Source organism: Peromyscus maniculatus, chromosome 6 (assembly GCF_049852395.1).
Source record: "Peromyscus maniculatus bairdii isolate BWxNUB_F1_BW_parent chromosome 6, HU_Pman_BW_mat_3.1, whole genome shotgun sequence".
In the NCBI taxonomy this organism is placed as follows: Eukaryota; Metazoa; Chordata; class Mammalia; order Rodentia; family Cricetidae; genus Peromyscus; species Peromyscus maniculatus.
In genome coordinates this window covers 77,538,291-77,660,186 of record NC_134857.1, presented here as the reverse complement: position 1 = coordinate 77,660,186, position 121,896 = coordinate 77,538,291, and the positions used below count along the sequence as shown (strand labels likewise).

General features: G+C 46.2%; 3 protein-coding genes and 1 pseudogene across 9 annotated transcripts; 2 read left to right on the top strand and 2 right to left on the bottom strand.

Moving 5' to 3' along the window:
- Positions 1–703: 703 nt before the first annotated feature.
- Prkab2 (protein kinase AMP-activated non-catalytic subunit beta 2) lies at positions 704–14,484 on the bottom strand. Of its 4 annotated transcripts, none has more exons than XM_076574634.1 (9): positions 14,299–14,477; positions 13,904–14,080; positions 10,124–10,290; positions 8,971–9,064; positions 8,676–8,796; positions 5,155–5,288; positions 4,456–4,524; positions 3,589–3,625; positions 1,179–2,224 (listed from the first exon to the last, which is right to left on the bottom strand). In XM_076574634.1, the coding sequence occupies exons 2-9, from the start codon at positions 14,054–14,056 to the stop codon at positions 2,157–2,159; spliced, it is 843 nt and encodes a 280-aa protein (XP_076430749.1). In that variant the 5' UTR covers positions 14,057–14,080; positions 14,299–14,477; the 3' UTR covers positions 1,179–2,156. The 4 variants fall into 4 exon arrangements, 3 of the variants coding, with proteins under 3 accessions (XP_006982667.1, XP_076430749.1, XP_076430750.1); XM_076574635.1 differs by having other exon boundaries at positions 2,009–2,224; positions 10,124–10,313; positions 14,299–14,460; XR_013052236.1 differs by having other exon boundaries at positions 2,121–2,224; positions 3,823–4,524.
- A 4,337-nt stretch (positions 14,485–18,821) lies between these two features.
- Positions 18,822–57,151, bottom strand: Fmo5 (flavin containing dimethylaniline monoxygenase 5). 3 transcript variants are annotated; one of them, XM_076574633.1, is made up of 9 exons: positions 57,039–57,151; positions 42,302–42,469; positions 36,834–37,022; positions 35,234–35,396; positions 33,672–33,814; positions 30,760–30,959; positions 26,768–27,120; positions 24,111–24,183; positions 18,822–21,772 (listed from the first exon to the last, which is right to left on the bottom strand). In XM_076574633.1, exons 2-9 carry the CDS (start codon positions 42,434–42,436, stop codon positions 21,427–21,429), a joined length of 1,602 nt encoding a protein of 533 aa, XP_076430748.1. In that variant the 5' UTR covers positions 42,437–42,469; positions 57,039–57,151; the 3' UTR covers positions 18,822–21,426. The 3 variants fall into 3 exon arrangements, with proteins under 3 accessions (XP_076430748.1, XP_042135501.1, XP_015856648.1); XM_042279567.2 differs by lacking the exon at positions 57,039–57,151 and adding an exon at positions 45,707–45,824; XM_016001162.3 differs by lacking the exon at positions 57,039–57,151 and adding an exon at positions 42,599–42,863.
- Positions 51,149–51,572, top strand: LOC102925085 (large ribosomal subunit protein uL24 pseudogene; annotated as a pseudogene).
- Chd1l (chromodomain helicase DNA binding protein 1 like) lies at positions 56,897–112,860 on the top strand. 2 transcript variants are annotated; one of them, XM_016001161.3, is made up of 23 exons: positions 56,897–57,056; positions 65,447–65,559; positions 68,149–68,255; positions 68,762–68,876; positions 69,897–69,928; positions 72,649–72,730; positions 77,122–77,284; positions 80,682–80,837; positions 81,445–81,537; positions 83,096–83,192; positions 85,809–85,882; positions 86,919–87,029; positions 91,687–91,801; positions 92,687–92,840; positions 94,371–94,545; positions 101,784–101,932; positions 103,273–103,436; positions 104,166–104,371; positions 105,438–105,536; positions 108,012–108,082; positions 110,375–110,489; positions 111,046–111,154; positions 112,506–112,860. In XM_016001161.3, the coding sequence occupies exons 1-23, from the start codon at positions 56,948–56,950 to the stop codon at positions 112,582–112,584; spliced, it is 2,688 nt and encodes an 895-aa protein (XP_015856647.1). In that variant the 5' UTR covers positions 56,897–56,947; the 3' UTR covers positions 112,585–112,860. The 2 variants fall into 2 exon arrangements, with proteins under 2 accessions (XP_015856647.1, XP_076430746.1); XM_076574631.1 differs by lacking the exon at positions 72,649–72,730 and having other exon boundaries at positions 56,901–57,056.
- The last annotated feature ends 9,036 nt before the right edge of the window (positions 112,861–121,896 follow it).

Here is a 121,896-nt window from a genome sequence, read left to right as displayed (position 1 = left end):
CCACACCAGCTAGAAGTTCAAGTTCGGCTGGGGATGACTTGAGAACTAGGAACTGTCATTTCCAGATGAGAAGGATCTGAAGGTCACCAGCACCCAAACCCTGTCACCACAGCCACACCTGACCACAGAGCCTCGGCCTGAAACTGAAGACAGCTTCCCTCCCCTGCCACGGCCACACCTGTGTGCAGTAAAAACTGTAGACATGAACACACAGATGGTTCCAGCTCCTCTGTTAACAAGTGCAGATACAGCAGAAACCCCTACGTAACAATCAACACTCCAAACTCCTCCATGGCCCACTTCTAAATGGGCACTGGGAAAACAAAACGAAAGTAAAAAGCCGTCCAGTAGAACCGCAGAGCCTCCGAGCTGGTTATGCTATGGGTTAGACCTTAGTTTCCACAACGGCACACGATCCGGAAAGCCCACTGGAGAGCAAAGGTTCTCCACAAGGGAGGAGGAGGGCAGTGGCTTGGGACGGCTGAAGCAGTACTTACCCCAGTCACCCAGTTACCTACCAAGGCATCCAGCAACCTGTATTTCCTGTGATGCATCCCCACATCTCCCTGCTTCACACTTGGGATCAAAGAGGTCTCAGAATCCAGAGGACTGCTGAGGCCATGTGTGGGCAAGGCAGGAGGTAGCTACACTGACCTACGGGTCCCTCTCAGGGCGGCTGGCTCTTCTTAGCAGACAAGAAGTCTCTCAACCATAAACAACGCTTAATGCTTGGCTTGCATTTATCTGCAAAACAGAAGTGTCAAGATACTTGGAGAAAATATTTCCTGTGAGTCCTGTGTGGTTGAATACTTTTCATTCAGTGGTCATCAGTGACCCACTTCACCGTCAAACAGATTTAAAAGAGGCCGAGGAAGAACACATCTTGTTAATACGCGGTGCAAAGAGCAATAATGTGCAAGGTTCTGAATACCGGGGCAGTTCCTCATCTTACACATCTCTAAAGTAGGGAAATCTAGTATGTGCGTCTAATGAGCCTGCATGGACTCATGTCTAAAGTAGTGCTTGGGTAGTGAGGTACACATGGCTGGCCATATTAACCCAAGACTGCAGAATTCCCTAGACTGGAGAAGAAAATCTTAAGAACCATTTGTCCAAAGCCTGAGCTTCTTTAGTAGCTGTTAACACTGATGGACATGCTTGCTTTTTTTTTTTTTTTTAAATTAAAGAAAAATGTAGGCACATAAAACTCTTTCAGGAATGAAAGGTGGAAGGTTTCCTAATTTCACACTACAAACCGTGTGCTCTGATAAAGAACAGATGGAAACAGGGCCAGGCCCAGTGGAAGCCCCGTGAGCGTGTGCCATACAGCCAATATACAGGCCCAAACTGAAACACAAAGATGTGCATTTCTCTTAAAACTGAGCCATTGTGTTTCTTCAGACATTAAAACAAGTTGTAATAAATTGTGTTGGGTCCGTGCTAGGCTAAAAAGAAGACCCCGGCAACGCGAGTCTCCAAGGTGAGTCTAATCCCATACACCTTTTCAAAGGGGTTTTCACTTGACTGAGTAGTCATGTATGAGCACTAGGGAAACCGTTAAACAGGGGACATACAATGAGGAGGCTTCTTGTGGGGCATCTAGTGTCATATAAAAACACTGTGTCACATACTGCAGGAATACAGAATCAATCCATGCAAGGAAAGCCACCCTGCAACGAGGCAGCTGTAAGGAGGGCAGCAGCCTGGCACAAGGCTGACCCTTTGACACCAGGGTACAGTGGCAGACCCTCTGCCTGACAAGGATCCTAAGAGTTTGCTATTCTTTCACTTTAGGAAAAGAAGCTTCCGGTATACTCATTGATGCGGCCACAGCTTCCCACTCAGGCCCTGGCGACTTCTCTCTGGCTAGGCAGAGAGAACCTATCCAGCTGGGCTAGGAGGCCTCCAGTAACCTTCCTCTCATATGCATATATATGGTTTTGTTTCTCTGAAAATAAACTCCATGAACTCATAAAGCTCTCATCTGCAATCAAATGTAAAAGCAGAGCACCCTACTCAGAGGCTCTGAAACACACATATCAGCCTCAACACAAATCAGCCTTCCAGCCTCACAGGAGACCGGCTCAGTTCAAAGGCAAGGGAGATGCTTCTCCAGAATCCTTGGAGGCAAGGAGTGATGTCCTCTTCAAATGGGCTTATACAGCAGCGTGGTGACATACTTCTTCTTGTAGCGGTGGGTCGCACTGAGAACCATCACACTGTCCTGCAGGGCAGAAAAGCACATAGAGATAATTCGTTAGTTCTGGTGGCTGCTGGATCTTCCCAGCCATCAGTCTTTCCCAGACACTCATGGTCTTGCTGAAATACTCCAATAAAAGCAACTTACTGGAGAAAAGGTCATTCTGAGTCACAGTTCTGGATTATAGTCCACTGTGCCAGGGAAGCCAAGGCATCAGGAAGCGGAAGCAGCTGAGCACATCGCACATTTGTATTGAGCATGTTTCCCCCACTTTATCCAGTCCAGGATACCCTGCCCAGGGAATGGCCTGCCCACAATTAAGATGGGTCTTCATATACCAATTAGTGTATTCACTATAATTCCCAATAGGTATGGTCAGACTCACACCTGACAGTATTCTAAAATTTTTCAAGTTGACAACACTAACCAACACATTTACTTTTCAAGAGATAGTCTGAAATAAAAGAACGAGGCTAGTTTTGCTATCAAATCTAATTCAGTTCCAATCCAGACTCCTGCCATTGTGGTATGGGTTGACAGCCGTGAGTGGTCTATATAATGGTCTGTGTCCCTCTGCTCCTTTTTAAGACTTCTTCATACAAAGGATAATAGCTACCATTAAAGTGGTTCTGATGATTACAAGAGAAGATCAAAGTATCTGACACATAAAAGGTCAGGAAGAAATACTAATTTATAACTCCATCCCCCTTCTCCTTTCAAATTACAATATTAGACCTAAGCCTGGCAAGTAAAAAAAAAAAAAAAGTGCCGTCAAGCATTCCCAGAGGAAATGTTAAATGTGGTAAGAAAGGGAATGATCCTTCTCAACACTCATTCCTAAGGCCTCAAGTAGGTCCAATTGCCACTCAATGCCAAGGAGGAACTCCAGGCATCCTCTCTGACTGGGAGGGAACCGTGGGAGTGCCTATCTATCCTTAAAGTACGAGAAGCTTCTTTAGACATCCAATCTGACGGGTCAATTCTGAATGGTCCAACAAGCTGAGAAGTCCACCAGCAAAGGCACCAACTTCCAGGATGTACGGGAGAGCGTGGGTGTGCCACAGAAGAGAAGACAAGGGACACCGACTGAGAGCCACAGGACAGTCACAGAGGCAAAGCTCAACCAGATCTCCAAGAACCCCGAAAGTCCAACATAGAGACCAGCGCGGCCTGCTATCTTCCTTCACCCTGTACTGTCCACCATGACCGTGTCCTGGACTAACCCTCCGGCTGGTCTGTGCCGAGCCACAGCCTAACGAGGTGGGAGCCAGGCAGGTCAAACTCGGTGAGAGAGGAGCATCCCTGAGAAGCCCTGCATGGTGGGGATGGGCAGGAAAGAGGGGGGGCGAGGGTAAAGAGGACTGAGCTCAGTCCCGTCTTATACTTACTGGCCATCTGACCTTCTCTGAGTCTCAGTTTCTCTATCTATAAAACAGGGGTTAAAAATAATACTTACCTCTCAAGGTTACTATGAAAATGAAATTCAGTATATTAAAATTTTATATACACCCACACAATCTATTAAAGTCAGCTCTACCAGTGACCTCCCTGTTCTTGCTGCACATCCAAGAAATCTGAGCAGCTTCCAGAGAAACTGCTGGAGTCACCCTAGGCACACTTACTCAGAACTTCTGGGGAGGAGACCACTCAATCTGCCGCTCACCAACTTCTCCACGGAGTTCTTGTGAGGATCAGCTTCGCCAGCCACAGAACCACATACTTTTATGCTAACAGCCAAGCCACAAAGACATTAAAGCAACAAGAAACCAGGAGTCTAGGGCAGGGGTGGGGCAGACACAGACGGTCCGTCACTGACTCCCTCCCTACCATACAAGAGATGGAAACACTTGGGTACACACAACCAGGACATCTCAGCGCAGCTCAGGTCCACATTTGAAGTTCTCCTGTCTCATTCAAGCATTTGTTGAAGGAAGCTAAACCAGAGTTTCACTGAATCCAACGACTACGAATCCAAACTTAAGTAAACAGGTGGTACAAAGGTTCCAGCCACCCACAGACACTGGGGAGCAGGAGGGTCCCCATCACTGACAGTTCAGCTAGCCTGGACCAGACCAGAGACTGGCATTTAAAATCAAACAGCCTGAGAGGTAAGAAAAAGACAGCTTTTCTATCATTTGACCGTCAGTTGCCAACTGCAGTTTTAAAAGCCGCAGCAAGCAAGTTACCACTGAAGAGCATGCAGGACTCCTACCCTTCCAGTCGGGAGGCTGTGGGACACCAGGGCCACCACTTACCTTAATGGACAGCGCATAGAGATGGTTCAGCATGACATGGTTGGGCTCAGGAAGTAAGGCTGGATCACACTAGGAGGAAAAACACCCCCCAGCCCCCACAAATGTGATTAAATGCAGACAAAACAAATAGCTTACTGTTCCTCTGGTTGTTAAGAACTCTAAATAGGTACATTTTGCCTCCTATGAATCATGCATTCCCAGATCATAAAATCTGGAAAAATCCTCAGTCTAAAGGTGAAATGCTAAACCCCAACATCTGCTAATTTTCTTTAACAGAATTAAAATGAAAACCTAACAATATAGATGGTTTGGGTGAAAGGGCAGAAATAATCTTCCTGGGAATCAACCACCAATTAAGAAAAACAGAGAAAAATTAGTTACACAAAAAGTTGTGTATTTCTGTATATCCCCTAATGAGAGCACCCTTATCTTGTGTTGGAATAGAAGTCACAGTAGACATTAATTCCAGCATATTTGGTTCTGATTTTACTATAAACAGAAACAACTATAAATTTTGCTATTGGTACCTAAAGAAGTCACGGTTCAGTCTTGGAAAAGGATTCTATGGTGCTGCTGACGTGACCTGGCCTACTGCCTTCACACATCTGTGTCCTAATTCCAGCCCCAAGGTTACTTAAGTTTGGCCTCAGTGAACCTAGATAGCCCCAGATGCTCTAGCAGCCTGCTCAGGATACTCACTGAAATATTAGTGTCCTTGTTAAGAATAACTTGGAGTAGGTGAGGGGGCAGGATGGGTGGGGATTTGAATCTCTCCTCAGATCGAAACACATACATTTCTTGACCATAAGGCCCTGGGGGTGAGCTGGATAGGTCTGAAAAATATTTATGCAAAAGTGAAGGAAAGTTGAAGTGTTAGTAATAATGCATGGGGAAAGGTATCAATGCACAGCCATTAATCTTAAATGTAGTACAAGTCCTAGAACGTAAGGGCTTGTGACCTACTGGGCCTCTAACTGTAAGGAAGCAAAGGGAATGTCTGCGTCATCCTGAACATGGACCAGGAGGCCTCCCAACAAGGCAACATGATGTAAGAAAGCAATGAGAGGTCCGGACCTAGGCTCCAGGAAACCAACTCTATTTGCCAATCAGAGGACCTTGGACAGATCCCTTTACTATGGTCAGTGTCCACATCCATAAGATAAAAATCTTCCTAATTCACAATGCTTTTGAGGAAATCACAGTGACAGTGGATACAAAGGTACTCTGTGAACTCAATGTGAGAAGGTTATATTTCATTTTGTTTCTACCAAAGCAACCGACAACAATGTTATACATTCAAAGTCTACAATGATCACAGCAGACAGAACAAAACCTAGCTATAGTCAAAGAAGTGCAGATGTAAGCCAGAACACAGTCCCACTCCATGCTCAGTGGGCTGGCTGCCACTGAGATGACAAGTACTGGCAGAAATGTGGAGAAACTGGGAGCTTCGAGCTACAGGGTTTCCATCACTGGCAGAAATGAACAACAGTATCACCACTTTGGAAAACAGTTCAACTTTGTGACCCAGTACTGGGTGTATCACCTAAGATAAAACATAAGCCCACACAAAAGCCTGGCCATGAGTGTTCATAAGCAATATTCATAAGAGCTTCAAAGAGGAAACAAAATCCAAGTATCTGTCAACAATGGATGGATAATCAAAAAGGAACTGTCATACCGTGGACTTCCATTCAGCCATAAACAGAAGCAAGAACATGTTTCAACAAGGATGGAAGCCCCGGAAGCCCGTTAAGTGAAAGAAGCCGCATGGTGTATGGTTACGTTTCTATGAACTGTCCTGAACAGGCAAATCCATGTGGCAGGTTTGTGACTGACACAGGGCAGGGAGGAGGAAGAGATGGGAACAATTTTTCTTTTGAGGTGACAGTTTTAAAAACTCAATATACCAAAAAAATGGATAAACTGTACAATTCAAAAAGATGTGTTTTATGGTATCTGAATTCTACTTTAAAATGAAAAGAATTCAGATTAAACCCACAAAAATTAAATAAACTATGTTTTCTTTGTTTTAAAATTTTATAGTTCCAGAGAAAAGATCACCCCCCCTCCCCCGAGACAGAGTCTCTCTGTGTAGTTTTGGCATCTGTCCTCTGTCCTGGATCTCGCTCTGTAGACCAGGCTGGCCTCGAACTCACAGAGATCCGTCTGGCTCTGCCTCCCGAGTGCTGGGATTAAAGGCATGCGCCACCGCCGCCCAGCCAGAGAAAAGATTTTAATAAATCTACTTTAATGACTCCGGCTTGCTTCGGCATGTAAGGCAAAAGGAAGGCAGCAGTAACAGTGCAGCCTTGGACCAGGGACATCTCAGACACTGTCAGTTGTTTTGGACACGTCATCCACAAAAATGCCATCGGGAGATAACACAGGACAACTTTCATGTGCTGTCTGTACACTAAAAACCCAAGTTGTCACTGAAAAGTCACACTCATGACCACACCCCTTATCTGCACGTTCCTAATAAATGGATTCTATGCACTACATCACTGGACTGGGAAAATGGGTGAAACCCAAAGTGTGCTCGTCTTCTCACTACATAATTATGATTGACAGTCAGATACTCTTTGGCTTTGTAGCTCATACTATAATCATAGTCCTAGTGGCCTCAGAATTTAAACCTTTTAGGATCACCACCCCTCCCGCCAATAAGAATGCTCAGCATAACTTTCTGAGTTTATATACTGAAAACAAAATTTTTCTAAATAGGTGGTTACTGTGCTATGGACTATTTGTCCCTTGTCCTGGAGATTCTGCTATGTGCTCTACTTCAGGGTCACTGAGGGTCCAAGCCCTCGACTTTACTGCTGGGAGTTGGTTGCACGATGGCATGACAATCAGCAGAGGCGGGCTTCGCACGCACGAGACCACACGCTCAGTGGAGAATGTGTGGTTCTCCAGGCAGGCTTCCCATGCACGAGACCACACGCTCAGTGGAGAATGTGTGGTTCTCCAGGCAGGCTTCCCATGCACGAGACCACACGCTCAGTGGAGAAGTGTGTGGTTCTCCAGGCAGGCTTCCCATGCATGAGAGAGACCACACGCTCAGTGGAGAATGTGTGGTTCTCCAGGCAGGCTTCCCATGCATGAGAGAGACCACACGCTCAGTGGAGAATGTGTGGTTCTCCAGGCAGGCTTCCCATGCACGAGACCACACGCTCAGTGGAGAAAGTGTGGTTCTCCAGGCAGGCTTCCCATGCATGAGAGAGACCACACGCTCAGTGGAGAAGTGTGTGGTTCTCCAGGCAGGCTTCCCATGCATGAGACCACACGCTCAGTGGAGAAGTGTGTGGTTCTCCAGGCAGGCTTCCCATGCATGAGAGAGACCACACGCTCAGTGGAGAAGTGTATGGTTCTCCAGGCAGGCTTCCCATGCATGAGAGAGACCACACGCTCAGTGGAGAAGTGTGTGGTTCTCCAGGCAGGCATAACTCTCACTAATGAGACAGTAACTATGGACATTGTTTGCAAAGCATGCCTCTGCTACTAGAGTGAACAAGCACAGATAAAGACCTTGGGGAAAGGGATATTACATGAAACAGAAACACACGGGATTTCCCCCTGGATATTCAATCCATAGATAATAACTATTGGCTTTTTTCTTTTTTTCCCTCCCTCAGCGACAATTATAGTCGTAGGCTCTCATAAAACCGTAACTGTCAGCCGGGCGGTGGTGGCGCACGCCTTTAATCCCAGCACTCGGGAGGCAGAGCCAGGCGGATCTCTGTGAGTTCGAGGCCGGCCTGGGCTACCAAGTGAGCTCCAGGAAAGGCGCAAAGCTACGCAGAGAAACCCTGTCTCGAAAAACCAAAAAAAAAAAAAAACCGTAACTGTCAGTTGAGCTCTCAAACGAGCTGATTCAGGTTAGAAGGACAAACCAGACGTGTCCAGCCTTTACATTTCACCAGATGCTATTGGAAAGTGTGAAACCTTACTGGAAACAGCTTTTGAAACCACAGGCCACTGGGAGGTTATACAAAGGTAAAGTGGACAACAGTGTATCAGAATAAGAAAGGCAGACATTATACCAGGGGATTTGTGTCATAGTGGAGTGTGTGGGGTGGGGTGGAGGGGAGGGGAGGGGGTCATTATAAGATTCCTGAGAAGACATGAAAATACAAAATACAACAAGAAACCACTCTGGGGAAGGAATATGTATTGTTAGAAAGGCACAGCAAGAGAAAGTAACAGCACAAAATTACCTCGACACGATGTCTCCGAGCTTTCCATGGAATCTAACTTTAAAGCATCAAACACTTCAAAATCAGATTTCTTGACATGGATCAAATTATTAATTGTGCCAAGCTGACTGGTAACCACAGGCTGAAACAGTGAATAAAAAAAAAAGATTGGATTCCCTTTCAAATCCTTCTTCTCCACCCAACCTCCCTCTACTTTTACAAAAGTCTCTAGTAGGGAGGGGCTGTTGCCTACTGAACCAGAGGGCAATAAGTCCTAATGAGACCACTGAGGCTCCCCTGCAAATCAAGGCCTTACCTCTGATGGGTCATGAACCCACTGTCCATCCACAAAGAACTTGTACTGGTGCTCTCCCTCTGGAAGGTCCAAGATGGCAACAAAGTCGTTATGACTGGGGAAGAACACAGAAGGTCAAACAGGCCAAGTTCCTTCAAGAAGACAGAATGGGGAAAGGGGCCATGATGGCGCCATCCCAGGGGCCTTCTACATTCCTGAGCTACGATCTTGTGCCCACCACCACCCCCATGCAAAGCATAAATCCATCTCCTTTTTCTCTGTCACTCAAGACATGTACTTGTCAACCTCTCCCAAAACCTTCATTCTTAACCAGTATCTGGGGGTGGGGGATGGGGTGCTGGGGTTGGGGAGATTGATTGCCAAAATGTTTCATCTTAGTAAACTGCTTTGTTCTAGCAGAACAGATTTCTTGGGGCTGGGGAGATGGGCTCAGCCAGGAAGAGTGCTCGTGGTGAGCTTGAGGACCTGAGTTCGAATCCTAATATGCAGGTCAAAAGCTGGGCATGGCTACACATGCCTGTAACTCCAGCATTGGGGAAGCAGAGACAAGCAGACCCAGAGAAAGTGCTGGCCAGTAAAGAAAGCTAGCTGAGATGGAGACATTCTGGTTCAATGAGCTTGTCTTAAGGCAATAGGGCTGAAAGGCACAGAGGAAGACACTTGGTTCTTGCTGTGGCCTCCACGTGCACATACATGGGCATACATATATGCACATATACATGCACTCACACACGCATTACACACAAAGAACAGAGTCCTCATGATTATGAATAAGGTAAAAGATAGGTTGGGGTGGGGAAATATTTCAGGGTACTCTTTCCATATTTTGGTGAGCCTTTTGTGGAAAATGACCCACTACACAAAAGGTCACTCTGACAACCACATAAATCATCCACCATTGCTTTGCCGGCAATGAACTGGCATGAGACTTAGAATGTCACAGTGCATTTTGTTTTAATGCAGAATTCAAAGCAACGGGAATTAGCTAGTGCCAGACCTCCTCCAGACGAGAAATGGCTTGAGAAGCACATTCCTGAAGAATATACCCACAATGCTGTTAGAAGCTCCCCAAGGCCTAGTCTCTCCCCTAAGACAGGGGAGCAGGTATCCGACAGTCCTGCTCTGCAGACTCAATGGAAACACGTGTCGTCACCTCTTAATCAGTGGAATCTTGGCGCTCCAATTGTTGAAGGACCCAGAGATGAAGACCTCCTTGCCTCCTTCAGACCAGCGGATAACGGTGGGCCGGGCCTGCTGGGTGGGCTTCACAGAATCATCCAAGTCCTGCTGCCACGGTACAAACTCTTTGTCCCCGGGGAGCTGTAAGAAGGAGTAGGTCATCCCTAGAATAAATTATGACCCAAGGGTTTTTAAGAGGTAACTTTCCCCAGGGTATTAAAGGTTCTAGGCTTCAACTAAAGATAGCTACCCTAAATTCAGCAATTAAGTCAGAGTTTGAACAAACTACAGAAAAGTACCAGCACAGGGTCCAAAATGGTCAAATGGCTTCTGTCCCAGCATTGCCTAAACCACAACCTACATCGTTTTCCCTGCTGAACCTCGGGTCGCCCTGCAAACAAACGAGCAAACACCCTCCAAAGCCTTCCTCCAGTCTATCCATGCAGACAATTAGGATACGCTTCTAAGTGCCTCTTAAGAGAAAAAAATATATAAGAAAGCCAAGTATGGTTCTTTAAAAGAAAACTAAGCCAGGAATATATTTTTCAGAGGCAAACTGGTCTCGATTGTCAACTGCAATTGAAGTTATAGATACCACAATTCCTAAGTAATTAACAATGCTGTTTTAGCTACTAGGTTATACAATGGAACATTAAAAATTTAAGGGTGGAGATGTAGTTCCAGGTAGAGCACTTTCCTACCAAGCATGAGGCTGGGAGTTTCATCTCCAGCACCATCATCCATCAATCACCACAAATTCCAAAGCCAGACCACCGATTCGGTACCCTTATTTGCTAACTAAGGCCAGGCTCATGTAAGTACCCCAAGGGGAGGGATGACATGCGGGAGGTCTGGGAGCACAGGATGGGATTCTGAGAAAAATGAATTCCTTAGTTGCTTTTCATTGCCATCCTTTAGGACAAGCATGGGCAAACAGTAGCCAGTGAGCCGGACAGCTTTCCCCAAAGCTTTTGTTTGGAAACAGCCCCTCATTTGTTGACCTACCACCCACAACCTTCTGCTATGGTGGGAGACCTGGGGAGTTATGACGGACTGTCTGACCCACAGAGTCTAAGTTATTTATTATTTGATCTTTTACAGAAATAGTTTGATAATCCCTACTTTCCACCGGCCTCACTGACTGGTAAATAAGACTGGATGGTATCAGTCAAGCACTACAAACAAAACAACGGAGGTTAGAGTAAGAAAAGACTAGCTTATTTATTTGGGCTTTTCCCTGCTTTTCCCAAAGTGAACATCATTTTTTCCCTTCCATTCTGTCTCCTGATAGTTCTTAGACCTACTGCACAAATACAAACCAAAGTACACAGAGAAAGGAAAGAAGGGACTTTCACATTATTCAGGAGGTTGGAAAGTTGGATTAAGACAAAGCTTTGGCCTCCATAGTCTCCCAGCAATGCACTGGGGCTGATGGTTGCCTTAGGACTGTTGACATAGGCCTAAGAACAACCCTCAGATTCTCATTCAAAAATAGGATCTGAGAATACACTTTTCCAAGCTTTCAGGTAATCACACTATAATTATATTACAGTAAACAAGGAAAACATGTTTTGCTTTGTTTTTTTTTCCCTAGGGGGTCAAATTCTCACTCTAGTTTAGACTGGCAGTGATCCCCCTGCCTCAGCCTCTGAACAGCTTAAGTTACAGGCATGAGCTGCTATCATATCAGCTTTAAAAAGTTACCTTTTGAGGTGTACCTTAAAATGTTCGGAATACTGTTTGTTGAAATCAGTTTCAGAGTAGCTGGTGGGGAAGTGGTTTGGAGTACACACACACACACACACACACACACACACACACACACACACCGTTCATTCATGACCTTTCAGCACCATTTAAACAGAGTGACACATACACTGTTCATTATACTGCTCTATTTTATAAATGCGTCAGATTTCCCATAAGGTTTTTAAAGTAATCTGGGGGGATCAAAATATACAAACAGGACTGAGAACCACTGAGTAAGTCTACTAAAAAGCCTGACCTTTGAAGCAAAGATCCCCCCAACACACACACACACACACACACACACACACACACACACACACACACACACACTGCGTCTATCAATTACTTTTATGACTGAGGATTTTCAGTTTTGAAAGCTCTACACTATTAATAAGCCTGGCTTTGGAGCCAAGTCCTTCCACTTATGACATGACATTTCTGTGCTAGGAGCGAATGCAGCTGACTAGCAGGAAGATGGTTTACTGAGTTGAACCATCAGCAAAACTACCAGGAACAGCAGCAAGCTGGCAATCCGAATTACAGTCGGAAGATGTTTCGGGAAAATCAGTGGGAGGGGTATGTGAACTATATAGTTTTTAATCTGGATGAGACAGAGAGAATTGTTACAACTACTTTTCTCATTTCACAAATGGCAAGATGTGAGGGAAAGAATGTTCCAAAACAGGCCCAAATCCACACAGAGCAACCTGGCTCGTATTCAGGACACCAATTACTGCAGTCACAGTTTGAATGTACCCAAATCCTGAGTCATCAATGTAGGAATGAGCAAAAATATACAGCCTGTCACCCCGGATAAGCTTTGGAGAAGGAAATCTAGGCTGAGCACAGAGCCCAAACGATGAGGAAAGAGTCCTAAGGTAGGAGAGGAAGAAGGGAACAAAGAGGGAATCCCCCCCCCCCCCCCCCCCCCGCAAGAAATGCATAGCTCAATACCTCTCTCTCACTTCTCTAACGGTGATCTCAATCAGGATCCGAGAAATAAGCCGTATAATCCAAATTTCATGTGCTGTCAAAGCAGTAAATGAAACTCTATTCACAACCCTAAGCCCCAGTTCAGTGGGAAGGGATAAAGTGATTAACGTCAAATACATTCCAATCCTCTCCAACCCTCAAGTTTTTCTTTTTTACTCCAGACAGCCTACTTGGAGAAATTAAATGTATTTAATGCTGACATTTCTAAAAGTGATTAGGAACACAGAGTTAGCAATCACACTGCTGTCGGCTCCATCTGCCTCTTCTTTCGGGGGGGGGGGGGGACAAAAGGGGGTCTTTGGCTGACAGTCCTTTGGGCAACTGTTGTGGGTGGTCTTGAGCCTCAGGCAACATTTGGAAACACTATAGGGGAGTGAAGGGGGGGTAACTTGCTCTCCCGCAAAGTGCAACCAGGTGTGCAAAAAAACACAGCCACAGTCGCCACGTTTATAAAAAACCGAACCGTTCACCCAATGATGCCCTGTATTGATCCCCAAAGACTAGGCGCAAGTACTGAAGTAACCAAGTGACGGCTGCTGAGAGCCACGCAAAGGGGGATGAAGATCAGAGAGGGGGAGAGAGCATCTCAGAGAGTGCAAACATGATATCTACACAAAGACATTTTCGGGGAAAAGAAATTCATTCAAGCTCTCTTGAGGCCAATGTGAGAAACGGAGCCCCGAATCAGCAGCTTAAACAACGCACTCTCTCTCTTAAGTTTCCACCCTCGCTCACAACCTATACACATCCTGCCAGCTCTACAAGAAGGCAGCTTGCGTGCAGAACCAAGGATACAGCGGGCAGGGGACGTGTCTCTGGTACCAGTCCTAAAAACCTGGCCCACAGCTCAGTCACAACTGCCTCTATCCTCATTTGGGGTAGTACCTAGGAGGCATGAGCACTCTGTCAGCGGGAAAGCCCTCTCATTAAAAAAAACCCGTAACCCTTGGGAGCGAGGATGAGGAAGAACCAATAAGGGCGAAGCAGCCGACAGACAGCCCGGTCACCTCACCTTGGAGTCGGGCAGGCTGAAGACGCTGGGGTCGTCGGTGCTCCCCACCATGATCTTGTGCTCCTTGCCCGGGCCATGGCCGCCGCCCTCGGCTCGCGCAGCCTTGGCACCATGGCGCTCGCCGGACACCCGCTCGCTGGTGGTGTTTCCCATGGCTGCAGCTCCAGTCGGGGCAACCTGCGGCGGGGGACGACACCGGGCGGGGAACACCCCCGCGGCCGCGTCAGGGGCGTCCCGGCCCCGCCCCTGCGCTCGGGAAGGGAATCCCCGCCGCAGGAGGCCGCGCCCGGGGTCCCCCTCCCTTGCCTACTTCGGGGACGCCCCGGCTGGGGCACCGGCTCCGGGAACCACCCCTGCCCCGCAGCCCCGGCCCCGCACACCCTCACGCCGCTCACCTCCGGCGATGCGCTCCGGGATCGCGGGGCCACACGCACGCCGGCTGTTCGGCGTACGGGGAGACCAATAAAGTTATTGAAATTGAAGCCGCGCCCCAAGCCGACGATCCGGGTTTCCTCCTAAAATGGCTACAAGGCCCGCGGCGCGGACCCGCCTCCGTCCCTGGCCCCGCCCACCCGGCCTCTGGCCCCGCCCCCTGCGCGCCAGCCCCGCCCTCTCCCAGTCCTAGCCGCCTGCCGCTCTAGTCACCGGCGCCGCCGGGGCCGCCTCTGTGGTGGATGCGTGCGCACCTCCAGCTTGGGGCGGGGCGGAGGGTGGGGTCAGGGTCCGGCGTCTCAGCCGCTGGTATTTGGACGTCTAGGCACATTCACGTCTTTCTAAGCAGTTTGTCTAACCGTGGGACGCGGGCTCGTTAGAAAGGCCCGATCCGAGGTCTCATGCCCTAGGTACGGAATTAGAATCTGCACTTTAACAAGATCCCATCAAACTGCTTGACAGCGTCGTAGAGAGCGGATCCACATTCGAATGGTTTTCACACTCGGCTTCCAACTCTACCCAGCAACCTCTTTCTAACTGGAAGTGATGAAATAAACAGTGGGACAGAGAATTGAGTAGACGCATGAAGCTTATATGTGGCGCCCAGCTCTTCATAGTGGTGTTTTCTCTTACAATGATCAGCTGTGTGGATGCATGCATTCAGCGCATGGTGAAGTTTAGCCAAGGAGGCAGCAGCAGAGTTGAGAGCGCATGGTAGGCTGGGGACATATTGTTGGACTCGCGATTTGAAGCCAGTAGACTAGAAAGTGAAGGCAAAGCAGGCTGGCGGAGGGCCCGGTGGAGTCCAAGAATGATGAGCACGGGAGCAGCAGCGGAGTGAGCTGCGGAGATGGGAAGTCGTTGGGAGAGTGGGAGGCCTGCCACTGACATTTCAGGGACCTTGCAGTTATTAGCACTGGCAGGATCCTCGACAAGATCAAGGATGGAGGTGAGGTAGAGCATAAAACCATCAGAGTAAGAAAGTCATAGAGGGGCCTTGGAGAGATGATGCCTCGGTGATTAAGAAAGAGCACTGGTTGCTCTTTCAGAGGACCTGAGTTTGATTCCCAGCACCGACATGGTGGCTCACAACCCTCTCTCCCCGGGGGATCTGACATCTTTTGATGCACATACAAACATGCAAGCAAGACACTCATATATAGATAAAATAAAAAATGTTAAACTAGGGCACAGAACCGGAAAGTGAGATGGCAGTGTTGGAGGTCTACCTTAACATTCATTTCTTCCCTTCTTAAAAAAGCATTGACTTCAACCTTGGAAAACAGTCCATCTCCACGGAGATGCATTTCTTAGCCTCCCTAGTACGTAGATAGATGGAAATGTTATGTAGAACTTCTGTTAAGTCTTTCTCCACTTCTCTATCCTCGTGTGTAGGATGTCCATAGAATGGCCAGCAGCCACTTTGGACCATGAGGTAGCTAAAAACGACGGAATAGAAAAAAAAAAAAACAAAACTATGCAACTAGCAAATCATCTCATAAAAGATGCCTACCTCCAGACGTTTTTGGTTTTATGAGAGGGAAATAAATTCCAATCATGTTATGCTACTAGTGTCTACTGCTTTCCTATTAAATGTAGCTGGACCTAATCCTAGTTAATCCATTAGATTGGTGAAGTACTAATTACATAGATATTAATGCCACCTTTGGGAACTACTGTGTCTATAGACAGACACATTGAGCTGGGTACTAAAGTCTTCACTGAATGAAGGGGAATAAATGGGTCTATAAAGAATTACAACCAGAAGAGGTAGTGGGTGCTTCCAAAGAGCTGGCGAACAGGAGAAAGCAAAAAAGAAATAGCAACAGGGATCTGGGTGTCGTGAGAATCAGGGGAGAGATAAGCCATGCTTTCTGTTTTAAGATCTAGGCTTCTTAAGACCCGCTCGATCGAGGAAATAAGCTGTATTCCAACACCTGTTTCAAATCACAAAGTGCATCAGAACTACCCAGACTCGGATCAGTGGTCTACTCCAGACTGTTTTCTGCAAAACAGTTTGTCCCAAAACCAGTTCCTTTTAGAAAAGTGTTATTCCCTATTTTATTTAATCCTTTAGAAACTCATCCTTTTTTAAAACCTCCCTTGTTACGTATATTCATTCAATTATCATTAGTTTAGTGAGGCTCCACTATGCTCTGGACTGGGAACACAGATTAGTTACAAGACACCTGTGTCTGAAGAGCTGAGAGAGGTACCAGGTAAAGGAAGCACTGTCTTTGCGTCCTGTGATAAGGACGTCCATCAAATGTGACTGAGGACTTGACTATACCAAATGTGATGAGGACACAAAGATCACATATGTCACATTCAGGGTCAGGAGACCGGTCCTAGAAGGGATAACAGATGAACTGAATCTTGATGTGTGAGTGTTACTCAGCTGGAAAGGGGACAGGGGATTTATTAAAAACAGTACAACAGAGACTGTGTGCAGAAGTATGGTGCCTTGGAGAGTTGCAGGTAGACAGTCTAGAGGATGTTTATGTGCCATGCCCTGTTAGGCAAGATGAACTAATAGTAAATATTATGTATATATTTTATGTATAACTTGTTTATGTACAACTTGTCCTTCACAGCCATCAGTTTTCCTGCTGGGAACTACTGGTTTAATGTGTTCAGCCTCGGGGTACAACCTATCTGAGTGATTTTAAGAAGTCTTGACCTTGTACCAAAAATGCCCCCAACCATAATTTATATTTATCCATCACAGGAAACAAAACTGCTTTATTAGAGTGACTTAATCTGAGCAGAACTAAAGAAATAGTCATTTAAATAAATGGTCCCAGCCAATATTATTTTTCAAAAAAAAAAAAGATCTATTTATTTTTATTTTGTGTGTCAAGAGTGTTTTGCTTGCATGGATGCACATGTACCACACACATGCAGTGCCCATGGGGGACAGAAAAGGGAGTCTGATGCCCTGGAATTGGAATTACAGACAGTTGTGAGCCACCATGTAGATGCTGGGAACCAGACACAGGTCCTTTGCAAGAGCAAGTGTTCTTAACCACTGAGTTATCTTTAGACCCCACTAGCCAACATTCTTCTGAGAAAATTTTAGTATACCATAGTTCAGGTCAAACTCCGAACTAAACAAAAAACAAACTTTTAGAATCATTTTAGATTCAAGTTGCAAAGACAACATGAAGTTCCTAAGATGTTCCACATCCAGTTTTCTTCATGGGAACATGTCACTCACTGTGCTGGATTTATCAATTTAACACCAGTATTGATATATCATTTTTAAGGCAGAGTACACATTTATTAATGGTCCTTTAATTTTTGAATTAATGTCTTTCTATTTTGGGATTTTCACTATGGATACTTTTTTTTTTTTTTTTTTTTTTTTTTTTTTTTTTTGGTTTTTCGAGACAGGGTTTCTCTGTGTAGCTTTGCGCCTTTCCTGGAGCTCACTTGGTAGCCCAGGCTGGCCTCGAACTCACAGAGAGTTCCGCCTGGCTCTGCCTCCCGAGTGCTGGGATTAAAGGCGTGCGCCACCACCACCCGGCTCACTATGGATACTTTAACCCTCAAGGCTCCTGTGTGCTAGGAAGCCCTTCTCAGACTTTTTTTTTAATGAGTTAAAAGGTTCTAAGGTGGTAAGATATTTGTAGATCATCCTGAGTTTGCCTCGTACTTCTCTCAGGTCTAGCCTGGGCTAAAGTCCGAAGGAGGATCATGTCATATGATTGTCACTGCTTATGTTGACATGGACCACCTAGCTGAGGTAGTTTGTCTGCTTTCTCCTCTGCAGTTACCTCTCACCCCCTCCCACACTTAGATTTCTGAGGGAAGTTCATCTATGCAGTCTATTTAAGAGAGTTTTGCTTCATTTCCTTGAGGGACAAGCACATGAGTTATTTGTAATTCTGTGTGGGAGATGGGATGGGATCCATCCCATCCCACTAATGTTTTCAATCATTTATTTATAACAGTATGGACTCGGGTACCTTTATGTTTCGTGTTACAATCCAATACTAAGTCATTTATTGCTCAATTTTTTTCCAGTTGGGCCATTGGGGCCACGTTGCCATGGCTTCTCTCCTCCTTTGACGTGTGTTACTCGGTTCCTTTTGGCCATTTCTTTATTCTATGGTGTTACAAGAATACATCTTTTGGGTAATCAGATTTATCATAGTTGAGAAAGTGGTGTCATCTTTTCATATGGCCAGAAGAGCAAAATGTGTAAATTCACCAGTACTTACGCTTTATATCTTCAATTATTTTAAGTTCAATATCCTATTCTGGTCCTACCTTCAGTTTGGTTTAGAAATCAATGGTGTTTTTGTAGTTTTACACATTCTAAATGGAATGAGAGAGTCAAATCGATTTAAAATTGCATGCTTTGAAAGAAGCCTTTGGTGTTACGGCTCATGAGGAGAGATGGCATTCCTGGAGGTGCCATCCTTCAATGTCTTTACAAGCTAAATGGGAAGAATTTTACATTGTAACAGAAGGAGAGTTCAGATGCAGTGATTCAATTTATTTTTTAACAAAAGCAATCTATATTTAAAAAATCCCAGATCCATTTTAATAATGAGAAACAGTTTCAAAAGGATTGGGGAAGGAAAAGGACCCCAGGAACCATACCAGGGCTCAGTACTTAAGTCTGCAGAAGGTACACGGGGTGAAATGTCAGGCAGCTTCCGATTACATGTATGATGAGGAAAGAGTTTGAATTCTCACAGATCAGCTTATGCATATTTGTGTTATTCTAACGCTGTTCTTTGCGCTGACCAAACTTACCCCCTACTTCAGTGACTGGCAGCAGTCCATTTAGAGACATACTGCACAGCAGTTAGTTCTGAAGGTACCCTGCCTGCACGTCCAGTACCTATCCCTAGGGAGTTCAGTGAACCCGATAGCTGATGCTTCTTAACGTCTGCAGTTCAGTTCTGTTGTGGGATATTTGTACACTGTGTGAAGGTGTATTGCTGTGATTGGAGTAATTTTTTTAAAAAAGCAAAACGCCCAATAGCTAGGCAGGAGGTATAGGCAGGACTTCCAGGCAGGGAGGGAGAAACTGGGAGGAGGAATCTAGGTGCATGATTTTGCCAACGGACTGGGAGCAAGTCGGATGTGCTGTGCTAAGAAGAGGTAGCTGAGCCACGTGGCAAAATGTAGACTTTTTAAAAATGGGTTAATTAAGTTATAAGAGCAAGTTGGGAAAAAGCCTAAGCTAAGGCCAAGCTTTCATAATTAATAATAAGTCTCTGGGTTATTATTTCTGGGCTGGTGGTCCAAAGATAGCCTGACAAGAAAGCCTGCTACACAGATCACTTCCTGTTTTTCTGAACTGCACCGTAGCACCCAAGAAGAACTGGTCTAGGCCAAATGCCCCGGTTAATATTAGCACCGTAAAAATGAATTCTATCTTAAGACATAAATGACGTCATTGACTCTTACTTTGTAGACTCTGAATGGAAGGAGAGGGTAGAGAGGTGGAGAACTAATCACCCTGGCAGACCCCGCCTCAGCAGCTGGCAGTCAGTCAGTCACCTCCTCAGCTGAAGCCCTCCTCCATCCTAATACAGGCACTGACAGGTCAAGCCAGGACATCTAAGCAAACCCCCACACTCTTCAGCTTACCTATTGGAAGATGGCAGTTTCTTTCAATGACTTTTAGACCCAGAGAGCAATTTCTTTTCTTGTTTTGTATTTTGCTGTTGTTGTTGTTGGAGGCAAGTTATCACTACGCAAATCTGGTTGGCCTGAAACTCACTATGCAGACTAGGCTGGTCTTGAACTTGCGGTGAACCTTTGCCTGGAACTCCCCAGTCCTAGCATATGTGCCACTGTATGCAGTCTAGTAGTCTCTTTGTTAAAGAAAGCAGAAGCAGGTGACAGGGAGATGGCTTGGTAAGAGCACTTGCTAATGAAAGCAAGAAGACCCGAGTTCAAATCCAGTACCCACATTAAAGATGGGCCTATTCAGTTATAAAATAAAAACAAAAATTAACCTCCAGCTAGACAGTGAATTGTATCAGAAGAAGAGTTCCATGGAGTCAGACATGTATCAGATTGACTTAGGGAGGCCAGCCTATTTCCTATATATCACTGAGTATTTATTAAGCACATGCCACATGTCGGAACTTAGCTCAGGACATTTTTTTTTCCTTTTATTTTATTTTACAATACCATTCAGTTCTACATATCAGCCACAGGTTCCCCTGTTCTCCCCCCTCCCACTCCCTCCCCTTACCTCCAACCCACCCCCTATTCCCACCTCCTCCAGGGCAAAGCCTCCCCCCCCCCCCAGGACTGCCATCAACCTGGTAGACTCAGTCCAGGCAGGTCCAGTCCCTTCCTCCCAGACTGAGCCAAGTGTCCCTGCATAAGCTCCAGGTTTCAAACAGCCAACTCATGCAATGAGCACAGGACTTGGTCCCACTGCCTAGTTGCCTCCCAAACAGATCGAGCCAATCAACTGTCTCACCTATTCAGAGGGCCTGATCCAGCTGGGGGCCCCTCAGCCTTTGGTTCATAGTTCATGTGTTTCCATTCGTTTGGCTATTTTCAGGACATGTTTTCTGTTTTGCCATTCAATGCCCTCACTGTATTAATTATGAAGCCAGGAATTCCTCACTGTCTGCATCCTTGATCCTGGACTTCCAGCCCTCAGCACTAAGTGGTTAATTCTTGCTGGACTGTCCTCCTGCAGGAATTCCTGAGCTGGATGTGTTGCCTCTGCTTACAAGGTCAAGCTGTAGCCAGTATGTGCCTGATAACAGGAGCAGTCTTTTCAGGATGAATGATTGCACTCTGAAGTCGAGGTGTGCAAGATTAGAAATACAGCAGTCAAGCATTAAGAGGACTCTGCAGATAACATATGGAGACGAGGAAAGAGGCCCTGACTTCATCGTCTGGGAATTTCCAGAAGGAAAAAGTGGAGGCTCAAGAGAGGAAGGAAGATGAATTGATAAATGAAAACCCAGCCTTGCAGAAGGAAAAATGAGAAGGGGGGGGTGGAGGTTTCTGAGCAGTATGATGCCCAGTGTTCAGTCTTGTCAGGTTCTGAGGTGTTGCTAGATGAGGCTTTTCCAGGGAAAGCCAGGAGGCTGACAGTGCCCCATCTAAAAATAAGCCAGGATTACAGCAAAGAAAACAACAGCTAGCATGACGACGCGCATCGTCGTCAGAGAAGCCCCGGAGTCCCCCTTTTCAACCACCCTTGTCATCAGAGGCTTCCTTACACGATCTTCTGTGGTCAGAATCGTTTGCCGAGCTCCTGCCCACTTTCCGGGGCCCTGCAGGCGATACTGGACTGGAGTGCAGGGTCCCAGTAGCAACCGTAATGCCAGCTTGGGGTCGGTGAAGGCGAGAGACAGGAGATTGGGCCTGACACCCACCATCTCTGCAATCTCTTCCATGGTCTCTACGTAGTCGCCCTGGATAGTGTGGCGCTGGCTGTCCACATACCTAAAGCAAAGAAGACAGAAGACTCAGGCTAACAGTGATCCTGGCGAACGGCCCGTCAGTGCTTTGTGAGTGTCTGCTTGTGGGCCTGATATCGTGCCAAGAACTGTGGGAAATACATAGGCCATGTGTTACCTTCCTTAAGGATTTTATAATGCACCAGACTGCTGCGGGGAATATTTGATCACACCATGAACCTCTCAAGTTTGTGTTTGCATTAGTTAAATAAAATCAACCTTGGGTTAGGAGGCACAGCCAGTAACGAGTTGAAAGAAAGTGATCATAGTGAGTCGGAGGGAGTCTGGAAGATGGATAGAGAAATGCACAGGGAGCAGGAGGGGGGAACTCTGAGTGTGGCCATCCTGTTTGGTTTGGAGTGATGGAAGAGACGCTCTCTTTCTGAGACACCAGCAAAGAGGGAAGGTCAGCTAATTGCTCCTCAGTCTCTCTGAGCTAGCAGGTTTTCACCCCAGCCTCTGACTCTTGAGTCTTTTTTTGGTTAATAGAACAATAGAGATTTAGTTAAAAACTACACTTGGCAGCGCCGGGAGGCAGATCTGGCAGAATAGAAACGTCCTGCCAGGCTGCTGCCTGAAAATGAGGCCAGGAACTGCAGAGCTCTAGTTACTGCTGCTGAAACAGCAGCAGATTCAGGTGCAGCTGCTGTGCCCAGGGAGAATCAACGCTAGACTCTTGAATGCACAGACACTACGCTCAAGAAGGCAGACGTGTATAAGGCTTCAGGTAACTATTCTGGAATGGACGCAAAATGGGAATGTAGAGAGACGCTTGTTTAGAGAGCAATGGCTGAGGGATCCTTGAAGGATAAAGCCCAAGCGAGAACAAAGGAAGGATTGGAAGGGAGGCAAAGAGCAGAGTGGAGATGTGGGGAAGGAATGGGCGGAGACTGTCTGGGTATTGCTCACAGCGTGGGAAACGTGAGTGGATATGGAGAGGCAGGGCTGGCAGATCCAGAGGATGCAATGCTATGTGACATCGAATGCCTCAACCTTCCTCAAGCACGGGATCCTCGGTTACCCTGTGAGGACGAGAGTTAGTGGGGTGCACAAAATAGGGCTTCTCTGGACTGACATCAGTTTAGAAAGTCGAGAAGCTGAGAGAGGATGCCATCCTCCAAGAGTAACTCGTCCTCTGGATGGAGATAGATGGGATGGTTACACCAAGCGCAGATGTAAGGGTTGAAAGAGTTTTTAGTGGGTAAACGTGATAAACAGTGCTATCTATGTGGACAAAGGGCATCTGGAGAGCAAATGAAAAACAACTTTTTGCTCTGTGATGACTGTAAGAGAGAGAGGGAGTAAAGAAAAAGCTAAGCCGCGCGAATAGAGATGGAGGAATCCACAATGGAGGACAGAAACAAATGACAGGAAGTAAATTTGAGTGAGCCGGTGAGATGGCAGAGGGACTCTCAGATGACCACGGAGGAGTTAGTGAAATGACACTAAATTTCGGAAGTGAGGAGACAGGGAAGAACTTGGGGACTTGGCTTCCTGGGAGCTCCAGTGACTCAGACATTGTGGGCATGCGTTCACTTATCCCATAGGTGGAGGTTAGAGCTGTAGCATTCACGAAGGTTCAAGAAAAGGAAATCACCAATGCCACCTTGTAGGGTTGTCACAAGGAGTCAATCATCTCCGTGAATATGAAATGCTAAATATGAGCGCAAAATTGACCCCAAGCAGAAGTTAGGTGACATCCCTGGGGACCGCACACAGTCAGAAGGCCGTCCGAGAAATCAGTAAGCCACAGGAAAGAGGGCAGGCAGTTGAAATAAGTTAGTTTTGTGCCCCACACAAGGGAGAGAAAACCACTCCAAGGAGGAGGGCTGCTCAGAAGTGTCAGCCTCAGTAGTGAGAGGAGGGGGCCCGACGTGGGCTGTGGGCAGGGGTGTCCAGGGAGTTAGAGTGCAGGGGCGTGGGGGGAGGAGCAGAGGGGGAGAGCACAGGATCCAGCAACTCCACCACAGGACTTCAGCAGAGCAGGCAAATAGAGCGCCTGGGAAGGGAGCTGCCAGAGAAGGAGGCAAACAGAGAGCCCCGCCATTTAAGAAATCCGCACCAAATACTATGTCTGATGTTCCCTCGTTATGTTCCTTTTTCCTACTCCACTCCTTTTCGGCCGTAAACATGGCCTTTAAACGTCCTACCAGCTTCTCCCTCCTTCCTCGGCCACATGGAAACCACACATGCTACAATTCCCTCTGATATCACAGTATAACAGAAATCCTTCAGCCCACACATGAAAACCAAGTCTAGCAAATATTCTTCTTACTGAGAAATACATAGAGGAGACTCAAATGTCTCCTGGGAGAATTTCTTACCTCTTTGCCATTTCCTCTCGAGCCTTATTTATTTCTTCCATCATTTCACTCTGTGAGGGCAATTTCTTCAGCCCTAAGGAGAAACGAATTAAAAACAGAAGTGTTAATTACTTCAGAATGGGCAATACTCCTGATGACCATGACCACACTGTGGAAAATTGGAAGAATTACAGGGTCTCAGACGAGATTACAAAATGCATTCAGTCCCACCACTACTAAAATATGATGGTAAAAGTTGAGCATCTAAATCTGGAAATCAGAAATTGGAACTGTTCCCATTGAAGAAGATGCCCTAAGTAAGAAAAAGAAATCCACAATGGTATCACGTTATCAGGTCACACTCAAAAGGCAGGCACAGCCGGATTAAGTCCTATACAATGTTATGTGTAAAGATGTCTAGGAAAAAGTAATTAATTCCATGTTTAGACTTGGGTCTCAGCCCAGAGGTAACCCATTACACAGACGCAAATTGTCAGAAATCTGAAATCTAGAAGACCCTGGTCCTCAGCATTTCAGATAAGGAACGCCCCTTTCATTCTCTGAAGTACACTTACATGTATCACTTACTCTATTCCGCCTTGTCCTTGCAAGGTACCTTTTAATTATTTCTTTTATTTTTGAGATTACAATACAATTACATTTCCCCCTCCCTTTTCCTCCCTTCAAGCCCCCTCACAAACCCCTTCTTGCTCTCTTTCAAATTTATGGCCTCCTTTTTCGTTTATTATTACATGCATATATGTATATGCATATATATTCCTAAATATAACCTGTTCAGGGATGTTCATGTTTTCAGGGATAACTATTTGGTATTGCATAACCAATTGGTGTGCTCTTTCCTGAAGACTATAGCTCCTGCTCTCAGCATTTCTTATTTGCCTGTAGCTCTTTGTGTAGGGTTGAGGTCTTCTGGTCTTTCCCCATCCACTTTAGCATGTTTGTTCTTGTTCAGCTCATGTGTAGGCAGTCACGTCGGTGAGACTTTATGGGTATAGCTTCTGACATTACTATGAGACACAATCTCACAGACAACTCCCAATCCTCTGGCTATTACAGTCTTTCCAACCCCTCTTCCAAAATGTTCTCTGGGCCTTAGATATGGAAGGTTTTTTTTTTGTTTTGTTTTGTTTGTTTTGCTTTTGTTTTTGTGGATGTATCCACTGGGACTGGGCTCCACAACTCTGCATTTCCTTGGAAGTTATTTGCTTTTCTCTGACTTCCAACTGATCTCTTAATGTGGTCTTTCAGTTGGGAAATGAATATGATGGATATGAGGAAATGATAAATGACTTAGAAGCCTAGAAAAAATGAGGTACAACATCCAAGTTCAAGGGAATGGGAGACAGTTCTGCACTGGTATCTTGATAACGAGGAGGTTTTATATTTCAGAAAAAGAAGGAGGTAAAAATCTCACCATGATATTTTATGCTAAAGTCCCATGGACGGTAACTCTTACCACCTAAATTCTGTTATTTGGTAAGAGTTGAGCGTAAGGCCAATGGCAACTCATAATACTCAAGCTTCACAAGTAAGTTTAAGCTCTGATGTGCAAACAGTTCCAAGAGCAGGAATTTGACACCAAAATACCAACTAGACAAGTCCAACTAGTGTTTAAGCCAAAATAACTCCAGGTCAACCAACCTTCTTCACAGGTAAATGGGCACTAGGCACTACTCCATAAAATTCTGAAACATCATTTCAGGATAGAAATCGATCTTACCTACGGCAGTCCTCTTCTCTATGATACTAGTATCAAGCAGCTATCTACCTCATTTCTCCTTAAACATCTCTGGTCACGGAGACCTTATGTATCCCAAGGACATGGCGTAATTGTTTGGATGCTCTCATCGTTGGAACACTCTTTGTATTAACCTTCAAATCTACTTTTATGCAACTTGAAGCACTGGGTCTAATTCTGCTTCCGGAGCGAGGGTTGAGGTTTAGCACTGGAGAGGTCTTGAAACAAGACACATCAGCTCCTCTAAGCCATTTCATCAGCAGACTGACCCCAAGTCCCCGTGGAAAAGGTTTCAGCTGCTCGGCCAGCTTGGTGATGGATTTCCCTGTTCTGAGCACACCCCGGTTAACTCCCCTGGCAGTCTCTCTAAACGCGGGACACAGAAACTCAGTATCCAGGAAGAACCTTCTGTGTCTTCCATGTGTCCTCTCATGTGAGCTATGGGAAAGAGGAGCATAGGAGGCGGGGAATTGGGACGTTGAGAAATTCAGTATTCCACATTCTGGGTGAATCTCTAAGCATCTCTTAACCTATGGCTGAAATTAAGTCACGGTAGTCTATATTAGACTTTATCTCTAACGAAAGGATCATTTAACTCCACAAATATATACGAGCTGCACACTGGAGTCACCTGGAGAATCTTTTTCTGAAAGATCTTAAGCCACACTCACCTCTGAATTGAGCACCACCAGTGACGGGAGTAAAGCATGCGTAATTATTAAGAAAAATCACTGATGTGTTTCTGATGCGTGACTATGGTGACACATTACTGCTTTAGGTCCATTGAAAATAAATTTTCTGGCACTAGCTTCGTGCCAGGCTCTGTTGAAATCCTTCCTACCCTGTAGGTATTTAGAAGCACTTTCATAGGCATAGTTAAAAACATTTCACCTCGCGGTCGACATCTATCATCCCTTACCCTTGAACACTTGGGTGGCCCAGCGCCCTTGGAGCTCAGAAATGGGCATAATGGCCCCCAAGGGTTGAATTAATCCGATGATCGCAAGAGTCGGCTTTTCCAGGTTAGGCGGAAAGACTTTTTTGTACAAGGACACCTTGTTTTTGACGACCTTGACAGAGTCTTCAAGGAAAGGAAAGGCAAAGCTGTAGCCTGTGGCGAAGATGACCGCGTCGATGTCATCCTCCCTGGAGCCGTCCTCGAAGATGGCGGCCGTCTCCGTGAACGCCTTCACGTTTCCTTTCACCTTCACCAAGCCGGAAATGATGCGATTTGGCAGTTCGTCGTTTACTGTTGGATGCTGACTCAGAGCCCTGTAAGTGGTAAGACGGGGGTGAGGTCAGAGTGAAGGAGAAGAGGAAAGAAACCAGCACGGGAGGGTGATTCCGCGCTGGTGGTAAAAGCCAGTGTTTGCCCCTTGCATCTGGCCAAAGGCGCCAATCAAGGTCTGCCTTGTACCAGCTTGGCGCAGATCCGGCCCTCGGGGCCTGGATGGCTTGGGAAGGGAGGGTGCTGCAGGAATGAAGGGCTTCACCTGAGGAGTGCACGTAGGTGGTCTCTCAGGTAACAGCAATGTTCCGAGGCAGGGTAAGGCTACAGTTTCAGACAGCTCTCAAGAACTGGCAGAAGTAGATCCTGAACATTACGCTCAGTCCCATTTCCAGTTCCAGAGCCCAGAGATAGACTTAAACCATCATTTTCCAAACCACAAATAAATTACATACGTATACTAACATCTAGTCTATAGAGAGATAGCTTTACTGTGCACTGAATTCCTTGACCCTCAGACTTTATGAAGAAAGGAGAACAGCTGTCATTACCGGTGACTTGGAGATGAGGAATCAGGCCTGGAGAAGCTGAGTGACTCCCAATGTTACACCGCCTAGGATCTTAGAATGTTTGTCAAAATAGCTTTCTATACTTCCGATGGGGTAAGTAGTGTTCCCTGGGGACAGCACAGGGTAAGGTGCCAGATGCCTGTTTCCACCTTCTTGGGTCTTTTTTTTTTTTTTTTTTTTTTTAAAGGCCAGTTTTGTTACAGTTAACTTGCATGGATTCTAACCTTTATGTACATTCTTTTCTACATTCCAACCTCAGGATTTCATTCTCCTTTCCAAACAGTTCCCTATTTGCTGTAATTTGAATGTAACTCGCCCCATAAGCTCATAGGGAGTGGCCTTATTAGGAGGTGTGGCCTTATTGGAGGAAGTGTGTCACTGTGGGGGCGGGCTTTGAGGTCTCCTATGCTCAAGCTGTGTCCAGTGTCTCAGTTCACTTCCTGTTGCCTTCAGATAAATATGTAGGACTCTCAGCTCCTTCTCCAGCATCATGTCTGCCTGCATGCTGCCATGTTGCACCATGATGCTAATGGACTAAACCTCTGAAAATGTAAGTCACCCCAATTAAATGTTTTCCTTCAGGAGAGTTGCCATGGTCTTAGTGTCTCTTCACAGCAATAGAAAACCTCACGAAGACACTATCTTTTATCTAAACCAGCCATCTACACAATTGTGCAAAACATAAAACTGTTAATCCCGTATCTGCCTATAACCTCCCCTGGGCAGTTTTTTTTCTTCTTTCTCCTGGAACGTTTGTTGTCTGTACACTGCCATCTCATCGGCTTTCCACACCATTTTCAGAATGGCTGTCCCTGAAGACATTATTATGCTACCCACTTCTTAATGTTTTTTTCAAAAGATTTTTATTTAATATGTATGTGCGAGTGCATGTGTGTATGTATATGTGCCACATGTGTGCCTAATTCCTGCAGAGGCCAGAGGCTTTGGATCCTCTGAAAGTGACAGTACAAGGGGTTGTGAGCCTCTGATGTCCTGTGCAAGAGCAGCAAGTGCTCTTCACCACTGAATCATCTCTCTCCAGCTCTGCTTAAAATATCTGAATGCCTTTGCATTGACTTCATTCTAAACCTTATTTAGTAGATGATATAAAAGTTTTTATGCCTCATGAATCTGAGTCTACTCAACATAATGTAATAAAGAAAAAGCCATTATGCAAGTCAGAATTTAGAGATGATCTACAAAACAATATTATATATATATATATATATATATATATATATATATATATTTAAAGGTCTATGTTAAAAAAAGAGAATTGGAATTATTATTTCAAGGTAAGAGAGAGTATGAATATATGACAGACTGTAGTAGGGGTGAGTGATACATTTTTGAAATGATAAAAAACTACAAAATATTGTTGGAAAAACTGTTAAAACTTTAATTGCCAATATTTTTGGACATATTTATCAATATTAAATTTCCTGACTGTGATACTTGTGTTATGGATATACCAAAGAATGTTCTTTTTCTTATGTGATATATGCTGAAGTATTTTAAGTACTTTTGTTTTGATGATTACAGTTTACTCTCATATAGTTAAAAAACTATGCACCTAGGTATGTGTGTAGTCTGTGTGTAGATGTTAATCTATTGATATTTCAAGAGGGGACAGAAAAAAACACAGAAAACTGCTCAGACAGTCAAATGTAGGTAACAGGTACATGGGTAGACTTCATATTTGCTAATTTACAACTTTTCTGTAGATCTGAGTACTTAACCAATATAAAACATGGGAGACCAATGAAATGGCTATTTGACATTTACCAGCAGTAAATATCTCTTGGGCCAAGAATGATGACCTGAGTTGGATCCCCAGAACCCACACTGTAGAGATAACTGACTCATATAAGCTGTCCTCTGTCTCAACATGTATACCTTGCATGGCTTGTGTGACCCCCACCCCACACACAAATAAATAGATAAAATAAAAAAGGCACAACCAAGCATTTAAAATTAGGCTTTAGAAATGCTTTCATAAAAGTCTTAACATTTATTGACCAATTGTGTGTATGAAAGAGTGTGTGTCTATGTGTGTATACATATGTGGTCTTGTGTGCCACAGTGGCCCATAGAGGTCAGAGGAAAACTTGGAGGGGTCAGTTCTTTCCTTCCATTATGTGGGTCTTGGAGATCAAACTCAGGTCCATCAAGCTTGGCAGCAAGTGCCTTTACTGTGTGAACCATGTCATTGGCCCCAAGTCATTCCGTATACTATAATTTCATTCTATACTCCTACTATATTCCATGCTTTGCTGTCTGTCCCCGTGGGCCCCATTCAAACACATTACAGTACTGAAGATCAAATGCAGACTCTCACTCATATTAGGTAAGTGATCTATCACTAAGCTATATCCTCAACTAGTTTGTATTTTTTTACTTTTCTCATTAAGTTGCCCAGGCTGGCTTGCCTTGAACTAGGACTCATCCTGCCTCCACGTCCCCAGTAGCTAAGATTATAATCCTGCACCATCAGATCTGTCTCTATGAATTTTCAAAAACCACATTTGTTATTTTTCTTTCTATTGGTGTTTTTAAGGGAACATCCATTTTCTGGACTATGTCATTTCTTTTTGTGTTGACCTTGGATAAGTTACTTTGTCACATAAGATTCAATTTTTTTATATTCCTAGAAAATGGGCATTAAATTAGACCAGCCTATAAGGTCATTGTAAGGTCTGAGAGAGAGCATAGGATTCACTTAGCCAGCTCTACACTTACAGAAAGCCCTCCAGAGGACAAGGTGTATTTGTGTTACGAGTTTGTCTTTTCCCTCTGTTTGTCATGCCCAGTATACGGAATGCCTGGCTCACAGCAGGCTTGTTGGGTGGAAGAAAAATGATGCACTGACCTCTGCCACTGTGTCTTAGTTATTGATGAGTGCTGTACAGAAAGAACCGATACTATGAGAAAATAGTTACATCAAGAATAATGATAAGCTGAAAACCTACAGAGCAGCAAGCTGGAGAAAAGAATCTCTGGTTCTACAGATGTTCTTAATGTCTGGGCAGGGGTGGCTCTGCTAGAGCCCATGTCAGCAGTGCTGGTCTTTGGGCCCTGGCCATCTCCAGCCCCTCTCCCATCCTGGGAACGTACCTGTGTTTAGGCTTCAGGCCAAACATTTCATGATCAAATCTTTGGTTCATCTGTTTTTCCATAAATCCGTTTACTATTGATGGGCTAAGGATCTTTGACAAATAGTAGGAAAGTCGAGAAGAGAACAGCAGATCGGTAGGATATCCATTTTTCCCCACGCGGTTTAAGATCCAAGCTCCTCTCCTGGTACTGAGGAATACCTGGGCCATGGGAAACATTGTTTGTTTTGATCGGTCTGTTCACGGTCCTTCAAAAGCAGTCCCATGCTCCTTAAGGTTAAGTCCCATATAGCCTTGTAAGCAAAATGCCCTCCTGTTTCCTTCCTAAGCTGGCACAGTCACTGGCCATGCATACATCTTGCTGTAATCTACTGTCTTTGCTAAACAAGCCCTTTTCTTATAAATCAGTGGTTCTCAACCTTCATAATGCTGATGCTCTTTCATACAGTCCCTCATGTTGTGGTGACCCCCCAACCATAAAATTATTTTCATTACTACTTCATAACTGCAATTTTGCCACCGTTATGAATTGTAATGCAAATATCTGTGTTTTCTGATGGTCTTAGGCGACCCCTGTGAGAAGGTTGTCGTGACCCACACATTGGGAACCATGGACATAAATCCTCCCACATCTACGCACTTTTGAGTCTCAGATCAAATCTGCTCCCTCCATGAGGACACCACTGACCTTTCGAGGGGATCATTTTCTCTCCTCCCCCTGAGCTTTCCTAGCACTTACCATCTACAGAACACCTTAAAAAATACAGATTCAGGGCTGGAGACACGGCTAATAGGGAACTCACCTGCTGCCAAGCTTGGCAACCTAAGTTCCGTCCCTAGGACCTAAACGGTGGAAGGGGAGAACCAACTCCTGTTGGTGTCCTTTGACCCCCCACATATGCATGGGCACCTGTGTGCTCCCCCTACCCCCACAAAGCAAACAACTGTAAAGCAATTTTTTAAAAAAGCTATGGAATACTAAAACTGAAAGGAACTGCAGATCATTTAATCCAAAACCCTTAGTCATTTTGCCACTGACATTATTTGCAGTGTTACAAAAACCTTGTTTATCATTTGTATCATTTATATTACATCATTTATCATCAACAACCCTGTTAGAGAGATGGCCAATCTCCACCTCAAAAATTTATAAGCTCTTGGCCTCTGACTCTCCGAGTGTGTTTCTGCAGAGCAGGAGGTATAACCTGGGCACCCTTAGTCTCCCAGCATATCAGCATCACTCCTTACTGATACCTGTGACCTGTAAGTAAGCCAGGCCCTTTACATTTTAATTTAACCAGCACACTAAACTCTTGAGGAAGCCACTGTCAGCCCCATTTTATGGATGGAAGGAGTAAGTCACACAGCCTGAGGTCATCCAGCTAGAAAGTGCAAAGCTGACTTTTTCTGCAGTGTCTAACTCCCGAGCCTGTGTAAGGAAATTGTTTCACTGACTGATGAAAACAATGGAGACCGCTAGTGGACCTAGAGGAAACAGTCTTCCAGTGTCCCCCACTGCCAAAGTCCACGTTCAAAACTGACTAAAGGCTGATGATGTTCAATTACCAGCAAGTTATTACTTTTTCTATTCCACATCTCCCTCTGGAGGTGGTTTCTAGAGCTGTAACAATGTACTTTGCTTCAAGGTCTTTGGCTTAAGCTTTCAAGCAGTGAGCTGCCTGTCTGCAAAGGAACGATCCTTTCCTCCACACGTACATCCTCACCAGTGGAAACCCGAGGGCTTACATATGAAACGCTTCTGCATGTCACGGGTGAAAGTGCACACACATATTCCCAGGAACCAGATGCTTTTGTGTATCAGCTATACAACTTTGGCAAAGTGAGGTCAATGCTCAGGGCTGAAGTAAAAGGTTTGCCATTTACTAATCAGTGACAGTAATATATGTACCCAATGGAATTGTGAGAATGGTCTTTGTGCAAATGGTGTGACTTACAGGGAGCACGCAATACATGTTAGTGACTGTTACACTTTAACTCCGGTTTTCCATCGCTACCTGTTTACAATAAGCAACGAATTTACAAATCTTACTTTAAAAGGGCTGTGTAAGGACATTATTTACTCAATATAATCTTGCATCTTCATTGAGTCACTACTTTATTGGCAATAGGTAAATGCCTACCTGTTTCTCAGTAATTGTGATTATTCTGTTTCTGTACAAATATGTTCAAATTATTTTAAGAAAAATCCTTAATGCTACAGTTTTGTTCAACGATATTTACACAGTAACTTTACCCCAGCAATACCTCTCTTCAGTGCTGTTTCCATGTCTAACCATGAAGGTGATTTCCTATGTCACTCCACGAGTTAATTCTATAATTATCAGGGAATAATTACATGGACAAGAAAGGGATATTTTCACTTCACAAAAAAACATTATGCTATGCTGGAAAAATGGCTCAGTGACTAAGAACACTGGCTGCTCTTGCAGAGGAACCAGGTTCAGTACCCAGCACCCAGGTCAGGTGGCTCACAGCCACATGGGCTTCAGGAGAACCTGATGCCTCTGTAGTTACATATGTACACACACACACACACACACACACACACACACACACACACACACACACACGCAGTGAGAGAGACAGACACACACATGCATACAGACACACAGACATAGTCACACACACATACACACACACCATAATAAAAATAAGTCTTTAAAAAGCATTATGTCAAACTTCCTTGATGCACTGAAATTCATCGGTCCATTTGAAAATGTTGATTTATAGGTTGTGTATTCAGCATCAACCCTAAAGCTGCAACCTGGGCAGTGAACAAGCCCCACGTGTTTGCTGCAGGCCCGGGTGGGCCATGTGTAGGTCTCTCTGTTCTTTCCTGGGTCTACTTCCTTGGTCAGAGTGAAGCAAAGTAAACCAATTATGGATGCAAACCTGCTTGGCTGTGTGGCTGATCTCCACAGCCAGATCCCCTCCAGAATTCCCAATGCCAATTACAATGACTCTTTTCCCGGTGAATTCTATTGGGTTCTTATAGTCTCGGCTGTGAAAGTACTTTCCTTTGAACTTTTCAATTCCTAGAAGAGAAGGGAAAATAGTTATTGGGGGATGGTTTGTATGAAGGATATTATTTGTCAAACCACGTGTTTTGTTTTGTGGTGTTTAAAGTTTCAACTTATATTCTCCATATTCTCCCTTTATTAAGTGACTCTCTCATCTTTCTAAACATTTGCTTCTTTTTTTCCTCTCGTTGCCTTTGTGATTTCCCTGTCATAAATAATTTGCATTTTGAATCTGTAGACACAAGTCCAGACAGCCTCAGAAAACCTCCATTCTCCTTTATTTTTCATCCCCACATTAAAAAATACATATTTTAAATAAGATTTATTTATTCATTACATATAGTGTTCTGTCTGCATGTATACCTGCAGGCCAGAAGAGGGCACCAGATCTTATTACAGATGGTTTGTGAGCCACCATGTGGTTGCTGGGAACTGAACTCAGGACCTCTGGAAGAGCAGTCGGTGCTCTTAACCTCTGAGTCACTCTCCAGCCCTCATCCTCACAGTTTTATGTGTGTATAGGGCATATGTAGAATACATTTTTAAAGGTCAAAGTCCAGGCCAGAAACATGAAATGAAATGCTTTAAGCTTTCACTTCATTCTTAGAAACTCAATATTTCTGGTTTTTTTTCTTCTCCTTCTTCTTCAATTGATGGAACATCTCTAATTCCAACTAGTGCTAATCAAGAACTCTAGAATTTCTTTAGGTTGTGAGGAGAAGAGTCACCATGAGTTTTAAATACAGTGCTATTTGGCAGGAATACAATCACTCTAGAAGCATATTGAAAATCGATCTCATCACTGCATAGATACCATACACACATCGATGGCACATGTCAATAGAAAGACACAATAAACACGAGCGTGTGAGGCTGTTGCTGGTATAACATGGCCCACGAGTCTACGGCACACTTTTTAAATACATGGAGGAATTATACAAGGTACAGTGTAGAACATACACAACAGTAGGTTACCCATCGTCCAGTGTTAGGTATTTAACAGGCCCACATGCTACGATGTTAAACAACTAGACAGTGCAGCAGACTGGTCTACAGCACAGCCCTGCAAACATCACTCTGTGCTCCTGTGTCACGAAGGCTGAGCCCTTACAAAAACAGCAGGAACTTTTCAGCTCGGTTACAATAGTATGGGGCTACCATTGCACATGTAGTCATTCACTGACCAAAAAAAAATATGACATTTGTGGCTCATGATCATAGCTGGAGCTCTGATTTTCTTCCAGTCTTCCAAACTGCCATCCTCTGCACTTCCAAAATGGCAGCAATACACATTACCCTGACATCTTCAGGGGGATGCATTTAATTAGGGGAAGACCTCATTTTTAAGACTCACTCAGACCCCACCCTTCCCATTCCTCAGGGGTCAGACCACAGTCATGGCTGCCGCGTCTTCCATCACGGTGGGTTACTCACCAGGAAAGCTTTCCAGGGGTAGGTGAGCGTCCGTGTGATGGCCTGTACAAACCAGGACTCCATCGAAGACATCCACCTGCTTTTTCCCTCCACACTCAGTGACCACCTCCCATTGACCTGAAGTAGAGAAGTCAGGTTGCTTCTTCACGGTGCACACTGTGGTCTAAAAATGTGACAGAGAACTGTAGTCACAGCTTACAGAGTCTGTGTCTTCCCTACACAGCTCCCTACAGAATGGTACACACATAAAGGGCTGTCACAGGTACCATCACTTACAGGGCCTCTCTTGGGATATCTGGTTCACACAGTCCATGGATGTCAACAGGGCGGGCTACAAAATCGGGTAGGCAATGGAATGCACTGTCCTCTGCTCTGAGAACAAACACATTGCTAGGTCTCTTTGTGCCCTAAGGCTCTGCGGTGCCTGAATAAAAGTAGGGGCTTCTCCCAAGCATGAGTGACATATGAACTAAGGACCTGTTCCTCCTCCATCCCTTGATATTCCCACCCCCGTGTCTGGCCTTAAACAGAGGACTCAGCTTCAGGTTCCCCTTTCCGCTGGGACTAGAACACCACCCCACTGGCCCTCATTGTTTGTCATGGAGTCTTTCTCTGCCTTCTACAGCGGTTCGTTTCACGGGCGATTCTAACGAGGCGGTGAGATGGGGTTATTGGTGGCATACTTTTTAGCTTTGTGAAATAAACAAATAAATAAATAAATAAGGGTTGCTCTAAACAGCATAATAAGAATGTTTTCTGGTGAGCTTCTGGAGCCTTGGCCGGAATGTCTCAGTGGACTGGAAGAGATCCCACCCAGCCCCACCATCTTGAACCACACCACGTTCTCTGTCACGAGCATTTACGCAGGTCAGTGCTTCTGCTTGGATCATCTCTCGGAAGATTCCTATTCGCCCCTCAAGTCTCAGCCCAGATATAATCTGTCCTAAAACAAACTCCGCTGAAGCCCGGTGTGTCATGTCCTGGTGGGCTGGACACCCTCCTCTGGGCGGCCACGGGGAGCTCCCCTCAGCCGGGGCCTTTTTTGTACCTCTTCACTTTTATTAGTTCCATACATAATACAATTTTTCTCTGGCTTTTTTTGTCTCTGCATTTTTTTTACTGCTCGGCACAGTGCCAAGCTTATTCAAGAAGTGTCTCTCTTAAACAAAGGACAACCCACGGGCTGCAAGTGCCAGGCTCTGGAAGTTGTTACCTTGGGCAAGATTTAGCAGAATAGTCACGAGACAGTTTGGGCTGTTCCCGGATGTCATAAATACGTGTTATTTTATGGCCATGATTACAAATTATAGTAACGTGAGAGAAAACTTCACAGAAAGAAGGAACCAGGAATAATCTAGGGTGATAATCATGTTGTTTTATAAACAAGGACATTTATAGAAATCAAAGGTGAGAAACTCATTTGTCCAAAAGTACAGGTTAATCTGTAGTAGACTGAGGACCATAATCCAAGGTGTCTTTGGACAGAATAAATATATGTCCATTTCAAGTTAGTCTTGACAGATAACACAGGCAAAAGAAACTTCATTGTTCATTGACCTGGTGAACAATTTCAAACAGGAAGCACACGAAAATGTCTTACCTTGAATTGGATGTATTTGAGAAGGTCAAATTCTTTAGCATACATCCTGAAGTACTCCAGGACCTGGGAGTTGTGCATGAAGTTGGGGTAGTGGTCTGGGATGGGGTAGTCACTGAAGCACATCATTTCCTTAGAGGTGTTGATGATCACGGACTTGTAAATACTGGCCCTGCCTTCTTCACGGTTCTCCTGCGGCAAACAAGAAGGATTTATGGCAACGTGAGAACCGAACTCAAGGTTTTTAAGTAGCCAAGGAGCATTTAAAAAGTTATCAGAGTGGAACGTATTTCAACCAACCAACTAACCCCCCCCTACACACACACACATACACACGCACGCACGCACGCATCTCCCAATATATGTCTTCCTTGTAGTCATATCTTTGCTCTTGACACTGAACTGTCTCTAGAACTTTCTTCTAAACAGCAGCATACACTTCACATGGCACTGAGTACCTTCCACAGCCAAATCCTAAGTAGCCTTGCAGTGACTGGCTGAGACACTTAGAAAGCTCACTCTGGTGGGAGCCAAACTCACAGAAGTCCATAGAAGCTACCCTGAGACCACTGTACTGTCAGAAGCTCAACCGAGGCCCGTGAAGAGAGTATCTGAAGCTGAGAATTATCCACCCAGCTCCCACTAACCTAGCCACTCCCACTGTAGCCCTAACCATGTGAAGGGCCGGTCTCAGCTGCCCTCTAATTATAACACGTGAGTCCCGAGGGAGAACTGCCCAGCTCAGGGGCTAAGTTGTGGGGGTTTTCACACACTGCAGCACCCTCGGAAAACATTGTACCTCATACCAATCCAGGTGTGAGGCTGCAAGTGGCCCAGCACTTAGGAGCACCTGCTGCTCTTGCAGAGGACCCAGGTTCAGTTCCCATCGCTCACATGGGAGCCCACAACCATCTGTAACTCCGGTTCCAAGAAAATGTGATGCTCTCTACCGGCCTCTCACGCATGCAGTGCAAAAACATGCGGTCAGCCGGGCGGTGGTGGCGCACGCCTTTAATCCCATCAATCGGGAGGCAGAGGCAGGTGGATCTCTGTGAGTTCGAGGCCAACCTGGACTACAGAGTGAGTTCCAGGAAAGGCGCAAAGCTACACAGAGAAACCCTGTCTCGAAAAACCAAAAAAAAAAAAAAAAGACATGTGGTCAGGTAAAGCACCCATACACATTCAAAACAAAAGAAAACAAAAGCAGGTGAGCCCTACAATTCATGAAAGAGGAAATAAAAACTAACTTTGTGGCCAGTCACATGAGTGTTTATGTAAAAAACAAAACAAAACAAAAACAAAGAATACAAAGTAAAACTGCAACTACTCCATACAGCCAGGCCATACAGAACAAGGTCAGCCTACAAGTCACTGCAGAGCTAGGGCAGGGCTCAGCTGGTTGCGAGCTTATTTTGCAAGCATGAGAACTTAAATTCAGTTCCTAGAATTATCCATCCAGCTGACATTAAAAAATGTCAGGTGTGGTGTTATGAGCTTGCAACGGCAACATCAAAGAGGTGGAAGCGGATGGATCCCCAGGCCTTGCTGTCTTGATTGATTGCTGTCAATCATCCTCGTTTTCTTAGCAAGTTCTAGGCCAGGGAGAGAAAGAGGCTGTCTCTCATAAAAAATGGACATGCCTGAGGAACAACGCTTGAGGTTGCATGCATGTGAACCTGCACGTGTGCACACTTGTACATGCATACACATACACACTTACACGGAGATACATAGACACGCACAGGCACGCACACAGTCAGTGGCATAACCAGGCTTGGTGGTGCAGACTTGTAAGCTCAGGACTTGAATGCTGAGCCGAAGAATCCTGAAGTTCAATGCTAGCCTAAACTACATAATAAATTTGAGGCCATCCTGGGCTACAGAGCAAGACCTTCAAAAAATAAACAAGTAAGTAGACTATCTGCATACAAGAAATGAACAATTGGAATTTTTAATTTTAAAAATACACCATTTAAAGCCGGGCAGTGGTGACGCACGCCTTTAATCCCAGCACTCGGGAGGCAGAGGCAGGCGGATCTCTGTGAGTTCGAGGCCAGCCTGGGCTACCAAGTGAGTTCCAGGAAAGGCGCAAAGCTATACAGAGAAACCCTGTCCTGGAAAACCAAAAAAATAAAAAATTTTTTTTTAAAAATGCATCATTTACAAGACCATCCCCCAATTAAATACTTAGGCATAAATCTAACAAAAGATGTATAGGGGAATATGAATAAACTACAAAACAGAGCTAAAGAAAAGTCAAAGATTGAAATAAGTGAAAGCTGTTATCTTCATGGATTGTTAAGACGCCTGCTCCTCCTGCCTTGCCCTGGAGACACAGTGTGGTCCCGGCAGCAACCCAACAACCTGTGAAGGTTCCCAGCTCCTGGAGCATCCTGAGCAGACACCTGTATAGTATGTTCCTTGGAGACTCTTTAGTTAATTAGTTTGTTTGTTTGTTTTGTTTTTGAGACAGGGTCTTACTATTTATCTCTGGCTGTCCTGGATCTCCCTATATATACCAGGCTGGCCTTGAACTCACAGAGATATGACTACCTTTGCCTCTCGAGTGCTGGGATCAAAGGCATGGGCCACTGTATTTTAAATGCCCCAGCTAGAATTTTAAAGTCATTTATTCGTTTATTTATTTGTTTATTTATTATCTTAACTCATAGAAGTCTGCCTGCCTCTGCCTCCTGAGTGCTGGGATAAAGGCTGTGGACCATTACTCCTGGCTCAGGCCCTGATTTAAACTTAAGTATATTGGACGCTAATACATGGCAGGCATCCTGAGTGGCCCTAGAATGGAATGCTGAGCAGTGAAGACATGGCTGTTTTGAAAGAAGCCAGGGCATTATGATGAAACACAAAAGATTGATTTTTATAGGATGGTGAAATTCTGCCAAGAGGGCAATCAGAAAATAAATGTTATTAGATCTCTAGCAGACAATCATCTCAAGCCACTTTCGCAATAAAAATCACAAACCTGATATTCTGGCACGATGCTGGGTACTCTCCCAACTTCCTCCCTTCATGTGTTAATTTCATGCTCGTGTGGGAATTACTAAACCTGGCTCTGATGCTTAGCAGAGATCCTGAGCATGCAGGTCCCAGTCCAGGCCTCCTGAATAATACCTGGCATGCCGCACCATGCACTCAGCACTGTCAGAAGTGACCGGTACACGTACTCAGTTACTTTCTGCCCACGGTTATAAAGTAGGCACTATGTGAGCTCTTTCTTGTAGAAACAGCAGACATGGAGAAGTTACGTGCTTTCCCCGAAGTCACACTCCTTCTAGATGAGAGACAAAGGCTTTGAAGCTAAAACTGTGTTCTCAACCCTAACCTCTGTTCTGACTGCATTCCTAATTAAGAAGCTTTTTGGCCCACGCCCAAGGCTGATAAAGGAATGGGGGTCTCCTAAGGGAATCCTTTTTCCCTCTGAATAACGACCAATGCCAGAGTGGATGTCTGTCTGTCCTGAGGCACGATGCAGGGCTGCACTGCTGTCCAAACTGCAGAGTGGCATGCAGCTACTTCCAAGGAGGTGGCTGGCGCTGCTAGATCTTATGAAAAATGAAACACACGCCTGACACTTCAACACTACTCAGAACATGAGTTGAGGATGCAAGCTCAGGGCACGCCAGTCAACCAGTGACTATCAACCATCAGCGAAGGTGGTTGATAGTCACTTCCTAAGCACAACTCTCCCTCCAGAAGAAAGTTTTCTTTCTTTCTTTGAGACAGGGTCTCTCTACACAGCCCTGGCTAGTCTTGAACTCACTGTGTAGACCAGGCTGGCCTCCAGCTCAGAGCGATCCGCCTGCCTCTGCCTCCCGAGTGCTGGGTTCAAAGGTGTGCAGCACTGTGTCCGGCTGCTATTTTAACTTGCATTAACAACTTGCCCAGTTGTATATGCACAGGGTTCAGAGGAAAGCTAGAGTACTAAAGGAGAGGCTAGTGGCTGGGGCAAAGGCCAAGGAATTTGACCTTCTCTTCTCAAGGGAAGGAAAAGTTTAAAGCAAATGGCATTTTGTTGTTGTTTTCGAGACAGGGTTTCTCTGTATGGCTCTGGTTATCCTGAGAAATCTTATTTTTATATTCTATTCAAGGACGAGGATTGTCAGGATTACCTCAAGTGAGAAGGAATGTGTGTGCTGTGCATGTGTACATGTCTGTCTGTCTCTCTGTTGGGGTGTGCATGCATGCACGGTACATGTAGAGGTCAAAGATCAATGCTGGGTGATCTCCCTCATTGCTCCTCACCTTATGTATTTGAGACTGCATTTTACTGAGCCTACAGCCTGGCTCACTGGGTAGCCCCCAAGTCTCATGAATCCTATCTCTGAGCCCCCATAGTTGGGATTACAAGGGCATGCGGCTTCACTAGGCTTCTTTCTTTTCTTTCCTTTCCTTTCCTTTCCTTTCCTTTCCTTTCCTTTCCTTTCCTTTCCTTTCCTTTCCTTTCCTTTCCTTTCCTTTCCTTTTCTTTCCTTTCTCCCTTCCTCCCTCCTTCCTTCTTTCCTCCCCTCCTTTCCTCGTGAGTGCTGGGATGAAACTCAAGTCTTCCAGCAGTAAGCCCTTAGCATTTTCTAGAAAAGCCATCTCCCCAGCCCCAGGATTAAAAAAAAAAAAAAGATTTCTTTTTATTTTATATGTGTGAGTGTTTTGCCTACTTGCATGTGTGTGCTATGCTCACACCTGGTGTCTGAGGAGGTCAGAAGAGGGTCTCAGGTCCCCTGGAGTTTGTAGGCTGTCAAATGGGCTCAGAGCAAGTGCTCTTACCTGCTGCACTATCTCTCCAGCCCCGTTCTGGGAACTGCTTGTAATAGAAAAGAAGATGGGGGGCTGGAGAGGTGGCTCAGAGGTTAAGAGCACTGGCTGCTCTTCCAGAGGTCCTGAGTTCAATTCTCAGCAACCACATGATGGCTCACAACCATCTGTAATGAGATCTGGTGCCTTCTTCTCGCTTGCAGTCATACATGCTGTATACATAATAAATAAATAATAAAAATAAATAAATAAATAGGATTTTTAAAAAAAGAGCAGTAGTCTCAAATTTAAAAAAAAAAAAAAAAGAAGAAGAAGAAGATGGAAAGGATTGCAAGCGGCCACTTGGCTCATTATCTGTTGTCACGAACCGGGAACAAGCCGGGAGCTTCTAACGTTTGCTACTTCTCTGCTTCCCAGATTGTTTCCCCTTTTTGAATAGCACAAGTTGAGAAACACACAATCAAACAAAACCCTAGGTCCGTGTGCCATTTTCGGGGCACCAGGAAAGGGAAAAGAAGTGACATTTGTGTTGCGCTTTGCCAGCCAGCCTAGAGAAAGGAAGAGGCCTAAAATCTGAGGTGACATCTGCCAGGGCAGAATTCAGTCCCGCCTTGCTCTTCCTTATTCCAGGCATGGGATAATACAGGAGTTGCATACAGGAGATGAAAGGAGTCCTTCAGGGAGGGGCCCGGGAGATTTACCTGGAACCTCCACAGGCCTCCGATGTCATCGGACCTTTCAAAGCAGACGGGTTCCAAGTCTTCTTCCAGGCAGCACTTGATACAGGTGAGCCCGCTTGCTCCCGACCCAATTATGGCGACCCTTTTCTTGGTCATGGTGCTTCAACGACTGGGTCAGCCTCACTTGTCCTGGCGAAAGAATGACAAGAGAGAGTGAACGCACTTCAGGTCCCCTGGAAGACCCGGGCCATGGCACACAAATACATAGATCAAGAGGTGCGTCTGATGGCCCGGAGGTGAGTCCTCTTGGGAAGGTACCTGCTCAGGTCGATCCTCCACCAGCACTGGGCTTCACTCCCGGGAGAGCAACAGTGTCTCAGCTAAACACAGCGGGGGCCAATGGGGAGGGGCTGTGCCGTCCCACCTCCTCTCCCGCCCCCTCGAGGGCGTGCACCCTTCTTCCAGAAACGAAAACAGCTCAATGTGCTGCTTTGGGAAGACGTGAAAACAATAACATTGTATATGTTTTAATCGACAGCTTTTTCCAGCAGCACCCGCATAGGGAGAGCGGCCCTCCAGCTCCATCCCTTCCCACTTTTCTTTCGGGGTTCGCTTTCAACTTCCTGCTTTTGTTTTTAAAGTGGTAAAGGCCCGCTAAACTTCAGAAGCTAACCTTGCTCCAAATGCTAAACAAGAAGAAAGTTCACTTTCTGCTCTGTCCTGGCTCCTTCTCCTCTCCCCACTTCAGAGACCAGGTGATACTGGATTCACTACTACAGTAGGAATTTAAGGTTGCAGCGAGTTGAGCTGACGGCTGGGGCGGCGGCGGGGGGTGGGGGTGTCCTGCGCTTTGCGCTTCCTAGGTAAAGGAGCTTCCAGGTCCGTGCCAGAGGTCAAAGCATGCGCACACAATTTCAATTAAATACATTCCTTTTTCTTTTAAAGTGATCTCTCTCTCAAAATTTTCATTTTGAAATATTTACTTAAAAAGGGGGTTAAGCAACCCGCTGGAGGCGACACAGAGTAAGGAATGGAGGCCAACGGGGACAACCCAGCGGCCTGGCTCCAGCCTGGGCTCTCAGCCTCCACATAAGCTGCCCTCGCCCGAGGATGTTTTGACTTATTTAGTAACAAGCCCGTCCGCCAGTTCTTCACCCCTTTGTTGTACTTTTTTGCCCAATGCCTGCTATTACACGGTGGTAGGCTATTAGTTGAACTGCCTTAAAACAACAAAACAAAAACCTCTACTATCACATGGTTTATTTCTACTACTTTAAAGTGAATTTAAAAACTAAGTCATTGACTTGGAGAATCAGTTTGCTGCCTCAGGAAGACTCCTGCCAAGTATGTGGTCTAAAGGATATGGAAACAGAGCAAACCCATGAGGGAACTTACAGCCCTGTACCACACAACAGGAGGCCGGAGCCTCCAAGCCTGCTGGATAGAACTGCCGGGCTGTTTGTTGTTTTTTGCTCTTTTGGGGGGGCCCACCATCCAGCTCCCAAGTAAATCACTCTCACTCAGAGGCTTATTCTGATTTATGAATGCCCGGCCTTAGCTTGGTTTGTCGCTTGCCAGCTTTCCTTAACTTAACTTATCCCGTCTACCTTTTGCCTCTGGGCTTTTCCCGTTCTCTCACTTCTGTAAATCTTACTCTTACTCCGTGGCTTGCTGGGTAGCTGGATGGCTGACCCCTGATGTCCTCCTCCTTCTCTGGATACTTCTTCTCCTCCTCCCCGATTTCTCCTTCTATATAATCTCTCTGCCTGCCAGCCCTGCCTAGCCTTTCTCCTGCCTTGGTATGGGCCAGTTCTTTATTAGACCATCAGGTGTTTTAGACAGGCACAGTAACACAGCTTCACAGAGTTAAACAAATGCAACATAAACAAAAAGTAACACACCTTAAAATAATAGTCTACAACACTGCCCATGATCAGGGTGGATCTTGCCCCTCATTGAATCCTCTCTGGAAATGCTCTCATACACATAACCCAAAGTTGTGCCCACCAATTTCTTAAGTGATTCTAAAGCCATTATGAAGGTTAACCATAATGATTGTGTTCATAGTTTCTGTAGAGGTCAAACCAATAGCTTTATCACAGTGAAATTTCTTTTTGAGAAAAAATATTTATCTTTATTTTAAGAGTATGAGTATTTCGGCTGTATGTATGCATGCACAACATGTACATGCCAAGTGCCCACAGAGGCCAGAAGACTATGCCTTATCTCCTGGAGCTGGAGTTACAGACTGTCGTGAGCTGCTGTTTGGTTGCTGGGGACTTGAACCCAGGTCTTCTGCAAGAGCAGCCAGTGCTCTTAACTTCTGAGTCATCTCTCTAGCTCCCACTGTACTCTTATTTTTCCTAATTTTTTTTGCGGCATCTGCATTTTGCTCACATTCATTCAGTAACTATCCCCTCGGAGGCCACTTCTTTTAAGGTGGCAGCTGTGTAAAGAGGAATGAGTTTGCGTCTTCACTGAAGTCAGCTGCTTCACAATCACCGACTGTGATACGATCTGACTGAACATTGGGACACTTACCTGAGTGGTAAAGTTTGCAACCGTCACAGTAGTTCAGGAGTCACACACACATGGTACAAGGCCCACTGTGCTGTAGGTCCTTGGTGCCACAGAGAAGGGGGAGGGACACAGGGAGATACAACGTGGACACTGTGCTAGGCTGAAAACACGATCCTCAAAGGTATCCACATCCCAGCTCCCCGCAACCTGAATGTTACCTTATATGACAAGAAGAACCTCATAGTTGTGAGTGAGCTAAGTGCTTGAGGTGGGGAGATTATTCTGACCAACCTAAGTGGTTCCCCTCCAAGGACAAGGAGGGGAACTTTACTGCTTTTTAGAAGGAGAGTGGGAGATGTCTGGCAACAGAACCAGAAGACCACGTGAACAATGGAAGCAGGATACTATGCTTACTGGCTTTGAAGATACAGGAAAGGTGTAGGAACAAACCAAAGCAAGGCAGAAGCTGCAATAAGCCAGGAAACCCACCTGCCCTGCAGCTGCTGAGAAGGAAGGGAGTCCTCAAGACGCTGACAAAGGCATTTTAAGTTGGAGAGAATAATAAGATGATCACTGTAGTGTTCATAAAATTTAAAACAAAACCAAAGTGAACTGAATAACTATAAAAATAGGTTCAATAAAGAGGCAGAGGGGCTGGATAGAAAGCTCAGTGGTTACACTCTTCTGGCCTCCATGGATATTAAGCATGCATGTGGTACATATGCATGCATGCAGGCAAATCTTGTCTTTTAAAAAAGAGGTAGAATATAAAATCAACTGTTTTTGCATGGTCTGGAGAATGATTTACGATAGTCATACTTTTGTTTTTGGATGAGTGAGTATTGGAGAAATTATTTTGGCCACTCCACGTAGTTAAAAGGATATTTATTAAATGGCGTAACTCACAAATTAAGTAATGGGTAGGTCGCAGGGTCTGGGGAAGGTGTATCGCAATCCAGCAGTGTTCTCCGGAGCTCTGCACAGTCAATCTGCACCGGTCAGCGTTCTGGCACCGAGAGAGCGCCCAGAGCGAGCGCTGGCCCATCCAGCTCTCGGTCCCCAGGCGCCTCCCCTCGCCCCGCCTCGTAGGCGTGACAGTTGCCAGAGTCTCAATGGGGGTTGGAACTTCCAGAACCAAGCTGGATTGGCTACCCACTACAAGTGAGTATATCAAGTATGTAGCAAACCAAAGGAAACCAATAAAGAATGAGAGATAGGTAAATAGCAAGACATCATCCAAGTGGGTGCTCAAACTATCTAAGAGAAACCGACTGGGAAAGGTCCACTAAGGCAGCCAGCTGGGGTTTCCAATGGAGAGTTCAAAGTGTTCCCCATGAGACTTAGAACAAATAGCAACAACAGAGATAACATTATTAAAGTGGATGCTTGCCACATTTTCTAGAAACCATTCGAGGAACTGGAGGCAGCTAGCTGGAGTTTTGATTGAAGTTTTTTCCTAACGGATGAATATTTTATGGTTGAACCTTTTATTTTTTAAATGTATTTTCATATTACGAGATGAACAATGATAATCTTTGTTGGAAATGGCTTATCTTTCAGGTTTTTATTTTTTTTCATGGTGTGTGTGTGTGTGTGTGTGTGTGTGTGTGTGTGTGTGTGTTGTGCTGGCACTTGGGTAGGTGTGAATGTGGCGTGGGAGAGGTTGGTCAAGTTGCCTGTCCTGATTAATGCCAGAGGAACTGGAGTGGGACAGCAGGGGACCCAAGACAGCCAAGCCCTTGGGTGTCATTAACACGGACAAGGCTCACTTTTCTATTCCAGCTCCTTCGATAACAGACTTCGGAGCTTACAGTCAGGCAGAGAAGCCTGCTTCACAGCCCAGCATGGTCAAGGTTATTTAAAGCACAACAATGTTATTTGTCTTCAACAAACGTCTGAGGTGTGATAGCATCATTTACCCTAACTGCTCTCTAGAAACTGAAGAAGGCTGCAGGCATTCTGTGTTTCTTCTTACATTTTGAGGACATTCTAAATTCCTTTCCTGAGAATCATCCACATCAGATGATCCCACACCCATGTCACAAATTCATTATATGCTCACATAATCTTAATTCAAATCCCAACAGTGGAGGCCAGAGGCTGATGCTGGGAACATCCTGCTCACTCTCTACCTTATCCAACAGAGCAGCGTCTCTCAGTCAAACCAGAGTTTGCAGGTATGGCTAGTGTTGCTAGCCAGCTTGCTCTGGGGATCCCATCCCTGCCTTCTGGGAATGGAATTACAGGCACACCATCACGCCCACCTGGCATTTACATGGTTTCCAGTCTTCAGACTTTTTTTTTGGCCAAGAGTTAACCACTAAGCCATCTCCCCAGCCCCTTTTAAATTGTTTTCAAGTCATAATGTTTTAATTTGGAGCTTTTTTGTTTTGTTTTGCTTTGCTTTGTTATTGTATTAGGGGGAGCAATCTATCTTTTATGTATACTCTTGGAGGACACTTTGAGACAAATATGTTTGAGTCTGGAATGGGGGTTGGGAGCCATGTTTGTGGAGGGAGGTGGCTTTTTAGTGACTTTAAACAGCACATTATAATTTACTAATGTAATAAATATTATGTTTGCCCTTAAATTGCTCATGCATTCTTTATCTTTTTATCCCCATTACTATTCGTTCATTTACTTGGCAGCCTCATCATAAGGAACACTCTGCTCTGTCTGGGACCATATCAGGAACACCAGCTTACTGTCTTAATGGGGCATCCCCAGTCAGTTCTGCTAGAAGTCTGCTAGCCTCCAATTTGATGATGTTACTATTTTCTGTTATTTGTACTTAAGAGCCTTACCCTAAAAAAATCACTCTATTCCACCAGGACTCTATTGAAAACTCCAGCTAAACGGCTCAATGGGGATCCCCCAGTTGATTTCTGCTCGATGTTTGAGCACCCAGTCTGACGGTGTTTTACTCTCTGTACGTCTCTCACATGCTGTTCAGTCCTTTCCTCTAGCTTGCTGGTGTGGTAGTTTGAATGGGAATAGTCCCGTAGGCTTATTTATTTGAATGTATGGTCCCTAGTTGGTAGAACTGTTTTGGGAAGGATTAGGAGGCGTGGCCTTGTTGGAGAAGGTGTGTCACTGGGGGCGGGCCTCAAGCTTCCAAAGCCCACTCTAGGCCCAGTCCCTCTCTCTCATTCTGCTATGTGCTTGTGGATCAAATGTAAGCTCTCATCTACCGCTCTAATGCCGTGCCTGCCTGCCTGATGCCATGTTCCCAGCCATGATGGTCATAGACTCACCCTCTGACACTGTAAGCAAGCCCCCAATTTGGTGCTTTCTTTTATAAGCTGCCTTGGTCATGGTGTCTCTTCACAGCAATAAAACAGTAACTCGGGCAGCCATATACTTAACAAATTCATTCAAAACCAAAATAGGACTGTCACAGAACATTCTCCATATCACACAGAACATGACTGGCAGAGTCTCTGGATTTATGAGATGCCAGGGGCCTTTGAATGTTACCCCATGATTGCGGTTTTAGATACTGAAGACATCTGTCCTCCTTATTCTTGCAGTGAACATGTGGGACACCAGGTGCCTACGGGGCATACCATTGCTCCCTTCATTAGCAATCATATCATCACCATAAGCCAATTTCTCTTTTTATGAGTTACTTCTTTAAATCAGATAAGTATCTTACAAATTTAACAGTATGTGTACAGGTAATCTTAATTTGTTACATTGTACCATGTATGTAATTTAGATTCAGCTTTTCTTTACAAAAAATAAAGTTAAAACACATAAGTAGGCAAGGGAGACGTTGAAGGGTATACAGATAAAATTATATTTTTAATGAAAGGGGTAAAATACTTTAAGATAAATTTTATATAAGATTGTTGTTCTAAATAATAAAAAATAAAAACAGCTCCCCAAAATGTATAAAACCAAGTCACAAAAAATCTGAGTTATGCAACATTAAAGAGGATGAGACTTAGATAAGATGTAGTTAATGATTAAAAGTTATTAAAATTCCTAAGGTTATATTGATCCACTCATGCTAATATTTACAAAAGCTGACTTAAAAATAGAAAAATGTATACCCAATAAAGATAATTACTTATGTTTTTGCTAACTTTGTTAGGCTTTTAACCACTTGAGTAAACAGTCCAACAATAACAACAAAAAGTCAAGATTTTTCTTAAACGAAGCTTTATTTAAATATCACACAAAGGTTAAAAGTACAAACTGATAAAAACCCTTTGCGTCTCTAACTACTGAAGCTTGGAGGCTTTACACCCATAATGATACGTCACTAAAAGGATAGCTGACATGTTGACCCTTGACTCCGGGATCAACCAACACCCAGGAGTCTATGGAACCTCTGTGATAAGTCACCTGTCCTCTTGATCAGGAAGGCCATAGTCTCCAAAATCTGGACTGTACCCAGCACACACACTGCAGGAGACATCATCAACAGAGAGGGAAATGTTCCCTAATAAGTCCTAACTCATCTCCACAAATGATCCAACTTAAAAAAAAAAAAAAGTATCTAAGAGTATTTAAGTACAGAAGAGTAACCTTTGAAAGTCTCGACTAACTTTTAAAAACCAAGTAACCAAAACAAATACTGTCCTTCAGGTAACCGCTTTTAGTCAATTAAAAGAGGCAATCTGTCAAATTCCAGAAAGTTACTACCTGGGTTCACACGCCCCAAATGAAACTGTGTTCTCCATAACCCAGACTCCAAAACAAAGAAAGAAAGAGCAACCCACTAAAACAGTAAACCAATTAAACAAGTTCTCTTCAAAAGTCACACTCCCCAAACAGGTTTTGCTTGGAATGCTCTGTGGCTCAGAAACTCCAACTGAGTTTTCTGCTTCCTAAGGTTCCTAGGGAGGTTTCTACTAAATGGCTTAAGTGTCTAATCTGGTATAGCACCGTCTTCCTGTGCCTTGTCAACAAACTCCTGCCAATATCCCGAATGCAGCTAGCTGAATCAATCCCCTTCTCCACACATGACACCAACATTCATGTGAGTCTATGACTTTCATCTATACCAACCAGAAGACGTAAGAAAATATGGGACTCCTCTGACTCTTAGGCTCTTTCCACCTCTTCTTCCGTGATGTCCCTTGAACCTTTCCAGTAGATAGGTGGTGATGATCTGCCCCTTGGACCTTCCCAGTGGATAGGTGGTGATATGAATGTCTCATTTAGGACTGAGTACTCAGCACACTCTGACTAGTTGTGAGCCTCTCCATTGACTGTTGGCCACTGCAGACGGGGACGCTTCTCTAGCCAAGGTTGAGAGGAACACTAACCTGTAAACTAGACAGTTAGAAGGCAGTTTAACAATGTGACCATTTAGCAAGGCTTTCCTAGATTTTCCACTAGGGTCTATGACATCCCAAGCCGCAGACTTTCGGCCCAGTGTGAATTCCCTCATGCAGAGCAGGCCCCAAATCCAATCCGAAATCAGCTGGTTTCTCCCACAACCTCATCCCACTGGTACAGCAACGGGCAGATCTTGCCTGGAAGGTCGATGTTGTAGGAAAATAGCACATAATAAATTAAACACCCAATCATTTCAGAGAATTGATCCTCTTGATTAAGGGCGTGACACTGGAATGCCATCAAGTACGTGTTTACAGACGTAGCTTGGATATCGTAGGCAGTTCTGAACTGAGATTGACCTTCAGGGTTTTCATTTGCCACGGCAATACCTGAGTTCTTTTTTTCTCTTAATGCCTCTGACTGTCATTCCTTGCCATCGAATTAGTTCTGGGCAATTTCCCATGTTCAGTTCTCTATTGAGCAGTAGACGGTCTGTGCAGTCCACTCCACTACCCGCTGCAATCCCAGTTTGTTGACTTTGGAATCCAGCTTTTCAAACATATTTCCACATAAAGAGCAGGCTATCTAAACAAATAGGTTGAACAAAGGCAAAATGGTCCCTTTGTTCAACCTTATTGTTTAGACACTGTCTTTGGACACTGTCTTTCTCTAACTAAGACCACGACCCTGAGGATTCTTCCAACCTCCCTTTTCCTTTTTCCTAATTGGCAGGAACCCAAAGATGTCCTATGTCTTTACCCCTAAAATCCCAAATCTTAGATGTGAAAACTGAACACACCTGGTACATATGTGCTCATGTTCCTAAGACACAATAGAATGTGGAGCCCAGGGACTTCTCCATCTTCACAGATGTTCAAAAAATTCTGTGTACTAGAATCTTTATAGTCAGACACTTTTAGTCATCAGAAAATGCTTCTGAAAGCCCATGGGACATGGTCATTTCAATGGGGAGAAATAATGTTACTTATCATATAAGGTGAAAAAAATGCTTTATAAGAAACTAAACATGGCGGCCATCGCTGGATCACAGCAGCCAAAATGAAGTTTAATCCCTTTGTGACCTCCATCTGAAGCAAGAGCCGCAAACCGCATTTCAATGCACCTTCTCACATTGGAGGAAGATCATGTCTTCCCTTTTTTCTAAAGATCTGAGACAGAAGTACAATGTTCAGTCTATGCCCATTCAAAAGAAAGATGAAGTTCAGGCTGTATGAGGACACTGCAAGGCCAGCAGACTGGCCAAGTGGTCCAAGTGTCCAGGAAGAAATATGTCATCTACGCTGAACAAGTGCAGTGAGAAAAGGTGAATGGTACAACTCTCCATGCGGGCACCCACCCCGGCAAGGTGGTTATCACCAGGCTAAAGCTGGACAGAGACCGCCAGAAGGTCCTGGAAAGGAAAGCCGAGTCTCGAGTAGGAAAGCAAGGCAAACCCAAGGGAGGATGGGGAGGCATGTTGTGAAATGCTGTCTTCTGATACGGTATGACTACTGCACTCCTCAGCTCACAGCCACTGTGGTTCCTTGCCTAAGACCAGCACAATGTCAAGTCCACAGGATCACTGCATTCCATCGGCCCGCACCGCCTGGACTCTGTGGGTTTCAAAAAGGAGTATGGGGGGCATGAAGTAGAGGGGGGTGTCTTAGTATCTGGGAGGGGATATGATTAAGATACATTGTTTACATGTGTGAAACTGTCACAGGATAAATAAAAGGCAGCCTATTAAAATATATTATTTGTCAGCTGGGCATGGTGGTGCATGCCTTTAAATCCCAGCACTTGGGAGACAGAGGCAGGTAGTTCCCTGTGAGTTCAAGGCCAGCCTGGTCTACAATGTGCGTTCCAGGAAAGCCAAGGCCATGTAGAAAGACCATGTCTCAAAAAAAAAAAAAACAAAACAAAACAAAAAAAAAACAACAACAACAACAAAAACAAATAGACAAAAAAAACCCAAATATTTAAATATTTGATACCAAAGATGTATAATAACATTAAAGTCAGAATGTAGTTTTTCCTTTTTTTTTTTTTTTTTTTTTTTTTTTGAGAAAGAAAACCGAAGTCTCCTTCATTCTGACTCACTACAGGGTACTGACATCATCTGAAGCCCCAACTTCTCCCTGTGGCTGCAACCTTAACAGCCTCATGTCTGCCTCACTGGAGGCTGCCAGTGAACGACTGTTACCCCACAGAGCAAGGACACAGAGGAGAGCACACATAACCTGTGGGTGACCTGTGCTTGATCATGCTTGTTTTGGTAGGAGTTACAAATGCAAAATGAAAAGCAAAGGGGTGATTTGGTGACCGTTAATCTCATTGAGGTGCATGCCAGATACCTGCCTTCCTCTGCGGAGGAATAATGGAAAGAATAAAACAAATATCATGATTACATAACCCGAGCGCCAACCCCAAAAGCATTTGAACTCCTATACCTGCCAGTTAAGGCTGACGACTCACTAGAATCACAGCAAAGTTTCTCAAGCCTTCTGTGCCTTGGCTGCCCCTACCTGTGGTGCCTCTTCTCTGTATCTCAAAGTTTTAAAAGCACAGGTCTTACATTTGGAATTGCTTCCAGGCACCTGGCTCAGACATTCAACAATTACTCACCCAGGGCTCTTCCTCCGGGGCAGGCACTGTTTCGTAACCATAATGCAAAAGTCACTAACACGTTGGTATACCTCAGTCATGCATGCGATGAATAATGGTCAGAACAAGGAAACTTGCATTTCCATCACCTCAAACATCAGCTCTTTTGAGTTAGAAACATTCATAATACTTTCTACTGGTCCGTTTGAAATATTAATTAGTTTTTGTCAAGCACTGGTACCTTGCCATGCAAAGGAACGTTAAAGATTCTTCCTGTGCCATTGTCCAGTCCCTCTCTAACCGCCTACTTATCCTCTGTCGGTTCTTCACCTTTTCTCTATGTGGAGGTCAGAACGAGCATCTCCCCCACAGGCTCACAGTTTTGAACACTTCGTTCCCAGGTTGGTGGTGCTGTTTGGGGAAGTTTAGGAATTGTGGTTTTTGTTGCCGGAAGTGTGTCACTGGAGAGAGTTTGGAGAACTTAAAGACTCACACCATTTCTAATTCCATTGCTCTCTCTCTTTGTGCTTGTGGCTCAAGATGTGAGTGCCACATGCTGGCGATGGACTCCTGTTCCTCTGGAACCGTAGTCCCAAATAAACCTTCCCTTCTCTATGTCGCCTTGGTCTTAGGGTCTTACATCAACAACAGAAAAGGACCTAGAACACTCTAGTACCTGCTACTCTGCTCTCTAGATCTGTGACATCAGCATTGTTGGTGTCTGATTTAACTGAGGATGCTCAGTATTTGTTGTCCTGTGCCTGATTCATGTTGTTTAACATGAGCCTTCTAGGCTCACTCATGTTGCTGTAAAGGACAGGATTTCATTCTTTTGACAACTGAATGACAGTCCATCGTGAGTGGTAGCACGTGACTGCAATCCTGGCCCTCAGAAAGCTGAGGAAGTAAGATCATGAGTTCAAAGCCAGCTTAGGCTACATAGCGAGTACAGCCTGGGCTATATAGCAAGACTCTGTCTCAAAACATGACACACATCTATGTACACATAGGTGCATGTATACAGGTATCTGTATGTTACACATGTATATACATGTACATAGACTCTGTATGTGCATATGCCATAATTTCTCCATGCATTTCCCCACGGAGAGATATCTCGGCTGAGTCCACATATCGTCTATTATGAAAGGCAGCTGTGATAAACATGGGGTGCAGAAAGCTCTGAAACTGACTACCTCTGATTTAGCTATATAATTAGTAGGGGAGCTGCTGGGTCATTTGCTCTTCTAGTCCTAGATGTCTGAGCAACCCATCGCTTTCATGGCTGTGCTAATATGTGCTCCCACCAACAGTGAACGGGAGTCCCTTTATCTCCACGCACTTCCAGCACACGTGGGAATTCTTGGCAGTCTCCAAATGCCTCCTTCTGTCTTCTTTCTACCACGTGCTCAGGCTGAATCCCAAAGCCAGCCTCCCCATCCCATTTCTCAATCAGTGACCCTGCAGCCTTGACCTGTTCAGTGTATCTACTCATAACTCCCCTGCATCTCGCTGACCATAAACCACCATCTCCTGCCTCGGCTATTGTAACGGCCTCCTGTCTCCCTGCTTCCACTCTGCCCTCCATAGATTCATGTCCTGGAAGATCCAGAGTAAAACTTTCATGTGCACACCCCAGGTTTCTCGGTTATTTCTCTTAGCTGTGCTTTAAATGTCAGGCTCAACGTGTCAACGGTCTCCTTAGTTTAAAGCTAGCATCTTATCTCTGGATGACTTTAAGTTAAAAAACAAAACAAAACACAACAAGAATGCTTTTGATTGGGTGGCAAGGGGCTGACCGCGTTGCTTTAGCAGATTAGAATCTCGAGAAAGGATGAAGTCAGACATCAAGACCCGGTGCCAAATCCTTCTCGCGGAGCCCCTGAGTCGCACATCTGTCACGGGTGTGAGGAAGCAGTGGCCCAGAAAAGCCACCCACAGAATCAGTCGGGCCCCACTGGGCCCCATGGTTTGCTTTCGCTCAGCACCAGCGCTTTGAGTTTTATTTATTATTGAATTGAGGGGAGGAACATGCACCAGAGTGTATGTGTGTGTGTGTGTGTGTCTGTGTGTGTGTGTGTGTGTGTGTGTGTGTGTCTGTGTGTGTCTGTGTGTGTGTGTGGAGGAGTCCGAAGAGACCCTTGAGAGTCAATTCTCTCCTTCCAGCATGTGGGTTCCGGGACGTAACGGGTCTTGAGGCATGGGTGGCAAGCCTCTTTATCGTCTAAGCCGTCTCTGGAGAGCTACATCAAACAACTAATTAAACCATGCTTAAGGCCAAAATATGTGGCCTTGAGCTTAGCCTTAAGTCAGCACTCTTCTTCATCTCCAAACCTGAACTATGATCCTTGTGAAGCACCGTACAATTCATGTGCACAAGAGAATGCTTCAAGAGAGATAAGTAGGTCAGACCATGTTTTTAACCCAATTCAAACCTGCTTAATCCCTGAAGATGTGTGTAAGATACTTTTGAGCAAAGTAACCCCCAAAGCCACACAAGTCACAAATCACGTGGATAGCTATTGTTGAGACATTCAGGCAAGTCCTCTCCAACTCCTAGGCTTAAATCTACAGTAGGTACAATCACTTCCTCAATAAATCTCAAACTTGGCTTCATACAGACATTGTAAACTTAAGTGAAGACAAGAGCCCAGTTACACCTGAGTGGAGAGCACTTCAGGAGAACTAGGTCACCTCAGGCTACAGCTAGCCTTGTCTGCCTGGATTGTTACTGAATTCTATTTGCTCCAGCACAGGGGAAATCTGGCATTTGATAGTCATTGGTGTTGGTTAAGTGACCAATGACACTCACAGGCCAACCCTTTGGGGATGCAAGAGAATGGTCAGAGGTGCTGCCGTAGTCCTGATTTGGGGGACTCTCAAGAAACCATGTGCCTCCAAAAAATCAAATGGAAATGGAAAAAATAACAGTGAAGAAAGGAATTTATTCCATACAGCTCTACTGGGAAGATGGAGGCGGAGGGGGTGGGTGGGTGGGGGATACAAGTGTGCTCAGCTCCACTGGTAAGGGACAGATCACACCACTATGTCCCTCTAAGAGCACACTCGTACTTCGTATTGTAAAAAAGAATCTGCATGTACCCACTGAGAACAGCGTCTTTTTTGAGTTAATCTTTAACCCAGATGTAATCCGAGTGGCGACTTGATTCCAGAGGGATGCAGGGATTTGAGATCCAGTGACCTTGGTGTTTCTGACACTTCCCCTTTGATCTGGTTGATAAGTACCCCGGTCTGGTTCTGTGTGTTCCTGGAGAATTCTTTATAACGGGAGGGGTCAGTTCCCTTAGACATCACAGGACTGCTTCCACATAGCAGGACAGCGTTGGTCCTTCATAGGACAACATGGCCAATACTTTTACCACACATGGACATTCTGCGTGGCTACTCTTGGAATCTTGAGGGGGAGAAAAAGCACTCTCACATCTTATTTATGTATTTTTAAGTGAGGTTTTATGTACCCCAGGCTGGTTTTGAACTTGCTTTGTACCTGAGGATGACCTTGAGCTTCTGGTCTGCCTGCTGCCACCTCCCCAGGGCTAGGATTACAGGTGCCCACAGTCATGCCCAACTAATGCGGCACTGGGGATCGAACCCTGGGCTTGGTGCATGCGAAGCAAGCGTTCTGCCCACTGAGCTTTGGTATTTATTATTTATTGACATATGCCTGCTATGTAGCCCAGGCTAGCCCGAACTCTCAATTCTCCTTCCCTGGAGCATCCTGGCCACTAACTCCTCCTGTGTTGAGATTACAGGAATGTGCCATCAGGTTTTTAAGTGTCTTGTCACTAACATATCTTAAGAGACAAAAGTTAGTCTTATTTATCTTGGTGTTTCAGTCATAAATGAGGAAAGAGAGATTAGGTAATTTTAGGACTTAGAATAGTAATAATACAATCCACCTTGTATCTCCAGTTTTTAAGCATACACCCCTTAACTGAATACATGCAGAGCTGCTCAGAATCTGACCCAGGGTTTAAAGGAGACAGATAAGAAATGAAAGCGGAGACTGCCAAGCTTGGAGCCTGCTGTTAGCTACCCGCGGAGCCCAGGCTAGGAGGTCAGAGCTCAGCGTCACTGCGCCCTTAGTCACAGCCGCACGCCTAGACCCGAGGCCTTCCGCACCTGCGTGCTTCCGCGGCGTGGGAACGCGCGCGGCTGCGCCCCCTGGCGGCGCGCTGCACTCGGCGCGCGCGGGAGCGAAGGCGCGGGGCCGCGGGCGGAGCCTGTTCCGGGATGGCGGGTGACTCGCCGCGCTTCCTGCGGGCGCTGCGGGCCGAGAGCGGACCCGAGGCGGTGCGGACGCGGGTGCAGGAGCAGGACTTACAGCAGTGGGGCCTGACGGGTGAGCCGGCCGGCGAGGGGGGCGGGCGGGAGCCGGGAAAGCGCCGGGCGACCCAGGCCTAGGCGGGGACGACCCGGCCGCCTTGGAGTGTCCCGGCCACTAACTCCTCCCATGTGCGCTTCCCCGCCAACCGTGCATGCGCACTCACTTGTTGCAGCTCCATCAGTAACTTTCAAAGCGTTGGACGCCGTGCCCCCCAAAAGTTTGTTCTGTCGTTACCTCCTGTGCTTTCATGTTATGCCCACTCGCCCTTACGAGCCCCATGCATGGGGACCCAACTTCTGGGGACCCCAGGTGTTCCGAGCCCAGCTGTGTAGACTCCAGGTGTGGAGACCCAGGTGTGCGGACCCCAGATGGACCCGGAGTCACCGCTTCTGGCGGCGCCTTCTCTGTTCAGCGCCCCCAGCACCCTTTCCTTGTGTATCTCCTGGGAATGTGGTGCTGGTTTAACGAAAAGTCAGAATGCTCACCAGTCGTCACCATGGGGTCGATATCTATTGCTGCCGAGAGCAGAGCGTACTGTAAGGTGTGGGGTGCAGATAAACAAAGTAATACGGGTCCTCGGCCCCAGTTTCTTAACTAGTGACTAATTGCTCTTGAAAGTTTAAAGAAGCATTCACTTAACTTATACGATGTGCCAAGTACCACGAAAATGTGCGGGTTTGTTCTGGAAAGGCAACAAAAGGTGCCTTTCTGCCAGGAGGTGGCGCACGCCTTTACATCACCCAGGAGGCAGAGGCAGGCGGATCTCTGAGTTCCAGGCCATGGTCTACAGAGCTAGTTCCAGGGCAGCCAGGACCACCTAATAGAGAGACCCTGTCTGGGAGAAAAAAAAGTGAGTTTCCTTCGGCTTAGAGGAAGGACAGATGCAGACGACGATGAGGCTGAAGAGAAAGATGACTCCTAGACCAGGCAGTTCATATCAATGTTTTTCTTTTATATCCAGCTTTTAAAAATTTATTTTTGAGATAATTATAACAATTCTCCCCCACTTTCTTACCTCCAAACACTCCCATATACCCTTCCTTGCTCTCCTTCAAATTCATGGCCTCTTCCCCCTCCCCCCCAACTTAATTGTTATTGTATGCATATACATATATACATATATATATATATATATATTCCTAAATATATATATTATACAAACTTGTCCGGTTTGTATAAAGTCACTTGTGTGTATGTGTTCAGGGCTGACCATTTGGCACTGGACAACCAATTGGTGTGCTCTTCCCCGGAGAAGACCACTTTCCGCTTTCCCCACTTGCCGGTAGTTCTTTGGGTAGGGTTGGGGCCTCATGGGCTTCTCTCTGTCCATTTTGGCCAGTTCATTGGTATCATTCTCGAATGTTTGGACAGTTATGTTGGTGAGGCTATGGCTGTAACTTCTGGTGTTACCAGGAGATGCAATTTCACAGCAAAGTCCCTGGTCCACTGGCTCTTACAGTCTTTCTTCCCCTTCTTCTGCAATGTTCCCTGAGCCTTAGGGGTAGGAGCATCTTGTAGATGTATCCGTTGGGACTGAGTTCACAAACCTGCAGTTTGATGGGTTGTGGTTCTCTGTCTTGGTCTCAGGTCTGTTGCAAAGAGAGGTTTCCTTGGTGAGGGATGAGGACTACGCGTATCTGTGGGTAGAAGGACGAACGTTGATAGATCCTTCGGGATGATGCTGGCTCAGTAAATTAGTGGATGTACATTCTCCTCCAATAACATGACTTCACCAGCACTGAGTAGTTAGCTGGGTTTCCAGTCCCAGGCATGGTCTCCCTCTTGTTGAGCAGGCCTTAAGTCCAGTGAGAGAGCTGCTGGGTACCACCAAGGTATGGTGCCACTGCTGTGCCTTAGGGTTATTGTGCCTTGCTGGTCATTGCTGTGATTCACAGGAGTCACAGCTGGGTAGGGCTGCTGGTTGCCTCCCTCCTTTGGAAGCTCGCATGGTGCCTTCAGGTGCCATGGAAGCTAGTCCTCAGGGAGGGGGCGTTCAGACCAGTTCCAGCTCAGGGGCCCCTCGGCCCTGTTTCTGGAGTGCCTGATGTCTTCAGCAGTAGGGACTTACCTTGGGTGGGCAGCCAAGGTCAACGGCAATGGGCTGTATGCTTTGGGAGTCTCTTGGACAGCCCTGATGGACTCAAAAGAGAGCTTCTCATGTCTGGTGTTGGGGTTTTTGTTAGGTGGTCTTTGGCTCTGCAAGGGAGCTTTGTCAGCCCAGACGAGATTTGTTAAAGCTGCATATGTGTATTTATAGACATAATTAGGTGTCTTATAGGCGTGTTTTGTTTCTGGTTAGTTAATAGTATGATTTTTTTTGTGGCTTTTTCAAATACTCTTATCGTTATTTTACCCTCCTCTCTCCTTCTGAGTAGTTAACTAGGTTTCCATTACCAGGCTTGGTTTTCCTCTTGTTGAGCAGGTCTCCCCCCCCCCCCCCCCCCGTCCCTAAAGACCTTCCCCACATTACCCCCCCCCCCCCCCGCCCCCGCCCCCATCTGTGTATCTAACTTAAATCTGGCTTTGTGGACTGGCCTTTTTATGTTCAGCACATCTTGGTCAGTGTTTGTCTGCGTGCTTACCCATGTGCTTGCCAGCGGCCTTGGGAATGAGACTATTAAACTATGCAGAAGACCAAGAAGTGTGTGCAAGTCAAACACAGCTGCATATAACACACCAGGAGGGCCATGCATGCGTAGGTCCATTCTTGTTAAAAGGAAGTGGGCAGACAGGAGGTTGCAGGTTTGAATGCATGGGATAGATGAGCAGCAAAGGCAGAAGCGTGTCTTGGGGTGTGTGCCTATGAACGGCTAGCACGGGAGAAGAAGGATGCAGACACACAGAGCCATTGCTGAGGAGTAAAACTTACAGCTGCTCTTTCTGTTTGCCAGAACGTGAAGTGCACTATTCCGAGTTGTCAATCCATTGAAAACATTCCGGCCTTTCCTTCCAGGATGTCTTCATGAAATAACTTAGGCCACAAAACAGAAATTTAAGTTTACAGCCCCATTGCTGCCAACATGTCCTCTGTCCTGCTGGTCTCTGGTCCTACGAGCGCGTTTATTACCTGTGTATGACACCCGCGCGTTTATTACCCGTGTATGACACCCCTCCCCATGCCTACCGTGGTTAGGGAGGTCCAAACTGGGGTTCCATGTGGATGTGTTATTGAAACCATAACTTTGGAAGATTTCATATATTGCTCTGTAGTTTAGGCAGCCCTTCTGGGATATTAGGTTATTTTTAATTTTTACTTTCTTAAGTAACACTGATAGATACTCTCACAGCCAAATATTTATTAGTTATGGATTTAATATTAATTTTATCATTTTATGTGTATGAGTGTTTTGCCTGCTTTTATGTGTATGCACATGATTGCCTGGTGCCCATGGAGATCGGAAGAGGACATTGGATCCCCTGGGATTGGAGTTACAGATAGTTGTGAGCCACCATGTGGGTGTTGGGAATCCCAGGTCCTTTGCAAAAGCAACAAGTGTTCTTAACCCCTGAGCCAACTCTCCGGGCCATAGCTATGTGTGGGGGACCAGCTCCCACTTTTTCCTCCAGGGTACTCTTGAGTGAGGGATAAGAGATTTAGATAAAAATATAGAGGGGAGAGAGACAGATAGAAACACAGGATAGCCTCAGGAGGGCCTAGATTGTTATCCACTGGCTCTTTTTGTCTCTTCTAAAGGGCTTTTTATAGGAATGCCAAGGGGTGGAGCAAAGACCTCCCCCTAGCACAGCCCAGTGCACACCTTTCTGATCACCTAGTGATCACACACATGGTCAGGCAGTCCTCTAATGCAGCCCTGCTGGGTAAAGCAAGCTCAGATCTCACTAGGAAACCTTTGTGGGCCTCCACAGCTATAGATGTCTAAATCCTCTAGGTAGTGTGTTTAGAATACAGAGGGCAAAATGTTTGTACATTTCCTTACATTGAGCAACAACTGGTAACTTCTAATTTGAGAAGTTAAAATGGCTATTTTATTGTTTACCAGAATCTTTATTTGGTTACTAGTAATGGTGGACATTTGGTTATTTATCTTTATATTCAAAAGGCACCTTAGGGCTTTTTGGGTGTGATAATATACAGGCCTATTTTTTTGTTGTTGATTGGTTTGGTTATTCCGTCACTTTGGTCCTCTACCTGGGGACAAGAGAGAGACCAACCCAGACCCCAGAGGTTAGAAAACACATGGTATGTCCCAGTTCCCATGGTTCTGTCATGACTTGGCTGTATGGAAGCAAGCGTGTGATTTGGAGCAGGCCAGCCACAAACAGCTTGGAGTGGCATTGATGTGCACTCCTGGTTTCTCTCTTACCTGTGGGTTTTGGTTAGGATGTGGAGCATCTGCGTTGGCATGGACCGAGGTGGGAGGTGATTGGTTGTTGGAGCTGCCGGTGCACTGGCCTGTTTTGTTTTGTTTTCTGTCTTCTTGTTCATGGAGGCAGCCACGTTGATGGTGGGCCAGTTCTGTGGTTCTGATTCAGAACTCTACCTACATGCTAACCACAAGGCCACTCCTCCATCCTTTCGACACTTTATTGGTGACCTAATTCTATGCATTAAACTCATGTCTGTCTAAATGCCTTAGGGCAATTTCTGTCTTTGCACTTGACTCTTAAATGTGAGTGCTGTTGTCCAGTTTTCCCCAGGGATGCTGACTTTGCGAACTAAGATGTCAGTTAGGTGTCGACATCTGTCCACCCAGTCAAGATCCACGGCATTCCACTGCCGTAAGCTCCTCCGCTTGCCTGTTGATAGCAAGACTCATTTCCTTACCACCGCCCTCTTGATCCCTGGCGACCACTGTCTTCTGCCTCTTCCGTTCCTTTTCCAATTTTTCTCTTCCCTCTCTCCTCCCCCTCTCCCTTCCTCTCTCTCCCTCCCTTCCTCTTTTTCCTCCTGTGCTGGGGATTGAACCTATGGCTTTGCTGAGGTGGGCAAGCACTCTGCCACTGAGCTACCTCCCAGTCCCGTCTTCTCGGTTTCTGTAATTTTGTCACTTTGAGGAGTGACATACACTAACTAGTCTTAAGCGACACACGACTCCTGTCGCATGGTGTGTGATCTCTGGAGGTGGACGTTCCCCACTATTCTGTTCCTCCTCCTCCTCCCCCTCCCCCCCCTCCCCTCCCCTCCCCCTCCCTCTCCTTGGTGAGCAGCATGGATTTACCACAGGCTGTCTACCATCTCTACACCAAAATTGATGTGAATTGTTCCCAGTCTTTTAGCTTTTGCCCGTCTCCCCCTAGGGTTGAGACCATTTATATACTGGTTTGATGTGAAGATAAGTCTTTATTTCCCTGACCAACACTGGGGAGTGCTGTGCCTGGGTCATGGGCTGGTTGCATATTTAAAGAAAGCATCAGTGCCAATGTTTGTACCCCCCCCCCATTCTAATAGTTGTGGTGATGTCTGTAGTGGTTTGAATGTGGACGTCCCTATTGCTTTGCCTCTTTGTTCCCCAACGCCTTCTTCTGTTTGTTTTTGTTTTGTTTTTCAAGACAGGATTTCTCTGTATAACAGCCTTGATTGTCCTGAAACTCTGTAGACCAGGCTGGCCTCGAACTCACAGAGATCCACCTGCCTCTGCCTCCTGAGTGCTGGAATTAAAGGCGTGCGCCACCAGCTTATTTTGCCCAATTTTTAACTTGAATTTTTTTTCCCACTTGATGTTTGAGTTCTTTTTATATTCTAGATAATAGGATTTTCTTTTTGCAAGACAATTGTTTTGCTCAAATTTATCAGATAGATAGGTTTTTTGCTTGCTTGATTCTGGTGTCAAATGTAAGAATTTGGGCCGGCAAGATGGCTCAGTGGGTAAAGTACTTGCATGCACAAGACCTAATGACCCGAGTTCAGTTCCTGGATGCCGCAGTGTGGTTGGAAAACCAGCTCTGAGAGTTGTCCTCTGACCTTTGCAATAACTCCACCACTCATGTGCCTGCACTCACACATACATGTACACGTATGTACAAATTAAAAAGGAAAAAAGAACTTGTGGTCTCTTTACAGCTCCTAAAAACTCTTTGCCTCCCTCCCATCACAACCAGCGTTTGTGATTTTACATTTGAACCTTAATAGATTTCGGTTTTCATTCAGATTAGTGTAGTTCTCTCCCTTGAGACCTCTGCGGTGGATTATTTAGAAGCTTCCTCGTAAGTGTGTTGTTTACTTTGCAGGAGGCTCGGAACCTTCTTTCTTACATCTCTGTCAGCAGCTCCCAACTTGACTGTATTGTGATCAGCTCCTTCACATCTCGGGGCTTGCCTGGTGGCCTTCCGTTGGGTGTATGCTCCATGGCGTCTGAAGAGAATGTGAACTCAGTACTTCTGAGTGGGCCTGTGGTCCTATTTGGAGGTGCTTTGGGAAACACATTTCCTCGTTCTTTTTAGCATCCAGAGACTGACCCGACTTGCTGGGACTTCCTGTGCTCCATCCATAGGGCCAGCAACTTTGAATCTCTTGGCTTCTTCTTCTTCTTCCCCTGCAGTCATCCATCACTAGTGCTTTTCATTTTGTTTGGCAGTTAGGATGGGTCTTCCATCCCGATGAACTTAGTCTGGAAAACCCCTCACAGACATCCCCAGAGAGGTAGCTCAAAGCCGTTTGATTCTTCATCTTTTCAAGCTGACAGTATAGACCAGAGCACTTTGTATGTTAAACGTTACGGTGCCTTCTTCTCCTGTTTGAAAGTTTTTAAGTCTTCTAATCATCTGCAGGGATGATGGTCTCAAAAGGGAAGTTTTTCAGACAGGCTTTGAGTTTTATACCCTGGAGGCGTCTGCAGGTTTACCGTCTTCTGTTTTTATCTACAACTCTAACTTTGTTCGTGCGCCCAAAGTATACATTCTCCATGTTTGTGCAACTCCTCTCTCTCTCAATTCTCACTGTAAATCTGACTGAAAGCAGCAAGCAGAGTCCACGCCACAGCCTAAATGCGAGGCTGTGTTGAAACTCCCTGTTAAACATCTTAATCCAGCCGGGCAGTGGTGGCACACGCCTTTAATCCCAGCACTCGGGAGGCAGAGGCAGGCGGATCTCTGTGAGTTCGAGGCCAGCCTGGTCTACAGAGCGACAGGCACCAAAACTACACAGAGAAACCCTGTCTCGAAAAACAAAACAAAACAACAAAAATTTTAATCCATTACTTTTGAATTCAGCATCAGGACCCCGACAGAACAGAGCTCAGTTAATCTCCCAGCGTGCACCAGGTAGAGTCTTGTCCATCACTGCCCCCACCCCACCCCCATAGCCTGACCTGCACTCCCGGATTCCTGCTGGCATTCTGGTCTTCTGGGTGCCCAGCAGCACGCTGCTCACAGGACACTAGGGCTCTTAAAGCCATAGCTCTAGGCTCTCAAAGTCCCTCCTGCAAACCTGTTCCACAGACCACACGTCCAGAGTGGCCATAGCAGTGACCCCATTTCTTGGTACCAGTTTCCAGTGTGAGTTGCTTTTCTTACCTCCGTGACAAAATATCTGAGAAAAATAATAAGGGAGGAAGGAAGGATTTATTCTGACATATGATACGGATATACAGTCCGCTGCCGGAAGCTGGTAGTTGGAGCGGGTCCCGGCGGTGGCGGTAGGAGTTGGGGGTCAGCACCTGTGGCGCAGGTGAGCTTGGGTCAAAGGTGGAACCAGGCTGGGACCCTCAAGGTCCGCTCCCCAGTGCACTCCTCCGCTTCTTCCAGCTAGGCCACACCCTGTCCAGCTCCCACGACCCGCCTGAATGAACCAAAGACATAGCAAGGAAGGACGCGACTACTCCTAGGTGTGCTGGAGGAGAGGGTTTGTAGACAAAAGGGAGAGCATAGCCAGAGGCAGAGACAGACACCTGGGAGAGTCCAGAGTGGACATGACCAGACAGAGCTGGGCCCTGTGAGGAGACGGGCTGAAGAGCCAGCCTGCCTCCATCTTAGGCTTAAAAGTCAACTTACAGTAAAGACAGGCTAGGTTCATTCCTGTTTATGATTAAATCTCTATTCCTCAAGGATTGGGCTGCGTCCTGCCTGTAACCTTAACTACAAATGGTTCTGAAGGACCTGTTCCAGGAACGGCGATCATGTCTTTGTTTTAAAAAGTTGTTTATAACCATCTTGCAACCCTACCTTTATTTCAAAAGGCCTTTAATCCCAGCACTCGGGAGGCAGAGGCAGGTGGATCTCTGTGAGTTCGAGGCCAGCCTGGGCTACCAAGTGAGTCCCAGGAAAGGCGCAAAGCTATACAGAGAAACCCTGTCTCGAAAAACCAAAAAAAAAAAAAAAAGAATTAGCTGGAAAGTGAGCAAGTGCTAGGCCTGGTCAGGTTGGGAGTGTGGGAGCTGAGGCCGTCTTAGAAGCCGAAGCCTGCTGAAATCTCAGTTCTTCTGACTGCTTCTGTCTTGTTTTTCTAGGCGTTCGTCTACGCTCTTATCAACTGGAGGGAGTCAATTGGCTAGCCCAGTGCTTCCATTACCAAAATGGCTGTATCCTGGGGGATGAGATGGGCCTGGGGAAGACCTGCCAGGTATGCTGCTGTGGAGGGAGCCCAGTTCACCTCCACACAACTCGTGGTCATCTTTACCCGCTCACGGCAACAGTGCCTGCTTCTTCCCAGGGTGGGAATACAGAAAGTCACATGGGAAGAACATGCGGTCTTCGAGTTGCTCTTTCTAGTTTGGGTTTTTAAAAATTGTACCACCACCATGGTTTGACCTGTTTTGCTGTTTTATTTTATTTTTTAAACATGTGTCTGGGAGAAGACGTGCCTTAATTAGGAGAACAGTGAATGGGCCTGATCTGGGGCTTTTCTCTATAGACAAGAAATTTACCTGCCCCAGCGTCAAGGTGACTTCAACCACCTTAGCAGTCCTTTATGTGGTACCTGCTTTCTGGGTCTCTCTCAGGATAGCGTAGGGTGAATTATAGTACCCTGTGGTTTCCAAATTCACTTAGCCAACGGATGGCCCGAGGGAGGCAGCATAAAGCCCAAGACCTGGGGAGTCAGGGGTGGTGGGTGTTGTCAGGAAGGTGACGCTGCTGTCAGGCTGATCAGCAAAACTGCCTTGGGTTGGTTGACATGTCATTTGTGGGTTTGGGTTGATCGAGAGTCCAGTTACATCATATCACATGGTTAATCACACAGGTTTACCAATCTAAAGAACATTGAAGTCAGTGTCGTCAGTATACACGGCAAAGGCAAGCCGATTAAAAACCATGTGATAGGCATTTACTGATCCAGAGAGGTTTCACAGTGACCGTAAGGGACAGTCAGGGGTCTTATTGGTCCTTTTAGAAGCTAACTGCCCCTTCCAAGACTCACCCTGTTCATACAAAAAGGCTCAGTCTGAAGCTGTGCCTAGGCTAGCCTGGTCTTAGGTTGGAGACTACCTCATTTAAGGCAGGCACACCTTGCTCATCAATCTAGGGGTCACTCAGAGAGCAGCATGCCCTGGAGAGGGTAGCCTGGCTGCCTTTAGGACCCAGCCTTAACAGACTCTTGCATCAGCGAAGGCCTCTCCATGTGCCCCCTTGGTCCCAGCCGTTGTCCCGTTGACCTCATTCAGAGCAAGCTCTGCTGGTCTTTGCCTTTCAGTCCTTAACTTCCCCCAAGTATGCCTCCTCCAAATCCGGTGTGGTAAGTTCGTTTAGAAGTTCTGCAGTTATAGCATGGAGATGATATTGGTCTGGTGTGCCCTTGTAATATTTCTTATGAGGCTTAGCTCCAGCCTCATAGAATGAGTCAAGGTATGTCCAGTTTTCGGGAGGAAATGATGTAGAATCAATGTTCTTTCTTTATGTAATGCTTCTTAGAATCCACCCGGGACTACAGACTTGTTTAGTTGGCCTATCTGCTGTGTGGTGATGGACATACACATTCTCAAGTGGCATCTTGAGAGCAGCCAAGGAAACCAGCTTTGGTGCAGCTAAGTCACTCTGAGAAGCTTGCCCTGGGCAGTTTGTGCTGAGAGGTCCAGTTACATAGACGATTTTAGGAGGAGGTTATTTCTGCTATAAAGCAAGCACTTTTTAAAAGCTGGCTACCCGTAGCTTCTCCTCCAGATTCCAGCCATGGGCATGCACAGCAGTGCTCTGCCGCTCACACAGTGTGAATTTCGTTAGTCACATAGTGCCATTGCAATTTCGTGTTTTATGTTTTGCAAATATCCTAATTTATCTAAGTGTTTTATAGGTGAGGAGTGGGGGACCCTTACTGTGCTATGTGGATAAACCTTGATAAAATCTTGGCTTTTGGCATGTGGCTTTCTTAGGGTTTTATGTTTAGGATTGCCCTCCCACCCCAAAATACCTCAGCGTTTGGGCACAGCATCTCCTCATGTCTCCCCGACCCCCCACTTTCTTCAGAAGTGTATGCATGTCCTGAAGGAAGGCTTTGGGCTTTACAAAGACTTTCATTCACTTATGAGGGTAATTTATTGGGATTTCCGTATTACAGTATGTATTCCAGGAAAGCAAGGAGTTTTGTCTGCTGTTATAAAACTGGCACTCAGAGAATGTCCAGCCAAAAGAATAGACTCTTACGTACATGTAGAAGGGAGGAAAGCTGTAGGGGAAGAGGGGAGGGGTTGAGGAAGGAGGACCCATCCTCATCAGGTGAGCCCAGCCAGCACAGACAGCCACCACGTGTGGGCCATTTTTACGGTCATGTCTTGGCATGGCTGGTATTTTATTTTAGAGTATTGCTGAGCTGACCTCGCCCGCCAGGTTCCTTGTTTTCCTTGATTTCTATTCTTTCCTGTTTTTTTTTTTTTTTTAATTTGCATTAGAGGTTCAGTTACATAAATACTGGTCCTCACAGCTTATTAACTACTTAAGTAACTGAATGCCTTAAATCCCTTTGGCAAGTTTACTGAGGCTTCCTTGATTCCCTAACACGGAAAAGATAGTACATAATTTCATTGTAAGACAAGTTACACATAGATGTGCATGAGTGCGTGCGTGCGTGTGTGCGTGCGTGCGTGCGTGCGTGCGTGCGTGTGTGTGTGTGTGTGTGTGTGTGTGTTTGTGCGCACGCCTCCTGGTGGTTGTGAGGACTTTGTGGTTATTTTTCATGCGGAACTGGGATCAGAACTGACATTTTTTTTCTGTGTTCCAGACTATTGCTCTCCTCGTTTACTTGGTGGGAAGGCTAAACGATGAAGGGCCCTTTCTGATTCTTTGTCCCTTGTCTGTTTTGAGCAACTGGAAAGAAGAGATGGAGAGGTACAGAGTAAACTAGATGACATTTTATTCTTTGCATTGCTTAATGGTTGGTGTAGAAAAGATAATAAAATAATAGTGCCTTACACAATTCATGAATTTATTCTAGAAATTGAATTGAAACATGGCAGGTAGACACGGCGTCCAGCACAGGAGGGTCCAGGTGTCACTGCTACTGTGTGACAGTTCAAAGGCCGGTCCTCGTTTTTTAGTGACATTTCATGGACTGAAGGAGAGCCATCCTTCTCCTACTGATGTAGGAAGTGACTAATGTGGGAAAATTTTCCTTTGACCTGACACCAGTGTGTGACCATTTACATCAGTGCCTTACCTGAGGCTTAGCAGCGACCCCAGGGCATGATTTGGCGTCCCCAGGACTCTTTCTGGACGCATGGCCTCCCAGGGTCTGTGTGCACAATGCGCTGTCTCATCAAGTGTAGTTTTCCAGGTGACCCACCCTGTCGCATGAACCTAACATTTGCTCTGTTCATCTCTTTTCTTTGCCCCAGATTTGCTCCGGGTCTTTCCTGTGTGACATACACTGGTGACAAGGAGGAAAGAGCCCACCTTCAGCAAGACCTACAACAGGGGACTGGCTTTCACGTGCTGCTGACTACCTACGAGGTAACCATATGCTTCCCTAGCAAGGACTCCTGACCCGGGCCGAAGAAGTCGTTAAAGCTACCACAATTCTGTTTAGACAGAGCGTACTTCCGGGGGTCTGCGGGATGGGAAGTGACACTTCCTCACATTCTCAGAGAGGCTCTGTGACGGGAGAAGCGAAGGATTATGGGGCCGAATGTTGGTTAGTTTCCTTCCCTCTCATTCCTGCTGCTTCATGGGGCGTGGCCTCAGAGGTGGCGCCCGGGCTGCCTCTTGGCTGATGACCAGAAGGGCTGAGGAGAGGGGCTCTTGTCTGGTAACTGGAGCACAGGCATGGAGGACATGCAATCCCTCAGGGTTTCCAGTGCTGTGATGAATCACCATGACCAAAAGGAACACAGGGAGGGAAGGGTTTATTAAAATCTTACACTTCCATAATTCCATAATATTCCGTCACTGAGGGAAGTCAGGGCAGGAGCTCAAGGCAGGAGCTGATGCAGAGATCATGAGGATGCTGCTTTCTGGCATGCTCCTCGTGGCTTGCTCAGCCGGCTTTCTTACTGAATCCAGGACCAACAGCCCAGGGGTGGCACCACCCACAGTGAGCTGGCCTCCCCCAACCCCACACATATCCATCGTCCGTCAAGGGAACGCCCCATAGCCTTGCCCAGGCACCTCTGGGCGGGGGGGGGGGGGGGGGGGGGGGGGGGGGGAGGTGGGGGGGCGCGGCACTTTCTCAACTAGGTTCTCTCCTTCCAAATGCTTGGCCTGTGTGAAGTTGACTTAAAACTAGCCAGCACACTTAGCTACAGTCCCATTGGAAGTTCTTGTTAGACGAAGACCTTCCCCTTAGCCAGACTCCCTTTGGTTTGGACTTAGAAAGGATGCTCAGAGCTTTATGTCTTCCTCGGTGAAGGAGGGGCAGGACCGGACTGCTGTACGCGGAGAGAGTTACCAAGACAGAAGTAGCCTGTCGGCACTGGAGTTTCCTGGCACTGACCTTTTTTTTTTTTTTTTAACTTCTCTGTCTTTCTTTTTCAGATTTGCTTGAAGGATGCCTCATTTCTGAAATCGTGAGTAGGCTGTACTGCCCCAGGAACTGTTGCGTGAACCATAGTCGTGTGCTCCGTCCATACTGTGGTGTTCTGCACCTCGCCCGCGTCTGTCCTGTTTTGAAGTATTGATGGCTCATGTAGATTTTAGGACTTCTGATTAGTGCTTTGTTTCCTTTAAGTAAAGATACTATCTTTAAGTTGAGGGTATTATCTTTTCCATGAGAGGAATGTATGTTTTTTTCTCTTTTTCCTTTTTGTGTATTTTAATAGAATTGTATTTGATGGAGGGTACTAGAGATTAGAACCAGGGATTTGCACATGCTAGGTAAGTGTTCCACCCATCATGAGTTAACAGTACCCCAGCAAGTGGTCTGTCTTCCTGCTTGCCTGCCCTTCCCGTGTGTGTGTGTGTGTGTGTGTGTGTGTGTGTGTGTGTGTGTGTGTGTGTGTGTGTGTGTTTGCCTATGTGTGCAAGTTGACTCTTTATCTCCCACTCTTCTTTCTGCCATTGTGGGGCATACTCCAGACTAGCTGACCCTCGAGTGTCTGTCTAATCCTTTTTTTTAATATATATATTTTTAAGATTTATTTATTAATTACGTATACAGTGTTCTGCATGTATGCCTCCAGGCCAGAAGAGGGCACCAGATCTCATTACAGATGGTTGTGAGCCACCATGTGGTTGCTGGGAATTGAACTCAGGACCTCTGGAAGAGCAGTCGGTGCTCTTAACCTCTGAGCCATCGCTCCAGCCCATGACCCACTTTTAATGTGCCCACATTCACTTTCCTGTAGCTGTGTTTCATTTAATAAGTATTTTTGGAGATCTGCATGTATAAAAATGTGTCTCCTTCAGGGACCCAGGCCACCTGTGTGTGGAGGTTCTGTACTACGGGCAGTGGTGCATTTCCTCTCATGACCGTTGTCCAGCTGTGGGGACCTTACACGTTCTCAGTCTGGACCATTGTGCTCTCTGTGGACGCAGCCCTTCCCCATCTGCAGGCTCCCGAGCTCCCCATCGTTGATGGGACTGTCCTCCTCCTTCTCCTCTTCTTCTGTACCTTCAGGAGAAGACTTCCTTTTCGTAGGCCAACCTCTGCATGAGGTCTTTCTCTAAGTTCTGAGGAATTTTCTTTGATTCCCATGGTTTGCCGGTCTGTCTGTCTGTCTGTCTGAGATAGAATCTTCCTAGGTAGACCAAGCCTGAGGATCTGAGTTCTATTCCAGAACCCACCTGGGACAGAAAAGAATCGACTCCTGCCAGTTGTCCTCTGACTACACACACACTGTGGCACACGTGGGCCCTGCCTCATAAATCAGTGTAAAAAATGAAAATATAATGTAATATTCCATAATGCTTTCTAGCAAAACCAACAGTCTTAATATGTTCTACATTTTACTTTATGTTTGATTTTTTTTTTCAATTTTCAAGGACATATTTATGTTTTATTTGTTTGGTTTTTATTCACTTACTTTTTTGAGACAGTGTTTTACATGTAACCCTGGCTGGCTTTGCTGTACAGCTACGGCTGGCCTCAAAGTCCTGGTGATCTTCTACCTCTGCCTCCCAGGTGCTAAGATTTCAGTTGTATTCCCCCACACCCAGCCATCATTTGTATTACAGTGACCATATATGCCTTATTGTATAGCCATGTATTTTATTGCCTATTATTCGATATTTAAGTCATTTTCAATTTTTGCCGTTTTAAGTAATATATCCTAAAACATATTCATGCATAAATATTTACCATATTTGGGGAGGTTTACAACAGTTTCCCAAAAGTATGTGTTAAAAAATGTGCTTGGGCTGGAGAGATGGCTGAGGTTAAGAGCGCTGCTTGCTCTTCCAAGGGTCCTGAGTTCAATTCCCAGCAACGACATGGTGGCTCACAACCACCTGTAATGAGATCTGGTGCTCTCTTCTGGCCTGCAGAGATATATGCAGACAGAACACTGTATGCATAATAAATAAATAAATCTTTAAAAAAAAAAAGAAAAAGAAAAAATGTGCTTCTGTAGCCAAAGCGTAGTCGTGCTCTGTGCCTGTGACCCAGCACTTGGGAGGCTGAGGCAGGAGGATTGCAAATTCGAGGCCTGCTTGAGCTGCACAGTAAGACACATGCAGTGTAGAAATGTGTGCATGTGTGCACGTGTATGTGCTTTGGTGACTGACGCTGATCAGTTGCTCTTGCTACCTGCTATACAACAGATCACGCTCTGCAGTGGTCACTTGAGGACCTCGGCCAACAGGCAGGAGGCACCGGGCCTGGTCCCGTTGAGAACTTCTCATTAAATCCCCTCTTTGCGGTGGCACAGCCGTCTCCTTAAGTTTTCTAATGGGTTTGAATCTCACTGCTACTTCTGTGAGCCTGACCAAATCACCCAGCCTTCCCCAGCTTCATCTCCCTGTGTCTAGTCACCAAGTTCTCTTGGACTAAACACTCAGACTGCAAGTTCAGTACCTGGCACGTGGTTATAAATGGCTTTTCCTTTCTCTCTGGCTTTGGCTCCTTCCTTCCTTCCTGCCATCTCTTCTGTCTTGGGGGAACCCCTTGCACGTACCCCCTTACACAGCTGTTGTCCATGCCCACGGCTGCATCTCCGTGGGGAGGGGATTCAGACGTGTTTCTGAGGCCAGGCTAGTGGTTCGTCTGTCTAACGATAGCTGGAGCGTCACAGTGAGGTGGTTGTGAGACGTGAGTGAGCTGCACAAAGCTGAAAGCGGATTCTCTTCACAGCTTCTCTTGGAGTGTTCTTGCTGTGGACGAAGCTCATAGATTGAAAAACCAGAACTCCCTGCTGCACAGAACACTTTCAGAGGTAAATTCACAGGGTAGCCTTGGCATTCACCTAACTGCCTGCTGTTGGAGATAGTCTTTTAAAGAGTGCTTTTAGTTTTACAACAAAGATGTGCAGAAGACACAGAGATGCCCCTCATCTCCCCTCCATTCATGTCTTCCCTCATTTACCAGCTTCCCATCAGAGCAGTGAATTGGTGGCAGGTGTCAGAACATGTTGACATTGTCACTCAGAATCTGTAACTCACAGATTCACTGTTGTGAATAAACTATTGTTGCTGTTGTGGATGCTTCGAGGTTGGGAGAAATACATACTGACATCTCCCCACGACAGCAGTCTCCTGCATGGTAATTTCGCTGTCCTGACAACACTCCGGAGCCCTGCTTACTTGTCCCTTTGCCAAAGGACGTTAGCCAGGGTGCAGTGGTGCATGGGTGTAATCCCAGCATTTGGGAGTGATGGAGGAGGGATGCATAGTCGGATCTTTCTAAAAAATAGTTTAGGCCTGAATAGCGTGGATTTAATTGAAGCTTTCCTTGTTTAGTCAGATTACGGCAGGGCTAAGTGTTTGTGGGGGCACCAGGGCAATGTCTTTTGTCTTCTCTTTCATAAGATAAGGTTTGTTAATTTCGGTTATCGATAAGACCCCACCCCAGTAAAGTGCATTGTGCTTTTGGAAATGTTTCAGCTCTCTTTGGATCATCTTGGATTTCTTTACAGAAACAACCTCACCATAAATCTCTGTTTGCAGTAGCAGATATATTGGGCATATTGCCTCTCCCCAATGTACCTTTTAAAGAATTTAATAGCTCACATGAAGACCAATCCCATACCACTGACTATCACTTTCATCATTTATGTGGTCTTTGTCTGTTATAAAGTATGATACGTTGTTCTCATCTTCTCTTGGCCTCTCCCACTTTTTTGGAAACATGGGAATGATTTGCCAGGTTTTTTTTTTTTAATTATTATTATTATTTATTTTCTGAGATGCCCGTGAAAAGTAGACCGTCTTCCTCCTAGTTGAGAGGCTTGTTCATTCATGAGGCTACACATTAGTTTTTGTGGTGACTAAGTTGGTTCCCATCCCATAATAAATCACTTACATCTAGTGGGCATTTGAAAGGAAACCTTTGATCTGAGTTCTATAGTTCCTGGCCTAGAAGTTGCATTTTGGGGAGTTTGAAAGCAGATTCATTCTCTGTAGATTGTGCCCCCTCGTAGGGCTTCCTCTTGCTCTCTGGTGCCATTGCCTTCTTTTTAGGGACCCTTAACAGTGTCACCTTCCCGAAAGGTTTTTCTATTGGTCCATTTGTGCTGCTTGAGGGCAGTACCGCAGGCTGGGTCATAATGAACGGACATTTATCTATCATAGTTCTGAAGGCCGGAGAGCCAGGGCAAGGTTTTAGGGACTTTGCACTGTGTTTCGTGGCAGAGAGGTAAGAGAGAGAAGAGAAAGCTAGTTCAAGGATTCTTTTAAAAGGCCGCTTTTCACAAGGGGCTCCTCTGGCCCCGTTACCTCCTGGAGGGACACCTCCTGGTACTGCCACGTTGGCAGCACTGTACTTTGGAGGGAGCACATTTGAGTCATAGCAGTTGCCATATCCTAGGTGTCTGTCCTTTAAGAGAATGCCTCGTAAGCTCCCGTGCCAGTTTACTGACGTATGATGAGAGAAGAGACAGGTCTCGCAAAGGGAGCCCGGGCTGGTGGCTTTGAAGTGGGCAGACCGAGTTCTGTTGCCGTCTTCAGAGCCTGCACTTCATATTCATCAGGAAACTGAGGTTTGGAGGGATGGAGCGAGGAAATTTCTCTGGGACATGTCAGCATTCCTTGTAGTAGGAATCTTAGAAAGTTCTTATTAATAAGATCAAACCCGGAGCCAAGTATTGGGGTGAACACTGGAAGATCAGAGAGACAGAACAAGCCACAGCTAACCTGTGCCAATTTCTCAGCTGGTCCTGTTTCCTCAGACTGGAAGCTTCTGTGTCCTCATCCCAATGGCTCTCAGCTGAACTGCTGCTAGAAGCCTGAAAGCTTAACCAGGCCAAATGCCTCTAGTTTCTGGTCCTCATGCCTTATATACCTTTCTGCTTTCTACCACCACTCCCTGGGATTAAAGGCTTGCTTTCTGGGATTAAAGGCATGTGTCACCATGCCTGGCTGTTTCCAATGCGGCCTTGAACTCACAGAGATCCAGAGGGATTTCTACCTCTGAAATGCTAGGATTAAAGGTGTGAGTGCCACCATTTTCTAGCCTTTGTATCTAGTGACTATTCTGTCTCTGACCCCAGATAAATTTATTAGGGTGCACAATATTTTGGGGAACACAATTCCACCACAGTTCCTTGTTAGGTGAGGTTTGGGTTACAGATTACTAGATGGTTGAAAAAGAAAATACATGTATTTAGGTGGGGCATGGTGGCACAGGTCTTTAATCCCAGCACTTGGGATTAGGTAAAGGCAGGTGGATCTCTGTGAGTTTGAGGCCAGCCTGGTCTACATAGTGAGTTCCAGGATAGTGAGACATCCCCATCCCCCCCCCCCCCCCGCATGAAAGTAAAGAGCCAAACAACCAAACAAAACCATTTACTGGACTGAAGAGAAGGAACAGGGATTCTGTCTGGTTTTTTTCCCCTCCCTTAATATTGTTTATGCGGTTGGAAGTGTCCTAAATGTGAAAATGGGGAGTTGATGCTGGGATTTATGTTTCATACTTACAGTGCATTTACAACCAAAGCTGCCATAAAAATGTTATGTGGAAGAATATTTAATATTTAGTAAGGAATGTGCTTAGACAATGTTTATACACAAACCTTATAAAGTGCTATAAAGACAGATTGCCTTTGATTTTCTTTTTCAACTGTAAGTTCTGATGCCAAAGTGGACAGTACTTTGAACCACAAACTGAACTCACGTCCTAGGGACAGCTGACTACTGTGACCAGCGGTCACCTCTGTGCCCCTCTGTTCTTGGACCACCTCGGCTCTTCCCTGAATACCCTTGTAAAATCTGACTACTGTGCTTACAAAGCTCAGTCCACGTAGTTGAGGTTCTTCAAAAACATCGTCCGACAAGCAGAACAGACACGGGTGGGTAGATAATGGATGAGCGTTTCAGAAAGAACACAAGGAGCTTGCCCACACCTTTGTAATCAGCTTTAACTGGTCATGCCACACTACTTTTCTTAGTACACAAGCAGTGTGTTGTCTTACGATTGCTCCCCAGCCAAAAGATAAGAAAGGGAAAGAGACCGTAACCCACTCCTGCATTAACACTTCAGTATATCTAGTATATCGTGTGTATGTGCGTGCATGTGCGTGTGCGTGCGTGCGTGTGTGCGTGCGTGCATGCGTGCGTGCGTGCGTGCGTGCGTGCGTGCGTGCGTGCGTGTGTGTGTGTGTGTGTGTGTGTGTGTGTGTGTGTGTGTGTGTGTAGTGCCCACTGTGTTCTTTTTATTTAAAATAACCTACATGTATGGAATATGGCTTTTCTATTTTGTTACATTAATTTTCATGGTTCTTATTATGTCAGTTCAGAGACTGACCATCCTTGATCTAGTATCTTTTTTAAATTTTGTTTGTTTTGTTTTTCAAGACAAGATCTCTCTGTGTAGCCCAGACTGTCCTGGAACTTGCTCTGTAGACCAGGTTGTCCTCAAACTCAGAGATCCACCTGCCTCTGCCTCCTGAGTGCTAGGATTAAAGGTGTGGGCCACCACCTGGCGTTAATATCTCTTGTTAATAATGTTTTTCTTTCTCATTTTGTGCAAAGAAAACAGACTTTGTAAGGAAGACGAGAAAGAACTCCCAAGAGTACGGAGTCGCAAGGGAGGAATACTCTGTTGTTACTGTTTTTCTTAACTTTTAAATTTCATTACTAATTACTACTATTCAATTGCTGATAAGGAAATTTCTTATTTTTGGTTTCCCCATTTGTTTCTGAAAATTTTAAAAAGTCTCTTCTGTTTGGGGCTGTCATGTGGCACAGAGCCCAGGAACATCCAGAAGTCTCGATACTCCACAAAGGCGCTGTTTTGGTATCAGTCTTGCTTTTACCTGTAGTGGAGGGGCCTGGTGTGTTAGCTCCTTCAGCTCCCTGTGTGCATGCATTCTGGTCTCTGTTGCTTCGGTAAGCTCCCCCATGGAGGGTGCATCCTGTAATTTAACTCTCCAAGATTGAGTCACAGTAATGTGTCGAATACTTGCATCCCTACACACTCTTTGCAGGGCCATTTCCTGCTTCTTATAGCTGGAACCAGAGTCAAGTCCTCCATCAAGTAGAACACACAGCCTGCACCCAAGCCTCCTGCCGTCATACTGTGCTCATTCCCGTTGTCAGGCTGCTCTTTGTTGGGCCACCCAGTCTCTCCTCCCGGTGTGGGGACTTCTAATATTGTTTGTTTGTGTTTAAGTTCTCAGTGGTCTTCCGTCTCCTGCTCACCGGAACTCCCATCCAGAACAACCTCCAGGAGCTCTACTCCCTCCTCAGTGTCGTGGAGCCCGATCTCTTCTGCAGGGAGCAGGTGGAAGATTTTGTTCAGCGTTACCAGGACATTGAAAAGGAGTCCAAATCAGGCAGGTTCCTATTGGTGAAATTATTAAGGCCACTCCATGTAGTTAAAAGGGAGGTTTATTTAGTGGCGTAACTTACAAATGAAGGGATAGGTAGGTAGCAGGGTCTGGGAAAGACATAGCGCAGTCCGGTGGTGTTCTCTGGAGAACTCTGCTTGGTCTACCTCCAGCGTCCAGGGTCTAGGAACCAAGAGAGCCGGTGCATCCAGATCTCGGGTCTTCAGGGTCCTCTCTCGGCCCTGCCTTGTAGGCGTGACAGTCACCAAAGCCTCATTGGGGGTTGGAACTTCCAGATCAAGGTTGGAATGGCTACCCACTACAGGTTCCTGTCTTCCTGATCGTCCCCAGGAAGGCTTGGCACAGATGTAGATTGAAGAGAGACAGCCAGAAGACCGGGGAACTGAAGAGCCACAAACAGAAGCCCAGGGGTAGATGCCTCATGTCTTCTTTTAGCTGCCTGTGCTCTGTAGCCACAAGTTTCTTGGGTCCCGCCCGGCCCCCTGCAGTTCAGACAGATCTCTCTCACCCGAGGTCCCACAGTGGCTTTGCACCCAAGTAAACACACAGAAGCTTATATTATTTACAAACTGTATGGCCTATGGCTTTAGCCGCTTGCTAGCTAGCTCTTATATCTTAACCCATCTCTATAAATCTATACTTTGCCACGTGGCTCGTGGTTTATCGGTATCTTTACATCTTGCTTCTTCTTCTGGCGGCTGGCAGCGGCTCCTCTGTTCTACCTGTCTCCCTCCTCCTCTCTAGTTAGAATGTCCTGCCTAACCTTATTCTGCCTCACCATTGGCCAAACAGCTTTATTTCTCAACCAATCAGAGCAACACATATTCACAGCATACAGAATGCCATCACCCATCAGTGCTCGACTCTCTGGGACTCATAGTTCATTTTTGGAAGAGGTAGGAGGGTGTCTACTGGAGGCCCATACCGTCATTCAGTGGTCCACAGCATCGGTGTTTATTTTTAACCGTGCACCAGAACCAAGAGCTTAAGAGAGATAGGATGTAGCAGTACGTGGTGGCGGGGAGGGGGGTTTGGGGTGGGTCCACCTTCATCATCCTTTGTGTGGGGGCGGCTTTCCCCGTACCTCTGCCCTCTGTCTCATAGAATTATCTGACTGTCCCTGTGATATTACCCCCGGATGCTAAGACAGTATTTTGATTCTGCATGTATTGGGTAGGTATGTGTTGGAGGAGCACTTCCCAGTAAAAGGCCCCAGACTACAGGCTAAAGATTTCTCCCATGCAGCTCCCATGGTTTGAGTTACCAGGTAATTAGCTGGTTACTTGTCCTGCGTATTTTATTTTCTGTAACTGGCAACCTTATCACGGAGTGTCATTCTGGTTTAGGATGGTTTTTGAAGTTCAGGATACCCGGTGAGGGAACAAACGACGCGAATACTGACGACATTGCGGTCAGCTCTGTGGCTCGGAGCCCGGCCTCCTGGAGCTGCACTTGACTCTGCTGATAAAGCGGGTGGTTACTTGCCCACCTTTCTGAGCGGCGCTGCTGATCAGTAGCAATACATGCAAAAACATCCCAGGAACAAGAGAGCCTCCAAAAAGCAGGATTATTAGTAAGAATAGGGTTCTTCAGGGTTCGCAGTTCCTGGGTTCAGAGCTGGTGAGAGGCCGAGAAGGAGCTGAGATCCCAGAGAAGGAAGGAGGACAGCCAGGGCTCCGCCTGTGGCATGGCTTGGGTTTTTTTATACTGTAGAGCGATGCACATTCAGTGGAACATGTGTGTGAACTTTGACTTGCTGTTGACACCTAGCATGTGTACAGTTTTATGAGGTCCAGTGTAGTGTTTTGAATTGTGTATACACTGGGTAGTGATCAGCTCAGGTAATTGGCATGTATATCATCAGTTGAACTTTTATCATTTCTTGATGAATGCTTTCCAGTGCTTTTTTTTTTCTACCAGAGCATATTTCATCCGTGTGTGAAGTTGTCAAAGAAGAAAATCAGCACAGGTGTATAATTGCTTTCCTTTTACTGCTGTGAGCTGTAGAACGCAGCATATTCTATACACTTAAGCACACAGTATCAGTAGTTGTTAGGGAAATGTAAATCAAGGCCACAGTGAGGGCTAGAAATCGGGCCCAGTGGTGAAGAGCACTGGCTGCTCTTCCAGAGGACCCGGGTTCAATTCCCGGCACCCACATGGCGGCTCACAGCTGCAACTTCAGTTCCAGTGGATCTGATACCCTCTGACCCCGGTAGGCATTTCACGTACATGGTGCCTTTATATACATGCCAGCAAAACATTGATACACATAAAATTTAATAAATAAATAAATGAACAAACAAACAAATAAAAGTGTAAATATAAAAAAAGACAGTGAGGTACCACTTACCCTAGTGGAATGGCTATTATCAAAGATTGCCCCCCCCCCCAATCACAAATACCAGTAAGAATTTGGGGAAAGTCTATATTCACCTCACTGACGATGGGGTGAATATAAACTGGTGTAAACAATACAGTCCTAAGGTACCTCAGAAAGCTAACAATACAACTGCCATACCATTTAGCAACCCAAACTGGTTCCAAAGGAAATTAAACCACACCCGCATGCCGCACTCTTCACAGTAGCTACGATAGAGCTAAGCTAAGTGCCCACCATAGATGACTAATAAAGATCATAGAGCACAAACACGCTGCGGGATACCGCTCACGGAAACACCCGTGAAGGTTCTCCCTTCCGGGGTAGTGACGTAAGAGTTTCTGTGGTCAGGCTGGGTGGCATCGGCACTCAGCAGCTTCCCAGGCAGCCATGAGAGGGAGACTTCACAGGGCCCTGTGTTCTCAGAACTGCGGCTAGAGATCTGCCAGTGAAGTGCATGTAATACTCACTTCTCGAATATATCTTTGACATTTGCTCTCTCTCTCTCTCTCTCTCTCTCTCTCTCTCTCTCTCTCTCTCTCTCTCTCTCTCATGTCGCACATGTATGGAGGTCAGAGGACAACTTGTGGGGGTCATTTTTTCCCTTCTCCCACATAGGTTCTAGGGATCAAGCTCTGCTCATCACGTGACAGCAAACACCTTCACCCATTGACTGTCCTGCTGGCTCTCAGCACTGGATTTATTTATCTTATTTTAGTAAATGGGATTTATTTTGCCCAACTGACTGATGAAGCGTTCAGAGCGTTTTTTGAGGTAGACTAGGATAAGCCATGACGTTTGGTAGATTAAGTATATTAAACACATTTTTCAACTAACAATATTTTCAACCTGGGATGAATTTACAGGGACATAAACCCTGTTGTAAGTTCAGAAGTGTCTGTAATATGAAAGAAATCATTGTCCTGACTCAGAATTCAGACCGAATGCTTTCTAGTTGTTGAATACCTCGATTCTACATTCTTAATATTTTTCCTTATGCAGCAAGTGAGCTACACAGACTCTTGCAGCCATTTCTCCTGAGGCGAGTGAAAGCTCAGGTAGCCACAGAGCTTCCCAAGAAGACAGAGGTGATGATATACCATGGCATGTCAGCACTACAGAAGAAGTACTACAAGGCCATCTTGATGAAAGACCTAGGTATGGGACGCGTCTGGTGAGCAGCTGAGTGAGTGTGGTTTTCATGTTGGAAGTGCTCCATGATCAGGCGCTCTCGTCTGTACAACAAGAAGGGGGTGGAGCCTTAGATTCGGTTCTGGAGGCAGGGGCTCTCCGACAGTTGTTACACTTTCCTTTTTCCTCCGGCCACATCCCCCTTACTGCCTTGAAGCAAGCACTTCTAAGTGCTCGAGTCCTGCCCTCTGTCTTTCCAGCCCATTGGATACTTAACGAGCTGCAAAATGCCGTTGACTCAAATTCCCTGGGAGGAATTGGGAGTGAGAAGGGGGAGACAACAGTGTGATCTCCTGATGGCCATTTTGTAGTTGTCCCTGGCCTCCAGAACAGTTACAGTGGGAAGTGTAGATGTCTGGAAAAAGGGTCATCAAGGTCGCTACATTCAACTCCTGGTTTACTGGTCCTTCTTAGAGATGGCTAAGCAAATTTCACAAGGTGTCCAGTCCCGTCTGGGCAGTCACACAGGTCTGAGGTGCGCATGATTAAACCTCCGAGGCTGTGGAGACTTTGGGGGTGTGGGGGGCGTTGCTCTGGCAATCCATCTTTCTTCCTGTCGTCGTTACAATTTCAGATGCCTTTGAGAATGAGACGGCCAAGAGGGTCACCCTCCAGAATATCCTCACGCAGCTTCGGAAGTGTGTGGACCACCCATACCTGTTCGACGGTAAGGGAGGCAGGGCGCCGGCCCTCCATGTTGCTGTTTCAGTCTGTGACCCAGGCCGCAGCGGGGTGTGCCCTTCGCCGCGTCTGCGTTTGTGCAGTTTGTCATATCCGTGTCAGCGGACCGGCTACTCAGAGTTCTCAGTTCTTCCTGATATCCTTGGAGATCACGTTTTTCTTTTTCTCTTTGACTCCAAGATCCAGTCTCAGATCCTGAGTTGTGTTTGTCCCGCCTCTTTATCCAGAAGGCAGACATGTTCCTAAGCTTTTCTCACTGACTTGTTTTTCTCCCAGCATTGATGGTTCTGGAGAATCAGAACCAGCGGTTCTCCAGAGCTGTCGGCGGGGTTCGTCTGCGTGTTTCCTCCCAGTTCCTTCCTCCTTGTCTTAGCACACCAGGCCGCCCTTCCTCACCAGCTGTCACCTCGCTGCCCTGCCAGTGGCTGTCTCCCTCCGGGGTCCATCAACCCCCCCCAGAGACCTGTGGCACAGCTGCCACTGCTTCCCGAAAGCCTCCCCAGCTCCACAGAAGAGCTGTGTCCTGCCTGCCTGCCACATCTGCGCCTCTCCACTGTCCTGGTCTCACTGACTTCCACGGTTCTGAGTGCACCTTAGGCCTCTGCCTGGGGGTTTGCCGGGTGTTGTTTAATTTTCATTTCAGCTGGGACTTTTGTTTACATTTTTCTTTTCCTTCCTTCCTTTTTCCTTTTCTTTCTTTCTTTCTTTCTTTCTTTCTTTCTTTCTTTCTTTCTTTCTTTCTTTCTTTCTTTCTTTCTTTCTTTCTTTCTTTCTTTCTTTCTTCTTTCTTTCTTTTGAAGTAGGTCTCACTGTGTAGTGTAGGATGTTCTGGAACCTGCCATGTAGAACTCACTGGCTTCAGACTTGTGGAGATTTGATCCACTTGCTTCTGCGTTATAAGTGCTGATGTAAGTGCCTGCTCCAACACACCCAGGTTGTCCACTGGGAATTTTTAAATATGCTCCAATTGGAAGCCCAGGGACAGTTCTCTGGGCATGGGGTCTGTATCGTAGGAAGGCCTAGTGCAGAGGTTTGTTACCATCAGGTAGGGGTTCCTAATGCTGAAACTGTTTAAACAATTCATAGAATCTTAGTTCGATGCCCATTAGGGTTTTTGATTGTTTTAATGGTTGGGAACATGTACATTTTCAAGGAAGCTCTGCAGGTAATTCTGACTGCCACCCCATACCTACCTTAGAATGTATATGCCATCTCTGGACGTGTTTGTTGATTCGCTTCCCTAGAGAGCTCAGACTCCGGTTTGGGCTTTCTTGACTGTTAACATCGAGGTGGGTTGGCCCCTTAGGTAAGCTTTTATGTTTAATTTTCTTTTGGGGTATGCCTGCCTTTGTGACTGGTGTCAAGAAGTATTGAGGTCCTCATACACACACATAATCATAAACTTCCTCAAGCACAGAAGAGCCTTGGCACACCCAGTGTGAGAAGTGTGGGGCTGCTTTGCTGGTGGCCAGCTATCAGCGTCGCTCCTCAGGGAATCTGCTCCTAGCCGGCACATTAGTGGAAGTGGGTTCTTTCTTCCCTAGGTGTGGAACCAGAGCCCTTTGAAGTCGGAGAGCACCTGATCGAGGCCAGTGGGAAACTTCACCTGCTGGACAGGCTGCTGGCATTTCTGTACTCCGGGTAGGCAATGGGTTCACATTACTACTATGAGCTAGTAACCATCAGAACCCCAGTGGTGAAGAGCTGACAGATTTCTGAGAAGGATCCAAGTTTTCCTTCTTCAGGGCCTTGATTAGGGTTCCACGTTCTATGCAGCGGTGCCCCCAGCCCCTGCCATCCCATCCCCCTTACCCCTCCTCGGTCATCCCTTTGTTAGGATTCCTGCAGCCATTAGGATCCCAGTTCAGCATCGGCAGTGTCCTCTGATAGCTGTGTGACTCATCGACTCATGGCAACCTTATCACTCTGACCTTGTTCTGTTCTCCCAGGACAGAGACAGCCTGATCTTTTCTTCCAGGGTTGCCTGTTGGAAGCTTGTGTTGAATCAGTATCTATCACAGGGGCTCAGTTAATGTTTCTTCTTGTTAACCCGTGGGTCTTGGTCTAAACTCAAGGGGATCTTGGGGGACATCTTCCCAAAGACATGAATTGAGTGATCTTGTGTAATAGTATTTGGCTTCTTGGTGTTCAGCTTGTTCTGCATGAAGAAAGGGAATCTAGACAAACCCCATATTCTTGAGGATTTCAGTTTATCCCTTTGAAGGAACGACCCCAGGTATGGCCTGAGATATAAGAAAGTTGCCCATTAGGAATATGCAGGATCAATAATTGCATGTTAAATAATTGTTTGCCATGCAGTATTTTATTGGTTAGAGCCAATAAAGGGCATCTACTTGTCAGATCTGAAAAATTCGTGAATTCTTTATGCCAGATTTTTCCATTTCACAGACCCAGAAAGGTTGTATGTCCAAGGTCACCTGGCCAGCACATGGAGGTGGTGAGATTAGGACCCCCCTCCCCGACCACATGCACATTTGGGGTTAAGTCTTCTGGGGGGTCTCCTTAACGGTTGTGGTTGTGCTGAAGCTTATTGCACACAAAAAACTGGGTTAATTCTTCTGATGAGAATTTTGTTTTGGTAGCATGGTGCTTCTTCGTTCATGAAGTTTTGAAACAGCGCCCAGTTAAAAGGAGCTCTAGGCTTGACTCCATTCATTCGTTGCTGTTTTTGTTTATTTTATCTTTTTGTTTTTGTTTTTCGAGGCAGGGTTTCTCTGTGTAGCTTTGTGCCTTTCCTGGAACTCAACTCTGTAGCCCAGGTGGGCCTCAAACTTACAGGGACCCACCTCCCAAGCGCTGGGATTAAAGGCGTGCGCCGCCGCCGCCGCCGCCGCCGCCGCCGCCGCCTCCGCCGCCGCCGCCGCCGCCGCCGCCACCACCACCACCACCACCCGGCTTGTTTACTCATTTTTGTTGTTTTGAGACAGTATCTCCCTGTGTAGCTCTAGGTGGCCTGGAACTATCAAGTACACATCAGTGCAGGCCCTGTTGGCCTTGAACTTGAGATGGTCCTACTGCCTGTGCCTCCCCAGTGCTGGGATTTCAGACACGAGCCACCAGTGTATCACTTTGACTTCGTTTTTTATGTGTGTGTCACACACACACACACACACACACACACACACACACACACACACATACACACACACACACACCTCTACACCTACAGAGGCCAGAGGATAACTTCAGGTTTCATCAGAAACACTGTTCACATCCTTTGAGACAAGGTCTCTGCCTCCCCAGAGCATCTGAGCTGCTGTGCACACCACTACACCCAACATTTTTTAACATGGGTTCCAGAGATCAAGCTCAGGTCCTCATACTTGTGAGGCATACAAGAACTTTACACACACACACACACACACACACACACACACACACACACACACTGGCCCTTGACTTCATTCTTTTATTTTTTGAGATTTATTTATTTTATGTGTTAGAGGTTTTGCCTGCAATGTATGCCAATGTCAAGACACCATGTATGTGCAGTACCCACAGAGGCCAGGAGAGGGCACCAGAGCCCCTAGAATTGGAGTCATTGCTGGTTGTCAGCTGCCGTTTGGGTTCTGGGAATCAAACCCAGGTCATCTAGAATAGAGCAGCCACTGCTCGGAACTGCCAAGCTATCTCTCCAGCCCTTGCTTCCTTCTTAACCCACCATTCTGTGTTGTTTTTTTTCTTCTTTTATCAAGGATCTTGGGAGATGAGATGCCATGTGCCCCTTTCTAAAGTAATGTTTCTCTGAATTTTCAACCAAAATAGCTATAAATAATAGTGACTTTCTGACCATGGCTTTCAAGGTCTTGAGAGAGAGAGAGAGAGAGAGAGAGAGAGAGAGAGAGAGAGAGAGAGAGATTTTGAATTTTACATTTTACTCCTTACATATGTGTGTTTATCTTGCTTTTGACGAGACAGCTTGTATTTCTTTCAGTTGAGTGAGTTGACATTCCAGTGAGTTCTCTGGCCTTTTGGGAGCTTCCCGTAGCCGGGGGTGCACTGACAGATGCCCCTGGGAATTTCTCCACTGTAGCTTAAGAACAGTCACTTGAAGGGGACAGTACCAGGTTTACTTACATTCTTCACATAAAGTACTTCAGACTTTTTGGGGAAGTCTTTAAGTTACATTTATACTTCAGTATTTCATTTATTCATAAATTTGGAATTTTGCCTGAGGGAAATACACCTTAAATATTACTAGAATTGTCACTCTTTCCTTTTTTTCTTTCTTACCAGGGGCCATCGGGTTTTGCTTTTCTCCCAAATGACCCAGATGTTGGATATTCTGCAAGACTATATGGATTACAGAGGTGACTCCCGAATCATTTGTAGCTGCACCGGTCATCTGTATAACACATGTCGTAGGCAGTCATACGAGGTGTGGGGATTACAGAGGAAATGATGCCACAGCACCGTTCAGAGTCAAAAGAAGATCAGACGTGTAGAGAATGGTGTGTGGAGTAAGCACCAGCCGCGAGGAGAGATGTCTGAGCAGAAATGTGCAGCCCCACTCCGACTGGTTATGTGGTTTCTGATTACGGGCACTGGGGCAAAGGCTGTAGAAATGTTATTTGTATAGTAGACAAGTTTCAATGACAAGAACTTTCAGGTCATAAAACACTGGTCTCAGCAGCTGAGCACTGACTCACTAGACAGACGTAAATACAGATATCCCAAAAATCAAATGGGGGAGAGTTGGGGCCGTCAGTTCTGATTAACGATAACGAGTGGGGTCATTACCTGAGTACTCTGCTTAATATGTAGTAAAATGAATGTGAGGTATTTGGAAAAACTGTACCTTTGGTTGATCTGAAGCCCTGGGGAAGAGTTTTAGCTCCAGACCTTGTAGTTTAAGTTAGTCCAGACTGGGCCTTGGAGCGATCCTTGATGTTCCTCAGTGATACCTAGGCTGGGACACCCTTGCAGGGACCCCAGAGTACAAGCAGAGCTCAAGTTCAGAGCTCTCTCTGGGTCTGGAGCATGATGACAGGTCGGAGACCCTCCAGCTTGAGAGGGCCACCAGACACATTCCCTCACCGGCTTCTGTACTTCTGCTTGCATATCATCAAATGCAGTCTGCCATAGAGCGAGCTTTCAGGATTGCTTGGGAATGGTCAAAACTATATACCAACTCTACTTCAACAGCGTTTAAGAGTGTGAATGTGTTATGATGCATTCTTTATAAAATGATAGCATTGCCCCCCCCCTAAATTTAGACTCCACCCTCCATGGAAATTCTTAGAAGTAGGGGGTAAAACTGATGTCTGCTTTTGGATCGACTAATATTTTGTTTCCCAGGATCCTTAGAAAAGAATTAAGGTTGCCCATTCTCTCCTCTTTGTCAAGGCTACAGCTACGAGCGTGTGGATGGCTCCGTGAGGGGAGAAGAGAGGCACCTGGCCATTAAGAACTTTGGGAAGCAGCCCATTTTTGTTTTTCTCCTGAGCACCCGAGCAGGTAGGCCACGCAGGTCCTGATGAAAGCAGGCAGATGATCTGGGAGAGAACTTTGGCATCCCAACCATGAGTGCGTTTCCCCTAATTCTCTGAAAGGCGAGGTGATTGCCAAGGAGTGAACAAGGAAGGAAGGAACCGAGGCCATTGCCATGGCTGGTAAGGGGCTGGATGTCTAAAAGTATGGTGACATTTTATGTTACCCGAGCCATGATCTCATCCAGGAACTTCAGCTGAAGTCTTGAGTGCTTAGAAATTCTTCTAACCTGCTTTGACTCCTGGCCTGGGAAGTGTCCTCGGAGATTTCTGTGGGAAATTGTATTTACGTTCGGGGGGTGCAGATCTTCTTCCCAACTGTGGTTTGGGGAATGAGATAACCACTTGCTGGTTGTCTTCCTCCAAAAATACTTCTCTAACACAGCAAAAGCTTAATGAACATTTAATTGCTTTAAAATGTGATTATAGTAAAATTGCTAGCTACTTAGAGTTATGACAATATCTATATATAACTTTAGTCACAAATATTATCTATCACATTTGTGGTATGTTATCAGTAAGAGGGTGATTATTTTTATGTGTTATTAAACAATTTGACATTAACTTTTGGAAATGATTTTTTTTTTTAAGATTCTGGATCATCCTTATATCACTTTAATTCATGGGTTTCATTTCATTATTTCTTTAAGAAAGCTTTTTCTTTATGTGCATATGCCTGTTTGTTTCTATGGTGTATCATATACATGCAGGTGCTCTTGGAGGCAGAAGAGGGTGTCAGATTCCCTGAAACTGGAGTGACAGATCGTTGTGAGCCACCAGCTACGGGTTTTGGGAACCAAACCCATGGTCTCTATAAGAGCGATGCAATGCTCTTCGCTACCTCTCCAGCCCCTCATTATCTTATTTCTTATAAATTGGAATCCTCCTGGAATAGACATGGTGAATACAGAGATGTGTGTTCCTCTATTAAAGAGAGATCGGCATCTCAGTGAAAAAGGTTCAGTCTCACTAGGAAGCATTCATTGAGTGACTAGTGTGATAAGAGCATGTAAAAGAAGCACTAGATATAATCCTCGGTAAGGAGATTATTTTTCCAGCATTTGCCTTATCTCTCTAATAAAGATAATAATGCATGACGTAATCAGATTCTCTCAGCCGCCCTTCCTCAGCCCTTCACTTACATCATCGTCTGTCTCCAGGAGTCTTAGAAGGAACGTAAAGGGGTCAGGTCAGATGTAGCCTCGGAAGTTCTTTGTATTTTAAAGATTTCCTATTTCCCTACTCAGAGGACAGCCTTTGTTTGCAGTGTCTAAAATTAAGAAGGACAGGCATCCACATTTTAGTGCATTTCCCGGAGGACCCCGAGCATGTCCTGGAGGAGCAGAAGCCGTGGGCATCATCTGCCTTTTCAGGGGCAGACCGTCCTACTTGCTGTGGGGTTTGTGCCGCAGGGCTGCAGCACCTTGGTTTGCTTAGCAGTTCACCCTGTGTCAGGCGCTTCTGTGAATGAATCATGTTGCCACCAGGGGGCAATGACAGCTCATGAATATGTCCCAAACAATTATGAGCAGCGCTTATTCAAAAGAAACCACTCTCGTGGGCTGGAGTGTGGCTCACGCACCATGTGCAGGGTTCCGGGCCCCTTCCCTGGCCCTGCAAAGAAAGGGGGGAATCACCCTTTGGGAAAAGCTGCATCTTGATAGCCGTGACCAAGGAAAGATGGCGTACATTTCAGCATAGTATGAATCCTAACCACCAGACCACGAGGGGTGATGCTGTAAAATTTTAAATGAAACAGGTACCCGGGAGGTGTCAGTGAGCACCACAGGCTCTGGAGCTGGTGTGATGGAGCAGGTACCCGGGAGGTGTTAATGAACATCACAGGCTCTGGAGCTGGTGTGATGGAGCAGGTACCCGGGAGGTATCAGTGAGCACCACAGGCTCTGGAGCTGGTGTGATGGAGCAGGTACCCGGGAGGTATCAGTGAGCACCACAGGCTCTGGAGCTGTGTGATGGAGCAGGTACCCGGGAGGTGTCAGTGAACATCACAGGCCCTGGAGCTGGTGTGATGGAGCAGGTACCCGGGAGGTGTCAGTGAACATCACAGGCTCTGGAGCTGGTGTGATGGAGCAGGTACCCGGGAGGTGTCAGTGAACATCACAGGCTCTGGAGCTGGTGTGATGGAGCAGGTACCCGGGAGGTGTCAGTGAGCACCACAGGCTCTGGAGCTGGTGTGATGGAGCAGGTACCTGGGAGGTGTCAGTGAGCACCACAGGCTCTGGAGCTGGTGTGATGGAGCAGGTACCTGGGAGGTGTCGGTGAACACCACAGGCTCTGGAGCTGGTGTGATGGAGCAGGTACCCGGGAGGTGCTAGTGAACACCACAGGCTCTGGAGCTGGTGTGATGGAGCAGGTACCCGGGAGGTGTCAGTGAGCACCACAGGCTCTGGAGCTGGTGTGATGGAGCAGGTACCTGGGAGGTGTCAGTGAGCACCACAGGCTCTGGAGCTGGTGTGATGGAGCAGGTACCTGGGAGGTGTCGGTGAACACCACAGGCTCTGGAGCTGGTGTGATGGAGCAGGTACCCGGGAGGTGCTAGTGAACACCACAGGCTCTGGAGCTGGTGTGATGGAGCAGGTACCCGGGAGGTGCTAGTGAGCACCACAGGCTCTGGAGCTGGTGTGACGGAGCAGGTACCCGGGAGGTGTCGGTGAGCATCACAGGCTCTGGAGCTGGTGTGATGGAGCAGGTACCCGGGAGGTGCTAGTGAACATCACAGGCTCTGGAGCTGGTGTGATGGAGCAGGTACCTGGGAGGTGTCAGTGAGCACCACAGGCTCTGGAGCTGGTGTGATGGAGCAGGTACCTGGGAGGTGTCAGTGAGCACCACAGGCTCTGGAGCTGGTGTGATGGAGCAGGTACCTGGGAGGTGTCGGTGAACACCACAGGCTCTGGAGCTGGTGTGATGGAGCAGGTACCCGGGAGGTGCTAGTGAACACCACAGGCTCTGGAGCTGGTGTGATGGAGCAGGTACCCGGGAGGTGCTAGTGAGCACCACAGGCTCTGGAGCTGGTGTGACGGAGCAGGTACCCGGGAGGTGTCGGTGAGCATCACAGGCTCTGGAGCTGGTGTGATGGAGCAGGTACCCGGGAGGTGCTAGTGAACATCACAGGCTCTGGAGCTGGTGTGATGGAGCAGGTACCTGGGAGGTGTCAGTGAGCACCACAGGCTCTGGAGCTGGTGTGATGGAGCAGGTACCCGGGAGGTGTCAGTGAGCACCACAGGCCCTGGAGCTGGTGTGATGGAGCAGGTACCCGGGAGGTGTCAGTGAGCACCACAGGCTCTGGAGCTGGTGTGATGGAGCAGCCTGTGGTACTGGCTGCCTAGGAAGCTCAGTAAAAGGGACTACTGTAGCACAGAAGTTGGAGGTCATCATGGGCAACACAACAGGACCCCATCTAAAAAAAAGAAAGAAAGAAAAGAAAAACTACAATAGCACCCAGGAAAGCCCAGAAAATGTAGCCAACAGGCTCAAGAGCCAGACATGGAGACTGAATCTTAGCTTCTCTATCTGTGCAGCTTCAAATAAGTGTTTGGCTTCTCTGTGTTTCCATCTCAAATATCAACAAAGAGGGTGATAACGACTAGCCCGAGCCCGTGAGGTTGTTGTGTAAGGTGTAAGAGTTGGTGGTCTGTATAAAATGCCCCGAAACTTGCTTGGCACCTGGCAGATCAAGCATATATACATGTACTAGCCCTGTGAGGTAACCTAGCACCGCTCGGTAATCAGTCATTATTGGCTCTTTATTCCAGATTTAATTTTATGTGACAGCATAAAGTATTCCTGCATGGCGTGTCTTAGGACCCAGCTGGGCGTCAGGCGTCCTTCTGAGAAGCTGCCTTTAGTTCAAGCTCTCCGACAACCCCGTCAGGCCCCCTTGTTCCAGCAGTGATCGCTAATGACCCTGGCAAGAGCTAGTCCGTTTTGTATTAGTTTCCACATCCATCAAGGAGAAGGCTGGAATCTGCCTTCACGGTTCTTTTAATTCCCGAAACCACAGCTGTACCTCACCCCTTCTCCCGTAGCACCAAAGGAAACCCAGACAATTGCCGCAGGAGCCGTTCTTGGCTCCCGGTTCGTCCCAGTGCGCCTGGTCGAAGTGGACGCAGTCACAGAAGGCCAGGCTTGTGGTTTCTGCAGAGCAGGGGAGGCAGTCTCCCGTTCTGCCCAGGAGCAACATCACCACCCCTCCTTCATCATCACGCCAGAGGTCTTGCTACCTGGCCTGACCTGCAAGTGTGGGGAAAGGCTCTTTCCTCACGAACGCCAGACACGGACTGTCCCGTGCTCACAGCTCTGTGCTGAAGGAGTGTGTGCCCTTATCGTTGAAGACTGCCCTAGGCAAATGCAGTCAAGTGTTTTAGATCTGGAAGAGTCGAAACGGCTTCATGCTCCTGACTTGAGCGTCTTCCCCCTTCTGTTATGTGTGGTGAGGTTAAGGGAACAGGTGTGACCATGCCGGGCTCTGGAGTTGTGGATGAGTGTCTGTGGACTGACTTCAGTTCACTAGTGTGACCCTGTCTGGACCGTCTTTATTCTTTAGATCCTTGTGTGGGCCTCAGATGACTCTCTCTCTCTCTCTCTCCCTCTCTCCTCATTTCCAGGTGGAGTGGGCATGAACTTGACGGCAGCAGACACCGTCATTTTTGTTGACAGTGACTTCAACCCTCAGAATGACTTGCAGGCGGCTGCCAGAGCTCACCGAATTGGCCAGAACAAGTGAGTGAGTCCAGGGTCCGTGATTTCACACTTCCTTGGTGTCCTGGGTCGGGAAGGAAGGAGGAGCCTAGGCCCGGTGACAGCACTGAACAGGAATTGAGAGACCCCAGAAGGAGCCCAGCTTTGCTGTCGTCTCCTGCAGTGGCATTGGCTGGCGGCACCATTGTCCAGACTCACTTTCTTGAACCCAAAGCCAAATGATAAAAGGATTAGAAGGAATCTTTAGAAGCCATTTAATTCAGTGAGCTAAGACCCACCTCACTAAACAAACAAACAAAAAATGGCCAAGGCCGACACGAAACGAACTCAGTGGTGTTTTTGTAGATTTGTCTCAGATTGCTTTGTTTGGGTATTTTTATCTTACTGGTCTTTGGCTTGTGTATTATATTCCCTATGTTGTTGTTTGTGTGTTTTATTTGTGTGTGTGTGTGTGTGTGTGTGTGTGTGTGTGTGTTTCTTGTGTTTGTTCTGTTTTTTTTTTTTTCCTGTTTGTTTTATTAAGAGAGAAAGAAGACCTGGAGTTGGAGGGGTGGGGAGGACCTAACAGAAGATTGGAGGAGAAACAGTCTCAGAATATATTGTATGAGTCACCCCTGCCCCTAACAAATGGCCACTTAATGTTATGGAAATTTGCCAAAAGTTCTGTGCCCGCCTTGGGCCTGAGGATGACATGTGCCTCTGTGGTTTTCCTTGGCCACAGATGACACATCACAGTTCAGGTCACCTCTCCATGCTCTGGTCCACGATTTGGAAAGTTCAGGGATCACTGAAGGCCGGATCGCTCTCGCTAGTCCTTGGGGCGTCCTTGTAGGTGTACTTACCTGGTGTGGCCTTTGCTGGCGTCACCCACTCATCACACACTGCTGTCATTTGACTTGTGCACAGGTCTGTTAAAGTCATTCGTTTGATCGGCCGAGACACCGTGGAAGAAATCGTGTACAGGAAGGCAGCCTCCAAACTGCAGCTGACCAACATGGTCATGGAAGGCGGCCATTTCACCCTCGGGGCCCAGAGACCGTCCGCTGAGGCCGACTTCCAGGTGAGAATCTGTTCTTACCCATAGGCTCGTCACGATTTGTCCCTGCCTTGGTGCCTGCTCTGTGCAGGGAACTACAGGAGTCACAAGTAGACTCGATAGATACAGAGTAAAGGAGACAAGTGCTGAGCTGTCTGTCTTGGATTTAAATCTGAGCCTCATCACTCCATAACCTCGGGCATCTCTATTTGCTTAAAACGAGGGTTCCATTAGTTATGTCTGAGGGTGCCGAGAAAATTAGAGAATTAAAAACAAAGGTAGTTATAGCAGTGGATTCTATACCTCTGTCTTAGTTTCTTTTCTTCTTGCTCTGACCAATCACCAGACAAAATCAGCTTGAGAAAGGGTTTATGTTAGCTCACAGTTCAAACCCAGCATGGCGGGGAAGTCAAATCCACAGGAGCTTGAAGCAGCTGGTGACATCATAGCCACAATAAAAAGGCCGGGAGCCGTGAATGTTTGGACACAGCTCACTCGCTCCTTTTTACACAGTCCAGGGTCCACACTCGGGAAGTGACGTCCCCACCCCCAGTGCAGGTCCTCCCACCTCAATTAACCTAATCAGCATGAGCTCTTCCTGTGGGCCTGGAGGCCTGTGTCCTGATGCTCTCCTCCAGTGCGGGCAAAGAAGCCTTATCGCAAATACTTGGCTTTCTTTGGGTTTTGGTACCAAATGCAAAGCCAGTTGTGTTGATTATATATAGCAATGTTAAATAAATATAAACATACCCAGATGTTGGTGCTTCAACGAGCTATGTAAGGAGTTTGCACACTATTGTAGCATACCTTAAAGGTTTCCAAGTTACGAAGATGACCTAGAGAGAAATGGTCCAGTCCAAAGGGGCAAAATGCAAGTGAGCTGAGCTAGTGTTTGAGCATATGCAGCGTTGGGAGCTGCAGGTGAGCACTAGGAAATGAATGCTGTGTGAGCCTTCTGTGCTTCCAGTCGGCCAGTACTGGAAGTGAGGGGACGAGAGGCTCAGGGAGAGGCTCAGGGAGGCAACAGAAGTCTGATGAGTTCTGGTCTCTGTCACAGGAGTGGCCATGGAACACTGTGGTAGGAAAGCAGATTGCCAGAGGAGTCAGCCAGTGGTGAGATCAAGGGGTTTAGCAGTGAGCGAGTTGGGAAAACAACTGAGTCTGACTTCTCTCGCGGTTCCTGGAAAAGCCTGAGTGACGATGAGTTTGTGAGAAGTGCTACAGGAGATGCTTGAAATTACCGTTACTCTTAACCCCCAAAAAGGGACGCTTATCCATATTGTATTGTTACTGAGATTGTCAGAGTCAATAACTCCAATAATCCTTTATCACCATCTGCTTACCCATCATCCAGCTGTTAAAAGCCTACTTGGTGTCATCTGTGATGGACAGCAAATGCTGGCTGTTTGTCGGAGAGGGAACGTCTTAGCCATTAGCAAGTCACCCACATCCTCATGGTTGTTTTTTTTTTTTTTTTTTTTTTTTTTTTTTTTTTTTTGTTCCTTTTTTTTTTTTTTATCAGAACTAACTGGATTTTTGCTCTCTCCATTCAAGTTGAGTGAGATACTTAAATTCGGCTTGGATAAACTGCTGTCCTCAGAGGGGAGCACCGTGGATGAAGTAGACCTGGAGTCCATCCTGGGAGAAACCAGAGATGGCCAGTGGGTCTCTGATGCTTTGCCTGCAGCAGCAGCAGCAGGAGGAGGAAGCGGAGAACAGGAGGAAGGAAGTGAGTTGTAAACCAGATCTCACTTACAGTCTGGGATCCATATTGAGTTGACCTTTTTTTGTGCAGTGTGAGAGATGTGGATCTCATTTTATTCTGTTACATGTGGAAATCTGGTTTTCCCAGCACTCTTTGTTAAGGAGGCTGTTTGTTTGTTTTTTGTTGTTGTTTATTTGTTTTTCTCTCCAAAATGTGTTTTTGACCTTTGTCAGAATGAGGTACTTGTAACTGTATGGGCTTCTTTCTGAGACCCCTTTTGTATTCTGTGGGTCCTTGCATCTGCCATGCTGTTTTTATAACTGTGGCTCTGCAGTGTGATTTGATTTGAGTATTTTGACACCTTTAACATATTTCTGCTGAGGATTGCATTGGCTGTTTGGGGTCTGTATGCTTCCATATAAGTGAGAAATGACATTGGAATTTTGATGTGGATTGCAGTGAGCATGGCGATCGCTAATGTAGCCGTCTTTACAAGATTAATTCCGCCAAGCCATGAGGCCTCCATCTTCTAGAGTTTCTTGAATTTCATTCTTTGATGTCTATACATTTTCATTGTAGAAGTTTTTCAACTCCTTTGTTGGATTTGCCTTCCTGGTTTCCAGGTAGTTGTGTGATTTATTTTTCTAACTGTTGTTGAATTCTAGTTTTCTCAGACTATACTGTGATCTGAGAAGATAGAAGACATTTTTATTCTTTTACATTTGGGAAGATTTGATTTGTGAGCTGGGCGGTGGTGGTGCATGTCTTTAATCCCAGCACTTGGGAGGTAGAGACAGGTGGATTTTCATGAGTTAGCGGTCAGCCTGGGCTACATAGCAAGACCTTGTCTCAAAAAACAAACAAACAAACAAGCAGGCAGATTTGATTTGTGGCCTGGGATGTATATATTTTAACCGTTGCCCTGTGGGCTGCTGAGACAGATGTGTGTCCTGTTCCTGTAGGGTGGAGTATTCCGTTTGTTCTGTGGAATAGCTCAACTCTGAGGTGTCTGTTGTTTTTTTTTTAGTTACTGAAGTCTCCACTATTATCGTATGAGGTCCTATCTGACCTTTTATGTCTGGTTGTGTCTGTCTTTAATCAGCTATGAAAATGCCCGTGCCGGCTTGCTTTAGTTCGTTTTCCTGACAGATGTCTTTCATCCTTGGACTCTCAGACTGTGGGTGTCTACCGGCCTGGTGTATTTCTTAGAGACAATGGATAGCTTTTTAATTTTGATTTGATTTGCCGGCTAGCCAGTCTGTGGCTCATTCTGGAGTTGACCTCATTGGCGGTGAAGGTTGTTACTGAGATGATGACTGTTCCTGGAACTTTGCTGGTTCTCTGATTGTCGTTTGTTCGTTACTGTCTGCTGTTAGTATTGGGAGTTTATTGTTTACTGTGGCGGAGGTGAGGGATTCCTTCCTAGCTCTCCTTTATTCAGCCCTTGTTCCTCCACTTTTGTGCTTTTATGACTGAGCCCCTCTTCCTTCCTCCTCTGTGGATAGTATTCCTGTATCTTCTGCAGTGCCGATTAGTGGTCATGAGCTGCATGTCTATGTGGTGTTATGTGGATGTGTGGATGTGAGTGTGTGTGTGTATGTGTGTGTGTGTGTGTGTGTGTGTGTGTGTGTGTGTATGCATGTGGGGATGTTGGAAGAAGCATTAAGTTCCTGTTTCACCCTCATCCTTATTCCTTCAAGGTAGGGTCTCTCTCTGAACTCAGAGATCACTTTTTCATCCAGGCTGGCAACCAGCAAGGCCCAGCAATTCTATTCTCTCTGTCCCCAGCAGTGCCAGGGTTCCAGGCAGGCAGGGTTCCATACTAAGCTTGTTTGTAAGTTCTGGGATCCCAATTCAGATCCCCACGCTTGAATGTAGTGTTTCTTCTTTAAGATCTATTTATTTTTATTTCATGTGCTTGGGTATCTGTACCATATGCTTGTGGAGGCCAGAAAGGGGCATCGGATCCCTGGAGCTGGGGTTACAGATGGTTGTGAGCTGCCCTGTGGGTGCTGGGGATCGAACCTGGGTCTGCTGGAAGAACAGCAACTGCTTTTAACCCCTGAGCCATCTCTCCAGCCCTTCCCATGTAGTGTTGTTGACCTTGTCTGCCATCCTTGATATTCTTTCTGTTTGGTTGAGTCTTTTGGTTCTGCTGTGTTTTTATTTGGTACACTGAAATGGTCATTTTCAACATTTCTTTTTGTTTTCAGTTTTGTTTTTCAAAATCTCTTTCCTCAAAAAAAATTTTTTTTTGATCCATATTGCTGTGTTTCTCATCCATTTTGAAATTTTTCCTCTGTGTTGCTGACTTTGCTCCGGGTCTGAATTCATGTCTTTGTTCGTAGCCTCTCTCAGGTCACTACCATTTTTACCACAAAGCCTTTGCAGTCTTCGTCTAGTGTGGTGGGAAGAGATTGCCTTGCTTGTTCGTGTCTCTTGTTCAGTGCTCAGACTTCTCGGGCCAGACAGCAGGAGATGACTAATAGGTAGCTTCAGAGTTTGACCTGCCAGCTGACCTCAGAGTGTCCAACCCCAGGGTCACCTCGGCTGACGAGGTCTGTCCTGGGCCACCAAGGGCAGGGCTGTCTCTTCCTGTGCGTTTCGCAGGCTGAACCCGCCTTCTGCCACCGAGTTTCTGCTGTCAGTTCTGGTCCTGCTGCTTGCCGCAGCTGCCTCCCAGGGCCTTCCCTCCCACGGGCTGTGGCAGGCCACATCGAAACTCCCCCACCTGTGCAGGATCCTTGATCTCAGACCCCTGGTTTAGGTCCTTTTTCATCCGTGGAGTCTCAAGATGGCATCTGGCTCCGCCTTCCAAGTCATCCATCCGGTGTGACATAATGGACTTCCTCTCTGAGGCTGCCCTGGGGGCTGGAGGAGTTACTGCCTGGCCAAAGCCTGCAGTTGGATTTGAGGCTGTGAGGACTGTGGGCTTGTCCCGAGGGTCCGCTGGCTGACCCTCCTGAAGAGGTTTCTGCCCTCTCCCTCTCCCCTCGCTCCCTCACCTGCCAGGACCTGACCCACTGAGGCTCCCCTGGCTTTGCCTTCTTCTCTCTGCTCCTTCCTGATGGGCTTTCCTTCCATGGATTTCCAGAGCTCCTCCTCTGTCTGTCTTTGGGATGAAGTCTTCCCCTTCCTGTGACTCGTCACACAGAGGTAGCCTCTAGTCGGCCGTCTCGCCCCAGAGTGAAAGGCTTACCTTTGAGGGTTCTTTTTTTTAAGATTTGTTTATTTTTATTTTATGTGTGTGAGTGTCATGCCTGCATGCATGTCTGGGCACCCCATGCATCCAGTGCCTGAGGAGGTTCCAAGATGCCCTGGACCTGGCGTTATGGACGGTGGTTGGTAGCTGCCCCGTGGATGTTGGGAACTGAGGCAGGTCCTCGGCAGGAACAGCGGTTCTCACGTGCCGAGCCACACCCAGCCCCGAGTGGTTACCTTCTCCATCCAGCCTGCGCTGACACACAGTGCAGCCCATGCACTTGCTGTGTGGACATGGTTTTCTCCCCCACCCCACCCCCCCCACCCCCCAGTTTGGTCAGTGTTCTGAATTTTTGAATGCGAGATGTTTGTTTGTTTGTGGTCTTGTGTATCACCATGGAAGCTAAGGATCATTGGCTTTGAACTTCTGACCCTCCACATCCACCTCCAGTGCTGGGATTATAGTCCTGTGCCGCCGTGCTGGCTTGTGGGCACTAGGCATTGATGCAGGGCTTTGTGCATGCTGGGCAAGTACTCCACCAGCTGAGCTTCCATCCTTAGCTCACTGGAGTGGTTTTGTGTAAGGAGTGCTCCCTGGTGTCTCGTGGCTGTTGTCAATGGCTGTTTTCCTGTACCAGCAGCGACAGGAAGTCGGGGTTTCTAGCTCACCTGCCTTCAGCCTGAGAACTGGGCCCAGGACATCAGCTTTTGTGTTCCCTTTTGTTTATCCGGAAGCTGATTTTGCATCACTTCCTTTCTCTTTCCCTTGGCTGCTGTAACATGGTGAGAAGGGGAAAGTTACCCCACATCCCCGACACAAGCACACAGAGCGTGGTGTCTTCCAAAATGTCTGGCTACACCTGCTTTCTAGTCCCTTTCCCTTCCTTAGTAGTCGCTGCTCTGGTGCCTGGGTCTCAGCCCGTCCTCACTACCTCTGTCAGATACTGCTGGAGTCCTGCTGCTTCCTTGCCTGTTCGCGTCTGGCATCCCGGTAGTGTGGCTCTGGAGCTGACGCCCCGCTGCTTGGATGCCCGCTGCTTGGATGCCCGTTTCTCTGTTCACTCGCAAATGGGAGTTTACAGTTTCTCCCGACTCTTCATTTCGTAGCAGGCAGGGACTGCTGAGATGTTTATGGGACAGGTGGAGAAGTTGGAATTGGGGCAGCCGGTCATTTCAGGTGACACTGCCCTTTGACACTTGTCATGTTTAAATGCCACACGATAGCATCCCATTCATATTCTTCAAGATGCTTTCTGTTCTCCGTTTTAATTGCGTTCTGCTGTCATTTCAAGGGCGTGATGTTATCCCTGCTTCTTCTCTGAGAACATTTGTTATCCGTTTAGAACGCGTATTACAGGGTGGACGTTTGTTACAGTTTTTACAAGATTCCCTGCTTTTTCTTCCAGGTGCTTTCCTTTCTCCTCTTATTTATTTTTTTATTTTTTTATTTATTTTTTAATTTTGTTTTGGAATCTTTCGTTCTTATTGGTAGTCTTCTAGAAATGCCCAGTGTCCCGAGGCTAACAGGCAGCTCTGCTGGAGTGGATAGGGCCTCACTCCAGCACTGTGCTTGGCGAGCCAGATTTTGCAGAGGGAGCCTTCCGGCATACGCGTGTTCGACATCTTTAATTGGCCAGTGGCAGAGACAAATTCTCCAGTATCGTCCATGGAAGAGTGAGGGGTTGAAATAACCTCACTGGTTTAAGCTGAAAAGAAGGGTGTATCAGAAGTTGTGTGTTTTCCAGCGTTTTTTGGTGTGTGGATATTCTCTTAGGCCCTGCCTGGGATACACTGCCCTTGAGAAACCCAAGCTTCTGTTGAGAGGGTCAGTTCTCATGGTGAACTTGGCCGAGCCCCTGTGCCCCGCTTCTGTGGCTCCTGTTCATCTGTTTCCTCCAGCCGCTCCTCCATGTTCTCCAGAGAGTGCGGAACTTCCTCACTTACTGTGGCCTCATATATCTTCCTTAAAACCCCGTTACTGTCATTGAGAGGTTTCAGGTGGTGGTGCGGGGTGGGGGGGGGGGGAGGTGGGGGGGTGGTGGTGGTGGTGGTGGTGCATGTGGCCATATTTTAAAGTTATATTTGATTACCTTAAATACCAAAGCTTACATCCAATTCTCCGCTCACTCGGATTAATTTCAACTTAGTTTTTCAACATTTGCCAGGACAAAATAAAATTGCAGTGTTATTCAGAAAGATCATTGCACTTCTAAGTCAATTTGACTGCTGAAAAATTATGCATTTTTAGACAGGCCAACTGCCAGGAAAAAAAAAAGAAAAAAAAATCCCCCGTAGGATTAACGTTTGGAAACTTGTCTTTGATGAATGGGTCTAGGCTCCCTGTGTGGCAGCTGACTGAACTGGCAGGGTATATGTGAGGGTCCGGGGCCATAGTTCTCAACCTTCCTAAGGCTGCGACCCTTTAATACAGTTCCTCATGGTGTGGTGACCCCCAACCATAACGTTATTTTTATTGCTATTTCCTAACTGATTTTGCTGCTGTTATGAATTGTAGTGTAAGTATCTGATATGGAGGAGATTTGATATGCAACCCCTTGGGGCAGGGTCACCACCCACAGGTGGAGAACCACAGGTCTAGGGTGTGGTTTCAGCCTCCCCTTGGCCGAAGAGTGAGGGAGCACGATTTGAAATAGCATCAGTGGATGGGAAAGATTAGTTGTTAGCACAACTCCCATGAAAACCCCACACGTGACTGGTTTCTCTTGAATGCCAGGGTTTTTGAAAGGCACCTTTATGCTAGAAGTTAGAATTTCATGGTGTATGTAGCTACATATGTCGATGGTGTTTTGACACTTCTCAGATCTCTATTTTCTTTTCCACTTGTTGATAGAGCATCTCATTGAAAGCCCCCTGCTGATTTAATTAGCAAATGCCAATTAGAATTACAGCTGGTTAGAGTTCGGTACAAGTGTGAAGCAATTGATCTCCTGGGAATGAAAATGTTTTGCTTTCATACTCTCCAGAGAAAACATACTTATAGCTAACTTCACAATGCTCTGGAAACACATTACTTGGTCACGTGTGCTCTTACGTGCATTCCAGTTTCTGATTATTCTCGTCTCTCTGTGGGTGCTGATCACAGATGCTTCTCACTTGATTCCTGATCTGGGCTGTTCACCCAGCCTCACTGAGCCTCTGTCTCTATCTGTAAATGGCCTTATAAATGTGTGTGCTTTCCAGCTCCCAACACCCATGTTGGGTAACTGACAACTGGGTGTAGCTTCAGCTGGCTCTGGGGGGGTTTGACACCCTCTTCTGGTACCCATGGGCGCTGTACTCATGTGTACAAACCCACACCCAGACACATACATGGATACACATAATTCAAAATAAAAATAAAATCCTCAAAACCAAAACAGAGTGATCACACAGCATGAGTGAGGTTCAAGAATGTTTTCTGTGTCAGTCATGATTGACTAAAGCACTCTGGCCTCAGAATCCGAACCCTCCTTCCTCATTCAGCCGCGGGAACCGAGGACGCCTCCACCCCTGTGCAAGCTCAGCCGGCTGGGGAGCGGGGGGGGGGGGGGGGGGGGGGGGGGCGGGAGGGTGCAGCATGGGGGCTACAGCACTGCAAACGCAGGGATCGTTTCTGCGACGCCTCGCTTCCTCAGACGATGTGCCATTTGTTTCTCTAGCATAGGAAAGCGGGGAGCGGGCTGAATACCCAATGTGTGCTTGACATTAAAAAGTGGGATTTATTGCGGAGTCTTCAAGTCAGTGAGATTCGTGCCGAGGAGCAGAAGGGGATAAATGCGTGGCTGAAGACTCAGCAGGGTGAAGGGATTCTCCGGTCATGGGTCATCAAGGACGGACCCCCGGGTTATGAACCACGTTCTGTCCTGTGAAAAGAGGACGCACAGGACTCCTATGCAGAACCAAAGGTGTTCCTGACAGGAATGAGGCACTGTGGTGGTAGGCTGGGCTTGGCTCATTTTTAGAGTATGGGCCATTTCCTTGTTCACCTTCGTGGCTGCTTTGAACGGCATGAATTCGTCTTCCTGTGTCTGACATTCCTTTCTTTGGTTTTGTGTTCTTAGAAGACCATATGTACTTATTTGAAGGTAAAGATTATTCTAAAGAGCCCAGCAAGGAAGACAGAACGTCATTTGAACAGCTGGTGAATCTTCAGAAAACTCTTCTAGAGAAACCGAGTCACGGGGGCCGCTCCCTCCGAAATAAAGGCAGCGTAAGCGATATTGCATGTCTATAGAACCATAAACCCTTCCAAGCTGTTACCCTAAGAAAACAGAGAGCGATGCCGGGTCACTTGGTTCTCTTAGGATGGGCTGTTAAGACACAAGAGTGTGTTGACTGAATATAGCAAGTGAACTGAACTTTATGTAAAAAACGGTGAAATGTTCTAAAAGTATTGGTCAGGCCGGAGAGGGCTGGAGAGATGGCTCCCTGGTTAGGAGCCAGTCCTGTTCTCAAGAGGACCCAGATTCCCAGCACCTGCATGGCAGCTCACATGCTTGTGTCACTCCGGTTCTGGGGAAGCAACCCTCTTCTGACCTCCTGCACACACGGCGCCCATACATATATGCAAGTAAAGCACTCGTACACATAAAATATAAGATAAATAAATCTTTAAAAGACATCAGGGGACTGGCAGGATGGTTCAGTAGGGAGAGCAGCTGCTGGGCAAGCCTGACAGAGTTCGATTCCCAGAACCCGTTAGAGGGGAGAACTGACTTCCATGCTTATGCCATGGCATTCTCTCTTTCTCTCTCTCTCTCTCTCTCTCACACACACACAAATAATAAATAAAAACTAATTTCAAAAAAAGCATTAAGAAATCGAGCATAGTGGTACATGCCTGTAATCCCAGTACTTGGGAACTGGAGGCAGGAGGTTCAGTAGTTCAAGACCAGACTAGCTCCATACCAATTTCAAGGCTAGCCTGGGCTACATGAGATCCTGTCTCCAAACACACATTAAGAAGGTGAGTATATTACATGACTTCATGTGAGTAAAAGCATCTCTTGGTCCTCTAAGCCACCCCTGTGGGGATCACGTTGTTATGAGAAAATACCATGTCTGCTCTTGGCATTCATCATAATTAAGAGGATGGCAGTCATAATGGCACAGGATACCCCAGTGCCTGGCATTCCATATGTGTTCTCTAGAGCTGTCATTAAGTACTGAGGCTGCAGAAACTGACCTGTTTCAAAGGGAATCATACGATGCATTTGTAGAAAGAGTTCCATTAAAACGGTTTAAACTAAAAATGGCTTCCCACGAGCTATGACTTCAGTCAAGGAAGGAAGGTTATCTGGGAGTACCTTGTTCCTCGCAACGTGATCGTGAACGCCTCTGCCGGCCTCGGCAGTGCACTGGCTGAGTCTAGTGGCCAGGGTGCCTGTGAGGCGTGAACCAGTAAATGACGGCGCCTCGCCGTCAGTGCCCGGCACACAGGCAGTGTGGCGATGTGGTGTTTCTCTTGCTTCTGCAGGGGGCTTTGGGTGAAGCTTGCGGAGGAGCAGGCAGGCCCGGGCCGTCCTGACTGTGGGTCTTCATCTCCCTAAGGTTCTAATCCCAGGCCTGGCCGAAGGGCCCCTCAAAAGGAAGAAGATTCTGAGCCCGGAAGAGCTGGAGGACAGACAGAAGAAAAGACAGGAGGCAGCAGCCAAGAGAAAGAGACTAATGGAAGAGAGGAAGAGGGCAAGGGAGGAGGCTGAACACAGGAAGAAGTGCGTCTGCTGTGTACCAGGCCGGGGAGCGGGGAGACAGCGGGGGGGGGGGGGGGGGGGGAGTGGCTGGGGGGGTCCCTGTTGCTAAGGTCATGGGTTGTGAGTCCACAGCTGACATGGCTTTAAAGCCAGAACCCCGTGATTTTCACTCTGGCAGCTCTTCCTGGAGTCAGAGTGTAATTCGAAAGATTAAATGTTTACATTTAGTCCTCAGGGCCAAGGTGAAGATGCATTCTGTTAAACAAGAATTTATTATTTATTTTTTTATTTATTTATTATGTGTGTGTGTGTGTGTGCCGTGCACACACACACACACACACACACACACACACACACACACAGGGAGGTCGGAGGACAACTTGCCAGAGTGTCTTCTCTCCCTTCACCCTGTGGGTTCCTGGGATTGAACTCGGGTGCTCGGGCTCTGAGGCAAAGCACCCTTACCTGCTGGCCCTGAGACAGGAATTTTAGAAGATGTTATTGTAGCTGTGTGACGAGGAGCCATTTATTTGAACGGTCCCTCTCAGGTGTGTTCTTACAGACAGACACCTGGTGGCTTCTTGTTGTGAGTGTGGTCGGGAGGCAGTGAGGCCAGTCAGGAACTTGGCTGTTTACACTTAAGCAGAAAACTTCGGTAGGGGGAGGTGCTGTTCACAGTTCCACTTGTCACCGCCTGTGAATAGACGGCCCGGGGGGTCATTAACTGCCTTCCTCTCTGGTCTGGTGAAGGATGGCCTGGTGGGAATCCAACAGCTACCAATCCTGCTGTCTGCCCTCGGAGGACAGCGAGCTGGAGGACCTTGAGGATGGAGAAGACGAGACTTCTGGCCAGCTAGATGCTGAAGACCCAGACTCAACCTCCATCAAGTATGTTAGCGGCGACGTCACCCACCCCCAGGCTGGCGCAGAGGATGCTGTCATTGTGCACTGTGTAGGTACGAAAAATGGGCCGGGGCCCTGGGGATGTCTTGCCTCTGTGATGCCAGGAAGTTGGAAGGATAAGGCGAAATGCGACCTTAGAGTGATGATCCCAGTGCAGCATCCATTTGGTCAAGGGGCGTGGCTCTTCGCCGTGAGACTTGACGCTGTCCTTTAGGGGGCTGAATTATCCACCCTCCTTGGGCCGAAACTTCCTTACTCATATGGGCTCTTGGTATCCGCTTTATCCTCTGCACGGCATATTTAAGGCGGTGAAATGAGGTGACATTTGGAAAATAAGTACATCCCGTGGGGAAAAGCAAAACTCCAAGTGTGCTCTTCCTTGAGACCGTCACGCTTTTACTTCCTTCACCTGGAATCCTCTTTCCCCAACAACCACGCTGAGCGCTGTGCAGATGTCTGCTTCTCAGAGTGCTCTTCCCTGCCTCCTGGGCAAAGCAGCCGCCATCATTATTTTCTATCTTATTCTATCCTGTTCTCCTTTGTCGAGCATTCTGTCACCCAACATGATAAACATGTATTTGTTTATTTGTCTATCTCATGGCATGAGAAAATTAGCATTTCATGGAGCAGAGACTTTTGTTTTTGTTGTTCACTGTTATAAGCCTGGTGCTCAGAACGGTGCTTGACATGTAAGATGTACGAGCCAATGGGTGTAGAATAAATGAGTATAAATACCAGGTTTAACCAGCGGTGCTAGTTCCAGCTTGGACTGAGCCCTGCTTCTCCTCCTCCTTCCTGTGTATGGAGTGTGCACTGTGGCCTTCCCAGCGGCCACTCCGTTATGTCTGTCCACTCTGTTCTTCATCCCGCATCTTACCTCCAGCCACTACAGAGGCACCAGGGCTTCTGCTCTTTCGGAACACTTCATTTCTGAGATTCCTGTTTTGATCCTTCCTGGCACAAGGGCCCAGTCTACCTTCTAGAATATTCCTAGGAGATTAGACAGAGCCTTCTCTCAGAAGTCACTCCCCCACAAGCCTGTTGGTGTGCCTTTGGTTTTCTGAGTTGTGGACTGGACCTGCCTGCTGTAGACGGACACTTTTCTCTCTCTCCTGTCAGATGATTCTGGCCGCTGGGGCAGAGGTGGCTTATTCACAGCTCTGGAAGCACGATCCGCCGAGCCAAGAAAAGTATATGAGCTGGCTGGGAAAATGAAAGGTAAGAGACGGAGTGGGTCCAGGGCGGCATGGGACAGGAGAGGACACTTAGAACCCTGCATGGGGTGGGTTAGCAGGTACCGCAGGACAGGGACGAGCCAGCCGGAGCCTGGCTTCTGCCGCCACTGTCACTCTGAGGCAGATCTTCCTGAGTGTCTATTTTCTGGTCCATAATGTATAGCTAACTTTCCCCATCTTCTTTGGGGCTGTAATAAGGATAGCGGATTCAAGTGTTCTCCCTGAAGATCGCGTCCCTGTTCACCGAACCGACTGTCCCCATAGAGGAACACCGTACCTAGTGGAGGCGCTTTGAAACTGTTCACGACAGCTCAGGGGAAAGAGGGTGTCTTTTGAGGTCACCACAGCCAGGATTACCACACTCCCGGAAGGCAGAAGTAAGGTTGTTTGAGGACAGGGGGGTCTTGATGAACAGTGTTAGCCATTGGCACCAGGGCAGGAAAAGGCCTTTTCTTTCCAGCGGCAGGGGAAGTGGAAGGCTCCTGTGCTCCCTCCGGAGGTGGCTGAGGGGGTGAGGGTCTGCTGGGAGGATGGAACACCTGCCAGAGTTCTCAGGGTCTGTCGGGGTCCAGCTCCTGCTTCTGCCCAGTTCTGTAGGGTAGGGAGGAAGGGGTACACAGACAGAGCGAGTACCAGCTCTAGAGACATGGACTGTTGAGAGAAGTCACTCCAGATCTGGGCTCTGATCTGGCAGCTGGAAAAGCAGAGAGCCTGGGAGAGTGGAGTGAGAGGTGTGGATGGAGGAGTCCCTGTGCGAAGTCCTGCATTGTAATCATGAGGAGGAAATGAGATCACAGATGATGGAGCCTGGGGAACATCCATGTAGTCACTGAGGCAGGAAGAGCAAACAGATTGTTAGAGAAAAGAGGGAACTTGAGAATGTAAAGGGAACTTTTGATGTAAAGGTTGAGTAGACCTTATCTAAAATGCTTGGGACCACAAGTGTTTTAAATTTCAGATTTCTAAAAGAATTTGGAATATTTGCATTGACATTATGAATCTGTGGGTTTGGGATCTGAGTCTGAATACAAGATTTGTTTATGTTTCACATGCATCTAATAAGCAACACAAAGGTAATTTCATACAATGTTTTTAAGGCACCCATCACATGAGGTCAGGTGGGCAACTTTCTGCTTTGGTGTCAGGTGAGAATCTGAGTTCAAAACTCAGATGTTGGCGCACTTTGAATTTTGGATTTCTAATTAGAGATACCCACTTTGTACTAGAAAAGAGAGGGTGTGAAGAAGGCAGAGAGATCCACAGTATGGAGACACTGGAGTAAGAGTGAGGACTGGGAATGGCCGCTGGATCTCACCCTTTTCAGCAGCCACGTTCCCTTGACCATTTGGAGGCGTGGGAAGACTCCATGGCGGCTGCACAGACTTACAGTATAAGGGCCCGTGGACTGTGCCGTCATCTCTCAAGAGGATTGGCACAGGGCCCAGCAGAGCAGATGAGCCTTCGCTAGCGCTCCCAGGGACAGCTCAGGAGGGTGGTCGGACTCAAATTATTGGAGAGAGGTGGCAGGAGAGTTCCCAAGAGTCCTTTGTTTGTTTGTTTGTTTGTTTGTTTGTTTTTGTTTTGTTTTTTTTAATCTTTGTCACACCATTCCCAACACCTAATGGCTGAAGAATCTAGGCAGTTACACAGCCCCACACAGCCCAGGGTAGAGCCACTGTCCAAGGAGGAGAGGAAAGTTACATTTTAAAAGGAAGCTTAGCCACATCCTAGAGACCATCCAGAGGTAGTCGGCTGGTTTGGGAAATCTGATTGGGAGAATGGTACAGCAGGGCTTCAGGTGTTTTAGATGCCTTAAAAGATTAGGGTATGTGGGATATTTATCATTTTGCTTCATCATTTTTGTTTGAACAGAAAATATAAACTGGGTCTGTAGAGCCCAGAACTAAACTGGCCCATTTGTCTAGAGCACCAGCTTGGTCTGATTTGGATGGTAGGGAAATAAATAGATAGATGGAAATGGTGAGGGCAGCCTTTGAGTGACTGAAGACAAACAGGAGACTCCTAAGGAACCTCAAGCTCAGAACTCCCCTGCCCTATTCCTCTGCCTTTTGGAGTCACCGTGATGGCCACGGCGCACTAGGCTGGTAACCACGTGTGAGGACCGCCGAGTTTGGAGAACATGAAAATGCAGGAAGACAGGAGCTGAGTCCCGGGCTAAGATGAGGACAGGTCAGGAGACAGAGAACAGCTGTGAAAGTTCCGAGGGAGGTGGAGTGCAAAACCAAGTAGGTGCACGCCCAAAGTCCTGGCACTGGGGAAGTCGAGGCAGGAGGATTGCTGCGAGTTCAGGGATAGCCTGAGCTACAGAGTGAGATCGTATTTCAAAAGGCAAGAAAATAACAGAAATGTGATGGGATTGAGAAAGTGAACACATAAGCAAGATTCAGAATAGCCCTTCGGGAACTTAATGGTCTTCTGTCTCTCTTTCAAACCGCAGACTTGAGTTTGGGAGGTGTCCTTCTATTTCCTATTGATGATAAAGAGTCACGAGACAAAGGACAAGATTTGGTAAGTAAGAAACTGTCACATATCAGAACCAAAGCTTGGCTCATAACAGCTTCCCTTAAATCTCTCCTGGTGTGTGTGCGTGTCCGTGTGTCCATGTGTCCGTGTGTCCCCGTCAAGTGCTCACTGCCCAGCCTCTGTAGCAGCCCGGTAGCTTGGTAGGGCTGCCACACCCATGGCACGGACCGGGTGGCTTCAGCCCTGGAAACATTGCGAGTGTCGCTGGAGACGGCGTGACCACGTGGGGCAGCGGTGCGTTGGGCTTTTCTTGTCGGCTTGTACATGACCAGCCACCTCCTCGTGTCACCGCGTGTCTTTCTTCTGTGTATGCACATCTCTGATGTCTCTGTGTCCTAGTTTCGTGTGTGTGTGTGTGTGTGTGTGTGTGTGTGTGTGTGTGTGTGTGTGTGTGTGTTTGCACACGCATGTGGAGGCCAGAGATGAACCTCACACGGCAGTTCTCAGGGGCCACCCACCTTGTTTGCTTCAGACTGGGTCTCTGTCCTGGAGCTCACCAGCAAGCCTTGGATCCAGCTGTCTTCAGCTCCCCAGTTTTGGGGTTCCAAGTGCATGCCACTACACCCAGCTTTGTATGTGGGTTCAGGGGATGAACTCGGGTCCTTGTACCTGAGAGACAAGCACTTTCCTGCCCGAGCCGTCCTCCTTGTCTCGAGTTTTCCCCTGGCCTCCAAAGTTTCCTCTTCAAAGTGCAAGTGTAAGCTTGGATTAGGGCCCAACCTCGTTTTTACGTAGTCTCATAAAGACTTTGTCCATATGTCGTCACAACTTAGGTCCCAAGGGTTTGATGCTTCAACGTAGCCATTGGGGGAGAGACACAATCCACCCACAACAGGCAGGTAGGCAGGCCACTCTGCACGTCTTTTCCAGCGCCTCAGGGCTCCCTTCCGTTACAGTCCCGAAACACCACCCTGCTCTTTCCCTGGCCTAAACAGCAGGCCCTTCACGTACAGGCATTCCTATTTTTTAGTCATTTGTGTAAATTTATTTATTATTACATTTTTACTTATTTGGTGCCGTGTGTGTGTGTGTGTGTGTGTGTGTGTGTGTGTGTGTGTGTGTGTATGTGTGTGTGCGCTTGCCTGTACCCATGTGTGTTGGTTTAGAGGACAACTTGCAGGGGTCTGTTCTCTCTTTCCATCCTGTGGGTCTGAGGGATCAAACTCTGGCCATAGGCCTGGCCACCAGCCCCTTCTGTCTCTGTTCATTCTTTTTATTGTTAGCAGTCCACACAGTGCTGGCTCATAGAATATGCTCGAAAACGTTTCCTGAGTAGAATAGAAAATAGGATGCAAGATTCTGAAGGTTCATCATTTGTGTTTATACAAAAAATGTGTGTGAAGGATTACACTTTCTAGCCGGCGGAACACAGGAAGGAGCCCACCCCTCCCCTGCTTTGCATCTTAAGTATTTCCTGCGTGCCTGTCATTTGGAGTATCTGTAGTGAGTTCTATTTTTTACCACATCCACCTGATTGTCTCTGAGGCCCAAATCCATATTTGAATTTCGAGCCAGATCATTGCTATCTTAGAAAAGAGTTAGAAACTGAGGCCGAGAGAAGCTCACACTCAAATACCTGGTGGTCTGTGTGGCTAACAGCAAAGTGTTTCCTGTTTCTTCTCTCGGTAATTTCTAAAACGCTGCACAAAGTGGGCGGAGGGGGATTCTGTGTCTGTGCACAAGAACCAGCATCCAGGGACTCAAGCTGGCGGCTGTGAATGTGGCGGTGGTAGGTCACTGGCCCAGCCTGCCCCGGGCCCTGGGTTTAATCCCCACCCAGGACTGCAGAAGAAAGCAGGATGCTCACGGTGAACAGCAGCATGCATGAGGGACCCTATTGCTTTGCCTCAGCAGTTCCCTTGAGGACCTCTGGGGGGTGCTGGGGGCACCGTCTTTACCGGCTGTTAGGACAGAGATGGATAACTCTGTCCTGGGGGGTGTGGCGCCGATGAGCACCAGGTAGAGGGCTGAAATATACAACTCCTGACATCATGTCAGCCGAGATTCCGACAGTTCTCTTTTCCCTGGAGAACATTTAGGAGAGTCCACGTCTCTGAACCTACCATAAAACCAGGAAGAGAAGCCTTTATAAGTTACCACGAAATCATACGGGCCAGTCCCTTCGTCCATTGTAGGATACTGGTGCCCAGGCAGCATCCAGAGGAACAGGGCTCAGCCCGGGGCCTCGCTGACGTGGGTCTCCCATGTGGCCAGCTCACCTGCTGGCAGTGTGACTGCCCGCTCCCCTGTCAGTTGTCCACTGCTTGTTCTTTCTAGTTGGCCTTGATGGTGGCTCAGCACCGCGATCGCGCCAACGTCCTGTCTGGCATCAAGATGGTGGCCCTAGAAGAGGGCCTCAAGAAGGTGTTTTTAGCAGCGAAGAAGAAGAAAGGTAAGCCCTTCCCTCTGCTCAGGATGAGAAGAATTTCTGTCCTGTGTGCTGTGACTTTTGAAGGGAGGCGAGAAATGTGAAGACTCCCCTGGTTTGCACAGTAAACGCAAACCAGGTCTCGCCACATCATTTTGTGTTCACAGATCCCTTTCCTTGTGTACCGTGTCCGTCCAGTGGGCACTGTTCTCATTGTACAGATGAGGAGGCGGTCCTCAGCCTCCTTGACACACATTGCAACTGACAGTTCTTTTCTGAAAGAGTTTACTCTGTCCCAGCCTAGTGTATCTCAGTGTCTGGGGAATTTCTTGACTTTTTGGAGAATTTATGCTTGTTTTAATTGATTCACCCATCAGTCATAATCTACGTCCATCATATCTACTTACTTCTAGAACCTGTGGGTCTTTGTCCCCCACAGAAAATCTTACTTGCCCCCTCTTTCATTTCCTCCCCAGAACATTTTTGACATTGTAATTGTACACTTTTCATGAGGCCATCAGTAATTATTTTCTTCTGTATATATTTTCCACTGATTATCATAATCTTTTCTTTTCAATAGCAAGTGTTCATCTTCCACGCATTGGACATGCTACAAAGGGTTTTAACTGGTACGGCACTGAAAGACTTATTCGGAAACATTTGGCCGCAAGAGGCATCCCAACTTACATGTATCCTTTGTGGTCTGGAAAGTGTGTTCTTCAACCAAGGGGGAAAACTGTGCTGGAGTTTAGTAACTGTTCCCTAGTCTGCGTTCTTCACTCTGTCCCTCTTCAGTGAGACCCAGCTAAGAGGTACTTTACAGCTTGTATAATCTAGAGTACACACCCAAGGAAATAAATACACCCAAGCATTTCTAGATGCCTAGAAGTAGATTAAGATAAGGCTCAGCAAATAAAGATGCTCGATGCCAAGATGGCCTGAGCTCAATCCCCAGAATCCACATAGTTGAAGCAGAGAACTGATTCCTGCAAGTTGTCTTCTGACCTGCGCACGCACGCACGCACGCACGCACGCACGCACACACACACACACACACAAATAAATACACTTAATTTTTTTTTTTTTTCATTTAAAAAGGATATATGGTAGCTGGGTGTGGTGGCACACACCTTTAATCCCAGCACTCAGGAGGCAGAGGCGGGCAGATCTCTGTGAGTTCGAGGCCAGCCTGGTCTACAAAGTCAGTTCCAGGACAGCCAGGGCTACACAGAGAGACCCTGCCTTGAACAATAAATAACAATGATGATGATAAAAGGAGAGCGGGGAGAGCTAACTGAAACACTGCCGTTTGGTGACATCTTTTCTTGTCACTTCTCTCGAGACCCTGCAGGTCTGTGGTGGAGGCCGAATTTGAAGACCTTCATTCTGCTCACTACGCTAAGTTAACTGAAACAAGTGAAGTCTTTTATCCTAGAGCCTTGGACGTGTTCCTCTTTGTGTTTTGTTTTAACTGTGGTGCTGGGGATTGAACTTGGGTCTTACACGTGCTAGGAAGGCTCACTTCCACTGAGCTACACCCCTGCTTCCTTCTGAAGTACTCTTAAGAGGCAGTGTGAAATCCATTGTGAACTTCAAGTCCCCATTTACATTTGCTAGACTGATCGTTTTTCTCAAGACCTGGCTCTATAGGTCAGCATTTTTGAACTGTAAACTAAACTGCGTCCAAAATGGCTAGAAACAGCAGAATTAACCTCCAGGCTCTAATGTACAGAAGCTGTATCTTTTTACCTAGGTCCTTACTGAATTATGTACTCTCCGTGTGGTCTCAAAAGCATTTATGTCCCTATAAAACCTTAATACAGAAGCCACGTTTTATGTGCTTGCCCAATGTCAAGAATGTTAGTAGACCACATAACAATGACAGTCACAAGTTCTAACAACAGCAGAGTGTTTCTAATATGAAGAGAAGGGGTTAAGACACAGGACCTCCACAGTGTTTGAAGTGATTACCTGAGAACTGGTAGTCGGGTAAAGCTGAGTTAGAGCGATGAGCTGTGTCTTCCTTAAACATCTTTGCAGATACTACTTCCCTAGAAGCAAGGCTGCTGCCTGCCATTCACAGTCTGCATCCCCCTCCTCAGCACCGCCGGTTCCGTGACAGTCAACCCCGCATTGGATCCAGTTTTCAGCAACCAGCTAGTAAATTCATGCCCCAGAGTGACTGTTAGTCTTCAGGAACCAAGGCTGTCCTCGGCTGTGTCCCCTGCTCTGGAACCTCTGAGATGGTCTTTTCTGAATTCTTATTTTGTTCCCCTGGAATTGTTACTGTGATCCAGTACCTGTAATACAGGAATGCACAGCTTATTTGGGGAAGTCCTTTGACTTCAGATTGCATAACTCTGTATAATAATAAATTTTCTATCATTAATAGTTACATCGGTTTCCCCCCACCCTGGATTTAGTTTTCTTACCCTCCACCAGACTGATTTATAAACGGAAGGACTGGCTGTGTGGTTAAGGAGAGCCGAGTAATGACAGGACAGGGCGGCCCTGGAGGAAAGTAACCACTTCAGCCAACTCAGGCCTTCAGAGACAACATAATCACAATATAACCTTGAATGCAAACACCCTTAAACCAAAGAAAATGCAGATTGACTGGATCGAAAAAACTTAAGTCCAATAACATGTCGTCATCATCAAGGCTAAACTTGGGAAATACACAAATACTTGGAGATCGAACAACATGCTTTTGAATGAACAGTGGGTCATTAAAGAAATCAGGAGAGAATTTTAAAAATTACTAAAAATCAAATGAAAGCACAATCTGCCAGAACCTTTGGGATGTAACCAAGTCAGTCCCAAAAGAGTATAGCTATTAGATGGTCAGAAAGATTTCAAACAACCTAGTGACGTGCCTCAGGCTCTAGTAAAGATTATGGCAGAAATGAACGAAACAGAATAGACACATAGAATTAGTCAAAGAGCTATTTCTTTGAAAACATAAATGAGTGACAGACCCAGAGCTAAACTAACCAAAAGAAAGAGAAGACCAAAATTGATAAATTTAGAGGTGAAAGGGGAATTGTGGGCTTGGGAAATGGCTCTGTGAGTGCTTGCTTGTTCTGCAAGGGGAGAACCTGAGTTCAAATCCTCAGCAGCCATGTAGAATGGCAGCCACAGCTGAGCATGTTGGTAACTGGGATGTGGAGACAAGCAGATCGAGAGAGCTCACCAGCCAGCCAGTCCAAAACGTTGAGATTAACATCAATGAAAAACCCTGTCTCAAGGCACTAAGGTAGAAAAGAATAGAGGCAGCCACCCAATCCCCTGCTCCGATGGTCATGTGGGTGCGCATGGGCATACACACCTTTACACTCCTGCTCACTTACACATTTTGCTAAAATTTCTTCCTAGGGGAGATGTAAACAATGTCTATCTTCCTCCTAAGGTTCCAGTTCCATTCTGGAAACCAGTGAGTTTATTGGATTTACAGGGCATAGGAATTTACCTAACCAAGGAGGCGAAAGATCCCTATATCCTTAATGAAAACATTAAGACACTGAAAAAAGAAAGTGAAGACACTAGACGGTGGTTCTCCACATGTGGGTCACAGCCCCTTTAGGGGTCGCATATCAATACTGCATATCAGATATTTGCTTTACAATTCATAAGTCACAAAATTACAGTTTCAAAGTAGCAATAAAATGATTTTATGGTTGGGGGTCACCACAGCATGAGGAACTGTGTTAAAGAGTTGCAGCCTTAGGAAGGTTGAGAACCACCGCTCTAGACCGTGTAAAGAACTTCCATGCTCCTCGATGAGCAGAATTAATATTGTGAAAATGGCTCTACTACCCAAACTTATCTATGGATTCAGTGTAATCCCTATCAGAAATCGAAGGACATTCTTCACAAAATTGGAGAAAGCAATTCTAGAGTTCATACAGAAATACAGCCAAACCAATCTCAAGTAGAAAGAACAGTGCCAAGGTATCATAGGAACTGCTGTCAAACTAGACTTAGCAGGTTGTTGTAATGCACGCCTTTAATCCCAGTACTTAGGAGGCAGAGGCAGACAGTCGCTGTGAGTTTGAGGCCAGCCTGGGCTACATAACAAGTTCCAGGCCAACCGGGGCTTGATAGTAAGAATATGTCTTAACAACAAAACTATACTACAGAGTCATAGTGATGTAGATAATATAGTACTAGAATAAAACAGGCATGTATAACTTGGTAAGTGGAACACAAGAGAGAAAATAAATACCCATGAATAAACCCACATGGCTATGGCCACCTAATTCTTAACAAAGTTATCAAAACATGCTAGAAACACGACAGCCTATTAAATAAATGGTGCTTGCAAGACTGTATTTCCACATGCAGAAAAATGAGTTTAGATCCACATCTCTCACCTTTAAGAAAATCAGTTCAAAGTGGACCAAAAAGCTTGATTTAAAACTGTAAATGCTGAGCCAGGCATGTTGGCACACACCTTTAATCCCAGCACTTGAGCGGCAGAGGCAGGCGGATCTCTGAGTTTGAGGCCAGCCTTGTCTACAGAGTGAGTTCTAGGACAGCCAGGGCTGTTACACAGAGAAACCCTGTCTCCAAAACAAAACAAAACACCTGTAAATCCTGAAATATCTAGAGGAAAAAAGGAGAAATACTTCAAGATATAATATATATATGGAAATTATATATATATTTTATATATAAATTTATATGGGAAATAAAATACACACACACACACACACACACACACATATATATATGTGTATATATATATATATATATATATATATATATACATATATATATGGATGGAAAAATTTTTGAGTAGAACTCCAACAGCACAGGACTGACAGATGGGATTACATGATGTTAAAATGTTTCTACATAGCAAGAGAAACTATCAGCAGAGCAAACAGTCTACAGAATGGAAAAGAAGCTATATTTAAGATGGGGTAAAACAACTAAAGAACAGCAACATTAAACACCCAAACCCAAAACTGCCAATCAGGAAATGGGACAATGAATTTCAACTATCTTCAGAGACAGTTCACACGAGCTACAAACAGCCTAAAGCATTTATCTAATTATTCTTTATCAATAATAAATCAGGAGTCAGACCATTAGTAACCTCCTACCTCTTCCATTCTTCCCTCCAAAAGGGCTAAGATCCTCTCTAAGCCCTGCCTTACTACTTCCTGTCTCTCTATTTGTCCTCAGTCCTCCAAAAACTCTATGATTAATTTGGATCAGTTAGTGGCTAGCTCTGCCCTCTGATCCAAAACAAACTTTGTCAGAATGCAATCTGTGGGGCATTTACACACCAACCCCACAGTTCCCCAGAGTTTTCTTGAGTGTGAGCAGCAGGAAATATTAGATAGAAGGATTTATTGCGGAGAATCTTGCAGAGATAAACAGAAAATAAAGGATAGCCTCTAGAGGGCCTGGAACCTATTCCAACGGGCCCAACTGTCTCTGCCCCAGGGTTTTTATAGAGACGCCAAGGGATGGAGCAAAAGACCTCCTCCCCCAGCACAGCCAAGTGCAGACCATCTCAGACACCTGCACTCAGGCCCGTGGTCCTAATCATCCTCTATGCGGACCTGCTGGGTAAAGCCATGAGGAACCCGAAAACGGGCTCCCACAGCAATCAAAATACCAAACAACAACAGCCAATAAGTATTTTTGAAGTATTCAACATTCTTAGCCATCAAGAAGTTGCAAGCTAAAACTGTGTTGGGGGGGGGGGGGCTAGAAAGGTAGCTCAAACAAAAAGCTCAGGTGTGTCATGGGTTTCTAACAAAGCACTGGGGATATAGAGGGAGTAAGATCCCCCTGGAGCTTGCTGGTCATCCAGCCTAACATAATGGTTAGGTCCAGACCAATAAGAGGCCGTGTCTCAAAACAACAACAGCAATAAAACCCCAAGATGGACTGTACCTCCTGAGGAATGACACCCCAGGTTGTTCTCTGGTGCCCATGTGCATATATGTGCACCCACAACAAAACTGCATTGCGATTCCATCTCGCGCTGATCAGAATGGCTATCCTCACAAAACCAGTTGACAATAACACTAATGAGGACGGGGGGAAAGAGGAACACACTTATTCACTGTTGATGGGAGCATAAACTGGTACAGCAACTATGGAAACCAGTGTGAAGAATTATCAAAAAGAAACATGGAAATACTATATGACCCAGCTATACCCTGCAGGGCGGAGACCCAAAACACTCCGTGTCCTGCCCCAGGGACACTTTGCCTGTTTATTGCTACTCTACCATGAGAGCTAGGAAATGGGATCAGCCTAGCTGTTCATCAGCTGATGAATGGATAATGAAAACGTGGTACACATATAGGCAATGGAATTTGATTCATGAATAAAAAAAATGAACTTTGCAAGAAAATGAATGTAATGGAAATATATTAAGTGAAGTAACTTAGGCTCAGAAATAAAGATAAAACATGTTAGTTCTCATGTGGATCCTGTCTTCTAATATGTATCTATGTGTATGTATGTATGTGGGAATGACTGAGTAGAAGACATGAAACTGGAAGTGTCCATGAGAAACACCAAGGAAGAAGGATGGAGAGGGTGGTCGAACATGTGTGAAGTGAATGTCAAAAGGGAAACACCGGGAAGGAAGATACAAGCCGGGAATGGGGAGCAAGGGGGTGAGAGGTAGACATGGTGCGGGAATCAATTAAAATGAAGTATGCATGAAAATGTCATAGGGAATCGTGTTGCTTTGTATACTAATTAAAAAATAAATTTAAAAAATCCATCTTAATAGTTTACCAGTCATCAGAGCATCAAATTTATCTACCAACTGAGTGCATTTCTCTAGACTTTTGAAGAACTATTAGTTTTCATTTAGTCCTTGAGAATTTCATGTATGTATACAGTGATTTATGATTGTATCTACCTACTGGAAAGTGCTGAGAGCTTAACTCCGGCCAGAGCTAGACTAGTAAAATTGTTACTCGGGTTTATATAGAATCAGGTGGGCTCTGATAGTGTGTATGTGTGTGTGTGCATGTGCGTGCGCAAATGAGGTATGAATAAAGACCAAAAAAGAGTTATCAAGCCCGGGAATGGAAAGCAAAAGCCCACCAAAATCTGGGACAGTTATCAGTCAGGAACTGATTGGGACGGTGGAAGGGGAAAGGCACACGACCCCAGCCTTCCGACAGTCACAAGGTGAAAGCAGCCTGTTGGCTGCAATGAGGTATTAGTGTGTGTGTGAGTTTGTTTTCAGCTGCCAGTGGCCTTCACTCCCAGCTGACACAGCCAAAGTCCTGATCTCTCCCCGGGCCCATCCTTTAGATGCTATGGGTTGTCATGGCGTGATGGGGCTTCAGAAGCTGGGACTTTGAAGATCTCCTGTATCTTTCATTAGGATGAAGACGGACCCTTGTGAGACACCAAACGTGAATGCACTCTGATCTTGAACTTCCCACCCTGCAGATTGCAAGACATGCTTTTCTGATTTATTTATCTACCTAGTTGATAGTATTCAATGATGCATTATGGGTGTCCTCTTGCCCGGATTGAGGGATGATCAGAGGATTGGTAAGCACAGTTCCAGCTATTTCTAAAGAAGATTAGCATTGGGATCATTATGGACATGGGGAAGACCTACCCTGATGAACTGGTGAGCCAAATGGAGCAAAACTCAGAAAAGAAAAATCCATTCTCGCTTATTCTAACCCTTCCTTTCAGAGCCGGCGCGGTTTCCTGCTGTCCCTACCCTTGAACATCAGACTCAGTTCATCATCCTTCAGTCTCAGATCGCACCAGCTGCCTTGGGGTTGGGTGGGAGCTCTTAAGCACTGAGTCTCGTGCGGGGCAGCATCACTGGCCTCTCGCTGTGTTCTTGAATTGGGCTGCAGCTTTCCTTGGCTCTCCAGCCTGCCCACCATTGTGGAACTGCTCAGCTGCTTCATGGGAGCCGATCTAACAAGCCCCTTCTCACACAAACACCTGTAGTCTATTGGTTGTTTCTCTGGAGAACCTTCCCTGCTAAGTATTTTGCTGTAACAGCTTGAACGGCCTAAGACAGAATCTCATGGTAAAGTGTTATATTAGTTACTTGTTTGTTATTTTTGTTGTTGTTTTAGTATAGTTAACAGTGGGAAAAGAGTCCATGATGGCAAAGCTGAGGCACAGTGGCTGGAGTTGGAAGCCAAGAATTCACATCGTAAACTACAAGCAGGAAAAAAGAGAGTACTAGAAATGCCATGAGTCTTTAAACCTCTCAAAGCCCCCCCCAGCCCCATACTTCTTCCAACAAGGCCACACCTCCTAAACCCCCCCACACAGCGCCACCAGCTGGGGACCAAGTATTCAAATTCCTGAGGCTATGGGGGACATCTCACTCAACTCACCACATGTCGAAAAGAGAGTGGATAAGTGAGTGTAAGCAAAGTCGGAGCTCTCTCTAGGTCTTTGTGTCTCTTTCCCCAGCTACTTTAGCCCCCTCCCACTCCATGCATGTGTATTTCTATCTCACTGGGTTGTGGTAGTCTCTGGAAATGGACAATTTAAGTGGTAAACAAGGACACTTGAAACAAGAGACACTTTGCAAAGAAAATTCTGAAATCATTGTAGCATAAAATATTCTAAACAGTCTCAGTAAATCAGAGGGGATGGCCTACAGAGGTGGAGGTGAAGATGCGGGGCAGCAAAAATATTTTTCATCTTATTTGGGGATAAGACTGAGGAAGGCTCTAGAATGGAACATTTTATTGGGTATCAAAGAACACAATGACAATAAATTGAGCTTCAAAGGCTAATTAGCTCTTAGTAGTAATTAATTCATCATTGAAAAATGTCTTGACTACAAGGTAAAACTCCAAGGAGCTGCATGAGGGAGTCAGCTTGACAGGCAGAAAAGGCTGAACAAAGCAAGAACAGGCAACCCAGGCTCCCACCCCAACCAAGAACCCCTGACCAAGAACCTACAACCAAGAACCCATGACCAAGAACCCTTGACCAAGAACCTACAACCAAGAACCCCTGACCAAGAACCTACAACCACTGACATCTGCTTGCAAGGGGAAAATTAGTTCTCTTCCATGGACCCTCCACGGAGGCCCCAATCCAAAATAAACTCAATATTTTTGTGAATTTTTTTTTTTGTCTCATATTGCTCATTTTGTTTGGGTATTTTTTTTGTCTTTCTGCTCTTTTGCTTGTATATTATGGTTTTCAATTTTTATATTGTGTGTGTGTTTCTTGTTTTTTTATTATTTCATTTTTGTTGTTGTTTACCTGTTTTCTTTTTTTTGTTTTGTTTTGTTTTTCGAGACAGGGTTTCTCTGTGTAGCTTTGCACCTTTCCTGGAGCTCACTTGGTAGCCCAGGCTGGCCTCGAACTCACAGAGATCCACCTGGCTCTGCCTCCCGAGTGCTGGGATTAAAGGCGTGCACCACCAACGCCCGGCATTTGTTTACCTGTTTTCTAAAGAGAGAAAGAAAGGCATGGAGTTGGGTGGGTGGATAGCTGGGGAGGATCTGGAAGGAGCTGGGAGAGGGGAAGCTGTGATCAGAATATAGTGTATGAAAAATCATTTTTTTTTTCTTAAAACCTGAGGGAATAAGAAGAGGATTGGTCCTTTCAAAGTTACTTTCTTTATAGGAGGATATTATTTACTTTATGGATACTTTATTTACCTCCTTACTGATTTGTTACAAAGTAACCAATTTAAGTTTTGGTTAGGTAGTGCAGAATCTTAGGTAAGGCCTGTTTTCTTTTCTTTAAACAAAGAAATGAAGTAGAACAATATGTTTTGATTACTAGTGCTGGAAAAGAGAAGATAGTTGCTAAATGAACTGAAAAATAAAACCAATTAACATGGCACAAAAAAGAACAAACAACAATTTCATAAAATTGGCAACATTAGGAAGAAGATTAAAGCATACTGTTAAATATAAGAGCAAGACAGTCAACTATGTCAGTCATTATATTTTATAAGGATGGACTGAATTTTCCCATAAAATGTACAAAGTGACAGATAAGATTTAAACTGCCCACCTATATACTATATATGAAGAAAGGTCAAAAATTAAAGTCATGCACAAAGAAATGTATGGTGTGTACACACACACACACACACACACACACACACACACACACACCACATAGATGGTCTTTGTCACCAATTTCTGGCACTGAGCTTCAAAACCCTTGAGATTTTCTGAGTAATAGGAATGCCTTTGTTATGCTAATGAAGCAACTCCAGGTGGAAGCCTTAGATAGCTTCAAAATGGTGACTGTCGGAGAAACCAATCACATGATTAGAAGGCTGGAACTTTCAATGACTTGACCTTGGGAGAAGGAAGGATGCTAGAGATTAACTTCAATCATAAGGCTAGTGATTTAATCAATCCTGCCTATATAATGAATGACAGATTAAAAATATCAGGACACTGAAGCTTGCAGGCACTTCCTGGTTGGTGAACACATCATCAGCGGGTAGCATGCCCGGATCCCACAGGGAGACCCCCTCCTCCCAGACCAGGCCCTGTGCTTCTTATGTCCTTGAACTATATCTTTTTGTCTTTTGTAACAAAATGTAAGTGTAAGTGTAATGTTTTTGGTGAGTTCTTTATTTTTATTTATTTGTCTTAATATGTGTGTGTGTGTATAGGTATACCATATATGAATACACACACACACATGTGGTGGTAATCTAATTGTATTGAAATATTATTTTGATTTGTACTGAAATATTAATTTGATTGTATGTTAATAAATAAAGTTGTCTGGGGGTCAGAGCTATTAGAGCCATAGCAAGAGTGTGGCGGTGGTGGCACACGCCTTTAATCCCATAGATATCTGTGTGTTCAGGGTCAGAGCTATTAGAGCCATAACAAGAGTGTGGCGGTGGTGGCACATGCCTTTAATCCCATAAGATCTCTGTGTGTTCAGGGATACAGCCAGCATTGGAGACATATGCCTTTAAGACCTAGGGGGCTGTACATTCAGACAGTGACGAGGCAGTCATGTGTTTGGGTTTACAACCAATGAGAAGGCAGAACAACATACTTTAAAAATACGAACCGACAGGAAGTAGGTCTCTTTTCGCAAAGCTGGGACAGCAGGAGGAAGGGTGAGATTTTAGCTCTGAGCTCTGACCTCTCGGCTTTCTCTTTTACATTGTTTCTGTGTTTCTTATTTAATAAGACGGTTGGTTACATCAACATCTGGCGCCCAACGTGACAAGAATCCATTAAAAACTGCTTGGTTTGGCGGCAGGTCCGCTTTCCCGCAAGGGCGGCAGGCGGCCCGCGGCGGCGGCGGCGGCGGCAGCGGCGGCACACAGCGGCCGGCGGCGATCGGCTTCTTAGTCCGAGCTGCTGGCGTCCTAGTCCGGGTAGCAACTTCTAGCCCAGGCCTAGGTCTGTGAGCAGCTTGCCTAAAGCCGGTGCTACAAACAACTCAGACCTGCCCTGCCGAA

Excerpts from the sequence above, each read along its gene's own strand:
- Fmo5 (XM_076574633.1), bottom strand. The coding sequence starts at position 42,436 with ATGACCAAGAAAAGGGTCGCCATAATTGGGTCGGGAGCAAGCGGGCTC. Across the intron at positions 35,397-36,833 it reads TCAAATACATCCAATTCAAG|ACCACAGTGTGCACCGTGAA; the intron begins GTAAGACATTTT and ends TCACATTTTTAG. Across the intron at positions 21,773-24,110 it reads CGAGAGGAAATGGCAAAGAG|GTATGTGGACAGCCAGCGCC; the intron begins GTAAGAAATTCT and ends TCTTTGCTTTAG.
- Prkab2 (XM_076574634.1), bottom strand. The coding sequence starts at position 14,056 with ATGGGAAACACCACCAGCGAGCGGGTGTCCGGCGAGCGCCATGGTGCC. Across the intron at positions 5,289-8,675 it reads CTCGGAGACATCGTGTCGAG|ACCTATCCAGCTCACCCCCA; the intron begins GTAATTTTGTGC and ends AATATTTTTCAG. Across the intron at positions 2,225-3,588 it reads CAGAGAAGGTCAGATGGCCA|GACAGTGTGATGGTTCTCAG; the intron begins GTAAGTATAAGA and ends TCTGCCCTGCAG.
- Chd1l (XM_016001161.3), top strand. The coding sequence starts at position 56,948 with ATGGCGGGTGACTCGCCGCGCTTCCTGCGGGCGCTGCGGGCCGAGAGC. Across the intron at positions 92,841-94,370 it reads CCGCTGAGGCCGACTTCCAG|TTGAGTGAGATACTTAAATT; the intron begins GTGAGAATCTGT and ends TCTCCATTCAAG. Across the intron at positions 105,537-108,011 it reads GCTGGCTGGGAAAATGAAAG|ACTTGAGTTTGGGAGGTGTC; the intron begins GTAAGAGACGGA and ends TTCAAACCGCAG.